The sequence below is a fragment of the Metopolophium dirhodum genome, chromosome 9 (genome assembly GCF_019925205.1).
Source record: "Metopolophium dirhodum isolate CAU chromosome 9, ASM1992520v1, whole genome shotgun sequence".
NCBI classification, from domain to species: domain Eukaryota; kingdom Metazoa; phylum Arthropoda; class Insecta; order Hemiptera; family Aphididae; genus Metopolophium; species Metopolophium dirhodum.
In genome coordinates, this window is record NC_083568.1 from 15,570,575 (window position 1) to 15,681,800 (window position 111,226).

Below are 111,226 nucleotides of genomic sequence, written 5' to 3' on the forward strand. Positions count from 1 at the left end.
TAAAAATTTAATTAGATTACATTTTTCCAAAGTGTTCCATACGGAAAATGTCTATGGACATTCATCTTCTGAAGTCAAATATTTTTCAGAGTTAAAATCGGACAACGTAAACTAACTTAGATTGTCATCAAAACTTTGGATCTTTTAAACTAAAATTAACGATAGTATTGTAGTAGTGGGGCCCCTAATAGTATAGGCGCAAATAAGAGGGCTTGGGGCTTACCCCTCTAGAATTTCTACAAGCCCCCCTAAACTAATGACTTGTACATGTTATGACGTAAAAGCATCATAAGGGTATTCAGTATAGACCTGAGCTTCAGCCCCCTCTCCCCAAATGACAAAAACTTTTTGCGGCTATGCATTATACATAGTTTAGTTTGAAAATGGAACATTGAATAAATTAATAGATATCATTTACATCTATACATAATTACCTCCATTTTTAATAATTTATTTATTGTTTAGTATTCTACTGAAAAAATGTCTAATGATTAATGAAGCAAAATATTTCGCTTAACCTTCATTTAAAATATTTGTTATTTCGATTTAACACATTTTATAAGTTCATGATAAGTGAAATTTATTGAACGATTTAAAATTTTTTTTTTTTTTAAGTGAAATAATTGTTTTCTTTTTAGTTATGTTTATATATACGTTTATTGGTTTTTTAAACAATTGACTATACCCCCTTTGAATGTATTCAAAACTGAAAAAATACAATACATTTAAATTATAAATAACATATATACTTATTTCAATTTTCAAGAGCCAGTCTTCTATCATTTTAAGTCATATACACGTTTTTACTTAACAATAATCTCTGGTCATTTTGATTAAATTGAAATTGTTTTTCACTTGTATATAATATTATATGCTAATATCAAAGTTAATATAGCCAATTATACTGAATTCCCTTAAATGTATTTACATTACAATTTACAACATAACTATTGTCCTTTTAAAAAGATTTTTTTTACTTTTGTAATAAATGTATGGTTACCTACCTATATAAATATTATCATTTACCTACATACATCACTATATATCAGAAGTCAGTACCGACAATTCAGTATTGATGTTTATATTTTAGGTTATTAAACATGGTTCAAAACGTCAAGATAGGTGGCTAGAATACAAGTGGTTAGGTATCTACATAATTAAACTGGAACTAATAACAATGATATTAGATTAATATTTAATTTAGGTATTATCAATTATCATTGACATTCATGAAGGTCAGTTATATGAACTAAGAGGAAATCGTCCATAATGTTGTTGATAAACAGCTAATTTGTAATTCAGTTTGAATACGAGTTAAAGAAAGGACACAACGGTTAAAAATTATACTACTACTGAATTTTATGTTTTGTTATTTGATATAGCTTATAAAAATGGTGATTGCAAAAAAATTTATTTTAGAAAAACCATTTAATGGTGCACCAACAGAAGACAATTTTAAATTAGTAGAAGAAGAGCTGGACGAATTAAACAAAGGAGGTACGTAATAATATTTATTTTTTAATTTATTACAAACCACAGTTGCATCTATTGTCTAATACGTTAACATTAAAAAAAAAAAAAAACAATCAATGACTTATTATTATTATTTTATTTTTTTAGAAATTTTAGTTGAAGCAATTTGGCTTAGTGTTGATCCATACATCAGGTACCAAAAATCCGAATATTATATACATATTATAGTATCTATTTTTATTCAATTAGGTAGACGATAATCTTTAATGTGTTTGTAGGCCTTATTCAAACCATGTATCTCCTGGAACAACTGTTATGGGTACTCAAATAGCCAAGTAAGTGTTAAAATGAAATTATATACGTGTACATCAAAATTATTACATTTTAAACCGTTTCTATGATGATTTAATATTTACACAATTATTTTATAAAATAATATATATATATTTAGTATACCTATATTGCGCACGTACTTACACTTTTGTTATGATAACAAAACACTTATATTTTTATTTTTTTCGAACTAACATTTATTTTCATATTAAATAATATTTAGGCATGAACGAGTGTAAGAAAATACAAACGTATCTATTTTATCATAAAACATTAAAGAACCATATTCCCATTATAATTCCATTATAGTACCTATTATAATATTATGAAAAATGTTGACTTTAAAAATTACGTTATGAACGTTAATTCTTCTATTAGATACTACCTACATTTTTATTGATAAGCGATAGCAGAACGTATAAACTGTAATTCATTGTTATAATATGACAAACGAGTAAAAGTAAATATGTACAATTATATTAATTTATGTCTACGTACTTATCTATTAGTTTTCGAAATGAAACTTCTCAGATTTCAGATTTTCAGATTATAAAATCATTAATTAAATGAAGCAACTAAATCATACTCACTAGTCACTTATTTATCAATATTTTTAAATACACGTATCTTTATTTTCTATTTTCAATAGTAGATTTATAATGTACCTATTAATGTACATCATTGTAATTTTCTAATATATTATTTTTGGAACAAGTAAAATTTAAAACCACAAATCACAATATATTATATTTTAAAAACATTATATATAATATATTAATATCATTATGGTCTAATTTAAATTTTAAATTGTGTGCGATATCTTATGATGTTGCGTCACACGACTAGTGGGTTTTTTTCCCCGTCTTATGACAATTTTTCTTGTAGAAAAAACTTTAAGAACTACGAGGAGGTTTCCGGTAACAAATTGGTTTTAGTTTGTATTTTGGTAGATCAAAAGTAGAAATTTCTCAGTATTTTTAAAAATAATTCCAAAATTAAGAAAAAGGTGGAATTTTCACGCGCAAACCCAGTTTTCGACAAAATCAATGTTTTTTTTGTGTAACTCAAAAACAATAATAGGTAACTGTAGATACTTGACATTTTCCCAATGTTTATATTAGAAATTTCTATACCTATATTAATAAAAAGTTTAAAATATTTTGAAATTTTCGTTTATTTTTAATCTTTTTCTTTGTGTGGATAAAAAATGTTTCACTCTGTCAATTTCCAAACTATTTAGTAGTTATAATATTTATAAATATTTTTTCAATGTTTAATTTTTATAACTAAGTCTTGAAAACTTAACTTTTTATACGGTATTTATTAGTTTATTCATAAATTACTTGGAATAAGTAATACTTAACTATATTAATAGTTAATACGCCTTTACCTATTCCCAAACGCTAGATAATAGACAATAGTTGTATTGTTTTAATACATTATAAAATCATTATGAAGGTACATAGTAATATATACTAATATAACATTTATTATTAATTGGTCTAATAATAAATTGTAAACAAATTATATATTTTTATTATTTTGTTCATTTTTACAAGTAAAATTAATGTAGAAATATAGAATAATATGATCAGTTATTGATTTAACCTAATGTTCTAACTTAATTATATAAGTAATAATAATATTATAATTTATCATTAATCATTACGTTAACATTTCTTGCGTCTGATAATTATAATTCTAAAAATTGACAATTTATTTTATCAACAATAAACTCGTTAAAACGCCTAGTGTGTAAGACACTTAGTTAAAATTAACCATCAAAATTGTATTATATAATGGTTATAACTAATGAGTTATAATTATTGTAATCGAACTTCGTGTATGATGTGAATGAGTTAATGAGATCTAAAAAATAAAACATAAGAATAATAATTACAAATGCATCAAGCTTGATTCAAGCTACATAAATAATTGATTTATTACAAAATAAATTTATTATAAAATGTAAGAAAAGTATCTACTACATTACTCTTCTATATAATGTACCTATGTAGGTATAAATGTAAAACAAACTTGTAGGTATACTAGTTTTATAACTAATATGTAAATGGATTTTTTTTAGAGCTCTAATTATATTATACATTATAATAGATTTATTAAAACATTGAGCTTTTTTGTTTCAGTGAAACTTGTGGATATTTTTATCATTGCTAAAATAATATAATATGACGTATGTCCCTATATGTGTATACGTATAGTACTATAGACTAGAGTGTATAAGTCTATTGTACTTTTCTACTATCGTCTATTATGTATTGCCAGTATTGGGTATTATAAATATTAAATTATAATATAATATATTTTAATATTTATATATTTGCTTACTCCATTTTAAATTAATTTCCCTTATAATATTATATAAATATTGACACTTCTTACATAGTATTAGTTACACAATACAAATATAGAATGTGCAATGTCCCTTTTGCAACAAAGGTAATAGATGCAATAATATGTTTTCTAAATTCTAATATAGTTCTTACGTAGTTATTTTCATAAACGCAAATAACCCAAATTTTTTGGGAGACTAAAAAAGTCCCTCTCCCATCCGTGATATTTTCTAAAAGTTAAATACGCTTAATAGTTAGTACGTACTATAATGACTCAATTTATTTTGAAAAAAATGGGAGGACTTGACTGACATTTGAGGGGTTTAAGTAAAAATAGTGAAAAGTGAATATATTTGCGCAAATGGTTATTTATAGCCAATATTAAAAATTATTTAATGGTTTTTTTTTATAGAATTATCAAATCAAATAATCAAGATTACAAAGTTGGCCAAATAGTATTCTGTTCTACTGGCTGGAGGACATTTAGTATCATTAATCCCACTACATTGGAGAAGGACGGTATGCCGACATTTTATGTACTCCCTGATTTTGGAAATTTATCTCCTTCACTTGGTCTTGGAGTACTTGGAATGCCAGGGTAATTATAATTTCTATTTTGTTTGAATATTACACCAATGCAATAGTTTTTTTTTTTTTTTTATTTAAATAAGGCTTCAACTCCTGAGGTTATTAGCCTGTGAAAATTACAAAAAAATATAAAGTGAATATTGGTCTTACAACTATGGGGAAACATTACGTTTAACAATATAGGGATTTTGTGGCATATATATACATTTAAACATTTAATTATTTAATTATTAGTAATTTTTCTAAATTAATTTTGCTAAGCCTATGTTTTTGAAAAAATCATATATGTTTTTAGTGTTCTCTTCGCCAAGTGCCTGTTGCATTGTTGATGGGTTTCCGAGAATTTGTCTAGAGTTGATGAACTTGGGGCATTCAAGTGTGACGTGTTTGATTGTCAGCGCTTTGTCACAGAGTTCGCAGGTCGGGCTGTCTTCTTTTGTTATGAGATGCAGGTGTGTTAGACGGGAGTGACCAATCCGAGTTCTTGTGGTGACTACTTCTTCGTGCCTGGATGAGGGTGGAGGAGTTTTCCATGGGTCGATTGATGTTTTAATTTCTTTTAATTTATTTATGTTTGAAGTCTTCTCCCACGAGTCTTGTCAAAGACTTTTAGTTAGTTTATTAATTTTTATGAGTGCGTCTTGGAATGTAATTTTGTTTATTAATACCGAGCTGGGTGATGATATTGCTTCGTTGGCTGCCTTGTCCGCTAGTTCGTTGCCATTTATGCCAGTGTGAGAGGGGACCCATAGAAATTCGATTTTTTTCCTCGAATTTGATAACTTTTCTTGGATGGATTGAATTATTTCATTTTTGGGGTAAGGGTTTTCAAGGGCTAGGAGAGCACTAAGGGAGTCACTGATTATGAGTATTTCTTCGGACACTAAGGTCATCGCGTGTGAGATTGCATTTTGGATGGCTTGACTTTCAGCAGAAAAAATGCTGGTTTCATGAGGAGGTTTGAACATTGAAGTTTTGTTATTTTCTATGAATGCGAATCCGGTTCCATTGGGGGATTTTGAGGCGTCCGTAAAGATTTTTGTGTGGTGAGAGTATTTTTCTTCAATTATTTCTGAAAAGTTATTTCTTATAGTTGAGGTTGAGGTGATTTTTTTGTTGAATTCGAGTAGTTGGGTATTGACCTTAATATTCCACATCCACGGAGGGGAAGACGGGAAGATAATTTTGTTAAACGTAATTGGTTTGAACTTCATTATATCTGCTATGATCATATACGTGTCGTCGATAGTGCGAGGTGTGTTTGGACTGTTACGTATGTTCAGAGGTCTTCTGATTGGAATTTGAGTTTTGTTGTTAGAGAATTTAGTTACAAACTTTAGTGTTTCTTTAATCCTTCTAAATTCAAGTGGTAGTTCTCCAGCGTTGCACATAATACTTTCTGTTGGGCTTGTGTGGAAGGCACCTGTGGCTAGTCTAATGCCTTGATTGTGTATAGGATTTAGTATATTAAGAATTTTGTTTTTGGCTGTATTATAGATGACTGCACCGTATTCCATTTTTGCTAGTATAATTGCTTTATATATAGTGATGAGGCTATTTTTATCAGAGCCCCAAGAGTGGTGAGATAAGGTTTTCATAATTTTCATGTTATTGTTTGCATTTATTTTGAGATTTTTTAGGTGAGGGATCCAATTTGATTTGTGGTCGAAAGTCATGCCTAGTATTTTTATTTTATCTGTATATGATAGAATGGTGTTATTAAGATTGATGTGGAATAGGTTTTCATTACGCTTTTTATGGAAGATGATGCTTTGGGTTTTGGATGGTGAGAAATTGAAACCAGTTGTGGTTGACCACTTGAGGAGTTCATCCAGGGCTTGCTGGATGAGTTCGACTAATGCAATAGTTATATTGTACTTGTATATGATTATATTATAAATTATAATTAATATTATTATACCTACCTATATTATAAACTAGAATATATAATGCGTATATGTATTAGCTAATTAATGTTTTTTAATGGGAAACTTAAAGGTTTTAGTATTGAGTTTGAGTCTGAAGTAGTATATTATTCTATACCTTTACTTATAAGTCTTAATGTATATAATTAAACACAATATAAAATGATCACCTGTTTCTGAATTCGTCATAATATATATAATATATATGTTATATTATTGAGTTAATTTACTGTGAAAAATAAACGGTCATCTGGCATATATTTTTTTTGGGAGGGGGTTGCCGGGTTGGCATTTACTAATTTTACTCAATCAAGTATTAATATTTAATTCTATAAGTAGGTACCTGCCTACTTAATTAGTACCAGGTAATATAATTGTCATAACAGTTGCCCCTCCCAAAAAAAATCCTGGCTGTGTTATAGTTACAGTATTGTACCTTCAAAATAGTGTAACTTAAAAATTCTGCGGACGCCCTATATATTGTTTAGCACTTATGTGGTTTATCTCACTTCAATGTATTTATGTTATATGATAAATCATAGTAATTCAAATAAAATCATGCTCTAAAAATGTTTGAAATTTTTATTTTAGCAATACAGCCTTATTTGGATTTTTAAATATTTGCGACCCAAAACCAGGGGAAACCGTTGTTATTAGTGCTGCAGCTGGAGCTGTGGGTATTCATGTGGGACAGATTGCAAGGAATCTAGGATGCTATGTAATTGGTTTTGCTGGCTCTGATCATAAGGTTAAATGGCTGAAGGAGGTTCTTAAATTTGATGCAGTGTTTAATTATAAAACGAAAGATGTCAATGCAGCACTTCTCGAGGCTGCTCCACATGGTGTAGACTGTTACTTCGATAACGTGAGTAAGCAAAATAACAAGGATATTTCGTTTTATATAACTAACTTTAGATATAGCATTTATCATAACTATCGATTAAAACTTTATTAAATATAATATAATACGTAAAATACGTTCCCTATATTAATTCTAATGTATAACTGTATAAGCCATAATTATCTAGGTATGTGTTATTATTTATTATAAATTATAATAATATATAGCTATGCAGTATATGCAGTCATCCTAATTATATTTTCATTGAATACTATAAATATATCTTATCTCTTGTACTTTCAATGTAGTTAGATCTTATCATTGCTATTTATAGTTATAGGTACTTATAGGTATAGCTTGTAGTCTTGTCTAAATAATTAATTCTGATACCTATAATACTGATACAGTGATTGAGTGATGCTTCTGTGTTCCAATCAAATTATTTATAAAACATTGTCAATTTCTTTGTCCCTCCGCGGAATAATCAAAATATCTTTCATTCCTAACGGCTTACTGGCTTACTGATTCCAATTTATCCTAATCTTTATTTAAAAAAAACATTTCAATGATTAAGTAGGCTCACCTATCATTCCTTGTCTGATTTATCTATTATACTTTATACTGTTTAGATGTTGCTGTATTGCCTGTATCTATAATTATTTGTACTATTATATATACTATAGGTAAATGAATTTTCCCCGTAGATAGTTGTATAATTTTTTTTTTTATTTAACTTCACTTCGTTGTGTACTATCAAAAGTTCCGGGAAAAATGGTTTGTATTCAAACATTAAACATGTTTAAACTTGTACTTATCAATTAATAATTAAATTATAGGTTGGAGGTGATTTCAGTAGTGCAGTTATCTATAGAATGAAAAATTTTGGACGTGTGTCGGTTTGTGGTTCAATTTCATCGTATAATACTAATCCAAAAAATTTACCAAAAGGTATATTACGTTTCAATTGATATTGTCTACAAACTTCAAAATAAAAATTATTTTTTTTAGTGTCAATGTTGCAGCCAGCCATAGTGTTTAAGCAACTAAAAATTGAAGGTTTTATTGTTAGTAGATGGGCAGATAAATGGCAAAGTGGTATTGAACGTAATTTAAATTTCATAAAAGAGGTAAGCTTTTCTTTAATTATTCTGAATATTATAACTACTACTGGTTTTTTTTTAAGGGCAAACTTATTTACCCAGAGTACATTGTTCAAGGTTTTGAAAGTTTACCACAAGCTTTTATTGGTATGCTGAATGGAGAAAACATAGGAAAAGCTTTGGTCAAAGTTTAAATTATAAAAATAATTAAAACTCAAAAATAATACAATTAACATTTTTTTAGACTATGTATACATATCTCATATTAAAAAAAAAACATAATCGATATTATACTGCAATATTGTTTACTTTACTTTAATAAGTATACGTTGTTTCCGCATACAAGATACGAGCTTATAGCTCAGTTGGTATACATACGTATCAACTGTTATTAATGTAATTGATATGGTTGAAATAAATAAATAGTTTATACAAACTCAATAAATAATAATCATCATTGACATACTTGTACAGATGACAGTACTCAGTATAGTACTGCAAAGTGAAAAGTGCAAATACTACAGGTATTTCGTATTTGTCATAAAGTTTAAATGCATATCTATTTAAAGAGAACGTGATGTTAAATTTTAAATATGATATTATCAGTTATCACAGTCGAAGCGATAACTTGTAAAAAAATTTGTTGGTTAATCACGGTATTTATACTTTTAAGAGAGTTATAAATATAGTACCATGCAAAACATGACAACTTAAATGTTCTCATTACTGGCATAAAAATTAAATCATCGTAAAATACTAACATACCCGTAAGTTAAATAAATTATCGAAAAATGCTCTAAAAAATTGTAAATGATGTATTTTAACCACAAAGATATCCTAGAAAATAACCAATAAATTTGTAAACAATTTTTCAGCAAACAAAAATATGAACTTGACGAAACACACATGATTACTAAATTACCAATTAGTCGTTACTGCAGGTATAATATACTGTAGATAAATAAAGACGTATCGAAATCATAAATAGTAGGTACGCTAAACAATTTAACTTTATGGATTATTTTTAAATCAACTGAGAGAAACTAAGTCATTTCAACTGTCGATTGAACCAGTTAAGTTCATATAAGTTTTTAGAAAATTTAACTAATTAGTTGAGTTAAAAAGTTTAAAAAAAAACCTTTTTTACTAGTTAATGTCCCCACCTTTGCAGCAGTATAATATACAAATCAAAATCTGAGTCCTCATTATATATTATGATTTATGATATTATATCAAACAGGAAGACCAGACAAATAAAATAACTTTTGTTCTAATCAATATATTTAAACTTTATTTTTATATAATTTACAGATGCTTGCATTACATATATAGTAGGTACAACATATTTTTATTTTATTTTTTTAATGAAATTTGATAATACATTTTTAATAAATATTCAAATTTCAAATTAAAAATATATAGATATAGGTAGGTAGCTAGGTAGGTATAGTTAATTTCTTGTTATTCAATAACATTATATTATATTAAACGTGGTATATAATAACTATTTACTAATAAGTAATAAGTAATACCTAGCTAACAAGTACGTAACATCAGTTCTAAACTGTAACAAAATAACAAATATTATAATAATGTATATTATACATTATGCATAGGACCACAGTCTTGTAAAGAATACTTTTAATTTGTATTCGGATTACATAAAAAAAGAACACATTTGAATACTCGAAAAAGTATTCGAATACCTACTATAAGAATATATTTTTTCTTCGCTAATATTTGTCAGTTTTAAAATGGTTGGAAATGAACGTGGTTAGGTATAATCATATATTTTCGTTTCAAAGAGAAAAACTATTGTTTATAACTTATATCATGTGCCCGATTTTTAATAGAAAAATGTGTTTTGTCACAAATATAAACTATTTATTGAGTTCAAAAAAGTGTTTTTTAATGAATAAAATATACAATAAAAATATTCAAAATACGTATTCGAATATTTTTTTACAAAAATATTTAAAATAGTATTAGAATAAAAAAAAGTATTTGAAATTTGAATACATATTATATTCGAATAATTTACAAGACTGTATGGCCTTATACAAAAAGAGCACCTACAATTTGTATAGCTATGTACAAATACAATATTTAAAAGTTTAATTTTGTATAAATAGACAAATTATAAGTTTTTACAGATAAAATCTAATTTTAAAATGTAGTACTTACTTAATGATACTTTTAGAAAAGAAAAAGTATACAAACCGTATAGAAAATTACGTACAATACGCATTATAGCTATCTAATGAAAAAAAAAGGTAATATATTGCCATATTGGTTATGATTCACGAGTTCATTGACGGAACCTTGGTGACTAGTTAAAGTTCTTACTTTTCATTTTTTCCGTTTCAGACAACGAAGTAGATACTTAGGGAAATTATTGAAAATCAGATTCGAATTCAGAGAATTAGGACGTTCATGGAAATGATTTCCAAATATTTTATAATATAGAGTTTGTGCAGCTTGGTTACTACGTTTGCGGTACAAAGGTTCGTGACTTCGTGTCTTTAATGATACATAATAATATATTATATGTATAGCTATGGGCAGAGATGATAGTACGAAGGGACAGTTAGGCTTAAATAACATTATGTAGGTACAGTGTAATTTTAGTATGTAGGTAATCATTTTTTAATTATTTATTCGTAATTGTTTAGGTTTTTTAGTTGTAAACTTATGATATTAAAATATTTATTTACTTGAAGTCTAAAAATCTTAGGCGTTGATTAAAATATTGTTTTTGCGTTTAATGAGATGCCCGTGTAGGTTAGGCTAGAATCTACTATTATCCAAGGTCTCATACTCTCATGGGTATTTTTGTGTTATTCATCACTTCGTTTTAACTAGAAATGATAAACGCGAACTATGAACATTATATACTTTTGATAATTATAATCTGCCATTTAGGTACCTACTTTTAAAATGAAATACAAAAGAACTAATAAACAAGTTACTATGAAGAAAATCAATTTATGACTTTTTAATCTTTAAAAACTAAATAAAATTATTACAATTTAATATTGATCTACCTATATATTACAAATTGAAAGTGATTTATTTAAGACAAAACACATATTATGTTGTTGCAACAACAATAAAAAATGTAATGTTTTAATTTTAAAGAAACTCATGTCAAACTTAATAATACAGAGTACAGACGCATACAGTTTATAGTCAGTATAGCGTTACAGCATGTTACATATAATATAATATTATATCGTCATTTTTTTTTTGATATACTTAAAGCTTTATTTGATACTAATTTTAAATGACATATATTGGCGTTTAAATGAAATACAAATCTAATAATAATGTTAAATGTAGTATAAAATTAAAAAAACAACTATATCCTGTAGGCTGTTGAGTGTAGGTACTATGTTCCTTTATCCTTTAAAAACCAACATTTGTTAACTATAAGTAAAATCACAATGGAATATGACTTTTAAATACATTTTAATATATTAATATTATACCTATTGGTATGATGAAAAAAATTTCTAACTAGTACTCCAAAAAATATTCTGTTTTGGAATAATTAATTAAAAATGCATATGATCATTAAAAGAGGTAAAAAGATTAAAACAAAATAACCATAAAAAGTAAAATATATCAATTTTGAGAACAACTTTGTTTTTAATGACTTAAAATTATGTAAAATAATTATTTTAAAATATGTTGATTTTTTTTGAAACAATGAATATATTATATAATGTATAAATGTGACATGTGTTCTTGCATAAATAATATTCTGAGCGTAGCGATGAATTTATTGATTTTACAATGGTGGGTATGTTTTTATTTATATTTTATTTTTGTCATCGTGTATCTCCATCATAAATATCAAAATCCTTGTTTGAGCACCTCCCCGGGGTTTGACCTACCGGATCCAATTGGGAATTTAAATCATCCCGGGAACCACTCAAACAAAAAACAAAAAATTTTAAAAAATCGGTCCAATTGTTTAGAAATGTATAAAGGGCATACTGACAAACATTAATTTATTATAGTTATTATTTTCGGCCACCAAATTAATTTTTCCAAGACAAATTTTACATTTAATCCTTCCCTGTGACTCAACCGATTTATTAGTGAAATACGTATGAAAATCCGTTGAATACTTTTTGAGATATGCGCGTAAATACAAATTAAGGTGCTATTCTATTTCCGATAAAAAAAAAACAACTTAAACATTTTCATCGATTATCTTGAATATATATACTGTTAAATATATAATAATATAAAATAATATAAATTTAATTAACGATTAATCAATGGCAACCAATAATTATTATTATAATAGTATCCATTTATAAACAAAAATGTCCATCATAAATCTCAAAATCCCTGGACTGTCCAGTCGTTCTTGAGTTATAAATGGTCTAATATTTGAACTCTCTTTTATGTATATAGATTACAAAATCAATGGCATAAATTATAAGATATAAGTGATACCATGACAAAATAAATGATTTATTTATTTTGTCATGAGTAATACAATATTATGCGAATGACGCGTTGTGTATTCAAAAGAAAAAATACCGCGAAAAACATTTACAACTTCTTTGACTGCCACAATTGTGTTACAACAAAACATCTGACTGATAAGAAATTCAATATTATTTTTTCTTATTCTTTCTTATCTATATTATTGATTACTATAACCATTTACTATTCAGCCTTTACAGTTTCCAAGAAATTGTATATTATCATAAATCATAATCCTTATTCTTTTTGGATAATTTGATTCTGATATGAGCCTCGATGGAGCGTGGTGGCCTTTTCAATAATTCTAGTTCTTAATTGTACATTTGTACATCAAATTATTTTGCCCGTCGCAAAAAATGTTTGGAAGGAGCCTGAAGACAACGAAGAGGCTGCTACATCACCCCACTTCACTGCGCACCGTAGAGTACCAAAGGTCGCTGAGGAAAAATTATGGTTAGTGTTAAATGTTTTGTTGTGTTTTGTGATATATTATTGAACACGCGTGCCTCGCGTGTTTAAATTAAATTAATTTGTGTTAGTTTGGCAATGACAAGTGACAATAAATTCTACTTCTCAATCTCATTCATTTAATACAAATATTTTACAATACTTCATGTAGTAGTCAAGGCATAGTCATTAGTAAGTGATAATAAGATCGAAAGAATTTTTTATTTATTTTTTATTGTACAATCTGTTCAAATAAATGTAGAACAATAAGTAAATGTGACATTTGGTGATAAAATAAATACATGATTCACAGTAACCTCTCCCACTAGAGGAACTTTGATGAAAACATTTAATGGATAATATTGTTCATCCTTTGATTGAGTTAAGTGAGTACAGTATTTTTCACATTCAAAAAAATTAGTTTAATACCTATTTATTATTGTCAGTTTGTTGAACTATTAATTTTGAATTTTAATATTCAATATATTTGTAGTTACCTACATTAGCAGTTTACATTGCTTTTTGCATAAGATCCTATTTTAGATTCTGAGATGAATGTATTAATATTACAATGATGTGTGTTATTGTTTTTCATTTTTGGGTCAAATGACACTTTTTCTAGTAGAAAAAATGCTCCGATCATCAACTTCGATGGAGGTTTCTAGTACCAAATTTGATTTAATTTGTTCTTAAGTAGTTAAAAAATTGGGAAATTTCTCAATATTTTCTATAATGATTTTGAAAAACAAAAATAGTGATATAAATTGTAATACCTATTATTAAATAATACCAAAAGTTAAACTGTCTCTGTTTTGGATCGGTTTTCTTTGTATAGAATGATTCATCATTGAATTCAGATTAACACATCTATCACAGTGATATACTCAATGACAGGGTACACTCTACACTGGCTACATTAACAGTTTTCTTTTTAATTTAACTATTTAATCAAATACTATAAGTACTAAGTACACATAAAATAATATTAATAATACAATAATACAATTTAAATTGTTATGTTGTCACTCATTGACATAAACATTAGTAGTGCCTACTTAATACAAGTCAGTATTTAATAGAGTAAGTTTTGTAAAAATATACATTTTTCATTTAAAGCTTTGGGTCGTCATATAATTTGTGATCTATTGGCAAAAAACAAATAAAAAGTTGTTTGACATCCCTTTCGTTTGCAACGTAAATCTCTCCTTTCTTTGCCCATTTCCTAACGTATGTACAAATTCATCTCACTTCCACACTTATTACATTGAGCATTTTCATTGTTTGTCAAAACATTTTTTATTAATAAAAAATTAATATTAATATAAATATAAAATTGGTGGTTGATTCATCACTACTTATGATTAAATAAATATATTTTTCCATATTGAATGTGTGACTGTGTGAGTTCCAAATTAATATGTACCTAGAATAAACTGTAGTGTCACACGATAGGTAGGTGACGTACTGAGCGTCTGAGTCCATACTTTTACAAATTGTCAAAGCATTGTTATCGAAAGTCATAAAGTATAAGGTCCTAAAGATAAAGTGTTAACTAAGAAAACGAGATTAGACTGTATCTATCAATGATCATAAGTCGGTAGATCGCATACTTTATGAAAATCAAGCTTAGATAAATAACTAAAAAGACACAATACATTTTTACAAATGTTTAAAGTAAAGCAAACATTAATACATTTACTAATTTAATATTTTTTCTTAATTAGTGAATAAATAAAAAATGATTGTATTATTGGAATATGCCATAAAGCATACAAATTAATAATTTAAAGGTAATTTCAAGTTCAACAAAGAAAGGTTGTGCTTAAGGGTGCATTATTTAAGTATTATCAACTTTTTTGTTTCGTTATTAAAATATTTATTAAATTGAACAATTTTCTCACCGAATTCTACTTCCACATTACCACCACACGTCACGATAAACCAATATAATTACCTAGTCCAGCGTTTCTTAAACTTTTTTATCCGTGGAACTCTTTTTGATGTCCACTTTTATCGTCATTACCCATACTTTGTTTCAATAGTTTTATTGTGGATGTAAGGATTATTTGCAATAAAAATTATAATAACTTCATTTAATAATAATGTGTACATACTATTCTGTATTTAATTCAAAAAATATTTTAAATAACAGACAATAACAGGACTTCTAAATTTTAATTTTTATGAGATGAATGAAATTACTTTTTACTATTACAAATAATCTTAATATTGGGCTCTATTGATGAAAGTTGTATTCTCATATTAGGTTTGACATCTAGTCTGTTGCTGTATTTTGTTTTTATTAGTAAATAAGAACCTCGTTTCATACATATGAGTGCGCACTATCCAACCATGGTTACAAACTTACAAATGGTAAATGTGCCAACACTGCCTTTTGTGACAATTGAGAAAATTCATCTTTTGAAATGCACCAACATTTAACACAGAGATCGATTTAAAATTTTGAAAAAAAGCACTTATTTTATGGTTTGTAGAACCCTGGGGTTCCGTGAAACACAGTTTAAGAAACGCTGACCTATTTTGTCAAACATTCTTAGATAAATGCCCAAAACATTATTAGTAGAATGACAAATTATTTTATTTTATTGGTAATATATTTTACATTTTGTTTAATATGTACTTTAATACCATTCCTATTTCCTTTCATTGGAATCAATAGATAAAAACTTTAAGAATGCAAAAAATCAACTTACAAATTACCAACTAAAAAATATAAATTTAAGTTTGGTGCCCTTAAAATGTTGGGGACTTCGGTGCCCTAGTTCTAGTGCAGTCCTAGTTTGACCCATCTTAGCCAGGCAGGTATAGTTTACCTAATATAAAATTATATAATATTTGAAATTGAGCAAAATCAAAATTACAACTAACATTATACCTTCAATAGCTATTATGAAATAATTTTTTTTTATACTGTATGTGTTTTAGGAATTAAATATCAGGATTACAATATGCAATATTATTTAAATATGTATTTAATTTCATTGATTATACCTACGTTATTTACAATTTAAAGAAGAGTGGCAAATAATATCTAAATTTATGAATCTAGTTCATAATATATTCTGTTTTATAGATTTAATATGTATATTACATTTTAATTAAAATAAAAGGTGATTAATAATTAGGCTTTTAGGTACCAAATTAGAAGAGATATTATGTAATACATTTATATTACCTACATGAGTTATTTAAAAACAGATAGCAACTAAATGCCAACTTCATTTCGACCAAAATCTGGGTTGCAGCTTTATATTACAAGTATTACACCATTACCTAATTAATTACATTTATTAAAAAATTAAATCAAAGTTATAATTTATATTATCTTAAATTAATTATTTTTCATCCAAGAATTATATATAAAAAATATAAATAATGAAGAACAAAATAATATACTTTGCCAATGAAATACGTCATAAAATAGAATGTAACTATCATTCATTCATATTATGCATAACAAGAAATTATCATAATATATTATACTGACATAAAGTATAATTTTTATATTTTATGAAGACATTAACAGGATAACAAAGTTAAATTGCAATTTACCAAACCGGTCAATTTTATCATAACAGTTACGATCTTATAATTATTTAAAAAAAAATAATGCGTTACATATTAATACGTAATAAGACGTAATGACCAATACAATACCAATGTAAAATCAATTAGTTGATCAAAATCTGTAAAAGATTAGCACACATAAAAATAGCGCAAAAACAATTTTTAAAATAGAGATGTTTTATTATTAGTGTTATTTGTATGCAAACTACAAACAAAAAAAAATTCATATTTTTCTTCTATTCATAATTGGAAAATGAAAGTCATAAATATTAATTATTTAATACCATATATGATGTGTGTATATTATATACCCACCATATTATGTGCATAATCCTTATCATATAGTTTATCTACCTATTTATTATTTAAGCAATTATTATAGTTCACATATTTTATTTTTTTTTAAACCAGACGTAGCAGCCTTGCAACAAATACGTGCCCAAACGATGCGGTATTTGTTTTTCGGATAATATAATGATTTTAAAAATGTATAAAAATAAGGGCTGATGCCGCGTGGCTTTGTCGAAATTACGTCCATGTAGACGTGGCCCAAGCTGCGTGGCTTTCCTTAATTTCATATAAGCTGAGAAGAGCCACAGAAAACGAATTTGTGACGTCACACTCATGTTGCATGGCAAAAGCTGCTCCATCTGGACGCGCCTTTAAATACAATTAAAAAATAAGAGGATTATAATATGCGCGTTTTTTCAATAATTTCTAAAAAAATTCCGGGATCTTTATATTATTTTGTTTAAAATATAAAGGTTATGAACAATTCTCTTAAAAATATATAAATTGATAAGTTTTTATAAGCTCATATTCTGAAAAAATAAGGAAGTTAATAAAATTTAAAAAGAGATTGATATCAAGGTATTGTACAGACTACGTTTTTTATATACAATGTATTTATTTGTATTGTTTACCTAATTATATGAATACATTTATAAAACGCTAAATATACCCACCTATCATAAAGTGTAATTAAATAATCTTGGTGGGACCATTTAATCTATTCTGTGGTGGGACCACGTATTCGTCGTTTCTAATTGGATATTGATTAATACTTAGAAGTCACATGTTTGATTATCTATATGCCATTGAAATATGTGGTTATGTAAAATGGTAATGGCCATTGTTATAATATGTGAATATCTATAAACATATTTCTTCCTATTAGTTCCATGTGTAATAAATAATGTTGTTCTTCAATAAAGTGAAATTTAAACACCTTACGTCATATTTTAAATCAAAGACAATTACAATTAAAAATTCGTTATTACTTATTGATATTTCATTTAGGTTCTATTTAGTATTTATGTTATTATTTATGTAACCCATATCCCATAGGTAATTTCGTTTACAATTTCTTAAATTTCACGTTGAGGGTGTTATTGTATTAAACAATTAAAAAAAAAAAAAATATTTGTCCATTCAAAATTTTCGATTTTAGCTATTCATTTAAAACCAAACACTAACTACAAGAACAATTTCTTAAAATTGTAATTACTAGTTAAATAATGTTTCCCCTTAAATAAACTAATCATAGTACTTTACTACTAAATACTACAGTAAATGTTAGTATTATCTATCCGCTTAAATACATCTTAAATCATTTTACAATTGATCCATTTTAAAAATTATTATCAAACTATAATTTATTTGTTATAGTTAGATTTTTATATATTTATATTTTAACGTCATTATTTTTATTACCTTTTACTTTATTATGTTATTTTGTCAATACCTAGTAATATTTCATTTTTATTTAAAAAATTTAACTTAATTAATATAATTTAACATGGTGTGTATGCTAAAAAGTAATTAAATAATAATAATTTATTACAATTTAAATTTTAAAAAACACTTATTATTTATAAATTAGTACTATTTAAGTACGACACAAAGATTTACTAATTTTAAGATTATGTATAGTCAAGTTTCCATTATTCGGATAGTCGGATATTTTAAATTAGTAAGTATTTTAGGAAAACGTGTTCTTCTAAAGGTACCCCTTCTATTTATAATGTACTTCGAGTCTCCGACCAAAAACAACTTTCGCATATTTCAGGAAGTCATCAATTCCGTCTTATACTCTTATCTAATACACATTTCATTATATCACTATAATCACTATAATATTGCATACTCTTTTACTGAATGTGATTTCAAGCAATTACTTATGTAATGTTCAACTAAAATTAGTTTGAACTTTTGTAACTTTAAAGGACGCTAAACGTTGTTAACATATTGTGCTATCTCACACGTTTTATACAAACTTACAACAAATAACTATGTTAAGTTATACATTTTAAAATTAAAATATCAATAAATTCCTATGAGGTTCCCTGGTTGATATTCTTACATTCAAGTTGGATAATAGGTCAATTCACTCTAATATTAAAACTAACCATTTAAAATTAGTTCTACTGAACGTACATTTTGGTATGTTGTACGCTTATACCTAGGCATAATCCTTTGTGAGGTGTCGATAGCCCCCGCCCTGTACGCTGATGTGATGATCTATATTTGTTTCATTTCAAGTAAAATTTGTATAATTGTATGCACTATGTCTTGTAATCAAATACAAGATTTTCATACCCCCACCCTCATTTAACCTGAAGACGCAGCTGTTTATACCACGGAGATAAACACGCATGAGGAATAGCATCCTCTTGTAATACATACAACAATATTAAATAGAGATGTTATGAAATCATAATGTAAATACCCAACCTAGACTGAAGCTGTTATCCAAGTGTATCCCAGGCTACGAAATATATAAATCATCTTTTATAGTGTACCTATATGTTAAGTTTATAAATAGTATTTTAGTAGTTAGATTTATATAAAGTAGTTAGTTTTTATTTATATAATATATATTAATATTATTATATCCCTGCCTATTATAGGGAATATATTTTTAGTAGTTATAGATACTTTAAAAAATTATATTAGTTATTCAAGGTTTGAATAATGTATTAATTTAGCTCTACATAATAGATAAAATAAATATATGTTACATAATTTTTAATTATTGTTTTTTAACTTGTTATTTTTCAACAAATTTGTATTGAGCCCAATACTGCATGTGCAAGGTAAAACTAGTAAATAAGTGTTAGTTTATTCTTAATTTATAATTTATAGCTTACTAACTATATATTCTGTTGGACGACTTTTAACGTTTTCAGGTTTATTTCACGCAAATAGTATTATAACTTTAGTCGTATCGATTTTTTATTGTGTTAAGTGTACCTACATCAAACGTTAATACTATATAATATTTGATGTTTAATCTCGAATTAACAAAATAGACATATTATTGTTAAAAACTTATAAATCCAATCAATAATCAAAAGTTAATCTGAAGCTCAAATATTTTAAATTATTAAGTTAAGGTATTACATACCTATTACCATCAATTATAACTTTTTTTTTTAAGTTCGCCAGCGGTATATATACTAATTAATAATTATTACTAGGTTAGGTACCAGTGTATCACTTATTTGATCCATTGATGGTTTGAAGTTTCTGAATATTAAAAAATAAAAACACATTCATTTTTAATTATTTTAATATAATTATATATATTATATATTTTAATATAAATATAATGTCGTGTACTGATAAATAAGATATGAATATATTAATTTATAATCAATTATGATTTGAGTTTCACACAGATCCATGTTAAAAATATAATTTTAAAAAATATCCTAAGAATAACGCATTTTTCAATTAATTTAGTAAAACCTCTATTCTTATTTCTTAATGTAATAAAACGATTTAATAAATATTTTTTGAGCATAAAGAGGTGAATATATTTAAATTTAAGCTGTTAACAATAATCTAAATCGTTAATATTAATTATTATTATATTACAACAGACATTACAGCGATAAATCGTAAGAAACCGTAGAAGTTGAAGTCAATTATATATAAAGCAATTTTAAAATGTAGTCAATCATTGTAATCGGGTAACAATAATTTTACCATGTGTATTATTATGTAGTATGTACAGTCAATAAACTATTTAAATAAAAGTGGTGTGACTAGCTTAAATTCATATTCTATTTTAAGTCTAAAGAAATCTAATAAGTACACATATTATATACAAATTAGATGCCATTCATCGACACATAATCTTTGCAAATATATAATATACATTCTATACGTATATATTATGTATACCTATACGTTCATATTTTTACCAAAGGTCAATTCAATTAAAACCAATTGAGCTTGTTACTAAATTTTCGAGGGAAAATGTTCTAAGGTATTAATAAAAATATTAACCGGCCGATGATATTTTTAAACCTTTTATATCAAGTTCAACATATCTAAGGTGTTTAAAATGTTGATGATATATTTTATTGTAACATTGACAGTTAGGAATCTATTAAAAATATAATAAGAAAAATGTGGATGAGAAAATTAAGAGTATATAGCCGGGTATTACGAGTATTAAGGTCATTATTACGCCGACTGATTTACTCCAAACCTCTTCCATCACGCCACCACACGCGCGCTCACACGCATCAATTTTATTCGTCTGATTATTTAAACATTTACACGCGGACACGCGTCATGGATGAACTATGGATACAATACTACTATGAATTAATTGACATGTGTACGCAATATTTGTGCGCCTGTGTGTAAATTCGCCTATTTTGTTTGTTTTTTTTTCCGTAATTGTTTTTATTTTCGTGTTCATTTTCATATTCAAATTATTAACAACCTATTTATCTAGGTACCGGAAATGATGCCGGTGTTCAAGAAGTAGTGGCAAAAAATTCACGATGGTGGAACTGGACAAACCTGATTTATCCCATCCCCACTGGTGTAGGGTTGACTTTACTAGCTGTACTTCAATGGCGTCGTTTAAACAAGCAACAGCCAGAAAACGAACAACAACCCATCTATACGCGGAATCTAAGGGTAAACAATTTCATCAAAATACTCTAAATAATGTTCAAACAAATTATAATTTTTATTAAATTCTTTTTTTTTTGTCACTAAAAATGTAATGACATACTATGGTATGTAAATTTTGCTCATTACTGATTAAACAATGCAAAACAACACTTGTTGGTAAATAACTGTTGCATACACAAAAACGTATTGAATTTGCGTCAGAAAAAAAAATCAGATGAACATGAATAATTTATAATAATATGAGCGTGCTATTTGAGTAAACTTGTGGTTAATATTATACTTATTCATATTACATGAATAAATTATAGTGTTAAGTTAATAAGTCTATTTATTTTAAAGTGCAATATGCTCGTTAAAATAATCAGTTTCTATATAAAATATGTCAGATAATAATGATATAATATTCCATGTTTATGTAATAGGATAATTATTAGTCTATTATCAAAGATAGAATAATGAAGGTGATTACATTAATCGCAATTTTTATACTACCTATATAATATAGTACTTAAAATTACTATGAGTAACTGATTAAAAAGGGACTGAAGCAAACATTTTAGCTTAAGAGGACTTCAGCGTACTATTTGTTTTTTCTCTCAAATTTTCGTTCAGCTGATTCAATTGAATGTTTTTATCTTTAATTTTAAAGTGAATTGACCTATTATCAAACTTTATGTTAAGAATATTATCTAGGACACCTTATTGGTTTGCATTGATATTTTAATCATGTTATGGTCATTATAATATAGTAATATTTAACAGTTATAACTCACTTTAAAATTAAAATATCAATAAAAGCGTAGAAGTGTTAAATATTCTTACCTTTATGTTAATAGCTTAATTCACAACATTAAACCTAATAACACAAATTAGAACGGCTGAATGCAAATTTGGTGCGAATGATCAGAATCTGAAACAGACAATAAATAATGCGCTGACATAATAGTGAGCTACACTAAAAATTAGAAATTGAAACGATTGCGTTTAGAATTTCCACGATGTATAATTTATAATGTATACAATTTTTTGGTTTAGATACGCCCATAGGTAAACAGCAAGCCTATTAGTTTATTGATATACGCCCTTGCCCCTTCTCCCCTTTCTTTTTACACAAATCAAAGTTGTGAATGCCACCCTTCTCTCATTTATTTATATATTGTATTGATTGTTGTATTATAGTTTATAGAATTATAGACCTACAATGCGTATTACATATAATTTTTTAACCCTAGTAACTGCATATTATATTCCGGTAATAGTGTTTAATTAAAAATATTACTAAGTCATTTGACGACAAACGATTTAAAATATCACATCTCGGTTATTCCAAAAATAATCGGGTCAAGTTATATTTAAATTTATAATATATTATACAATCTTTTGTTGGTTATTTTTAAGTATGAAGTAGTTATTTATAATCCAAGGAATACAAGGCGCATACAATAGCTTTAAATGGGAAGACATCAATTTCCTCGTCAATTTCAATCTAATTATTTTATTAATATAAATTATTAGATATTAATTATCTGTTTTATATAATATTTATATTATTAGGCATCCAATATAATAATATATTGTATGTCGTATGTGAAAGGATTTTTCATCTTGGATTTAGCAAGTTTATATTGTTTATTATTTTATTATATTGCTAGCTCTAATTTATTTATTATGAATATAGGTCCTCTCTAAAAAAAACCTTTAAAAATGTACTATTCTGTTAATTGTAAATGTACAGTGGTGTATACAGGACTTTTCATTTCGCGGGATATAATATATTATTCATTCATTTTAAAATAAATCGCAGGGTAATGCCCCCGCTTTAATATTATATAATATAAACAAAAATCGACGCATCCTAGTTGTGTCCCGAGCAGTAGTGGCTAATTGCAGGTACTACACTAGTTGGTCCCGGATATTTTTTGGTGAGTATTACACTAAACTAACATTTCCCTTCCCATTTTAAGTCAATTTAAACCAAAGGTGTAGTTAAAAATGTTTTTTTGCAGTTTCTTTGCTTAGTTTTTTTGCTGTTAAAAATATAAATTAATTGAATTGAATTTTGTAAATTATGATATAATTTAAATATAGTTGGGTACAATACCAAGAATTAATGTCGTATATATTTTTACCAATACAAAAGTAATTTTTTTAAACAAATTTTTATTTATATTATAATATAATACGTACCTATCTATATTTTTTTATGTATTTTGATTTTTTTGAGGGGGGGAGGGGTGGGATATTATACAAAAAAAACAATTTTTTTTTTGACAGTTGTAATAAATCTGTTATAATGTTAGTATAGTGTAATGCTCATCAGTCACCAATCAATATTAGGGACCTAACTAGTGTAATGCCTAAAAGAATTCGGGACCCAACAAGTAGATATAGTACATAAAATAATCCCGGTTCCAACTATAAGTAATTATAGCAGTTTTAAATTTAGGACCTAACTCTGATTTAAAAAAAAAAGGTCAAAAGAGGATATAATATTATGGTACTATTACAATTTCACTGTATTCCGTGTAATCCGGTGTGTTACCTGTTACCACAATATACCAAATATTTGAAAATATTCAACTACCTACTTCACCGTGGTTATCAATGACTATAGTGAAATCATTTTACCTGTACAAGTGTACAATATTATTTAAGTTGGTGAATAACAACGAGACAATCAATTCAGAACACGGACCACATGGTTACACGGAATACGGCGACAGTGTAATATCTATTATCTACAAGACGTAACCTAAGTGCAAGGACACAAAAAGCAACTCCTTGTTATTCGTATATACCTAAACGTAGTAAACCACTATACCTAAACGTAGTAAACCGTAGAAAAGATATGTTCTTCTTCTTAATAATAATTATAGTATAATATATTGATTGTTGACATCTGTCGTTGAATATAATAACAATAATTATAATTTGAAAATAATCAATTCGTGATTAATTTAGATTCTGACCGGACCGATGAATGTATTAATTTTACAATGCCGTGTTTTTTTCTCTGCTTCGATTTTCAACTTCAGTATCTGTTCTGGTGGGAAAGTGAATATAGTTGGTACTTTTGATAGGTCAATATTGAAAATTCCCAGTAGTTTTCAAAAGTGACGGGAAAACCAAAAAAAGCATTTAGAAAAAAACGGGAATTATTACAAAAATCCAGTTTTTGACAAAATCAATATAGTTTTTTTGATGTGATTAAAAAAAAAACATAGAATCTTTACTAAACCTTTCTGTGCTTTTCAAAGGCATAAAAAATGTTTGATTATTATTAGTTTATTTAAATTCTTGACAATAAAATATCTCTCTGTAAAAACTTTAAAATTTAACACAAGGTTCTTCATAAGTTGTTATCGGTGGAAATTAAAAAAAATTGAGGTTAACGGAAAGTTACATTAATTTTTTATGACCATTAATGTTGAAATTTTTATGACATTGTGCAATTCACCAGTATAATAACTTTTTCTGCGATTTTCTCCAAATGTTTATTTTATCAATTTCTACACATGATAACATTTTAAAAATATTTTGAGTTTTTTTGAAAAATTTTTCAAAGTCATGACAATTAGCAAATTCTTTTGAAGTTAAAAATATAAAAATTGTTCAATTTTTATAACTAACAATTAAAAATTTAAAACAAGATTTCTCATAAATAGTTCATACTGTAAACAAATAATCTAAAAAATATATAAACACTTAATGAAGAATGACGATCTTAGTTATTTGCGGGTACCTACTTGAAACTTTAGGAGTATATTATTATATTTAATACACACAGTGACATTTTGAAAATTCTATAAAAAATAATTCAATCTACTGTATTACTAATAGTAATAATTTCATAAAATATGCTTGTAGTAATAACGGCTGACGGAAGGTCTCTGCTCAGAATTGTTTTTTATAAACAATGATTTTATATCATTGAATTCAAATTTAACACATCCATTATAGTGACCCACACTACTTATAAATGTACAACAGAGCGCTATGCACTTGCCCACCTTTTTTTTTATCAAAAGCAAACACACTATAGGCCTCCACCCCTCCCCATTATATAATATTAATTTCTGGATGACAAGATCTGTAAAAGTCTGGAATTAAAAAAAAAACTAAAACATTTTAAATGGAATTTTTCATTGATTTTATTTCTAATAAATGATTTAATTTAATTTTGTTATTTTTTTTTCAGCTATCTTTTTACAAAGCAATACCATTAAGAGCAATGTCGCGTTTATGGGGATATATTTCAGGATGCTACATTCCACGGCAATTGAGATATTGGTTATATACGGCCTACTCAAAACTGTTTGGTGTTATTATAAATGAAATTGAATTACCCATGGAGTCTTATAAAAGTTTAGGAGAATTTTTTGCTAGACGTTTAAAAGATGGCGCTCGGCCAATAAGCTTTGCCAGTCCAATGGTAAGAGATTTCACATGTATCTTAAATATTTAATGATATTTGTGTTTTTTTTACAATTTTACGTGATAGTGGTTTATAATTTTATCTGTGTGATGTCCTTTTTTTATATATGTTATTTAAATCAATTGTAAATGCCAACAGGTGTCTCCAGCTGATGGCACCATAGTGAGTGTTGGACGTGTTACATCTTGTCAAGTCGAACAAGTTAAGGGTGTCACGTATACTATCAAGTCGTTTTTAGGTTCACCAACTTGGCAAGAAGATATAGCTACATCAAAATTAGAATCCTCACCAATGAATACTGCAACAAAAAGTGATATGATGAAGCAAGACTCCTCTACATCCAATTGTAGTGGTTGGTCCATTAATTCCACTTTCCTATTTTACCATTACGGCCTTCTCACTATGCACATGTACTGCATCAATTTCATATTCAACTTCCTCTCACAAGGTGTAAGCTTTTTCAGTCTATCATTTAAGAAACAAGATGTAGTATTGTCAGACGACACACAAGAAAAAACCATTTCTGTTGAACGACAAGATAAAAATGATGGCGAATGTCAGCCATTTGATCCTCATTGGAACGAATATAAATCAAAGTTGTTGCACAATCCAGACAATGAATTGTATCAACTGGTGATTTATTTGGCTCCAGGAGATTATCATAGATTTCACTCACCAGCTCAATGGACTGTTAAATTTCGAAGACATTTTCAAGGTACATATTATTAGATTGCAAACACTTTTAATTTGTGAAACCAATTTCAACTTAAATTATTTTTGTAGGTGAATTATTAAGTGTCAATCCAAAAATAGCCCGTTTACTACCAGATTTATTCGTGTTGAATGAGAGGGCTGTATATGTTGGGGAATGGGAACATGGGTTCTTCTCAATGACTGCTGTAGGCGCCACAAATGTTGGATCAATTAAAGTACACTCTGATAAGGTAAATTAAAAAAATTAAATCATACTTAGTGAATCCTATTATTTACATTATGTGTATGGCTTTTAAAGGGATTGGAAACCAATAAGCGATGCCGTCGAAAAGACTTTAATCAACACGATCGTCCATTCTCAACTCAGTGGTCAATAGGACAAGAAGTTGGAGAATTCAGAATGGGATCGACAGTAGTTTTATTATTTGAAGCACCCAAAGGGTTTGTTTTTGATGTGGATGCTGGACAAACCATACAAATGGGACAAGCTCTTGGTAGAATAGGTGTTTCCCAAGTTGATTATATTACTTCAAAATAAATTAAGTAATTAATAAAAATAAAAAAAATCCTCTTGTCTCATAAAAACTTCAGTACATCCTTCTTACAGACTACTTTAAGGCTGACTAAATTTTTAATTAATTTATATCCATACAATAATTATTAATTAATTATTTAGTTTTTATGTTTACGTGATAGAGAGTTGGAGCCCTGGTCTCTGTAGACCAGTATTATTATATTATATATAATAATTATTTCAATTTAAAAAAAGTATTTTAAAACAATAAAGACAATTTTTTTTAAATATACCCAGATCCAATTTTGAATTTAATTAGAAAATATATTATGTATAAATTATTTTAAAATCAAAAATGAGTGACCAAAACTTATACTTAAGTGTGCAACTATTTTTTTTCCACTTTAAAAATGTAATAATCGTTAAAAACCAACATGATATTCTGTGTTTGTGTGATATGTATAAAATATAAAATTAATTATGTTATCTAGTATTTTAAAAATGGTTAGTACAGAGTTTTTTTTTTAAACTAGATATGAAAATTTACATTTACCCTTATAACCTTCTTGGTTTAATTATAATAATTAATATAATAAATATAATAATTGACTTCATTACTAGTTATTGGATACTTTTTTTATATGAAAACATATTCAACACACCGTAGTAAATAGTTTATAGTTATACAATATTTTAAAATGTTTTGTGTCAATTACCATTAGTTTTAAAAATATTTATACTCAAAAAAATTAATAAAAATTTGCATATTGAATTGCATTAATTATTTATTAAAAATCTGTCAATACTTATAAAAATATATTATATATACTTATAACAATAATTTAACAATAATATAATAGTATAATTATTAAAAATAAAATAAATGTCTTAAAATATCACAATTATTGCATTTATTTTTTTTTTGTAACATATTTCATTATTACATATATAATTTATAGATCTAACATGAATCACTTGATTTAAAATGTTTAATACTTGAGATTAATACTCATTTTTGAAACAGTAGTCGAAGCATTTAAGTTGTAGCCGTGTAATAACATAATATTTATTGAGGATGGTTATTTTTCTTCCAAAACATTGTTTGTTTGGCAATATTCGATGATTGAAACATTTTAACCATTTTAGGTTTCAAATCTTGAGTTACACTGCTTGCACCACTATTATTCATTAAGTAAAATTTAATTGATGAATTATGTAAATATGAATAAGATAAATGAAAAATATAATTACGTTTCAGATTGTGATGGTGGTAACCTCGACTCGGCTTCTTTGATCAACATAGTTGACAATTCTTTTTGAGACAAATTATTTATGTTACAAAGTTCCTCTAAGCACCTACACAATTTTTTAATATAATTTAAAATAAATGAATTGTTATTACTAAATATTAACAAGACAGCATTAAAATTACCTTAAACTAGGCAAAAGAGATGATGTGATTGCACTTGGAGATAAAGTACATTCATAAAGAACTGTACTGAACGCATCTAACAATACACGAGTCAATTCTATTTTTTTTGTAATGTCAGACGTTCTCACAGCTACACCAGAGTACATATTTAACTGTACCATCATCACTAATAAATTAATTTAAATTAAATTTCATAGTAAACATAACATTTTATTGTCAATTACCATCTTCTCTGTAAGCTTGATCTGACTTGGGAGCCAGTTTTCCAAAAGCTGTTATGAGTTCAGACGCAAATACTATGCTATCACTTAACGTCCGATCATCCATTAGACTTTTCATCTGAAAACGACATTTTTCAATAGTATCCTTGTTATTAGTTGACATCATCAGTTGACCAAGAACTGGAACTAGGGCTATTTTCACATCGCTGAAATCATACATATACAATTGAAATTCCATTCATTTTTTGAATAATTATTAAGTTAATAACAAACCAATTAGAATCGTTTGAAAGTGTAATGAGAGCTGGCACAATTCTGTTGGTTATGTATATATCAGACAAGTATGGCATGATAGATGATAATAGTTCAGTCACAGCTAAACGAACGGCTTCTTTTTGACTAATTACACCTATGAAATCAGTAAATTAATATTACTTTTACAAAGTGATTTAGTCTTGTTACTATACCTTCCCAAAGAGATGATAATATTAATTCATGTAAACGTTGATGGTTAAGTGCTAGTTGACTGACAGTAAATTGCAATATATTGATGGGAACACCGCACAATGGTAACGTGCAAACATATTTTTTTAAAGTTGCTTCTAACTCTTGATCTTCACGCTAGAAAATGTAATATCAAAACATTATACAAGGTAAAAGCTTACAGTAATTTTTAACACTAACTCACCTCAATTGGAGCTAATACTGAACACATGTATGTACATAGAAGAGTCATTGATGGTAACACATTAGCAATTTTACCTAAAGATTTTTCAAGAGCTTGTATCTTTTTTACAAATAATGGTTTTACCTGTAAAAAAATTATTTATTATAGTTATTCAATGTTGTGTATTATGAAAAATAATTATAATAAGTCATACTTTATTTTGGGTGAACTTGGATCCAAATCCACAACAAAACGATTGGAATAATGCCATGAGTGACTGCAAAAGCTTTTGGTTTTCAATTGAAACCAAAGATGAAGATTCTATTAAGCTGGGCAACCTAAATATTAAACACAAATTAATAAAGTATTCATCATAAATAAATTTATTTTAAGCACAATAGGAAAAACAAATCGCACATGCATTCAAAAAGCCACTGTAGTCTAGGCCATGTTATTTTATTGTCCTCAACAACAGCATCAAATGTACACATCACAGTACCAATTGTATTATTTGGATCGCTATAGAATACTTGTGGGTTACTCAAACCAACACATATATCAGCAAAACCTGTCCCTGAAACATTAAAAAAAAAAGATAATAGTATCCAACAAATTATTAAATTTTTTATAGTTTCATGTTATTCTTAACCATTTGAGGAGTGAATTAAGATACACAGGCTACACTCATAGAGCCCACAAAGAATGAAAAATTTAAATGTCGGTACAATGACATATATTAACGTTTTATTTTTATCACCATATTTTTAGCAAAGATGCATAAATATGTCTTAAATAAGTGTATACAATAAATATTTAAAAAAATGGTTAATAAGATAAAACCATTTAAAATAAAGTAAAAACAATGGTGGTAAAAACATGTATGTTAAGTTATAAAATCAATGTCCCTCATGCCATATTTTAAAAAACGTATACAAACATTGCTCATCAAAAGGTTAATTAGAAACACATTTGTATTTTACTAACTCAGTTCTCCTCTTGGTGTGTCTTCATCTCGCAATGATATACATTCGGGGGCAGATGCTACATATAATACTAAGTATGGAAGTATGGAACGAATAGCGTTGACCATATAACAACAGTTAGATTCTAACTGGTCAGTTTTTTGTGATTTTTTTTGAGAATCAAGATTCTAAATAGAATAAGTAATTTAAATAATTAAAAAAAATGTAAACTTTATACAACCTGTATAAATAACCTTAATTTGAGTTGTCAAAGAGTTCATTAATCTCATGTAGCAGTTTGATTGTAAACGGCCTTTGTCAAATGCCCATTTTGCTAAGACTGGCAACAAGACTCCAATAGTAATTTCAACTATGTATTTTAAATTATCTTTCAGGCCAATAAAAAGTAGTTCTTCAATCTACCAAATTGTAAAAAGTTAAGTTATAATACATCAGTTAACTATATTGTATTCCAAATAAGTTTAGAAAAACTGCACAGCCTCGGAAAGGTAGGACCGCTGTGATTCACCAGCAGTCGGAAGCGCACCAATGACAGCCAAATAGACAACACATGAATGAAAGTGACACGTTTTCAATCGTAATTTTTTCCCAAACTTATTTGGAATGGAGTATAGTGCGGTTTTGCTTTATATAATTTTATTAATCAGAACACATTGAAATGGTACCACAATAATTAAACAATAATTACTTGAGCATATTTGTCAGAATCATAAATATTAACAGTATTGATTGCAATACTTTTAATAGTAGCTGCACGAACAGATTCATCAGTGTCTTCAATCAACATTTGTTGCAATACAGAGAGTAAGGATTGCCTAGACTCACACTAAACAATTATTTTTAATAAATAATAAATTTGCATAAAAATATTTATGATTATGTTATACATTCTTTACATACACTAATTAATGGGCTAAACCATGAACAAGCCTCTGCAACCAATAATCTTTTCTCAACATATTTATCTGTTAATAAATGCCATAATTGAGGCAACAATTCTCTTTCGAAAAATTCACTATTAGAGTGTTTTAGGAACCAAGATAAACCTAAATTAAAATAAGTAACAAATTAAAACTAGGTACAAATAGTTAATTAAAATTTAGTTTACACATACCACCTATAATTGAACTTCTTTCTTTTTTATTAGGTTTTTTTCTCATATTGAATAAAGAACATAAGATTTTTTCTCTTTCTAATATATCTGGATGAATGTGCATTAAGAGAACACTTAAAATAATAAAATCCTAATATTTAAAAAATAAACGGTTTTATTAAAAAAATTATTTTAAAAAATATATATATATTACTTCTTGTTTTTCAGATTCTAAAATATTTTGATCATTTTGATTTCGTAACCTTTGATTTTCAAGAATTCGTAGTATTGGATATAAATTCAATTCAACACCATCATCAGATAATATATCCAAATCAACATCCAAATACATTAATGGCAATTGTTGATCAGGCCAACATTTATTGATTAACATATCATGAAAAACTGATGATTCACAATTTCTTAAATCTTTTTGTTTATTACTTTTACCTGGCCGTAACCATTTTTCTTTACACAATTTAGGGGTTACATCAGATAATTCTTTAGTTGATTTGAGCCTGTTGAAATAAGAATAACTTATATTTTATTTAGCTACATAAAAATACAAAACAAAAATCAAACAATATTTACAATTGTAATTGAGAAAGAAGATTTTCATTATCATTTTCTAATTGAGAGATTATTTTTGTAAGGTCACTGTAGTCTCCGTCTATCTATAAAATATTATGTGTTAAGTAAATAATCCTATTCAAATGAATAGAAAAATACCTGGGTAGCAATATTTGCACAATCATGTATTTCACTCTGACAGGATACATCTGATTTCAAGTAACTTTTAGCTCGATCTCTATACAAGGATAATAGATGAGGTGGTCTTGAAATATTCAGACCAACATCATCCCAGATTTCAAAATCCTAAAAACAGAAAATAATTAAGCTGTATTTAATACATCAAGGTAAAATTAAAATAAATATTATATCTGATAAAATCAGATGAAAAAATATATACTCTATTTAGAATAAGAAAGGTACTGGCTCGGCAGACTTGTGCGCAGAGGTGTGGTTTCATTCCAAACTAGGTGGCCGACTTGGAGGGAGAAGCATCTGACCGCCGCCATGTACCTTTTTTTATTCTGAATAGAGTATATTATGTATACTGAATTGTATGTTTCATAATATGAGTAATGAGTAATTAATGATCATTCTATTAGGTATGTAAATGTAGACACAAATTATAACCTAACTATGTTACAAGAATTCCATTTTATTATCAATTTATTTATTTTGACAACGATTCATTGTATATTTTTTATTGATCAATAAAGTAGCATTACAAATATTAAAATATTAAAATAAAGTACAAACAAGTATAGTTATGAATATAAAAATAATTTACTTGATTTTCATTTTCATCTGCAAATGTTATTGATGTCAACTTATAATTATGTTGCATTAGATATTCATTTACTAAAAAATTGAGAACCCGCTGTTCATGTGGTTTGATTCTATCATCATATTGGGTAATTTTAGGATCTTCCCCAGCAAATTCTTCAGATTCTATAATAATTGTTTGAAGTGATTAATATCCAGGTATCATTATAAATATAATTGATTTAAATTTAACTAACTATTATTGTTAAACTATTCAGTACTAGATATAATAAAAGTACTGCCTATAAGATAACAATATGTTTGTTAATCTATGAATTATGAAGATAAAACCACAATGTTTGTTTCAAAGTATAAAACAATATTACCTACAGCTGCCACTGTCAAATTCGTTCTGAGGGCATTGATTGTGTCTTTGGCTTTGCGCAGTTCAAACTCAAGGATGGCTACTCGTTCATTGACCGTCTTATCGCCATCTTCAGAATACCTGGTCATCTCCAGTGAGTCCAAAGTCGCTTGACTTGACGACCGAGCTAAAAAAATATTTAAAAAAAACACCAATCAAAGCTGTATTTGACAAATAATATATTGTGAAAGATTAGATATACAGACAGTAGCAAGGTCTTGCCCTAGTCTAACGTACCCATACTCAGCGTTATACTGATGTTGTCATTTTGTGGAGACGAGTGTTCAAAATTACTGGGGTTGGAGAAGAACTCACGGAGTCCGGGTAGCTCCTTCCCAGCTTCGACGAGCTCGTAATGGAGTTCTAGGGCGGTGAGCAGCAGACGGTCGTCCAACAGTTTTTTGGCTATTTCGCCGTAGCTCGGGCCAGTCGGCCCGTCCTCGGCCATCGTTTCTGCGAGACGTCGTGCACGCACAGACGGACGGACGAACAGTGATGTCGGGAAACGCTGACTAGAGGACGGGCATAGTCTCGACGAAAATAGGTGGTAAATTCTTTTGAGATTGAGACCAACTACTGATTGTCCAATTTCAAAATAACTATAACATTAAACATAATAACGTTATCTAATCTATCTACGTGGTGTCGTGCAGCTCGTGGTTGATTTTGATAACGTCTATGGATAGTGGCAGGGGCCCGTTGCGTTGGTCAAACTGCGATGCTCCTGTCCGGCGGGTGTGGGGGGCGCGGTCATCGGGCGCGGCGCGCGCCTGGTGCCCTGATCATCCGCCGTTGCGCGCTGGCCTCACCATACGCCCCGTAAAATTCCCATTGTAGTAATATTAGTAATAATAATAATAATAGTAATAGTAATAATAATAATAATATATGACATTCGTGTACACGTTCCGGAATGTTGTGGAATGCGGATCGGGAGATTACGTCGTCGTCATCGACGGCACGCCAACCACAACGACCGATGATAGTGGTAGTGGTAGTGTCTATAGACAGCCGCGGTCGGTGGTGGTGGTAGAGCAGCAGCACTGAGCACGTCGCACACCGCACACGTCCTCAACGGGGCGGCTCAGTAGTGCACTAGTGCTGTACCGTTGGTCGTGCGTTCTCCCAGCGCTCTATCCTCATTCCTCCCGAACGGTGTGCGCTAACAACAATAATATCCAAGTCGCGATTGTTGTTGTACCGACTGCACGCGTGTCCGTCTCCCTCCCGCCATCGCAAGATTCCGTGAAGGCGTCGTCGCCCACGCAAACGGTTTTTATTCCAAAATCGCGTGTGTTTACACCACCGTTGTTATTAGTTATTACTGTTGTTCGTCTGACACTATGACGTTATAACAACGATCGTATTCTCGTATCAATACGTCCGAACTATATAGGTACGTTGTTATTGTTCGTCACGTTTCCGATGGATTCCTGCTGATCGTCCGTCAGCCGGCTACCGCCGACCGATTTCCGTCGATTACGGACCTAGCGACCCGGCGTGCCGTGTTAATCGTATCTTCGTAATCATGTCACCCGCAGACTGACCGGTGTCATGTTCCGTTGCATACCGATATTCAAGGGCTGCAACAGGCAGGTGGAGTGCGTGGATAAGCGCCACAGCTCGTTGAACTCGGTACCCGAAGAGATACTCAGGTATGCCAGGAGCCTGGAGGAGCTGCTGCTGGACGCCAACCACCTTCGCGAACTGCCAAAAGTAAGTTGAATAGGAACAGCCTGTACTATATAGAGCACCTGCAGTCATCCAAATTCAGTTGACTATCACAAGTTAGGAACCCATAGGTTCAAGACGAGAATAGTAAATAGATATACACCGGCAACCAATGTGTTTTCAATACTATGGTTTTGAAAGTAGAGTGCGATTAATAGTCGGTCAGCCAGCCAAAGTGTTTTTTTTTACTAATAGACAGACAGGTGTATTCTATCCTGCAGACATGTTCATTATCATGTCTGTTACTCTTGAAACCGATACCTGTTCCCCGGCTGTTGAATATTTGATAAATAGTTTCTGTATGACGTGTTCTATCATTTTGGTAGAAATTCCACAAAGATTGTTTTAAAAAAACAAACCATTAGGTACTTAACCTAGGTATCTATTATCTAATGTACCTAATTAATAAACATTTAGGTGTAACTTAACTACCTGTTTTAGTTGTCATTTACTTTCATCAAAAAGTATTTAACATTTTAAAATATGGTAGGCTTCAAATTATTTTCAATAGTATCTATACCTATTTGTAAAACCGTTTTCTAAAAAATAATTTTTATTGTTTTTTCAATGAAAATTAATAGATAGACCTACCTAGCAGTAACGATGACCAGATATCTTTACAATTTATGTAAATAGAAATTCCAACCTACCTTTTCATATTCATTTATAATACTAAAAAGTAAAAGTATTAGGCACAATATAATATTATTATATACAATTGAAACAACACATGGCTTCATAACTTTCATGCCTACATCATGGTATTATATTGTAAAATAAACAAATTGATGGATATATTTATTGGATTGTATATTGCTCCGTGTTTTACCGTGTATCTTTGTAAAATACATCTTTTTTTGTTTATAAGTACATATCCTATATTTTCTTACACTCTTGTTCAATATATTTTATTTCACTGAAATCTGCATTTACTTTTAAAATTTGAAAGAAATTCACTCCTATTTTAATTTTTCTTTAGTTGTAGATATTGTAAATAACATTAATATTCAACTAAGAGTTACTTATCTGGTTACCTATAAAAATGCATAGGTACCTACTTAATAATTTGATTAAATATTAGAAAATGGTCTAAGCACATACATTTCTGTTTGATTCATTGTTAAATGTAAATAAAATATTGTTATCGTTTCGTTGCACTTTTTGCACTCATGACCTTGATAATAAATATGTTTAATTTGGAACAAAATTACAAGGTGTTATTTATGTTTTATATTCAATTCATCATGCACACTCAGGAAAAAAAAAATTAAATACATGCCATTGACATTGACACAATTAATACTGCCAATCCTGGTAAGGTATCTTATGAATTATGATGATGAAGTCTTTTTCCCCGGTACTTTCCTACTGATACTTTAAATGCACTAACTACTAAAATGCATTAGTATTATTTTAATGCTAATACCTAATCCATCAGGAAGAAAATCAAAAATGCTTTAACTATAATTTTAGAACAGATTATATAATAAATTAACTGTGGTTTTAGTCAATTATAAAATCAACTGTTTAGTTTTAAAATTATGTGTACATTTATGTGGTTTTCTAGATTTATATTTTTTGGCACGTTCATAAAAAAGTCGGTACCTATATAAGATTATTGTTCGGTACCTCTAGGTTGTAGGTATACCTATATATTTGGATAGTATGTTCATTGTTTATATAAGCGTTTAAACCTTATCAACAGTGGAATTTAATAATTATACTATTATTTCTAAATTCTATGTGCACGGTGTGCTTACCTACCCAATTATGTGCATTTTCTCATATTCTAATATTGCCTACTCAATATGAAAGTACCTACTATATTATATTTGTATGTTTGAATTTCCATTTTATTAAAATCACTTGTGGAACATTTTTGAAAATAAAACCACATAAAATATTTTTTTAATTAAATTTAATATTTAGGTACCTATATAAGTAAAATTGCCTTAATTTACTTTCTTACCTATACAAAATTATCATGGGAATAGTTATCTACTCATAACAAGTTGTATTTAATTGTATTAAGTACCTAATGGCTAATACTAAGCACTTAGGTACCTATCATATTTCACAATAGGTACACAATAATAAATAATTTGTATAAAAAAATGTCTTTTATAGAATGCATAGTAACTGTCTATTATGACTTTTGATGTCACAGTCTTGGTCAGTTATAGGTACCTACTATTTTTAAATTGTTTAAACTGACAATTTCTTAGAACTATGAATTACTAGAAAATAGAATTTGTAACCATGAAATCCAATTAGAATCTTTGGGTACTGAAAAAACAACAATCTTTAATAAATGAGATGATAACCCGGGGCAAATTGATGATACAAACAACAATAAATACCATAGTTACAATGGTATTGGAAACCATGGCAACCGGTGGTGGACAAAACATTAGTCTCAACATTAGTATACCTATCTAATTTCCAAAACCTATATTGTTTTGGCCTAGACTTATACCCGGCAGTGATACCCACTAATCATTGTGTATAGGTACCACCATCGTATAGGTATTGTTTTGTTTGAATAAAATTAATTAAATATTTTTCTACTAATTTGTAGATCGTTGGCACCTATGTCAATTATGAAATGTTTTGTCGTTTGTTAGGATTTTGATATGTTTACCATTCTAGGAATGTAAATTTGAACACATTGAATTTTATTATTTTAAAATATTATCGGTTGAATTTCATTTTAAACTCATTAGTAGTATGCTTGATGCTTATTGCTTACAAACAAACAAAAACAATGAGAAAAATCAGAAACTAGCAAGTTTTTGTAAAAAGAATTTGTTAAGTTTGGATAAAAGTAAAATCTTGATTATATATAAACTTCACCTTCAAATATTTACTACCTAATAACTACCTATTGGTAAATAAAAAATGTTTATTATAAATTCAGATAATAACTTTATATAATTATATCTCATAGTAAAATCGGAATTAAAAAAAACATATCATTGTGTTTGTTCTTAGTCTTCTGTGATTTAATTAAATACAGTGCCTACCCTATGATTTATAGTGACAGCTCTAATCAAATATTTGTTTTATATCATAAGTAATTATTTACAAATGACTACATTTATACGGTTATTCTAAACTATATCACATAATAACAGGGTACTAGATTCAAATAAAAATGAAATTAATGGACTAGATATTATGACTTTTGCAATTTCCTCTCCCAATAAATACCTATTTTTGAAAAGAAATGTCACTACTGTAGTAATATGTAGGTACCCTAGTACCTATAGGTATGTTACTTAAAATGTTGTTTTAATTGTACTTAAAATAAAATAATTTCATTAGGTTATTGTAGGAAAATAATAAATACTCGAGTAAATACTTTATAGTTTATGCCTACATAATTATTATTCATAAGAACAATTTTAACCTTAATACTTAAATTAGGCAGTTTACCTATTTGTTTTAATTGTTAAATAATTACCTATTTAAAATCATTATAATTCTTATTATTAAACACTAAACAGATTCTTTGTTTGTCATATAGGTCAGCTATTTGATAATTTATATTTTAAAAATTGTATAGTATTTAAATATTTATTTATGAAAGTTTGGTTGTTCACGCGGTTTATATTGTATAATGTGCTGAACATTTATTATTCTAGCTTTTATTACAAACCCTTCAAAATAATATGTTGTATGTATTAAAGGTTTGCCATAAAATAGTAAGTTATGGTTGGTACTGAAAACTAAAAATAGCTAAAATAGAATTATAATAATAATAGCAGTAATAAAACAATTTAATAGGTTTCCTATATCCCAAACAATACTCCAATTTATTTTTAAATGATAAACTATGCAAAAATTAGTTCTTTTTTCTATGTGAGTAATAAGTAAAATAATAAGGTCTTTAAGTACAGTATCATGTGCGTTGATAACAATAAAGACTTAATATTAAAGATGTAGATATAATGTAACCTGTCCAGTATTAAGCCAAGGTCTTATACAAAATTACATCATTCTCCATAGATAACTTATGTGTCATTTAATGACCTTACTTTGACTAATATATTTTATTTTTACATAATTTTTGAATATGTATTAATAATTATATATTATCACTTGTGTAGGTAAATTATACACGAATCATTATTGACAGTTTAAAACCATAAAAAATCCACCTACCTATTATTTATTCACATACATATTTCTTATTTAAGTTCTGTAGTTATTTGTCAAAAAAAACAGTAAATAATTACTGTACAACTCGTTGAATAAATGCATGAATTTCAACTATGTAACTAAATTATGTTGGTTGATCAATTTATTGTTTGAACTTAGTTGGTGTTTAATACATCTTGTTTATCATCCAATAAATGCTTTTTTTAAACCTAGTTTCACCGTATTTTCTCATATCTAATAACAATTAATTATAATACCTACCTACCTATTATAAAATATATTTTATTATTATTTTTGTTTTACAGAACTTCTTCAGACTTCAAAGGTTACGGAAGCTTGGGTTAAGTGACAATGAAATACACCGTTTACCACCAGAAATACAATATTTTGAAAATTTGGTGGAATTAGATGTTTCAAGAAATGGTAATTATAGTATTTTATTTTATATAATTATATTAACTATGGTATTTAGAAACAATTAAAATGTGGTACCTATTTAAAATTTGTAACTAGGTATAACATACATTTTCAATTAATTTAAGCACAATTAAAATTGATTATATTTTTTACACATTAATAAAATAAAACATAAGTACATATATGTACTTATTAGTTATTACTTTACCATTACTATGGTACTTTGACTAACTATAAACTGAACTTAAATAAAAAACTTATTAAACTAATTTTCTTTTTAAAATTTTTAAATATTCATATTTGTTTGATTTTAACACTATTCAGTTCATAAGCAATTTTATTATTTTGTAATATTATTCATTTGTATATACTAATTAGTAATTAGTAATTACTATTGTTTTTCGTTAAATGGTACTTAATGATGATTATGGGTAATCATGTAATTATCATTTATCGTTTCTAAAGAAATTTAAGCTAAAATTATTCAAGCTAATTATATTCTCTTTTTGTAAGATACGCAGTGGCAAGCAATTCTTATTTATTTATGCACTGTTCTGATTTTATACATTTTAATGAAGTGTTAATACAAGCAATAATAGTAATTTAAATATATTTTACTGCCTAAAAAAGTGCACTAGAGAGTATACCAAGATGAGGAATAAAATATTTATATTTCTCTACTAGTTTTAATAACTTATAAGACTTCAAATTTATAAATATATATATTTCATGGTAAATAAAAGTTCAAAATTAATAGGTAGGTAGGTACTTACCTATACTTTTTAATATTCATGAAATTAACATAATACTGTCATTCATATACAATTAGAAGTAATTATTTTTTATACTTAAACATTAACAGTTTTGTTTATATTTTGAAACCCACAATTCCAAATGTTGATTATTTTTTGTATAAATTGAAACTATTATTATATTAAACTTAATTTTTATGATAATAGCAGGGCTTAAAATGGGAAAAAATTCCATGGGGCTACTGTCTCCATATAGTTTTAAGCATTCCATGTAAAATTGTATATGTAATGACGTATAAACAGTAATTGTGTAAACTACTCATCTTACTTTTAACCCTGAAAATCCTAATTTGTTAAAAGAGACACTTTTTAACCACTGTCAGTGGTGGGGGGGGGTCTGAGTCCCCCTGTGTCCTACCCCCACTTTAACCCCTGGATAGTAGTAATACCTGCCTATAGGGTAGGTTAGTCATTATATATTTTGTCTTTTGTGTCTCGCGTAACATTACCAGAATTGAGTTTGTACTTCTACAATGTTACTCATCAAGTTTCAAGTAAATGTGGACCAAAAAAGTTTGTGTTACTTTATTGAATATCTTAATTTTTTAAATATATAATACATCAGATAAAACATACGGCTTCTCACAATTCTGGAAGCGTAGACAAGATTAGTGTTCAGCAGAATAAATGTTTTGCCGCAGCAGCCCTAACATAACAACTAACTTATAACTTATTTTAGATTCTGAGCAAAGCGATGAATGTATTTATTTTACAATGATGTGTGTTTTTTTTTTTTTTGTATGTCTGTCATCACCTTTTAGGACAGTAAAAGTGCTTGGATTTTCTTCAACAGTAACTTTTCTGATAGGAAAGTGAATCTTGTTGGTACTTTGGGGGGTCAAAATTAAAAATTTCCCAGTAGTTTTCAAAAGCGACGTGAAAAACAAAAGAAAAACGTGAATTTTTACGCAAAATCTGTTTTCGAGAAAATCGATTTTGGGTTTTGGTGTAACTCTAAAACAAATAACCGTAGGGACATGACATTTTGACTGAATGTTTATAATTGTATTTCCTATACACCATAACATTTTCCAAATATTTTGAGCTGTTTACGAACATTGTCAATTTCCATTTTTTTTCAGTTTTTTTTTCTATAAATATCAGTAAAATTTTATCTGTTGAGTAAAAAAGCTTGAAAATGTAATAGAAGGCTCCTAGGTTATTGTTTCAAAGGCAGATGAAAAAAATTAAAAATCCTTAGTCACAGTCTTTATTTATAAGCATTTAAAGTTCAAATCTTGACAAAATACGGAAAAATCACGAAAATTAGCATATTATTTTGAGTTGAGAATTCATAAAAAATTTTCTTTTTAAATCTGAGATTAGAAAATGTAATACAAGATTATCCATAAGTTTATCTGCCTTTATCAACAAAAAAAAATGTCTACAAGAAAGTCAAATTAAATTTTTATGAGCGTTTGAAATTCATATTTTTACAACATTTGATATTCACTCGATTTCTCATATAACGATTTTCTTATTTTGTTGTAATTAAAAAACGTATAACTGTAGATACTTGAAAATTTCACTGAATGTTTATATTAGCATTTTCTATACACGATATAATTTTGAAAATAATTTGACAGTTTTTGAGCTGACATTGTCTATTTTCAATTTTTTTAGTTTTTTTTTTCTATAAATATCATTAAAATTTTATTTGTTGGGTAGAAAAGCGTGAAAATTTAAATCAAGGCTCCTGATATATTGTTACAATAGCAGTTGAAAATATTAAAAATATATAGGCACAATTTTTTTTTATAAGCATTTAAAGTTCAAATGTTGACAAAATTTATCAAATTTAAAATGTACTAATTATTTTGTAGTTAAAAATTTATAAAATTTTCAACTTTTATAGCTAAGGATTGAAAATTTAAAACAAGGCTCCACGTAAATAGGTTATATATAAATTACTTTATTCACAATAATATCATCAAATATACTTGGTAATATCATAGGGACATAGGCTGATTGACCGTTTTCGCTCAGAATCGTTTTTCTTATACAATGGTATTATATCATTGAATTCATATTTAACACCATCCATTACAGTGACCTACTGTACAGCAGAGCGACATCCACTTACCCACCTTTTTTTAATATTGTGTATTTTAAGGGTTATTCTGGGGCTATTCAGCCATTAATTGAATGGGGTCAAATTTTTTTCATTATGGTAAATGCAGTTATAATATAATATCAAAATGCAATGCAGAAATTTACATTGAATGTTTTTACTTCACTTCCTTCATGTGTGTGTGTAAACTATTAGAATGTTTCCTCCCACCGTTCTCATGTGAACCCATGCATACATCCTAGTCATGTCATCAAATAGTACGTATGGGTCCTGGTTAAAACATGTAGTGCTTCAGGTCATTTGCCCTTGTATATTTTGTAAGCTAAACTCAGTAAATTCAACTTAATTATATTTTTGCAACTATATAATATTGTGATATTAAATAAAAATAAATAATAATCAGTTGTTGAATTTTTTGTTTTTTAAACGTGTTCATTATAACAACATTTTGATATTGTCGACTGTGGACTGTTGTATAATAATTTGTTGTCACAAATAACTCGTAAAATTAAGTAAATATACCATAAACTCTTATACAATAATCAAAATATGTGTTAATTTGATACACTTATACGTAATACCTACGTGATAATATTAATGTTCCAATGGTTTTAGGCTCATGCTGGGATATGGGATAAAAAATATAATTACACAGTTTAAACTACACTGCTGTATAAATTGCGTTGTGTACACTTTGCAAAATGGCTGTTCAGAGAAAACATTTTTATTTTAATTACTACATAATATTATATATATATATTCAACACTTTTCCTGCGTGTTTAAAATAATACATTGTGACTACAGCAAGTTGAAATAAGACACAGGTCTATACTGTTAGTAGTAGTACCACTAGTATCTACATATTTTATAATAATAATAATGAGTATAAAAACAATAGAACGACAAATGTTTTCTTACATATCGAAATTGTGTCGACATTTTACATATACATGCCAATCTATACTATATTACCATAAAAAAAATTAAAAACTACGTAGGTACACACCCGCGATACTGGGCTATTCCCTAATGAATAGTGATATGATGATGTACCTACTACCTATACTAAAATAATATCATACATAAACGGTACCCTACGTTAAATGATTGGTACCACACCCTATTATTCAATTATTTTTTAATAGCTTGGAAACGTGTTTGAAAAAAACAGTTGTTGTAAAATACGTATGTATTAAATTTATACAACTTTATGAAATAGTTTTTTGTGTATCAAACATTTAATTTTCTATTAGTTACTAAATAGTAATAAATATTTTTAAGTATACAATTGGCAATTGCAGACTTTGAACCCCAAAATCCAGCCGAAAGTGTCTACTCCGCTAACAAGGTGGTTGCGACAGTGTTGTCAACGATACCGTACGATCGGCGCGATTGTCAAGCGATCATCGACCATCGTCTATTAATGTCTGATAGCTCATTGGATGTCCAGTAATTTATCTAGAAATTCGCATGACAATTGCCTCGTTCGGAAGGTCTTTCAAAAACTTCAATAAGCCTCATCAAAAACGCTATCAATTATATAGGAATTACGTTTTTAATTTTTTTTTATTAAAAAGTCCTAGCCACTAGCCTCCATAAACTAAGATTTTAGTTGCGTTTATTTTAACTTATTAGTTATTTTGTTCGTCCTATTTTATACACGACCCACTTAGATTTCACGGAACACCCAATCAATATTATCTTATTAACTTATATTCTAACTACAGAAGACATGTACTGAAATTTCTAGGTATATACAAGATTCACCGCAACGAATCTAACGCATACCACATAATATTATCAAGGACACTCGTTATAAAAACGTTGTTCATTATCGCTAACAAATTAATAATAAATATGTAAATTATCTTTTCCAGTTTCCTCCAGATTTAAGATTATTGTTTCTATCTCGACTGGTGACCACGATACTTTTATATGGGAAACTGAATCCTCAATCCCCCTCAAAATAAAAATGTACTTAGGACTTAGGGAATATACGGGAATATAATATGAAATCATCCATAATACTTTCGAGGAAATCTATAAAATAAAATTAAGGTTTCTAAGACATTCAAATTTAATACATACTATTATTAAATAATTAATTTAGTTAATACAATTTGCCTTCCACCAAACATTTGTTTAAATTTCTCTACTTTTATCGGTCTCTAAATCATGTTTTTCAGTCGTTAAAAATACCATTGACCATCTGCTTAAGAGGACGTCGTACACGTATGTGTTGTCCCCATCTTACAAGCAATAAACAACATCGTGACATACCAAATTTTTTGTTCACCAGATTCAATAGTGTGCTGTTAGTTTTGATATTAGAGTGGATTATTGACCTATTATCAAACCTATAGGTAAGAACATTATCTGTGTCCTCTACTTCTCTCGATTGGTTTTTTACAATATTTTAATTTTTAAATGAGATATGAGTATGTAAAGTATTAATATTTTAAAATGCTCATAACTCACTTAAAAATTAAATTATCGTAATAAAATCGATCGAGAGAACACAGATAATGTTGTTACCTAAAAGTTTGATTATAGGTCAATTCACTCCAATATCAAAACTAATAGCACACTATTGAAACTGATAAACAAAAATTTCCTATTTTGTGTGCGTGTATAAGTCGTAAGACGGGGTACGACATCCTCTTGAGTCAATTTTTTTAAATGATGAATAAACAATCAATTTTGCACAACTCCCTCCCGGCTCCCCCTACCAATATTCAATAGTGGTGTTTCTATCATCAGAAATATTATCTACTAGCTGATCCTGCACGGTGATTCCCGTAAATTTACCCCTTCAAACAAAAAATATTAAATTTTTGTGAGACATAAAATCCCTGTGTGAAGTTCTCTAAAATTAAAAATTGGCTTGGATATGCCCTTCCTCAAGTATAGAATTACCTAAAATTTCAAAACCATTAGTGCAATAAACTTGGCTAAGGATCGCTTAAACACACACACTGACATTGCTCTTTATTAAAATATAGATCGTATAATAAAGATAACAAATTGTTTGTTTGTTCGGGGTAATCTCTAAAACTACAAAACCTTAAAAAAAAATTTAAAAAAAAAAATTACCATCGGAAAGCTACACTATCCCAAGGATCTATAGGCTGTATTTTATCTCGATAAGGGGCCCTTATTTTTTTTATTGCAAATTTGAAAATTTTTTAGGAATAATAGAAATAATAACATATTTACTTATTATAGTGTTGCTATTTGTTACAAAAAATAAAATAGTAAAGTTACTATGATTACCTGTATTTTATATTTGGTTAAAACCATCAAAATGAGTGTGTGTGACTCCCAACCACCGTTATGATGTTAAAAATCCTTGATGGAGATTAAGATGAAGTAAATCCACGAGAAGTTTTGAACATCGCTACGCCGGGTATTAAATGATGAATTTAACAAAAATGTTGAATCATATTATTATATAGAGTTTGTATTTTTAACGGGCAACGAATTGCACGGGACCTGCAGCTAGTATAATTTATTAATTAATAAACAACAAATCATTTAATTTTCAAACATAATATTTGTATGTAACAGCAAAAACTCAACAACAAATGTAATATGTATATTAATTATAAATGTATTATTACAATACTTATATCACTATTATTATTATTATTATCGGAAATGCAAATGCGAGCTTTTAGTTAGGTTCAGATTGAAGGGATTGCGTTTCAACTTGCAACACTTGTTTCGCCGGTATGTCGTCACATTGCACAGCATTTCACGGCGACGTTGCGGGAAAAGTTTGATTGTGAAACCAACTGTTTTTTTCCTTTCCGACCAACCAACAGAGAATATCCCGATTACCCGCTCACGAGTAATGTGAATATTATGGACGGCGGTCCGTCAAAAATTCGTTGACCGCGGTCCACACTGGCGTACTCAGTAGATGGTAATCGCGATAGTTGATCGGTCCGAGGTAAACTCGGTTGTCGCCGGCCTTTTTCTCCGCGTCCACATCGTGTGCTGTTCGATTTTCGCATCGTCGTCCGTGAAATAATAAATACTAATAAAATGTAGTGGTGTGCAGTGCGGTGAAATCCCAGCGGAACAACTCGTACGTTTTATATTGGCGAGTGCCCGCCATTTCCGGTCCGGCAAAACGCGTTTCCCGAGGATTACAAAAACCCGAGGGCGGCGCCGTCAAGGTACGCCGCACATCGTGTTCCCCGTTTGCGTTTGGATAGACGGTTAGCGTCTACGACCGTTATAGGTGTTATTTATAGTGTATTTTATTCACATAGTATTAATATAATGTGCGTATCAAAAATATTTAAAAAAAAGTCAAAACCTTGGTATAATTATTTATTATACATAGTCGGTTAATATTGTATTGTGGATTATATATACATTCCGCGGCTTATTTTTCCAATGAACCGATCGAACTAAAATGATGCGAGATTCTGAGAACATATTGAAATTTGCAATAAAGTCTTCTTGAAATTGACTTTTTAACATTTTTTAAAATTATTTTGCCTTAAAAAGTTGTGCAACATTTTAGTTAGCAATGTTTAATTTATTTTGTTGGGACTCTTGTAGTCTTGGAATGGTTATGATTTATCATTGATTGAGGTCGGTTGTAAAATTCGTTTCCGTTATTCGATTTGTATTTTGATATTATTTATTATTTCTTAAAAACGTATAATATGACATCAATCTGCACTTGGATGAATCATCAATTTATCTATGTATCATATTCGATTGTTGAATAATATGTTATATTTACATTAATTTCATAATATAAAAATATGACACATTTTTAATCAATTTTGTTTTTAAGAAAATAAATAGATAATATCATTATTAAATAATACCTACTATTGTAATATTATATTTGTTACCAACCATTATTTCATCGGCTAGAAAATTAAATTAATGTGTAATATTAATAATAATTATGAATTAATAAATTTGGCCTACTTAGGTTCTATTTTTCACAAATAATTTGTACTTACCATTAAAAATATGTAATTAATAAACATTCCAGGCTTCAAAAAATATTTACACATTTTTTAAGCATGTAATTTATGCTCTGAATGCTATTATTATTATTACAGCACCAATAAAAACTATAATATTCATAAGTAATAATTTATAATATGTTAACGTCAAGTGCCTAAGTATAATTTATTGTTTTCTACTAAATAAATAAGTTTTTCGAAAGAATACATTTTTTTTTTAATGAGTACATGATATTATATCATCATTTATTTTTCGTCATCTCCGCTTGTAATATGATTCTATGAAATAATAATTATTGTTCTTTTTATTTTTAACGGTCTATTCAAAAACTGGATCGTAAGAATAATAACAATCGATTTATTCGATGTCTTCGGGCCCAGAATGTTATTCATTTGATTGGTAATTCAAGTAGACTGGCTGTATTTATCCAGCAGCATACTTCACTCATCCTTGTCAGTAACTGAAAACTGGTTTTAGTTATTATGTACTGTGCAGTAGGCTCCAGCTATAAGGGTCAATCACCTTGTTTTACCTGTATAATAATAAGGTTGTTGGCAAATAAAATCATATTATTGTTTGGCATTAGATGACATTTTTGTGCCATCGTGTTCGTCCATGTTTGAAATTGTATTATTTATTTATGTTGACTAGACTCTAGCTGTCTGGCATATGGTATTTAATCTATAAATATATTTATAGAACTATGATGTAAGAATAGCTTTGATTTATCATTTTACCATCAATTTGTTTTAAAAGTATAATCATAAAAAAATAGTATATTATTATGCGTGTTTGTTTTAAACCAACCTTGTGTTTACTAAAGGATCCAAAGAATTTAATTCCCTGAAAGAAAAAAAACATAAAAAAGTAAAAACCGTAGATGGTTATTTTCAAAAGAATTCTAAATTCTTAAATGTTCCATTCTAAATTGGTAGACATTTATTTATAACTACTTTTTTGTATAGGTATAATATTTATTATCATTATTACTAATAATGTATTTATTTCTGTGTCACCAAGTCCTATGTGAACAAACTTAAAACATCAACAAACACGTACTTAGTTAATAGAATAATAATAATTAAACCAGTTAAAAATTGCAATAGTACCTATATAACTGTTTTAAATATCTAATTTTAGTTTTTAAATACTTGGTGGGGCAGAGAAACGGTTAGTTAGTTAAAGCCTTAAAGGTTTTATTACCTATATACGCAATAGGTGACATTGTGATAACTAAGTGTATATGTAGTGTTGGTTTGTACGGTAGACTTCCAGAAAATTTGCGGAAAATAATTCCTAGGAAAAAAAGCAGTACTTAATTAAGTATAAGGAAAAATTTAACTGAAATTAATTTAATTTATGGAATAGGTATGTTGAACAATATTAACGTGCCAATTAGTATTTATGTACATTTAAATTAAATGATCTACCTAATGAAAAAAAACCAACAACAACTAATCTAACCTATAGATAGTAGGTACCAATGATATCGACGCATCCCAAACGGCTCCCGTCTATTGTTAGCTTATTCCCGAACGGCTACCACCTAAAAAGGTTTTATGAACAGGTAAATTCCCAAAAGGCTCCCATCAAAAAAGATATTATGAACACGTAAATTCCTAAACAGCTGATGGTAATACTGGTAAACCGATTTGGGTCGATATACCAATATACCGTTTACCGTTGTATCATTTAAATCGAAATAGAAAAATATATACATAAATTATAAATACACCTAAATCGAAAAAATAGGGGCTCATTGGAATCATCATTGACGAATTTTCATCAAATGAAACAACGTTTGGATTATACAAAAAAAATTGTGCCTTAAAAATTAACCCAATGTATGATTTGTTTATATTTTTAGTTTTTACATAATATTATACATACATTTTTTTACGATTTTTTCTATTTTTAAAATTGAATATTATTTTAATAACATTTAGTTCACAATATTAGAATTTTTTATATAATTTTTATAATTTACTTATAATATAGGAAACCTTAAAAAAAAACACCAATACATTTTTAAGCATATTTCTTTTGAGACAGTCCTAACTCCTAAGTCAGAAGTTACCTGTTTGTAAAACCTTTTTTGACCGGGGCCGTTTGGAACGGCGGTCGTCATAACCGCACACTTACCGTTCATAACCGCACATTTTACACCGTTCAATACCGCACACATTTATTCTATTGTTAAAAAGGAAAATTTGAAAGGTCGATAGTTCAAAACCGCACACATTTGATTGACAAGTAAAAATTAAACATATTTTATTGTTACTAAAAATAATTCAATATATAATTAAATTGAAATAAACTTACATCCTAATGTTTTTAAATAATCAATTAAACTAATTTCGTTGTTAACGAAATGATCATATCCTTTGAAAATCGATTTTTCTTTCTCCCTACATACTTTGCGTGTACGATTCACGTTGCCGTTTCGTAATGAGTAGAAATTTGGTTTCAGTAATTATCTGTTATTGTTTTAACATATCTATCTAAAAAAAATTAAAATAAACAAAAATAAATCAATGATAACTAGAAGTTTACCGAATGAAATATTGTAGGATGTGGAACATAAAATTCATGCCTAAGTTGACTATGGTAACTTTCTGTGCCGTTCGTCGTTCATTTATTGGGCTCTTCTGCCTACAATATTGGGGAAAAATGATTGGTCTCATTATAACTATCCAATATGTAATCAGCAAAATCATAAATGATAAATGTATACGTTATTGATATTTATCAATATGTGCGGTATTGAACTGTTTGATTTGGGGAAAATATGCGGGGTTAAGGTAGAAAAGTGTGCAGTTTTGAACGACGACCTTTTTTTGAAAATGTGTGGTTATGAATAACGCTTGTTTGGGAATTGACCTTTTTGCAAAACGGGAATGGGCTACGTCCAATGACATTACTATTATTACTTCCTACTTGTTGTGATATAGCTAACTATTATAACCACTTTATTCGAACTTTGAATGCTTCATTTTTGGAGTACCGGATCCCAGATTTTTTGTATTAAAATATGCATTTAAATACTTTTTTACAGTATTTAGAATACTAATATCCAAATTTTTACCGTGATTCATTTTGTGCTCAATATGCCATTTGGCATTTATTATTAAGTAATCATAGCATTTTTGTAATAGAGGTATTTAAAATGTAAATTATACGCCCATAAACTTATATTAAACTAGAATATTAAGAATATTATTTTTATTATACCCTTGGAAACTGTACACTGTATAAATGTAAATTTATTATTATTATGTTTATTAATTTGTTTCTGATGTATTTGAACCTTTAACTTTGAAAATTGGCTGTTTGATTACCCCACATTGAAACCAACTATATAAGTTGGTTAAATAAATAATATATTTGTATACATGCACAATAACAATACTTGTAGAGGGCATGGTCCTTTCCCAAACCAGTTTCCTGATTTATGCATAGGTAGCTTTTTCACCAACAATTTAAATTTATGTATTCTTTCCTACTCTTTTCTCAAATATGTATTTTTGTCAAATTATAATTAATACTGTACAAAATAGGTAATAATCACATGTGTGCATAAAAATAAAAATATTTTCTAATCATTGTAATATCATAAATCATAATTAACAAAAATGAATTTTATTAATATTATAACAATAATTTATTTTTTCTAAGAAACTTAACTTTTTGTAACAAAGGTGTACCTACTAATTTAATTTAACTAATACTTTTGAATTGCTGCACTAACACGTTATATAGTATTAATTGGCACATAGTACATTGCATAACTTTGTTTTTAAATTTAACTTAGAGATTAACTTAGAGCTTTCCTGAAATGTTTGGTGTAAATGGGTATCACTTTGTAGTATTTTAACTAACTATTATTAGTTAACATTTTCCTACCAATTTTGTTTACTTTATTAATAAAACAACTGAAACTTTCAATATTTATTTGACAAACACGTTCATTCTAAATTCTAAAATGGTTTTAAAGAATATTACTCCACCTTTTCGTTATTGAAAAAGTAAAATTAATTTTAAGGTTCAACTAATAACAATTAATAGTAAAACTAAAATATTAAAATATTATATTATCTTACAGAATAAGTATGTGTAGTATGAACAGCAACTTGGAACTTATTAGTTATTGATGTTCCAAAAATTTTTTTTTAGATATACCTGATATACCAGATGAAATTAGAAGTCTGAGATTACTGCAAGTTGCAGACTTCAGTAGTAACCCTATTCCTAAGTAAGTGTAATAAGTAATTTAGATAATATCCTTTTAATTTTATGTTATTGTTCTTATTTTTATTGTTTTAGATTACCATCTGGATTCTCACAACTACATAATCTCACTACATTAGGACTTAATGATATGTCATTAAGTAATCTACCTGCAGATTTTGGGCTGTAAGTTGATTGCATTTACGATACATTATATGCACAGTTATCATGATGGGATTAATTATTAGAACTTAACAAACCATTTTGTTATTAATATAATTAATATCATGCATTTTAGATTTATTTTATGTGTTCATTTTTAATTGCTGATTAAACCATTAATGCATTTTTAATAAAACATTTTAATCTATAGTCAATAACTAAATAACAAAACATGATATAAATTATATAAAAAATTCAAATTTTTCTAAGTATTTTTATTTTAATTATGAGTTAAAACTATATACCAGTAAAATATTAAATTAAGTTATACATTATTTTGTAAGTGTTATACATGTATGCTTCTATACTGCAATGCCTCCTAAATAATTATCTACACATACTTCTGACAAATTATTATTAATAGTCTTTTATTTTATTGTATTAATCAACTAATTATAAAATATAAATATAATGTATACCTAATTGTCATAACTGAAAGCTGATATTATAATGTTGTATACCATTTAATTTATTATTAATATTTTGACAACTCTTTTTTTATAAATCACAAGTACAATGTATATTTTGTTTATTTACTCAATTTAGTAAATTAATTTACTTTTCATATTTAAAAATTTCAAAACATTTTGTATACTTAAATACTTAAATAATTAAAATATTTGTTACTTTCTCAAATTCTCAAATAGAATAATAATTGAAAATAAATGTTCTTAATAAAATCTTTAAAAATCTAAATAAATTCTAGTTGTATAGTAATTAGCAGTTTAATGATATTATTAAATATAACTTCCAAGTTCAAAAGTACTAATTCCTTGTATTATTTTGCATATGTATGCACTCAAATTTATATTTTTGTTTAATATTTAAATATTGTTCACATTGTTAAATTTACACATTAATGTGATTTTTTTTTATTTTTAAAGGTTAACAAATTTAAAATCACTAGAGCTGCGAGAAAATCTTTTGACATCTTTACCATTATCACTATCACAATTAACACGTTTAGAACGATTAGATTTGGGGGATAATGAAATAGATCATCTGGTGAGTAAATCTATTAATTATTATATGATGATATAACAATATTGTTGACTTAAACCAATATTTTAAGTCTATGCTAATTTTGTAAATATTTTAGCCACATCACATTGGTAATCTTCCAGTTCTCCAAGAACTTTGGCTGGATCATAATCATTTACAGCATTTGCCTGCAGTAATTATAGTTTTTTATTATGTAGTTTATTATTACAAAATATTATTTTTAAATTTTAGTGTATAATATAATATTTACTGTCATTAAATAGGAAATAGGAAATCTTAAGCAATTAGCTTGTCTAGATGTTTCTGAAAATCGTTTAGAAGACATTCCAGAAGAAATTGGTGGTCTAGAAAACTTAACCGATCTGCATTTGTCTCAAAATGTAATAGAAACCCTTCCAAATGGTATTGGTGAACTCACTCGACTAATGATATTAAAAGTCGACCTAAATAGATTAACTATGTTAAATGATCGCATCGGATGGTAAGTAGCCTAATAAATACATTTTATTTAAAAAAATTTTATTTTATGTATCAGGTTGACACTAAATTATAAATAGACTGTTTTAAGATTATATTCTCAACTATTTGAAATAATATACTAATGTTGTGTATTAATTAATTTATGTGATTTTAAAAATCATAATATGACTGATTATTCAACTTGACTTAATATTATTGAGGGTTTTTACCAACATTCTTATTTATATTTAATTACAGTTGTGAAAATCTTCAAGAACTTATACTTACAGAAAACTTTCTGGTTGAGTTACCAACAACGATTGGGAGACTTGTAAACCTGACAAATCTTAATGTAGATCGAAATAGTCTGCATTGTCTACCAACTGATATTGGTAAATTAATTTATTATGTATTTTTTTATTTTAGTACACAATCATTTAAAACAGTAGTTACCTAAAATAGTATACTTAGAAATTATAATTAGATAAGACTATAATTTCCAGAAACTTTTAATTTGAGTATTTTGTGGTTTGTTTGTTTTAAAATAACCAATTTGTATTATACTAAATTTATTTTAATTGGTTCAAGCCTTCAAACACTCTAAATTTAATTATGTAGAGCAGATCAAACAATTTAATTAGTATTTTATAAGATGAATTATATTAAATTTGATGTTTCTAACAAAACGTATATTTTTAATATAAAAAAAAAAAAATTGTATTTCAATGTTTTATGTATAATAATATAAGTAAAATATAATTAATACAATTCAGTTTTTGTTATTATTACTATTTTAAAAGCACTGTCTTAAAAAAAAACACAAATGTTGTTAATATTGTTAACACTGTATACATTGTTTTAGGTAATTTATGTCAATTGGGTATTCTATCACTGAGGGATAATAAATTACAATATCTTCCAAATGAAGTTGGAAATTGTGTTGAATTGCATGTACTAGATGTTTCTGGAAACAAGTAATATAGAGAATAATATATTTTTAGTAAATATATTTACAGAAAATTATAACTGTTTTATTTTTAGTTTACAATATTTGCCATTTTCTTTGGCCAGCCTCAATTTAAAGGCAGTTTGGCTATCAAAAAACCAAGCTCAACCCATGCTCAATTTTCAAACAGATGAAGATGAAAAAACTGGCGAACAAGTACTTACTTGTTTTCTGTTGCCTCAGCTTGAAATTAGAGGAGAAGCAAATGGTATGGTTTTTTTAATTTGTATTTAAATACAATAAAAAGTAGCATGACATTTTGCACGTATTTTTAATTATATAAATATTATAAAATATTTCAAATCTGTTATTATTTTATCACCATAATATTTCTATTTTAATTTTGTAATAATGTATTAATGTAATAATGTACAAATCAGTAAAAAATTATAGCTATTAAAAGTCTTAAAATAGGTATAATATTTTCAATCAAAGCAATCATAGCAATTGTATTTACTTTTTTTTTATCTATTCCTCACGTAGCTCTATTTGTTGTATTCTCTTTAGCCACAAAATTCATCAAAAAGTGCAATTAGGATAATAATTTCATAATATCTACCTTATGCTACTATCTACACATACTTAAATCTATATTATAATCTAAGCACATTCTATGCTTACTATATCTGCGCGCATGGCATGCACATTCTTTGTAGGCTTGATCACTGGTGACTATGACCAAACATTGTGCTCGCCACCAGATGAAGAGCCGACCAGTGAAGCAGATGAAAACGAATGGGAAAACAAGGCAAATTCCAGGACAACATCCGTTCAGTTCACTGGTGACATCAAGACTGAACCCAATACAAATGTATGTTATTAATAGTTATTCGTGTAGTATAATAAACCAGATAAGAATATTTAACCTAACACATGAGTATAGTAAAAACCAATTAATAAATGTTGTTGATACCAGAATAATATTAAAGTATAGTAATTCTACCTTATGAGTACGTTATAGCTGACGTGTCATATCTGTCTTATAAACTCATAACATGGAAAATTATATACATTTTAAAATGCTTATAAGTTACTTCAAAATTTAAATATCAAAAAATATTATTTTCGAGGTGCACTAGAAAGTATTCTCACCTATAAATTTGAGCGTACCTATGTTAATATACTTTAACACTTTCAACGTCGCTGACGTTCATATACGCTATAATTAAATCAAATTTTTTTTAATAAACTTTGAAACTTAGATAGGCCATTGGCAATGAACTCTAAATTTAAAGGTATGGATGGTTTTAGTTTTAGTTTTTGTTTCTGAAATCACGGACGGCGTTGAACGTGTTAATATGAAACAAACTGAGATGAATAGATTCTTCATATCGTTAAATTTCTTTATGCGCATAGGTGTTTAGTGTGTGCCCAAGCAATGCCTTTCGATTTTTCATGGGCCAAAGCTAATTTTGGTATCAACTGACTGATACACATCCAACTAATTGGTTCTCATCCCATACTCCTTTTTTAGAAATATAAATAGGTATTTATTTTTAGGAAACACTTGATTAAAACTTTTTTTTTTAATTCCTAAGAATTAATCTTCAAATAATAAATTTAGTTTTATTAACACTCTAGAAGGGTAATTACAGCCAAATTAATTAAGTTAATTTTAAAATTTAAAAATATGTATATACACTTTTGTTATAATTACTTAATTTACTGTTGACTTAACAGCATAATATATTTTTTCATTGTCTTGATTTCAATAAAGTTTGAAAACAGACAACTGATCCCAAATTCCCACACATTATAACATAGATAATAAAGACTATCAAATATATAATGGTTATTGTGTAGTTATAAACATATTTGATTTTTAATATTCATAACAAATTAAATTAAAAAATTATACACTGCATATTTCATTCAAAAAATTTGTAATACATTTTAAAATTTTAATTGAAAATATAGGTCACTAAAATAATACATATTACTATTTTTGAATGCAAAAATGAGTTAATTTTATTGATCATCTAAACATTTATTGCATATGAAAGTTGTTAGCTTGCACTAAAATATATTTTTTTCTATTTACATACAAATCCAAGCACAAGTTATGACAATATATCTTTTCAATTTATTTAAATATAAATTACATTATATAATATATTTAAAGATGCATAGAAGCTAAATATTAAATAAGTTGCACATTGTATGGATTGGTCAATTAACTTCTATTCATTGATAGTTGACCTTGTCCTACTCTCACTAAAAACAAATATATATTCATCTCTAATAATTATATATCCTAAATATTTTATGTGGTTATTTTCAGACATCATTTGTGCGACACAACACTCCACATCCCAGAGAGCTGAAAGCTAAAGCAACAAAGCTGTTTGGTAAGACCAGAAGTAATGAAAGCAGTTTAACTGACAGTCAAAAAGGAGATGATTCTACTGTAAGAAAATATATTTTATATTTAAATTAAATATAATCATAATTTTTATTCATAGGAAAAAAGCAATGGAAATGATGTGATAAATGAAAAACATTCAGAAGAAGTAGAATCCATTGTAGAAACAAATAGTATTTTAGAAGAAGATACCAACTATGAGGTTTATTATTATTATTTATTTATTTACCTTATTTCTTCATAAATAACATTGTATTTATTTATTTTAAGTAAATTAAATAAACTGAATAGCGTCACTAATATGTTTGATCATTTTAAAGGAAAAGAGTGTAGTTTTCCACCCATCTTCAAACTTTGATGCTGATATTCAAAATAGGCCTATGAAATTACATCGAAGAGACACGCCTCATCATTTGAAAAATAAAAGAATTACTATAGATGCTAATTTAATTGAACAACAGGTATAATTTTTAAGTAAAACTAAAAATTAAAAGTAAACCTGATATTTAAACAATTATTTATCATTTCATACTGAACAAATTTAATTATTCTCAAGTGTATTTGTTTTATTCTTTTGTTTATTTTGTTAGGAGGCACAATTGGTTAGTCTTGAAAATGAAAACTCCTTATCTGAAGATAAAAGTTCGGTATTATTTCCCACTCCACCAGAGTCATTAGTAGATCAAACTGCTCTAGGTAAATATACATTTATTGTGTTTTTGTTCTTTAAAAAAGTACAAAATGAAATCAATTTTTATGTCAACTGTTAAACACATGCCAAATGGAAAAAAGAAAACTTATCCCAAACGTGTTAGAATATTAATTTACAAAAAATTTGGTCTGTTTTTATGATTCAATTTATATTACATATTATAGTCGTATAATATGTAATATAAACATTATTTTTATACTTGTTGCTGTAGATGGCGAAATGGTAGGAAAAGAAGAATTATTTGAAGTTAGAATTGAAAGAACATCTGCTGGTCTGGGATTATCAATTGCTGGTGGTAGAAATTCAACACCTTTCAAAGGAAATGATGAAGGCATTTTTGTGTCCAGACTTACGCCTGATGGACCTGCTGAATTAGCTGGGCTTAGAGTAAATTTTTATATTAATTTAAAATGTAGTCTTAAGATTTAATTATTTTTCTGTTTAGGTTGGAGACAAAGTTCTTACAGCCAATGGTCAGTCATTAGTTGATGTTGATCATTACACGTCTGTTGAAGTTTTACGCTCTTGTGGATCAGTTTTAGTACTTCAAGTGTTAAGAGAAACCAACCCCCAACCTAAAGATTGGGCTATACACATTCCAGGTGAATCGGCTTCATCCAGTTTGAGTAATAGTCGAGCACCTAGTGTTATCTCACATCAGAACAATTATGAACATACTAATGGCTATACTTTAGATAGGGTAATTTTCCATAATTTTATTACAATTTACATGCAAATTAGTCTTACATATATTTTATTATTTATGTAAAGAATCGAAAAACTCCAGATCCTTTGAAAGAATTAGATTCAACAAAAAAACAAATTGTGTATACGACTTTAATCAGAGACCAGAATGGTCTTGGATTTAGCATAGCTGGCGGAAAAGGTTCTAGTCATTGCAAAGAAAATAATGAAGTAATAATTATTATTAATTAATAATTTAAAAAAAATATAATTTATATATTGTATTCATTTTTAGCCAATTGTTATATCAAGAATTACAGAAGGTGGTGCTGCTGAAAAAGATGGAAAATTACAAGTTGGAGATCAAGTTATATCGGTATGTAAAAAAATTCTTTTGATATTACTTTTTAAAATAAATGTATTATATTTTATAATTATTATGATAAATAAAGATAAATGGTATTGATGTGGCTGGTGCCCGTCATGATCAAGCTGTATCAATGTTAACTGGATTGGAACGGTTTGTGCGTCTTGTTTGTGAGCGAATAGTTGATGCTCGATACTCAGATTCTGAATCTCATAATTCTATTTCTCCAAGTATTGCGTCCACTAAATCTCGTTCATACATGTCACCAAAGACTCCTCCTCCAGCACCACCACAAACTCCACCAAAACCTGCACCAAGGAAATTAGTTTCTCAGTCATCGTCTATCAGTTCCGATTCTGAAAGCGTACAAGTAAATTTTTATATTTATTATTTCGATCGGTATTAGCTTACTTTAAAATTGACACACAAACTTTGTTATGGTTTTATGCACATGTTCTTCATTTTTATTTATAACTATAAACTACTAATAAATCAATTTATTGGGATACCTTGTTTCGCTATATAATAGCCTAAGCCGTTGACCAACGAAGATTTTGAAGCTATGATTCCACAGCGTTTTCAAAAGAACAGTGGAAATCAAGTTGAGCAGCCAGTAGCTGTAGTTACTACACTAACTATCAAAAAGCCCAGCACTTTGAATGGGATAGAATTCAGGGAGAGCCCAACTACTTTAGGTCGTGTCACTGAAACTATAACCAAAAGTACATTTACTGAAACTGTGGTGACTAGGGTGACAGATAACGATTTAGCTAAATCTGTCATTATTGAGGTAAGTTAATCAATAACAAATTATTCACCATTATTAAATTCGGTGATGGTATATAATTTTCTTTTCATGACTGTATAGTTTATTAAGGCATGAAAAGTGACTGATATAATAAATGTGCATGAAAAGTGTGTGTGTGTGTGTGGTTTAAAGATAAATAATGTTTATAAATAAAACTATTTCATAAACAAAATCAAATTAATACTTTGCATGACTTGTTAAATTATATCTTGCTATATAACTGTATAATTTCAATATGTTTTTATATTTATATTTTTATTTTTTTGACACACAAACATGAGTTTATACAACTTTGTTTATAATTATATTACTAAAACTGCATGATCCCTTTGAAATTTATCTTTTAACAATACAACATAAACTTGCAGGTGTGTTGTCATAATAATTATTACTAATGCATTTTTAACATAATTGTCTACATATTTTTTTTATGCATATTACTAAATCCCAGTGTATAATTTTCAAATACAAATTTCTAAACAGTTTCCAAAGATGTTTAGATGTCACTGGATGTAACTCTGTTTATATTTACCTAGCCTGATGCTTCTTAATAAAATGTTGACTGTTGGTAGTAGTTTTTCTTCACGCATTCAGAAACTATCTAGAAAAGAGAAATCATATTTCTATTTCCTCAATTATCATACTTATGAACCACTTCAAAGTACTTTTCAGACTTTATTTAGAATCAATTTAGAATTTAGTGTTATAAGAAAAATATCATTGAAAACTAATACATTTCTCGATTCTCTTTTTAATAATGTTAGTTATCAACTCAATATATTGCCATTATTATTATTCATTATAATATTGTAATGTTCAAAATATGAAACTTACGTTTTGATAATTTATTAAATTGATATTATTTAGTTCTATTGAATCCTATTAAATGTATATAAAAACTTTTATTCAAAAAATATTGAAACATTTATTGTTGTTAATTAACTGTTGTTTTTTAAATCGACAGAAATTTTGAATATTTGTTAAATTATTTTATAATTAAACTTTTTAAAAATGTACATTAGTAGTGTTTTGGTGGTGCTTATAATTTGAACTTTTATATTGCATGTTTGTTTTATTAATACTGTCATTAAAATTTTGCTTAGCTATATACATTTATAAGACATAAATATTTACCATTAATTTTGATTTTAAACATGCAAGCACGGTGAAGGTTATAAGGAAGAACTCAGGTAGGTATATAAATTCACGTAGATTGCAAAATGATGTGTCACTAAATTTATATTATAAACAAATGTTTGTGTGTCAGTTATCAAAATTTTATAAATATTTATAATTTAAAAAAATATTAACTTATTGTAAATGATAAATTGCATAAATTATTTTTATTTATTTATTTATTTATTTATTAGAACGTCACTTTAGTAAAAGAAGGAGGTTCTTGGGGCTTCAGTATAATTGGAGGAACAGATCATCCGTGCATACCATTTGGATTACAAGAACATGGAATTTTTATTTCTCATGTAAATATATACTAGTAGTAAAATATTAATTAATATAAATGTAGTATAGTGTACTTTATTTTATTCATGTATATTAACAAAACTATTGTATTATTATTACTATTTTATGGTTATAGATTGTTCGTAGTGGCATAGCTGAAAGTTCAGGAAAGTTACGTATGGGTGACCGTTTATTAAAAGTAAATGAAGAGGATGTCACAAAAATGACACATCAAGACGCAGTACTAACTCTTTTAAAGCCAACTGAAGAAATTACTCTTACAGTACAACACGACCCTCTTCCAGACAACTTCCAAGTAATTAAAATTATTATTTTCCCTTGTATAATACTAATAGTATGACCAACTTAAATAACTAGATCTAAAACAACCAAAGAATATTGTTAATATGCCCTCTCATCTGTGAGTTGCCTAAAAAAAACATTAAATTCCATCCCAAGGTGTTGTCCCTACAAAGTTAATATTTCTAATAATACGTGATGTGGCTGTAACATAATCGCGTGTAAATCATAATTTTTTTAGCAAATTAATAAAATATTAAGTTTTAATCATAAAATCTATATCATTGCTATAAGCAAATATATTCATTTATAATAAATATTTTTATTGGTCATACTTGGAGTATTCATTTTTTTAAAGAGTTTCATTCCTAAAATTACAATTAAATAGTGTTTTGGATGTGTTACTAAAGGTGCTTTATTATTTATATAAATAAGTTGGTAATCCAAGCATACAATGCATTGGAATTTAAATGTATTGTGGACTGTGGTATATATTAAACATTATTCATAATAATATCCAATGTCATAAATATAATAGGAATTGACAATTGTCCGGGAAGCAAGTGAAAAACTTGGCATGCATATCAAGGGTGGTCTTCGAGGCCATCGAGGTAATCCACTTGATAAAACTGATGAAGGTGTTTTCATCTCAAAGATTAACTCTGGTGGTGCAGCTAAAAGAGATGGACGATTAAAAGTAAACTTAATTTAAATTATAAAGTGATATTTTATCAAGAACTACTCATTATTTCAAAAAGTATTGATATTTTTGAAAATATATTTATTACATGGTTTTTGAGAGAAAGCTGCACAGTCATTTGTTGTCTTTTTCTTAAAAGTGTGTAACATAACAAATTTACACCCAGGAGAACGCGTTTAGCTCTGTTAGTTTAAAAATTAGAGTGAATCGATATTATGAAACTTAATGGTAAGTACATTATCCGTGTTTGTATGTGAGTGTTTTTTACAATAATTCAATTTTTTAGTAAGTTATGCGTATATAATATAGCATAAATCAAAAATGCTCATAACTCACTTAAAAACTGAATTATCGTAAAAACACATACAAACACAGATAATGTTTTTACCATCAAGTTTCATCAAGTCGATTCACTCTAATTTTTAAACTGACTGAGTTAGACATGATCTGCTTGGCGTAAATTTGCTATGCTATGCACTTGTAAGACAGATACAACAAATATCTGTGTAGCGTCCTCTTAAGTTGTTTTAACCTCTTTAGTTATTTACTTGATTAAACGATAGCATACAGTTTTAATTTAATCTTCAATAACAGAATATTTTTCTGAGTATTTCAATACATAGAAATTAAATTAAGCACGAGTAGTTTATGAATTAAAACTTATTGTTTAGATGAACGCAGTGGAGTGATAGGCGGTTACCCTGTCAAATGTTGGTCACTACTCCTCCTATCTAAATTTTAAATACTTATAAATTATAACTCATAAACTCGTTGTAAATCCAATTTTTATGTATCAAAATACTTAGAATACTTTGGAATATGAAATTCAAACTGTATGTTGTCATTCAAAAAAGTAATAACTTAAAAAATATTTAAAAATACATAGTTTTGTAACAACTTGGAACCATGTAAAAATATTTTCAAAACGTTAATTCTTTTTGAAATAAAGAGTGGTCCATGAAAAAATATTCATCTTGTATACTATAAATATTATAAATTACTTAATCTTGCTGTTTTCTTATACTTGTATTTAAATATCTTAATTTCTGGTATGTAGTATATTATTTTTCTTTTCAGGTCGGTATGCGTCTCTTAGAAGTGAATGATGTATCCCTATTGGGTGTTACTCACCAAGAAGCTGTTAACTGTTTGCGGACTGCTGGTCAACAAATACAAATGATTGTATGTAAAGGTTACGATAAAGCAGAAGTCGAACGACTGGTCAATGAGGGCAAACTCAGGCGAGAGAGTAGATCGATTTCTCAGAGTGTCTCTAGTTTAGATAGAGATGATGATGATTCTGAAGTAATAAAACAAGAAATGGAAATTAAAAAAGAATTAGCTGAATGGGAAAACCAAGAAAAATTACTTAAGGAAGAGCTAGAAAATATGGAATTAGACGAGGTTAAAGAAAAGTCTACCCAAGAAAAAGTAATGATTAATAACTATAGTCTTTAGATTATTAATTTTTTTTATCAAATTGATTTTTAGGTTTTGGATGTAGTGCGAGCTGCTGAAATGTTGACGCTCAACTCAACTGATTCAAATTCTATAAAACCTAAATCTCCTGGTGGGCCAAAATCAGGTGATATTCAAAAAACTACAACTATAGTTATGAGTAAACATACCTTAGCCCCTCAAGCTGATCAAGTAAGTGTACAAATGCTCAAATATAAAAATTATATTTGATGCTCATGTGCTTTAGTAGATTTCCTTGATACTGTCTGTGGTGTGAAGATACCGCTTATACATTTTACTTAATTTTACTTGCGTAGCATGTGCTTATTTTGGCTGCTAAATATTTTTTAATTGATGTTTATGTTTGTATAAATATAAATTTATTTTTATTATAAAAATACATGAGATGAAAATTCATTAAAATATATTCTGATTTGCAAACAGCGTTAAAATAATATTGTTTATTATTACTCTATGAATATATTATATTAATTGTATTATTTTATTGTTTACTCTTAGAAGCACTGCTGCCGAAAAAATAATTTATAAGTGTTGTTTTGACCATTTTATTTATTTTTCTATTTAATGAAAATATTTTTGCTTTGATAATTTAATAAGTAAAAACTTCGAGTCGGGCTCAGCTGCCAAAGCTCAACTTAATAAAAAAAATATATATATATATGTATTTGTTATTTTGGTCTTTGGTTGTTGAACTTCAAAAGTAATATTCCTTTGGTTGTTATAATATTATTTAATATTTAAAATATAAATACTACTTAATAATTAAATTTAAATATTAAAATAAACATTAATTACATGTTTGATTCTATTCTTTATGGATTCATAAATTGTGATAATATTCATCAAATCTGTAAAATGTCGATTAAATTTAATTGCTAAACGTATGTAAAATATAATTTTTAAATAAACAAATTAAGTTACCTGATTACATTTTGCAATACAAATTCCACTCATAACAGTTCTAAATATATTTATGAATTCATTAAATAATTATTAAGCAAAACTGTAAGTAAGATGTTTAAGTAATATTTATATATAAAATAGATATGTATGTACATTCATTATTTATTTTAAAAAACTGAAATATATTATTACAATGAATGACATTTCATAAATTATGAAACAACGTATACTAAATTTTCGCTTCAGTTAAGGTATACAGTTAAATCCCAATAACTATAAATCTTATAATTTTATAATTTAAATTTACACTATAGAATATTTTTTTCTTGCCTCAAGTTATATTATTTTGTGATTTATAACTTAAAATACATTAATCAAATGTATTTTATGCTGCTTGAGATATGAATTATCCTGAACTCCACTGTAATTATAATGTACAAAAAAAATAATATTTATTTACAATTATAAACTAATCCAATCCATGACATATTTTATGTCTGTTAATATTTAATTATTATAGATCATTATTTAACGTTAAGTGTTTTATTAAGAGTACTAATTTAATTAGTTGTAGAATTTTAAATATTCCCTATATAGAGGTCCATGTATCCTGAGTAATAAAATACGTATGCTCTTATTTATTTATATGATTTTTCAAGATATTATGTTTTATACTAAAAAATATCATATATTTTCAAATAAATTTTGATTGTATTTCAGAGAATGCTTGTTTATTATCTGATTGATTTAAATTATTTTGCATGATTTTGCATATTATATATATTTTTTTATTAATTAATATTTTTCAAGTTTTGCTCAATCTTATGAAACAATTTAAGTTTCAGATAATTTTTTTAATTGAATTCTATTTAAGAAGAACATGCATTTATCCCAAATAATTATAAATGTATGTAAAAAAAAAAAATGTTATGAAGTACATTCAATGACAAAAGTATAATAGATCTCTTAGAGGACTTATAAGAATATATTATAATAAATCCTTTGATATTACAAATCTAAAATTCATAATAAGATGCTACTCATTAAACAAATATTAGGCATTGCTTTCATACACCCTGTTTATCACACTCTATGCAATTTAAAATTAATTAAATTATAAACTAAAATATTTAAAACAATTAATCTTATATACCTAACATTGATTAGGTATTTATCTTACATTTTATTAAATAAACATTGTAAAAATAGTTTTTTTAATAATCAACATTATTCGTACATGATTATGATTCACCTAAATTTCTTCAATTTTCCATAAAAATATTTAAGACTCAATTATTTTCATATTTCATACCTTATAATTATAACATCTGTCATTAGGTTAGGTTAGAAACTGATTAAATTAAAATGTTGATAAAAAAAAAACAGTTATGTACTCATGTTCAAATCAAATTATAATTTTTAACTATTTTGATTTTAATTTAATTGTTATATTTGTGTTGAAGTATGATTAATGTGCTAAAAATTGTTTTATTTGCTTTAAAAGAATGTAAATATTTAAAATTAAATCTTCTAATTAAAAATTTAGCATCTAGAATCTAGATTCTAGATTACCTATATAATTGTATGTATATATAAAATAGAAATTTTTCTTTTTTGTTAATATCAACGATTTATACAAATATTTTTCTTGTCATTTGTATATTGTATTTATATATTGCATAATATTTCAATAAACAATTTTATTCAATTTATAGAATTTTAGAATGAGATAACATTAAATTGCTTTGTTGGTACCTAAGGAATAATTTCTAAGGTTTCTAAATATTACTTTCAATTTGTTATTTTCAGTGTGTCATTAAATCTGTGACCGGGTTATAACATCTCAAACACAGTACAAGGGAATTTTTTTCTCAATTAATCTCATTATATTTCTAAGATAGTTTAAATTTGTACAAATTAAACTAATATTTACTCTGTAATTTTTTTCTCTTATTCTTAATTTTTAAGCATTTTGTGATCGCATTTCATCAAGTTTAACAACGTCAAGTTATTACTGATCTAAGAATTTTTCTCACCATATAAATAAGGTTAAAATATATTATAATAGTGTTTAAGTATAAATAGTATACTTAATGAACCAATACCGAGTGAGTAATTACATTCATATATTTATAATAATTAATTTTATGATATTGAGCGGACCATTAAATTTTAATTATAATTTAGTTCATATTAATTAATAATTTAATTATTTTCTTAACACATAGATTTACATAATATACTATAAATGTTATATCCTCTATTGTTTTTTTTATATATTTGTTATTATTGCTTAATGTTGTAAACTTCCCCCTACCCTAAAGTTAAATTTCTTTCACTGTCCATACTTATTTTAACATTGTATTTTAAATAAAATTAATTTCTTCTTGTTTAATTTTATGGTATATATTATATTTATTATAATATAGTTTTATACCAGCAATAAAATAAGCACATACTACTGGACCTATTTATATTAATAATTACTACTATGCATGTATGTAATTTGAGAATAAAAAGCCAAGTGGTATAAATAGGTGTTTAATTGTAAAACCAATGAACTATTTACACTACTGATTTAAAAAATAATGCAGCCAAAATACATTAACATTGCTATTATTTTTTGCATGAACATTAACAGGTAGTTCAGAAACGGCCTAACATATCCCCTTCAAAACCTTCTCTTCCCAAAAAACCCCCCCCCTCAAAATCCTCTTTCCGTCCACCAAAACATATACATTTCCAGGATGTTCCTTATGATAACCCTCATCCTCCTCTGCGAACAGTCGTTGTGGAACGACCAAAACCTATTCAAGTAGAAATGATGCCTTATGTTACCAAAGTGAATACGTTGCCAGCCGACCAGTTTTATGTTCCAGACTTCACAGATGTTGAAAGTAGCTCATCCTTGGACACTACACAGTCCCTAGAACCACCTCCCGTAAATTATTCCACACACCCGTCCACTCCTCACTGGTTGGAAATATATAATGATACCCCGTCACTTTTGACATATTACAATGCAGTTAATCCCTGTGAGGTACGATCTTCTTTATACTGTGTAGAAATTATTTATCTGTATCTTATACTTTTTAATAGTAACTATAGCTTTTAGAATTATTTTATGAAAGCTCTGTATTTTTATCATAGTTAAATATACATAAATAATAAATTTAGTTAGTATGAGACAAATTTATATTACAATATAATGTTTATAACATGTGATATTTTTAGCAAAATGCTGGTCTCAAAGCTTCAGTTAGTGATAAAAAAAAGTTTTTTGAAAAAGCTATGGAAGAACACCACAATCCTAGTCCAAAACCTGGTTAGTAGATTCAACTTTGAACACTTGAATAACTATGTAATTTGTGCCTTATTGCTTTATGATAATGTGTTATAGAAAGAGTATTTAGTTTCCTAAGCCAGGACGAAGTTGAAAAAATGAAACAAGAAGAAGGTATTTAATTACGTCTAGGAATACATTATTAATAGAGGTGGGTCGAAATAATTGATGTTAGAAAAATCAAACCTCACTGAACTCCAACAAAAAGTTTAAAACTTCAAAGAAATGTATAAACGCCAAAAAAAATTGGATCATTCATGATGCGCAAAAAGTGATTGTTCTTTTGAGAAGAGTAAAAAAAGTTTAATTCATAAGCTGTTTGAATTTAGTTCAGTATTAAAAAAAATGTTTGGTATGGGTTCGGTTTGATGTTGAACATATTTTTCGGTTTGAGTTCGGCCTACTTCTAATTATTAACATACCATTGTTTTTAATTAGTTGATTTAAACATTTTATAAACAATTTATAGAGCAAAAAATGGGTACATTAATGAAGCAAAGGTTAAATCAACATGAACAATTTATTGAAGAAGGTGATGATGACGATGATGAAGATGATAATGACGGTGGTGCTTTGATTTTTGAAAATACACAGTATGCTAATTAAATATTGTTTATTATTGAAGGAAATTGACTATGGTTTATATTTTAGAAGTATTGAGATGCCAAGAAATGTCAATACTAACAAGTGTGTACGAACAGCTAAAGCTGAGAAGCGTATGAAAGAAAGACTAAATCAAGAAGTACAGTTAAAAAAGTTTTTTTGTTAATGCATCTTATAGATTTAAATATAATTATAATATACCTATTTGTATTTTTAAAGGGGATTATATCCAATGAAAACAACAAAGAACTTTCTCCTTCTGAACAACGTTCACTTAATGCTGAAAAAAAAGCTGCATGGCGACAAGCCCGATTAAAGTCTTTGGAACAAGTAATATACTATATTATATGCTTAATTCACTAAATATTTACTATTTTTAAATATTATTTGCATTATATAAGGACGCTTTACAAGCACAAATAGTAATAAAAGAACTGAGCGAGATAAGCGAAAATAAATCAACTAATGGCGGTGATGCTGATAGTGACGAAATGCCAGACACTCAATCAAAAGAATGTATTGAAAACAAAGCACTGGAGGTAATTAAATTTAAAAAAAAATAGAACATAATATAATGATAAGACATTATAATTCATCTCATTGCTTTTTAATTTTGTCTAACATTGAGCTTCATGATACCCAATCAAAAGGAGATTCATAATGTTAATATTTTTAATTTATATTATAATATAATATAATGTCAACTTCATGCAAAAGTTATCAAGTAAAATTTTTTATGATTGGAAATTTGAAATTTATATATTTCACTTAGTCAATTTTTGCATGTATAAATCACAACATAATTGACAACGTGTAAAAAGTGACCAAGTGAATAAAAAACAAAATTAAGATGTTATATACAATTTAAATTAAAAATATATACATATATATTTATACTTGATCATTTTTTGCACAATGGTGATGATTTATAACCCATTTGTTTATGGCATTATTATTAACTGCTGTTTTATTATTTTTTAACTTAAAAAATTAAATGTCTTGTTATTTTTTTTTTTTTAATAATTTGTATTAATTAATAATGTTTTTTATTTATTTTTATTCAAATAAACAACTGTTACTATTTACTATTTAGCATGTATTTTAATATTTATACATAATAATAAACTACTAAACATACATAATATTAATGTCAAAACTAATTGGCCTTTGGTGGCGGCTATAATTAGTACTTGCGGCCGACCAGCGAGGACTTTCCTCGCCTGCGCCTGCGCGAGTCCCCTGTCCAGACCAAGGTGTCGGAACGTGAGACAGTCGTCGGCGAGAGTGTTTCTCTACGGACAGAGCAGTATGTTGACCACATTTCCGGTCAGCTGAAAGTCAGGACTGTCGAAATTATTGAAAAAGTCATTGAGAAAGAGGTACCTAAATACCGTACACAATCAAGTACCTTGTACCCACCTCGTTTCTGAATTTCGCACCAATTTTCTGTCTCTGTACCTACACAATTGAATTCTTATTTACTGTTTTATACATTCGTATATTACATAGAACATACCTTATATAGCATGCTGCATGGTTGACATTATAGACACGAGTCAAACAAGTCAAAATAATAACACGTCTTTTTATAAAGTCAATATTTTTTATTCCACACAGTATTTTTGCATGTAAGTAGTGTAGTCATCCAAAAAGAAAATCACGAATATTGATAGTATATTATGTAATAATATTATATAGTTAATTGTTGTTTCTTAGATTTAATAGTGGCAATAATAGTGGTTTGTTAATGTGTGTCAACTATTTTTGTATACGTTAAGGTGGAGACAACTAAAGAAAAAATTGTATCTCTCGAGTTGAGTACTCCTGAGTCTGAAGTACCAGAAACACCAATTGAAGAGGCTGCTGAAGAAGAAGATATATCATTAGAGAAGAAACAGTCCAATCCGTCAGGAAAGAAGAGACGCCGAAAGCGTACTAAGTCTACGGATAAACAAACGTCGTAGTAATAATCATAAAAAATAAATAAATAATAATAATTTAGCAGCTAATCTTTAATTATATATTTACTTATATATTGAATCATCATCCCTCATTCCTATTATATATTTTATAGTATTACTAGGCGTAACAAATTGTGATCACTATTAATTATTATTATTATATAAATATATATTTTTTTTTCCATTCTTATATTATATTCGAATAACAAAAAACCACCTACATTTCATTATGGACCAATTTTTTTACATTTACTATAATTTAAGCTGTTTAGTGATGAAAATTCCAGTTTGTTTTTAACTGTTGGCGCGCCTTGTTGTTGTCTAGTATAAACCAATTGTTTGTAATAAAACTTTTATTTTTTTATATTATAACATTTATGAACGAATAAATAAGACAGTATTTGTAACTTTTAAGGAAAAACTTATGATAAACTATTATTATTTATTATATTATATAACAGTATTTTTAATTGAAAGACCTAATAATTTTGTAATTATTATATAATATCTTTATAAAATAATATAATTTAACAATAATATAATATAATATACCGACCGTATTCGTTGTTACTCAATTTTCATGGGATTTATAGTATAATAATATATTCCTTATATACGTACTATGTACAACATATGCGGCTTTTCTCGGTTAGCACTAGTCATTGGCTAGGGTGCTGCTGCTGCTGCAATTGAAGTCTAGTCATACCTATCGGCCTATTCTACCATTATTTTTAAATTAATGAGATAACTTTGTTTTGAATTAAAAATATTTTAATGCAACAACCTATCTTTGTTTTTATAAGTTTACACTACATTGCAGCATTATATTATAATAATAATATATAATATATTAATTTAATCTGTAATTATATAACCAATGGCAACCATTTAAATAATCAAAAAAATAATCATTTTTTGTGAGCTGAAAAAAAAATAATAACTTTTTTTTAGTGATTGATTATTTCAGTTAGATCTATGTATCGGGTTTATTTTTATAAATTATGAATGTTTTATAGAATAGGTATGGTGGGGCTAGGGGGCTTAGCTAAACTAATGATTTCACTACTATAATTTAAAAGCATGAGTTGACAATCAAATCTTCATTGGATAAATAAGTACACTAAGAAAAACTAAGTACAAAAGAAATTTTTAATTTTATATTAAATTTTAAAACAGACAAAATTTACAAGAGAAACTTTTTAAAATATTAAGGAACATTTTTTTTAACAATATCACTTGTAAAGAATAAAATAAATTTAGAATTAAAATTTACATTAAATTACGATTATAACTTCCTCGTCTCCGTCTGGCCTAAAAAATAAAAATTAACAGTTTGTAAAATATTAATAGAATTTAAACATCAAATAAGTTGAACTGATTCGTCAAAACTTGCAATAATATTCAATGCTTGATGGCTTAATGACTTACAAACGGCAGAGTGTAAGAAATTGTCTTTATTTCCTTCAGTAACTTCGATCGGTAAATCCATATTAATGGTAATAAAACTAAGACCATTAGTACTATAACTAAAAAAAAAAAATGTTGGTTCATGTCATTATTGCTGATAAGTGATTATTATTTGCATAATTTGTGTTTTTAATAAATAATGAATATACGTTCAGTATTCAAATTCTAAAATAAATAATGATAGCAAGTTTGATTGAAGTAAACTCTATTTTTTAATATTCTTACACAGTTCATAAAATATAGAAATATTACATCCACAAAATATTGAATTTTAATACCCACCAATTAAGTCGGTACTAAGGACATTTGACATGTTTAAATTAATATGAAAAACGTCAGGTGGTTTATTTTAATAAGATTATATTTAACTAAAATATTCAGAGTTATCTTTAGGAAATTTATGTCCAAGAAAATTATGTTCTGGACCTAAGATAAGTATCCACATACCATAATTGTTTTGTTTTGTTTTTTTTTTAATTAGAATATAGATAACTTATTAGGTATTGAAAAATAATAATAATAATCTTTATCTAGCCACTAGGTATTACCTGTATAAAATGAAGTACCAGAAACTTCTTTTTTCTTAATTATTGATACATCAGTAAAATTATCAAAAATCACATCTTTACCTAAATAATTTATTTAACATTTATTTTTCATATAAAATGTATCAATGTTGATATTACCATAGAACTGTTGTAAAGTTGTATCATAGTTTTCAACAAGTGTCACAGATTCTTCAATTTGTTCTGTAACCGATAAGTACGTTCCTTCTATTTTAGTAAATTCTAAATTAATTTTTATATTAGTTTCAATTGATTTGTTATTCTCAGAACCCATGGATAGCTGATTTTCAACAGTTTTTGTAGTTGATATAGAAATTAATTGATATGTCTTACACATATCTTCATATGTGTAATCATCGAAATCCATACAACACACACCTTTAGAATATGTAGTGATTCTTACTCCATTCTAAAAAAAAAGGTCCACTTTTATTTTAATTTATTAGAAATAAATTAATCACCAATTAATCAATAAGTCCTAGAAATTCTAAGTATCCAAACTTAAATTTGAGGTATTTAAAATTCCTATATATATATTTTATTAATATTGGCATCTTTAAGAGAAAAAAAAACTATTCAAAGTGATATTAGGGGTATACTCTGCATACTCTTATGTGTATGCTTTTAGTAAGTTTATACAACCATCTGAGACAGTATTAGAAAATATGGATTCCTATGGTAAACTAACATTTGTTGAAATAACTTGAAATGTTGATAATTTTTCTGTTGATTTGGTGCATGCAACAATAATTTCTACATTTGTGAAATCTAAAACAAACATTTTTTAAATATATATTCCCATTTTCATTGAATAAGGTAGTTCTTAACATAATTTTATTTACATTTATCATTTGTATTTTGAAAATTAGCAATTAATTGTTTCTTAAATATATCATATTCAAGATTCATATTTCCAAAAAATGTCGATCCATTTAAACTGACAGATCCATTGCAGAAGTCTATTTGGTAATTTGTTTTTGTTGAATCATCAATTAACTAAAAATAAAACATTCATTCAATTAAACATAAACATTGCAGCACACTTTTTATTTTCTCTTTGTGGCCGACGAGCACCATAACAAATTTGCATTCAATAAAAGCAACTTTGTGTTCTAAGCTTTAGTATAAGAATGGTGAATTTATTGATCTATCATCAAACTTTAGAAGAACATTATCTGTGTCTGTACATTTATTTTTTTAAATTTCAATTTTTAAGCGTGATTGAGCATCTATAAAAATTTAAATATCGTTAAAAAATCCAACGTACATACAAAATAATTACCCACAGATTATGTTCTTAACGTGCAGTTTGATAATAGGTCAACACACTCTAATTCTTAAGCTAATGAAGGGATAGTTTGGTCAAACAAAAATTTGATTTGTCACATTTGGGTAAATGTAAGAGAGAAAACAAATGCGCCGCGGAAGCAATGCAAAAGCAGATCCCGCGGCGTCGTCGGTTAAAACAGGAAAAAAAAAAAAAAGAGAGATAACAAATAGTGCAATGACATTCTCCAAGTACATATATTCGCTTAAAATGATTGATTAGGTTCCTAACACCAGAGTACAGATTTGTATTTTTTTAATTTCTTTTGTTTCAGAGGATGTAATTAGATAGATTTTACCCCTAAATATCTTAGGGGTAAAAATTTAATATAAGTAATTTTTTTGAGATTTAAAGTTACAAACTAATTTTTTATCAGCATTTTTAAATTTTATTAGTTCATTAAAATCTGACCCCTTCTAATATAAAAGAGATTTAAACTTACATTATTAACACTCAAAATATTATTCAAATCGTTAGTTATATTGTTTATAACATTTTGACTAGATATTTTAACAGTTGCAACACACTTATCCCTATCAAATTCAACCAATTTTCTGCTGCATACAAGACTAGTTTTCCATTCAAAATGTAATGTGCAATTGCTTTTAGAGTCCTTAAATATTGGGTTTCCCTGAATAATTGCAAGGAAAAATGTTTGTATTAGTCAATGATAATGTTAAATATGTCACTAATGACAATGAGTTAGGTATAATGAATTTGTTTTTATACTTCATTTTCAGTAATATCACATATAAATTTCATTGTAGTAGAATACTTTGTGTTTGGAAATTTTAATCTTGATTCAAAACAACTATCTCCATATGTAAAAGACATTTCAACAGTTTCCACCTCATTTGTTTTAAATGGTGTTAATTGATAACCAATATTCTAAAAAATATAAACAATATACAAGTTAACGAAAGCAAATTATTTATTGAACAACTGTTGTTAGCTTTAATATTAGAAAGAATTGATCTATTTTAAAACTTAAATATAAGGTAAGGTAACCTGTGTATGTATATTGGTTTTTTACAATACCTATTTTATTTTTAACTATGTTATGAGTACTCTTAAATTGTAATATTTTACAGGTAATCATAATTAGCTTAAAAAATTTAAAAATCTTAAAAATCTAACATACACATATTTTTGTTCAACACTCAAATTTGGATAGAATAATTAATTTAACACCCATTTCAACTTTTGGCATTAACCTTATTTAATTATTCTTGTCTTGTTGTCTTGTCATGAGGATGATAAAAACAAGACTTGTCAAGACAGTTATACATCAGATTGTATAGATCCTAACCAGCGTCTAAGGTCTAACGTGGTAATTTGTCAGGCCCTCTAACATAACAATTAACAATTACAATTGAATCATAGTAATCATAATAACAATACAAAAATATTAGACTACCCTAAGTGTGATCACAGTGATCCTAAGTCAGGCTAAGTATCCCCACTTTAATTTATTATAAAGTTTATATTTAGTTTAAACAAATATATATGATAATAATATTAATAATAATAATGTTCCTTAAAGTTTGATAAAATATTAATTCATTCTAATAAGGCTAACAACATAAATTAGGTTAGGTATATAAATGCAAATGTGCAAGGTATGTTGCTAGGTTGTAAGATGGAGCACGGAGACAACACATCAAAATAAGACACTGAGACGTATTTACAAAATTGAAGCTTATTTATAGTTTAAAATTACGTAATATGTATTATATTATAATTCAATTTGCTATACTAAAAAGTAAAATATATAATATAAACTTATTTATATATAAATATAATATATTTTTTTCTTACTTACATAAGTTATATTATTGAGTTCCATTATTCCTCCAATACCTTCTGCTCCGGGTATACATATGTTAATATAATACTTTCTTTCATTAATATTAACTATATGAGTTCCTTTAATCGGTGTTAAATCATACAAACCCGCATTGCATTCCAACTATAATACATTAATAGAACATTTGTTAGTCCAATGTCTTACTTTATTTTGCATGATACAACTATCTTTCTAACAGAACTATAATTTATATATTTTTTATTATCTTGTAACTATGAATTAGATACTTATTAGTTTTTACTTTGAAATTATAGTAATATTGCAATTTATATATTTTTGAAATTAATTTTTGACTCATTATGAATAAATAAGAAATACAAACTTTGTCATCACATATCTCTGGATTGATACTGAGAACATTAGTTGTACAATTATTTTTTGCAACTTTAGGTATTTGTAACTTATACCCACAATAAAACATAAACCTTATTTGAACTGTTGTATTCCTATTTACATCACAAACTATATTAGTTTTATGATCAAAATACAATTTGTTTTGCAGAGTATATATTTTATTCTGTTTGTTAACAGACAAAATTATTGTTCGCCCATGTGAAGATTTATTATTTAAACAAATTTCTGTAAAATACAATCATAATTCATAATCATTCAAATATATGTTATAAATTGCTAATCATGTTCCATGATTTACCTGAATTAAAATTCACATAATCATTGTTTTTGGGACAAATATATATGGTATAGTTTAATCCATCAATTTGTATGTAAGTTGGCTTTAATGTACTATAATTGTTTATTATTTCTCTTTTTTTAATATGTTGATGATTAGGACACACCAATGGTGTGAACCATTGGAATATAAATTTATGATTTTCTTCTGCAGTTAATACTGGACCCTAGATAAAAAAATAATTGAAATTTATGTCAGAATAATGATTTATAAATAATCCCTAAATTAAACGAATAAGATATTTTCATTTTTTTAATATCATATAAATATAATACATGAGTGGATCATATTATATTTTGCTTAGAATATAAAAAACATTCATATTTATAATACTTACATTAATCTTATTTGAACATATAAATTCAATGACTGAAGAAACTTTGTGATTATTATAAAAACCATTCATCAATTCTAATATTATTTTATTTCCCTTTTTTTGAAGGCTTTCCTTTACATCCCCAAGATTTTTATATCTAAAATAGTATTTACAAAATATAATATTAATACATTTAAAGTAAATTAATTAATTTGAAAGTCAGTAGCTCTAATTCAAAATGGTAATTCAGATATCCATTGTAGTGCAGTTTTTTAATGTAATATTTGACTCATAGCCTAAAGGCTCTGTCAAACAGAATGCGTTAAAGCGGTAAATGGCTCGTCGGCATGGTGCTTTCAAGGGCGTGAATAATGTGACGTAACAAATTACAAAATCAAGCCATGCCGAAATAACACTTTCTATTTGACACAGAGCCTTTACTGTCTAAAAAAAATTTAAAAATCTCTAATTATTTTATTGATTTTTTAAAATTTTAAAATATCCATTTTGTAGTTATTTATTAATAATATAAAAAAAAAAACAAATTTTGAAATCTGTGGGATTTTGATTGAATGAATGCAATTATACTTTTAAAAATACAGTATGACATTATACAATTGTATGATTTCACACTGATAACTAATGATAATCCAATAAGTACCTAATAAAGAACACACTAATCTTTCAAATTGTATGTAATATTTCTTAATATGTTTTTTTTATATTGTTCAATATATCCACCATGAAGTGCTAAGCACAAGTGGGCTATAGGCCCAAGAGTTTGTAATGAAAAAAGCTAAAATTAAAAAATTAAAGATTTCACAAGCATTCATTCACAACTGAAATTCCCCTGATTTCAAAATTGTTTTTTCATCCATATCATAAATAAATAATTTTAAAAAAGGTTTTTTCAGAAAATCAAAATCAATATTTTAATGTTTTTTTTTATATAACCGTGGTAAATGGGAGGCTTTATTATTCATATTATATTACATTACATTAAAAAATCTGCACTACAATACCTGCATCGTATTTTGAATTAGAGCTACCAACTTTTCAATTAATTAACATACTGAATAATTCTATTAGTTTATTAAGTACATATACATAAATATTATAGTATTAAATCACTCTTACCTGTTAGAATATAATAAATTATTATGGTCGACTAAACAGACTCCACTATTGAATTGACAGTTTACACCATTAATATCATTATTAATAACAGAATGACAAACATTTAAAATAATTGTTTTCTTTTGGTTAGTGATTATTTCATAATTACTGTTAAATTTAGTTAGTTTACTTAGATCAAAAATATTTCCCAATTGATCATCAACAGTACAATTAATTTTTAAAGGCTGTGTACATGCATATTTTGTACTTATGGTGAATTGAAAAGTACATTCTTCAAAGTCCTAGTAAACAAAAAGTAAAGTATTATTTTAAAACAAAATACAATTACTATTTGGCTCAATTGAATACAATCAATATACTATATACCACTTTTATATAGTAAATATTAAAAACCCTTTCTGTAGGTATGTCACCTTTACTTCTTTTATATTTTCAGCTTGATTATAAAAGTAAAACTTTTATTTTCTGAAGACACTCCTTTTTAAATTTAAAGTTTTATTTCAATTAGTTTTACATACAGTCGAGTCTCTATAACTTGAATCTCAAGAGCAATACAAATAAAATTGACTTGTGTAAAATTATAGTTATAGACCTCAAAAACAATATAAAACACTTCTAGAGCCTCCGCTTAGAATCATTTTTCGTATACAATGATATGATATCATTGAATTCAAGTTTAATACAATCTATTATAAAGTGATCCACTTGTAACCTACTGTACAGTAGAGTGACATCCACTTACCGCTTTTTTTTTTTTTACTCTAAATTGTTTATGATATTTTACATAGGGATTATTCTATCTTTATTATTAACAATATAAAACAAAAACAAAAACAATTATAATAATAACATAAAAAAAAAGAAGTAAAACTCATAAAATAATTGTTTAGGTGTGTCTGAAGTGAAAAATTAAGGATGGATTTTATTAAGACATTATTGGAGAAAAAACATTAATATAGAAAAAGATGAAATCAAGAGAAGAAAAAAGTTAATTTAAATGTATTCTATAGTATGAGAGACAACGACAATTAATGAGCCGGTGTTGAAAGTCAAATGATGGCCCACTAGTTAGGTAGGGTACAGTATGGGCTGTTATTGAGCACCAATTTATAGAAGTAGAACGGTAGCAGGTTGTGGCCGGTGCCTAACCAGGAATATTTTACTATAACAGTGTGACTAATCTTTAGAGATTGAATCCACAGCTGTGGGAAGATGTTTAGGATATTGTTTTATATTCCGAGGTTTAGAATTCTGGAAGGATTACCCATCCACCATTTCTAAATTTAATCGTTTATCATTAAAAAAAATATGCCTACAGCATTAGACACTATTTAACATTTTTTTGATTTTTGAGTGTTTAGAATATTGTTATGGAAGAGATAACACCATAACAGAGTTTTACTGTATTTCCTATACTATTTGAAATGAAATGTACCTACTAACATCGTTAGACTTAGGGTATATTGACATTTTGTATACATAAATATATTCAATATTGTATTTATAGCAAATTAATGAATAAATTGCACATGTTTACATATAAATACATCTTAATTTGTGAGCAATACTAACCTTTTTGTATTCAATCCATTTTGAATCTAAGTAATCACACACAAATCGAATAATAGTGTGACTATTAGGTCCCTGTCCATTATTTACACATTTTTCTCCATGCATGGACATATAGATGGAACCATTATCAAATACTATCTGTTCAGTAAATAGCCCTATGTTCATTTCAGTTTCACCAGCTGACCAGCATGCTGCTGAATCTAAAATACCATTACATGGTTTTTGTAATGGACCACAAATACTAAACCGAAATGATGCATTATCTTCAATGTTCTTTTCAAACGTCTGATCTTTTAAATTGCTGATATTGTACACAGTTTGAGAATACCATGGGTGTGTAACCATACACTGATCTTTTCTCTCAAACTTTAAAATAAAATAATAAAATATTTAAATCATAGGTATACATTTTTTAAATGTATAATTATTAATTACCAATATTTCACATGCTTTAGGTGTTTTCCAATTAAATGCATGGGTACATAAAGTGAAATTTGTTGTTTCATGTATGAGTTTTGTCTCACTAGAACAAGTTAAATTAATAACCGTTGACCACTTCAAAGAATTGCTACAATTATCTCCATCTGTCAAAATTTTAAATATTATACATAATAACCACACTGTGTCAAATTTTGTGATTTTTAAAGTTTAAATTAACACCACTTTTTAGTTTATTTTTATTGTAATGATATTTTTAATAATCTATAATTTTAATTTCAATATTTCATAAGCTCATATTTTTATCAAGTAATTAACTATTTTACCTGTATAATTCAATATTATTGATTTTCCATCGTAGTAAGGACCTATTTGAGTTGACCCAATAGAAATTCCTTTACCTGAACCATCCACATAACAAGCTGAAGTTTTACCATCAACTAAACAATTTTTTTTATATTTTTAAATACATTTATTTCTTAAGAATATTTTAATACATCATAGATAGCTTGTATTCATTACACATTTAATAACCTGTACATGTAGTTGAAATTTGTCCATCATATTCGTTTAAATAACCACAAATATTTAAGTAAAAAATTCCACGATTGTTTTTATTAATAATTTTCCAATTGTCTACTCGCTTGTGTAAAGGTTTTAAATTGAAACGAGCTGTATATTTTGTAATTACCTATAAAAAGCATAGTAATAATGTAATAGTTTATACTTTTGAAAATACTGAGATAATATTTTCATTAATACCCAATACAATCAAATGAATATGCCAATATACAACCAACTTTGTGATTAATTAATTAGATTAGTGATTTGCTGTTTTTACAACACTCAACTTGTGTAAAACAGACGTATTAATTTTAACTAATTATATTATGTTTAACACTGTTTATAATTTTGAATTAAAATGTGCATGTAAATGTTGACTACATTTAAAATTGTATTCTACGTTATTAAAAATATATAATATATTATATAAAATTTCAAAAAAATATAAGGCAGGTAAAATCATGTTGGTACACGGTAAACAATAAAAGAACTCAGAAGAAATTAAAAATTAAAAATATGCTTACTTCGCATGATATAATTCTTGGTATACAAACAGCTGATGTAGCTACTTCAAAATATGCAATATTTGGGAAAATTGTTTTATCTTGGTAATTTTCTTCATTTAAAAATTTTGGTTTTGTTTTTTCAGGTGCTATATTTTCATCACACTTAAAAATGAATTCAATTCTCCTCCCTTCTATTATATCAAATTGTTTTAAATAAAAATATTAAATTTCATTACAGTTTATTTTGCTATACAAACTTTTTTTTTTAGTAGCTTTTTCGTGTTGGATCAATTTTAAGCTTTTACTATCTGTATCATACAGAAGTTGATCGTTTGCATATTTTCCAACGGCATACACTTTAGGATTTCTGATATCAGTTATATCACATATTGTTGTGATATTACCACCACATTTGTTGTTGTCGGTTAGACGGCCACAGATATTGAGCTCAAATTGACGATTTTGATTTTCAACCAAATAGTTAATGGTTAAACGTCGTAAAGGATTCAAATTAAATCTTGAAAAACAAATATTATATAAATATAATTTTATATAAAAACAATTTTTTTTTTGTATATAAATGGTGAAAAATTGTTTACAAAAAATGTCATACAATAGGAATCAACAATAGCAATACTAATGTCCAATTCTCTATGTTTTTATGTACCTATTACAAATATGGATTATAGTTGTTATTATAGTATATGTACATGAAATCAATGATTAAATATAGATTAACAATTTGTACATTTGTATATTCATTTTTAACTAGTTTTATTATCTGCACCAATAATTTCATCATTAAATTACCTATTGTCTCAACTGTCGTTAGTATGAAAACTAAAATTTGAATTTTAAATGTGAAATTTGAATCGTGAAAAAAATTTATTATTATAATTAGTAATTTTAATAAATCAAAATTCAATAAAAGCAAATAACTCTTTTTTACATAGGTATTACAAAAAAAATTATGAAATCAAGTGTAAGTTAATTAACCCTTTCAATACATACTATTACATTCCTATGCTATTATAATATTGTCATTTACCGGTAACCGTATAATTTTAGGAAACCTTGGCTCACATTATTTTAAACTTCAATAATTAGATCATATAAATCTCAAAATTTAAATTAAAAAAAATGTATGTAGCATATACAGGCTGCAGAGCATAAACAGTGTAGCTGTGAAAAGGTAAAATATTATGTAAATTATTATTTTTAATATAAATGTACATTAAAAAAATTAATATTTACCTACCTATTAAAAACAATGAAAAATATAATGTTTAATATCTATTTAATACTAGCTGATCCCGTGCACTTTGTTACCCGTTAAATTTAGGCTCAAACTTTGTTCAATGCCTTATTTAATATTTGGTGTATGAAGTTCTAGATTCATCTTAACTTTTCTGTTGCCCAGAATAAAAAAATCTTGTTGGCAGCAGTATATTATCAGGTAGGCAATCTACCTGCAGTAGATTGCGGACCCCGTGCTGTTTGTAAGTAAGTGTATGATTTAACTCTATAGTATCAAAGTTATACTAAGTTTGTCGTTTTTACTTAATTCCACCTACGGTGGATTAATCACCGATACATATAATATCAAAACACCAAAGCTGGGCAGTAACTAGTCAAAAAGTTAACAGTTAAGTTAATTGTTACTTTTTTTGATAACTTTTAACTTAACTAGTAAAAAAAACAAAATGTAGAAAATAACTTGGTTAGTAACTAAGTTATTTCTTTTCATAAATAATTGTAACCTAACTTAGTTATTTTGTTAAAATTAAAGTTATTTGTAAAAAGTTATTTACAAAAATTGTCTTATTATGATTTATGAACTGTATATTATTTGCATTAATATTTCTGAGAACCGCCAGGATTAATTAAGTAATTTTGTCATTTTGAACACTCTATTAGTTCTAATAGTTTGATTGCTACTTTTAATAAACTGTTGAGATTAGGACTTTAAAAATAATTTTGAAGTAACATTTTAATATTTTATATTTTAATGTGAACTGTAAATATTTTCTTTTTTATATTATTGTTTTAAACATTTTCCTTCAAATTCAAAAATGAAACATTTAGATTACACAACATTTAAAACTGAAAATAATTATTAATTTCACAAGTTTGCTTTATAGCAGAACTAGCAGCAGTAGATTAATTTATATTTTTTGAGTAGAAGATGATTAAATAGGTACTATATTATACTATATTCTATTCTATATTTCTATTGTATTTTAATGGAAACAAATAGAAAAAAATCATATTTCAAGATTCAACTGCTATTTAATTGTTTTTAATAAATAAATACTAATATTTAAATTATACTGCAAATATATAATTTTGATCTGTATGTAAGGTACAACTATAAAAATAATCTAAAACAGTTGTACAATTTATAAAATAATATAGTCTGTGCATTTGTTATTAATTTGTTTTACTTTATACCAAAACTAGTTACTTTCCTACGATGAGATAAAAAAAAACGTTTATGAGTAAGTTAAAGGTATTTTAAAAAAAAAAGTAACTTAACTTTTAACTTAACTTAGTTATTATTTTCATGAAAATTTGTAACTTAACTTAGTTACTCAAATTCAGTAACTTTTTAAAACTAACTTTAACTAGTTAAAAAATTGGTTTACTTGCCCAGCTTTGCAATACACAGTGTACAAAAAAATTAAATGCATTTAATGGACACACTGATTTCACGGCAACCAATAATAATTATTATAATAGCTTCAAAACCCATAGCAAACATTTATAAACAAAAATTTCCACCGTAAATCTCTAAATCATCAGAGGCATTACCCAAAAGCATACAAAAAAATTCATTCAAATCGGTCCAGCCGTTCTCGAGTTTTAGCGAGAAAGAGTTTTTGCTTAAACAGCAATTCATTTTTATTTTTTATATATTATATACATTAATTTATAGATTTTTTTATGAGATTTTAATAAACTCTTAATTTAATAATAATATTTTGATATGTAGAAATGTTTCACTAACAATTTTCACATTTGTTTTATATAACATTTAATAGATAACTTTAATATTTTAGTTCATGCAATATCTAGTAAAAATATTTTACTAGGTAGGTAGTCCTAGTAGGTACCCTTTTTGTTAGGTAGGTATATAGTATATTTTGTTATAATTCATAATATATATATATATTTTCATACATTTTTTTCATAATAATATTATTATATTACTTATTACAGTATAAACTGAACAGTCATACAAATATTTAAAAAAATATTATTAAATTATTTATTTGAAAGTTATAAATGGTTTCTTATGTTTTTAAATAAAATATTTACTTAAAATTGATGTGAGGTATTGTAACTTTACAAACATTTCTTATATCCAAATCATCTACTGGACAACCAAGTGCAGACGTCAATTCTATAACATACTTGCAATGATTTACATTTAGCTTAAAATCCATTTTATTTTCATTCATCTGAAATTAAATTTGAATATCAAATTTCATACATTTAATAAATACAATATAATATGCTTTATCGTGGCTTCAGCCGAATGGATAAATTAAGAGGACATCGCACCAGCATGTGTTGTCTCCGTCTTATACACGTACGACATACCAAATTTTTGTTCGCTAGTTTAAATAGGTTGCTGTCAGTTTTGATATTAAAGTGAATTGACCTTATCAAACTTTTAAGTAACAACATTATCTATGTTTTCTCGTTGATTTTTTACTATATTTTAATTTTAAGTGAGGTATGAGTATGTAAACATAAAATTCTCATAATTCACCAAGTTAACCTGGGATGGATTATGGAAACCGTTTTTAATGATTCAAGATTCAACTATATAATATGCTACGGTAAATACACAGTTATACAGTTATAATTGGACAGTTTTTAGTGGGGTAAATTAGTACTTAGTGGTTAGTGGTAGAGACTTAAGAGAGCTCCAGTCGGTTTTGTCAAAAGTCATAGATTTGACCAATCTAAACATAAATATTGTTTATTTTTAAATTTTTTAATATATTTAAATTCCGTATTATAAATTAAATATTAAGGGCGCTGCAGTCGATGAAAAAAAATTGGTTTTTAGACAAAACTAAAGGAATTTGGTTTGGCGGATTTGATTCAACTTTTAAAACTGATTTTCTCAATGATTACCGAGTATGGCTAGGATTCGATTGAGGCGATTTTGAATATCTATTTTTTTCAGCTGTGATATCTATGAATAAATATATGATATTTTTGTATTTATATTAACATATTAATACGTATTATGACAATAACAATATTATAATTGGGAAATTAAAAATTGCCTCAATAGAAATGTAGTAAACTTGTTGATCAATCATAATCCGTTTTCAAAATTAAAATTCGTCAAACTAAATTCCTCCAGTTTTGTCTGTCATTTTTTTATTTTATTTTTAGATAGTGGGACTTTTCCAAAGTCCTAAACTGGAAACCAGTATAGAAATCACATTATGAAATCCCAAACTTAGAAATGCTAAAAATAAAATGTTATTAACAAAAATATGTTTGTACACAATTATGTACACATATTTCGGAATTTATTTTTATTTTGAACAAAAAGTTGTGTAAATACTATATTTAAAGTTAAGGGTGATGTAAAATATTTTGATACCTAACTTAATGGTTTTTGTTGAACTTTTTAATTAGGTACTCAAAGTCAGATGTACGATATGTAACCCGGCGTATAAGTTAGATGGATAGGTAACCGGGACCCGAAACTGTATAAACTTAACTTACATCAGTTATCTGAGATTTAAATCTCAAGAATATAATAATATAAATATATAAAACCCAACATATTACACATTTTCATAGTACATGTATTAAGTAATATAACTTTAGGATATAGTAATATAATATAATATATTTATTTAAATCCTAAAGCTTACATGTTTATTGCAAGTAAACGTTAGATCTGTCGAGTATTTTTGATTTTTTTCACAAATAGTATTTCCTTCCAAAGACAAAACCAGTTGATCTTTAACATCTAATTTCACTTCTGAAAATAAAATTCACGCTTATAAACATATTCTGATACTCAGATTTTGATTATAATATGATAAATTATATTCCATCAACAGACAACCATTTCCTTCAATGACTGAAAACTTATTTAAATAGATACCTTTAATTTTGGATCCAATATCTGCTTTAGTGCTTTTGTATTTAACTAAGCATATTTTGGACTTAATTCCATCGCAAGTTGATATATGTTCATTACTTTTACATAACTTTATATTTAAGTAAATATCATTAGACTTGTTGAAATTCACTTTTTGAACTTCTTTGAAACTTAAAAAAAAAAATCAAATATTCAGATATCATTGAATGAAGTATCATAATACATAAAATATAAATACAGGCAACAGGGTAATATTCGTTTAACTACTGTTAACACTCTATATCTAAAAAAATTTTTTTTTAAATTTTTATCTACCTAGATTGAAGTTGTGACAAGACAACATAAAAATATATGAATCCCCTAACAAATAACACCAGGGCCCAGAAATATAGACCAGAAAAAAACACCTTGAAAAAATAACACTATAATAAAAATGATGTGTATCCAACACCATATCATATTCAAGAAATTTCAATACCAGTCTATATAAGCTTTGAAAACAAATAGGAAAGTAAAAATTAAAATTAAAACTTGAAATATAATGTTAATGTCAAATCAATTAAAAATAGCACCTCTATGACAATTTTTTAACAGTTTCCTACTGATTATTCATAAAAATAATGTCTTCAACACGTTCGGGTACAAAAAAATATTTGTACATGGGAATAGGGAGAACGATTGGGAACATAAGTTTGTGTAGACATTTGTTCAGACACCAAAAATGAATACAACGTTTGAGTACATCATATTTATACCACGTTTGTGTATCAATATTTTTAAGTACACATTTTTTTATATTTCACTTGTTAGAGTCCATTAGCATTATCCAGGAGACACCACAAGTAGGTTAACACTTAATTGTTTTCCAATTATTTTTTTTTGCAACTTATGAAAAAATATTTTAGATTCTGAGTGGAAAGATGAATGTATTGATTTTACAATGATGTTTTTAATTTTTTTTTTATTTTTGTGTCTGTCATCACGATTTGGGGTAGTAAAACTGCTTCGATTTTCTTCAACAGTATCTTGTTCGATGGGAAAGTGAATCTAGTTGGTGCATTCAGGAGGTCAAAATTTAAAATTCCCAAAAGTTTTCAAAAGCGCCGGGAAAAACAACATAAAAATTAAGGAGAAATGGGAATTTTTACGCAAAATCGGTTTTTCACAAAATCGATTTTGGTTTTTGGTGTAACTCCAAAACAAATGAACATATATACATGAAATTTTCACCGGTCGTTTATATTTGCATTTTCTATACACGATAAAATTTTCAAAATATTTTGATTTGTATTGAACTGTTTAGGAACATTTTCTGTTTCCAATTTTATTAGTCTTTTTTTCTATGAATATCAATAAAACTATATTTGTTGGGTAAAAAAGCTTGAAAATTTAATACAAAACTCCTACTATATTGTTACAATGACATTTGAAAAATATTAAAAATCCTTAGTCACAGTTCTTATTTATAAGCATTTAAAGTTCAAACCTTGATAAAATACGGAAAAATCGCGAAAATTAGCATATTATTTTGAATTGATTTTAAATCTAATATTTGAAAATTTAATACAAGATTCCTCATAAGTTTGTCTACCTTTATCAAAAAAAAATGTCTAGAAGCAAATCAAATTAAATTTTTATGAGCGTTTGAAATTCATATTTTTACAATATTGGATATTCACTCGATTTTTCATGTAGCGTTTTGTTATTTTATTATTATTCAAAAACAAATAACTGTAGAAATTATAAATATTACTATATATAATTATATTTATTTTATTTAGATACATGAAAATTGTACTGAATGTTTATATTTTCATTTTCTATACACCATAAAATTTTGAAAATATTTTGACCCTTTTTGGGCTGTTTACGGACATGTCAGTTTTCAATTTTTTCAGTTTTTTTTTTCTATAAATATCAATAAAATGTTATTTGTTGGATAAAAAAGCGTGAAAATTAAATGCAAGGCTTCTGATATATTGTTACAATAGCAGTTGAAAAATATTAAAAATACATAGGCACAATTTTTTTTATAAGCATCTAAAGTTCAAATTTCGACAACATTTATCAAATTTAAAATTTAATAATTATTTTTTAGCTAAAAATTTATAAAATGTTCTAATTTTATAGCTAAGGATTGAAATTTTAAAACAATGTTCCACGTATATAGGTAAATTACTTTATTCACAGTAATATCATCAATTAAATACTTAGTAATATCATAGGCTGACTGACCGTTTTCGCTCAGAATCGTTTTTCTTATACAATTATATTAAATCATTGAATTCAAATCTAACACCAACCATTACAGTGACCCACTTGTAACCTACTGTAAAGCAGAGCGACATTCACTTACCCACCTTTTTAATATTAGGTACATAATATTATATTAAATCATAACAAAAATACTAAAATCAAAAATCATAGCCAGTACCATATTTTTTATTTTATTAACTGCTATCTTATTTATCATTAAATAAAAATTTTTTTACTACAAAATGTGGACTAATATTGTATAAATATTTCCCAATATCATTATCAAGATTAAATTCCTCGTTAAATTTATTAAATTTCTATTAATTATATTCAACATTATGTTATCTTATGTAACATAACTGTATTATGTTACAGTTACGTTTAGTAGTTACGACAAAACATTCTGCCTTTGCCTTTATTTATTCTAAATTCACTAGATTTAAAATATTATCAATTATAATTTATAACGCATTTTTTACCACAACGGGTTACAAAAATTTTAGTAATATTCACATTTATGATTTGTACTGTTTAGTTAGGAAAAACTAATCAAACTGATATGGGTTGTGATTGAATGAATAATAAAACTGTTTACTTAGTCATATTTACTATATTGGTGTCGGTGAAAATAGTGTAATAAATAGTGTAATAAAGATTATAGTCTTATGAATATTATGTTTTCCTAAATGATTTACCCTAAACTAACTAAGCATATGGTGGGTCTATGATAGTGTAGAATTTTTTATGCTATCAAAATCGTTAAAATAATAAATACAAATATACAATGACATACCTACATTTAATTTGATTTAACATTAAACATTTATATCATAAAGTCGATAAAGTCTAAAGTGAGATGAACTTCTTTGATGTAATAATAATATTATATTATTATTAAGCAATCCCAATATTTAATTTAAAAAGAGGACGTGATACCCGCATGTGTTGTCTCTGTCTTACAAGTGCGTAATATAGCAAATTTTATGCTCAGCAGGTCACGTTTATCTCCGATTTCCAACTATAATCATTATAATAATATGTATTAAATCACTCAACGAAATTAGATATTGGGAGTATGACTCAAAAATTAATAACATTTGTCAATAAGTTAATCTATAGGTAATATAATAGAAATATACACTATTATGAATTAATTAATTAAAACATAACTCATCCATTACAGTGACCCATTAGCCCACCTTTTTTTTCTATACATTTTGCAAAATTTCGTATGGGTTTTTTTTTTCTAGAGTAATTTTTTTCGAGGTGCCAAAAAAATATATATTTTTTAACGTTATAATTATTTACTTATTTGAATGATGCAACGGTTCAACCCCCCGCCCCCCCCCATTAAAAAATCCCAATCGGTTAATATATAATAATAACAATCAGGAAAAAATTGCATGTATATACTACAAACAACAACAATTACTTTTAAGTTAAACATAAGAAAACAATTAATATATTGCTAAATTATAATCAAGAGCGAAGATCAAATTTTTGTAATACAGTTTTACAAGTACGCGTTTGTTACGAAAAATAATGATTATCTAAATAGAAATTTAATGTTATATTCAATATTGTAATAGCTATATATATATAAAATATTAACTACAAAATTGCGTACCCGACGCCCGTATCTTATTTTGACGTACGACGCATACGGCTATATTATAATTTATATTATATTAATACAATCAGAATTATTTCTTTAAAATTGTTTTTCGATTTGTCATTTATATTTAAAACGTCCACTGCCGACCGCCGATGACAACACATATAGATTGTTGGCGTTCGCGATCTTGCCACGGTGACCGACGTCAACACAGCACGTTTTTGACGCTATCCATTGTTTGATCTATCTATGTTTACGTATTCATTGTATTTTGGTTTTTTTGTATTTCTATGATATTGATATAAAATTATTCCTTATTATCTGTAGATTATAACGGTACATCGGGTTTATATTACATTTTTACGGCCGTCACTTCTACTTTTTTTGAGTTTACTCGCGAAACACGTATTTCATACGTATACCGTTTCAAATAAAAATGTAGTTTAAGTCGACCCCCCCACCCCATTAATAATCTAAACCTACACCCCTGTGACAGACACAAAAATTAAAAAAAAACACATCATTGTAAAATCAATACATTCATCGCTTCGCTCAGAATCCAAAATATAAGATATTATATATTGCTATATTGGTATCTAATTATAATTTAAGTCTTATGTCATAAACTTAGGTATAACATTCAAAAAAGTAAAACTAAAAAATTATTTCTATACCTATCAAAAAAATTTTTGCAAAGAAAATTTAAAATTCTGTAAAAAACTATTTTCAACATTCATTTTTTTAGGAATAAAAAGTGTAAACTAGGTAATGAAATAATCACCTTGTACATTATGTTAATAATAATATTATGTATTATGTTTACCGATTCAAATCAAACTGAATATCTTTTCCGTTGTGTTTCAGATTGAAAATACAATCTTCACAATGTATGACTGCAGCAAACGCCGCAATTATTAGGCACAAATTATATAACACCATACTACATAGAAAACAAATAAAAACAACCGATTGTTATTAATAATGATTAATGACATATTGCCCGATATTGGTCGTATATTATAATAATTAACAATATGTATATTATTATTTAAATGTGCAAGTTGGGAATAATTTTCGAATTTATCCAAATTTCCTTTTCTACAGCTGATGTTCGAACACAGACTCCTATACTTTTAATAAACTATTCAGTTGACCGCTCTTAAAAATATTATAATAGTCATCCACGCTCCTTTGCACAGCGGTCTTCAATACCGTTCCTCACGTGTTCAACCACATGGACAATAGTTTTTAAGAAACTGCTGTGATCAGTGGCGTAGCCAGGATTTCGAAATGGGGGGATAGTTCACCGTTTTCGTATATTAGCAATACATTTATTAGGGGAAAAAATATCAAAGGGGCGGGGGGGGGGGGGTTAAACGCCCAAAAGCCCCCTGGTTGCGCCACTGGCTGTGATCGATGTATTATATAAATATGTAATGGCAATATCTACCTTAGAAGAAGCGACAACACCAATAACAAACACGCATAACACAATTTGTAAAAATAAAATAACGACAAAAACACACTAGCGTTCTCCTTCTTTATAATGCGCACAACGGACGCGGTACTATGGAGTGCCACCACACTATAAATTATAATACTGCAGGGTTCCGAACTGTTGACAAATGACTATGTTCGTCGTTCGAACGTTGACTGTGGTCTGTGAATCGGGAGTATTCGTGAGACCGGCTGACTCGGCACTCTGCCGAGTACATCATCGACATACAGCTAAAAAACTGCACTGGCAACTAGCAATATTCTTCACGCCGCACGGTAGGTATAAACAACATGGTATGATCGTACAACTTTGACGGTCAGATACTCAGATCTTTCGTAGGCACGTAAATATTACGTATCTATGTTATATAATGAATTATTGATAATATGGGTAGGCGCGTGACGTATTGCGCGGACTCGAACCAAAACCGGTTACGATCATATTGTATTATTGTTTATAATAATATTACTATTAGGTATGTAGTTCAACAACACTGTAGTACACTATAGTAAGGGAATAGACTAGACCAAAATATGCTCGAAACATGCCTGCACCAAACATTTTACATTTTTACCAATCGGCGAACAGTGAAATATGAGCGTTTCGTTTTTACTTAATCCGTATGACATACTGTATTATTATTTATTCTGTGGTGTTTCCGTAACATATGTCTCTACATTGCTACCAATGGTACTGACTTGTGGAGGCGACGAGAAAACTATTAAACATGGTTGATTGTACAATATTTTAAAATTGGTATTATTAACTATTGTTCTGTGTTTATACTGCGCTCAGCATAAATGCACAATGCTAAATAATGCCATAATGTAGGATCTAGGAACGTGTCTGTACTCTGTCCACGGCTATAGATATTATCTGTTGCTATAATAATTGTCGTATGCTATTATAGCTATAATATTATGCTATAAATTATTATAGCCGTGGGTCGCCAGTGGCCGCCCTTCCCTTATCAGAGTCCGGTCATATTCTATATAAGACGTTATGAATAACTTTTGTCTTATGACAATAATACTTTCATTATAATATTCTAATTATCATTTTATTCTTTGATAAATGATAATATCAAGCAAAGTGGATAAATCCACCTTGATACCAAGTATACTATGGCTGTACCTATTTAATTACACAATCATATTATTAACATAGGTATTTTGTGTTTAATAATTTATAAATAAAGAGTTTTTATATTTTTCATAAATCCGTTACGGACTTATTTTTTTATTATACCTAACTATTCAACACAGAGAATAGTCACTCATCCAGCCCCCTTACTGTCCTCGCGCACTCATACTTAAATACTTCATTAGTAAAAGAGCCTCAACCAACATCATGTGGCACTATCACAGAATAGATGAAATTTCATCTACTCTGTGGCACTATATAATTGTTATATGTACAATATTATATCTCAACATCAACACGCACAGACCTGCCACTCAAGTACCCAACATAGCAGAAACGCTTTATGAAGACGAAAATACGAAATTAATCGTATTTTTAAGTGTCACTAATATTATAAACAAATTGTAAGTTTAAAAATATCTAATTAAAATATAAAATATTGTAAATTTAATAATTTGTAGAACCTTTTACAATGCGTAATATCCAAGAAACACAATAATGTAAGCTCAATGCCAGGCTAATAACTAATCGGTAATTACTAACTAATAACTTAGGTATGCTGTTAAAGCCTTAATCTTTAAATAAAAAAAATAACAATAACAATTTATATTTATTGTGAGTGGTGACTGGTGAGTCTGGTTGCTTCAGCAAACAACATAATACGACGGCTGTAAATATGCTGGGGAAAAATTAAAAATACTCTTTATCTAAAAGCCAAAATTTAAAATTGTAAACTGCTGCTACAAAAAAAATTAACATTAATACATTATATTATAATAATCTGCGACAAAACCGATAAAATACAAAAATAATACATTATAGTATCATATCTTCAAGACTACAAACTGCGGCCAATATTATTTTATTTTATATATAGGTACTTATATATTATTATACTATAGTCATCAAATACCAATACAGATACGATGACATTGCATTATACAGAGTGTAACTGATAGAAGTGACTTTTGGAATAATTTTTGCTCTAATGAATATTTAAAAATTTTTTTTTTATATAATTTAATACTTTATAGCCACTTGCGTTACACGTGTAATACTGAAAATAAAAAATTTAAAATTTGATTTAAATTTTTATGAATAAATTCAAATTAGCCAATTTGTAAATCTGCTTGTAAGAACGATTTGGATGGTAAAAACATTTATCTAAGTTAAGTGGTTTATTTTTCAGAAATTTTAAAATATCAATATTTTTTTAATGAAATTAATTTGGTACGCAATAACTTTTTAAATATATTATTTTTGGAAATTTTCTAACATTGGTATATTTTTTAAACTATTAAAAACCATATAGTTTTAACAATTTTTGTCAACCTAACCTACCTACATTTTTTTTTTTGTCAGTTCTTTCTGTTACCCCCTGAATACGTATAACGTTTATCGTTTAATTAATTATGTTGTGTACACATTGCCACATTGGTAAGATAAATCTAAATGTAATTTTAACGCAACATACTAAATATCGGTTCGTTACTATTGTGATAATACACTTTGAATTTTGATAGTACCTACTCACCAAAAATGTTAGATATTATAGAATAAGTAGAATTTAACATGGAATTTACAACAATGTTTAGCCACATTGGTATAAGTATAAATAGTATAATAGTGTTTAACAAGTCTAAATTTAAATTTAAATTTACATTATATGAATAAAAAAAAAGTGGGAAAGTGGTTAATATTAAGATTTGGCCGTCTTAGAATATATTATATTTAATAATTTTGTTCTTAGTTATTCTTAACTTAGTGATATGGAATTAAAAGTCCCTCCTCATAATTCGATACCAAAAATAATAATTGAGTGTACAAAGGAGAGATCATTGGCTGAAATCGTAGGGGGAGGCTTAAGGGGGCTTAGCACCTCCCCCGTTCACATTGATGCTAATAATGTGTGTCCCCTGAAATTTTAACGAATTTCCGCCTATGGGAAAGATATATTACTCGTTGGTTTTCTATGTCAAATAAATCCCTAATATTTCTAATTTTCTAAGTATATACAAATATATTCTTGTTATTGATATTATATAGTCAATGTGTATTTTCCATTTTAATTGACTGTCCATGTTAAAATCTAAGTATTTTACATTATGAACTTTGCCTATCTTTACAAGAACAATTTATAAATGCTTTGGATAGACGTATCCCTGGATGGATGAATGATTAATTATTTTGTAATCGGTTTTAATGGTTTAATTTTGTATGCTGAAGCCTGAAAACAATGTGTTCAATTTTCTCAAAGTTTTCCTTCTAACCAATCCTTTATTTTATTTATGCAAACATTGCAAACCCATTTTGAATTTGTTATATAACTGAATTAACTTTTTATAAATGTATGTTTAGGTATATTATAGAAGGTATAGTTAATAAATACCTACCTATGTATTTAATTTCATTATTTATACATTATTTACAATTTCAAGAAGAGTGGAAAATAATACATACATTTACGAATTTAGTTGATTATATATTCAGTTTTAATAATTGGATATATTCGTAGCCGTAAATTCACAAATTCTCATACAACGATTTTCCTTTTTTGTTGTTGTTTAAAAACTATTAATTAAAAAAAATTAACCTCCCGTTCAGCCGTTCCTGCAGTCATAATCGCGATTTCAAAATAATAACGTGTTCACGAATCACGGATAATAATAGTCACATAATATTATTCAACAAGAGAAATCTAAAATAAATATAAACTTTTATAAAGTAATTTGAGGAAACAAATATTTTAATATTATAATAATATGTTAACAGTCTTGTTAAGAATACTTTTTAAATGTGGATTATTTGGAGGGGCAAAATGATACTTTTGCCTTCACAAACATTTCTAGAGGGGGGGGGGGGGGGGGCAAGTGCCCAAAATTTGCTATGTTACGCACTTGTAAGACGGAGAGAACACAGGTGGGTATCACGTTTTCTTAAAGCATAATACTTTGCAAGTTTTGCATAATATTTAACATAATGTTTTGGAAAGAAGATATTTTAGATTCTCAGAGGAGCGATGAATGTATTGATTTTACAATGATGTTTTTATTTTGTATTTTTTTTTTTTGTGTCTGTCATCACATTATAATATAAACCTTATACTGAGCATGTAATCATATTATGATCTTTTTATTGTACTGTGAACCTATTTTAAAAAAATATTTAAATCTGCAACATTTCGTCTATGTGTATATGAGTACGAATTCTATTATATTCAAATATATAATTGTAAAATATTTAATACTTATAAGTTATATTTAGGTTTTTGTATACTATGCTAAAAATCTTTGTTAAATATTAATGATTAAAGTGAGGTGTACCTATATAAAGTATAAACATAAATATTTAATAATATATTATATTATCCGATTATCCTTTTAAATAGGTAGTTACTTCACGGCTCACTCGAACATAAAGTGTTGCCCGGCGTATAGTATAGGCAATATAGGTACATTATGCAGTGTACATAATCGTCCATAATTATTATTTAAGTATGTACATTATTTTGTTGCTAAACGCAACACCGTTCGCCGAGATAATGTGATCAATCAAACCAAAACGTGTCGTACCAGCCTGTACTTGTACACCATTGCAAACACCTAAATACCCAATTTTCAGCACCAGTCAGATGCGCGAAATAAATGTACTAAATTTCTAGTAGATATATTTTATCATAATTTTATTAGAAAAATTATTGGTATTCATTTAGTATGTGACCTACCACAGACTGATAATTAATTTAAAAACAGTTAAATTAAAAATCATAGAATCATGTTGTTTTTATACTATTCATTAATTACTAATTAGCTATACAAATATAAAACAATACAGGGATTACATTCATTATTCAATAATATAAAAATCAGTCAAACAAAATATCAGTAGGAAAAAAATGTATAAATATTAAATACACACAGGGGCGGCATTTCAGTTTTAAAATAGCTAGGGCTGCCAAATATTTTACCAGGCCACAGTTATAACAATGAAAATTGAAATGTAGCCATGTTGGAGTTACTTCTAACCTTACTATATTAGGGATGAAAAATAATTAATATTTTAAGTGATAACACTGATAAAAGTTTATCATTATTCATTAATGTAAATTTTCTTTCTATATGTTTAATATCTAAGTATATCTATGTATATCCCTTTATTTATAAAACATTTTTATCTTATATTAATTATTTAAATTAATTCAATTTAACTGATACATCGGCGCCAGCATGAAATTAAGGCAGGCCAATATGATACGGCGAAAAATAGGGCCGCCAATGTATACCCTGCGATACCCCAAATGGCGCCCCTGAATACACATACTTATTACTGCAATATATCAAAATTAGCCAAAATATGTTATAAAATTATTTTATTATAAAAAAAATTTAATTTAATTTAAAAAAATGTTTAGCATTACACATTTTGTATATCACTTAAAAAATTTTAAAAATGTGACTCGCCTGATTGGTATCCGTACGTTGTCCGTATAATATAAAATATAGATAATCGTCTTGGTCGGTCACATACTAAACCCGGTAATACAGGTAGGTCACATACTAAACGAATATTAAATTTTTTATGCATGTGTAATAAAAATACAAATTTTAATTTTTGATACATTTTAATATATAATACTGTGCGGCTGTACACGTCTATTTTAAAAACCGTGTAAAATCATTAATATGGATGATTGTGTATAAACATAAATATAATGTGTACATTTAAATGTTGGGGAATGTTGTACACTTGTACACATACTAAATTCTAATAGGTAGACAAAATTAATAATACATCCACAACTACATTAGTAATTAAAATAATTAAATAGAATTCCCTACTCTCAACACAAGCTTTTGCTTATAGAGAGTAGGTATCAACTTATAATCCATGACATTTCTATTGTATATATAAATATAGTTGAATAAATAAATATATAAATTTCAAAAAACATTAGCTCTTCCTCAAATGATGATTGTTGGTAACACTTTAGAAGTTTTTATGCCATTGTTAGATGGGTTCTTATGTGATTCAGAAAAATCATCTCATGTTATCGATAAACTTATGGAACAAATTCCCACTTATTTCAATTAAACAAAGATTACAGAAACTGTTCTTTTTCTATACAATTTTGTAATTACTCAACACCTATAAATAAGTATGGTTTTATACATAAACTATATTATAATATGGTACCGATATGAGAAAAAATAAAAGTAGTCTCTTGTAAAAGTTACTAATATATGTTTATATCTAAAAATATTAAACGGATACATATTATTTTAATTGTTGGATTTTCATTTTTGTTGAATATAAATAAATTGCTTTGATACTAGGTTTATTTAAAGGTATAAACCTCTTAAAATAAAATGTACAGCGTACTTTCAAATTTTAATATCTATATATACGCGTTTTTTTTATAAATATTACTAATAACCAATAGGTATTTATAAAAAAAAACGTGCTTCTTCTTGCTGTATTGATATTGTTAAATATCTTTACTAACTACTGGATACTATTTTCAAATTTCCAATGCATATAATTATATAATATATACCTATACCACCATATCGGCTATCATGTATCATAATAATCATATGAAATGATTATAAAAATTACTGCAAAAGGCAAATATATTTAATTTACCTATGTATTATGTATTTGATGAACAAGCTTTGTATAGAAAATTAGAGTTTCGGAACAAACTCACTTAAGCTGCCCAACTTTTTTTTTTTTAACATACGTATTTCCACGAGTTAAGAACGATGGTGCAAAAACAAAATTTTGGAAGTTATATCCTTCTGAAGTTTGCAATTTTACGTTTATACGCGTATAACACTGAATTACCTATTTTACTTCCTCACGCAGAGCCTATAATTAATTTCGATTTTTTTTTCTTACGTATTTAACAAGTTACGAATAAATCACAATTTGCACTCTCTTATATCTACAACACATTAAATTAGGATATTAAGAAAAGGAATTTTCCTGAAAATATTATTTATTTACACATCGCAATCAGTAAGTACTATGCGATTATCTTGTTTTAACGTAGGTGTCTATGACCTATGTAGTTAAGCATGCGAAAACGATGGTGAAGTCAGACTTAGCTTTAAAGTTATAGCTAATTTAAATATACCTAATATAGTATTTTCATAATATACACCTTGCGTTACTCGCTGCACTCGCTCGGACAATTCAAATCGAAAACATTCCTCGACATGTTATGTAAAACCACCTTGGATCGGTCTCGTACTTCTTCAAATATCCAAAACTTCAAAACTAAGTTTGACCGCCAAATTCCGAATTCGTTTACACTGTAAACTTTACAGCATGCTTAAGTAGATACAGGTACGTTAAAACAAAGAAATTGAAAATAAAACTGTGTCTGGTAAAACAGAAATATACCACTGATTTTACCATCGTTGAAATACGTATGTTTAAAAAAAAATGCCAGTTCGCTAAAGTGAATTTATGCAAATATATTATAATTATATAGATACTAAACTCTGTAGAATTTTAATAATTTAATAATTTTGTATTTTTGTGTATAATTTACAAGTGTTAGGATTTTTGATAAAATAGTAGGTACCAATCAGTTACCACTGTATTTATTTTATTTATTTAGTAGGTATTTAGTATTTTTTTATTAAGACAAATTCCTAATTACGCCATTGGCCCATATTATAGTCTAAACCTTGTCTTATTCTGTGGTCTAAACTCTAAAGGGTGCTGGGTGTAGCATGTTTTAAGGAGTAATATTTAGGCAATTTATTTGACACGTACATTTGGGCCGTCTCAATGTGTGAGTAGTAAATTAACATACTGTGTGTAATTCATTATGGTTTATAAGTATCGCACGTGCATGCACATGTCAAATCGTCGCGGAAAATGAAATATATTTTTGTTTGCATGTGACTATAAAAATTACTAAAAACGGTAGTAAATTAAACATAGTTACCTACATACTTCTTGAAGTTCCATTTTAAATTGTTATTTCAAAAAAATGGTTTAATTCATACGTTTCTCAACTATAAGCTATTTAAAATCTGATGTTCTCAAAGTAAATACAAATTTTATGTTATCATTTCGTGGAATTTAAAAATAACATCTTAATTTAAATGTTCTTTAAAATTTAAAATCTTTTTTTTTTTATTGAACTTAAGCCCGGCGACTAAGGCCATTAGCTGTTGTAGGGGTTTCGAAATGTGGTAGGGACTAGGGGTAAGGTTGGTACGGTAGTTTGTTTTTACGATTGTTTTACGGTTGTTACGGTATGTAGCAAACACGTGTATGTGTGGCAAGATTTTTAACTATTATGTTCCCGGGTAGTCACCCATCCGGGAGCTAGTAGTTGTGCCAGTTGTGGCCGTTACTTACTCCCAGTCGCATTCCGCGACTGGTAGCAGCCAACCGGCCATGCCAAGCCACTTTAAAATCTTACTTTTTAAATATCTTAGATAGTTTGTTAAAGACATATTATATTGTTCATACAAATACATAAAAAAAAAAATTAAAATCGGAAATTATAAAGTATGTGTAATTTACTACCATTTATTGGACTAAAACGTATGAAAAATTTGTGGGCTATAACTCGCTGTCTATATACCTACTTGGCTACTTATATAGATTACTAGATTACAGTTATATTATAACGTCATACAATTTGACCATCCGACATTCCGACCAAAGACAGTAAGGCACGTGTAATACACTAGTACATATGTATTATTATTATTTTATTATGTACACTGTACCGTACAATTCTACAGTCGTCCGCTGCTATTATTTTATCATTAAGGGGATTCCACCTCTAGAAGAGAAGGTTATAACACTCCGCGAAAAAAGTCGCACAATTTTTTACGGCAAAAATTTAGTTAACATGAATACCGCTAGGCACCGCCACATTACTCGAAACTCGAAAGCCGGTAATTTTCAAGATACGGATACTCATCCTTTATATTTAAATATTATAATTTAATATGGTAATTATTAAGTAATAAACAATATTTTTATAACTTTTATCTTGATGTAAGATAAACTATTTACTATAGTTAATAAATAACTATTAGGTACATATTAAGTAAATCAAATTTTAACCTTTTGTAAAAATGTATTATATATTAATTTATCTTTATTACAATATTCCTATAGACTATAACAAATTTAATTTTAAGTTTTATGTTTTTATAATCTGATTGGGATGATATAATTATAATTTTAATTAAATAACACAATTTGTTTATTTTAGTAAATCTAGATTACTATTTATATTAACATAATTTGTAAAAAATACTACCCAAATCAGGATATTATTTATAAGTCACAACACAGAACACTCAGGGGTTAAAGTGGGGAGGGGGATACAGGAGGACTCAGTCAACCCTACCTCTGATGACGGTTAAAATGCGTCCCATTTAACAAATTAGGATTTTATACATTAGGCATTATACATAAAATTATACATGGAACGCTTAAAAGTTAAAACTATATGGAGACATTAGTCCCCTCTGGAATTTTTCCCACTTTAAACCCTGATAAAACAAAAAAATTTATCAAAACAGTCCAAGTTGTAAACTTGTAACTACTTCTTTAATATTATGTGATAACTACCTACTTATATGTATAGTATTTTATGTATTATACTTAAGCACATTACCTATTATTATTAATATAATGGTGTTTTAGATATATTTAAATATTTTTAAGAGAAGGTACCAAATACCAATATTAGGTAAATATTGAATCAAAAGTAAATATAAAGAAGTAAGTATATATAAATATATTTGAGTTACTTATAATATATAGAAATTATTACATTTTTAATAGTATGTATTCTGTTATCTGCAATTTTGCCATAATTTTCAATTGTCAACTTCTAGGCAGTTGAATAAAGCATATCATAAGGCAATAAATGATTTGCAATATGAATGCCATACGTTAAAATTATCTTATTGAAATACCAATAAATAAACGTAGGTACACACAGGTATTTTCCATCATAAATACAATATTTATAATATTTTTGATTCATTGCAATAAAACACAATACACATGTGTCTAAAATATTTAAATATATAGTGTCTAATGCAAATTATTCAAACACCCGGCCTCCGAAGCTTGTGGTGCTCACGGTGGATATTATTTAAACTACAAATTTGCCGTCGAAAACTAAGCCACTTTTTTTCTCCTGGCCAAGCCGAGTGTTATCACCTTAATCTCTTCTCTACATCGTGATCGTGCCTATACCATAATATTGTTCTATGGTATCATCAGGGACATCACAGAATATATGATCCCATGATCCTAACCACGGACTACTACACTGGACTGGAAACGTCAAGGGAGGCGGGTGACGGTGGCCGGGCCGCTTAGTGTCTGCGAGAGAGGTGTAGAAAGGGGAAATAGTACGCGAGCGTATTTAGCGCAGCCTGGCTTACCACAGGCATACTACCCATTCGGCATTCCGTCAAACGATATTATGTGGTTTTATTTGGCGAGAATAAATTTGGTAAATGGTTTATCATTAAAGTATAGATGGCGCCAGATTCACTCATGTACGATTTCCCCTCGTACACCTCTCTCGCGGACACTAAGCCGCGACTCGGCGGTAAACGTCTCGTTTCCAGTCCAGTGTTGTAGTAGTCCGTGATCCTAACCTACCCTTGATCCGAAGACGTCTGAACCACGGTTGTAGATATACCTTAAGCCGTGGTCTGAACCTATGGAAAACATGATAACGGTTCCACGCACCAACATGATGTTAGACCCATGGTTACCAATATTATGAAAACGGTTTCAAGACTAAGACTATAATTGTTCTATGCTATGGCGGGATACGTTACGCGGGGTCGGCTTGTTTACCATTACCTATTTCACGTATGCCACGCCCCCCTGGAAACCGTGTTCAATCGGCCGATTCCCGGAGTTTCATACCGCCTTAGATCATATAGAAGTATACCCCTGATCACGGCCTTAGAAGATCTTCTAAGGCCGTGCCCCTGATATTGTTCTATGTTTATCATGTATGGTATCATCGGCCTCTTTAGGACATATAGCGCTCCCGGTGGTTACGACTATTTGTAGTAAAATTTTCAATCCAGTTTTCAAACAAGTGACGACACCTTATCAATACATCTTGTTATCAACGTTCAAAGTTTCCGAAGTCTAATAAGTAATAGGTATTAATTAATAAGTAATAACTAAAAGTTAAAGATTCGTGAATCGACCTTACACGAGACGGACAATAGTGACTTGTGAACGCGCTTTTGTAGATATTCCAATATTTGGTCTGTTCCAGTCTTCGTGATTTTAATGCTCTATGTTTCTATTATGTTGTTACGACTTCAATATCATACGTAAAATAATAATAATAAATTATTCATTCGTGTTTTATTTAAATTAGTGGGTTACACCACAACAATATTAAAAATAAATAATAAACAAGTGTATAATAATTACAAACTGTTATTACTATTGTTGTTGTGTACATTGTTCAGTAATAATTCTTGAAAAAGGTGCGAGCGGTTTCATTTTAAATATTACAATTTGCTCTTAGGAGTATTTTAATTGTCCGTGGTGGCTATTTTAACCGGTAGTCAAGTACAGGTTAAGCTGTTGTTATACCTGTGGATTGTATTTTATTCTGCAATGGAACTATCCGCTATTATGAAGGATAAATTGAATGCTGGTGACAATGTTGTAGCGGTAATTAATAGTTACTTATTAAACTTATACATACATAACAAATGTCTCCATTACTTAGCTCCATGAAGGTGTACTGTTGCAAGGCTGGTCACCCAAGGCTCACCGATTATTAGCCTTGGTTGAACGTAATCTATCATTTGGTTTGTTTGTATTTACAACATCCAGAAATCCACCGCAAGCATTTACAGACCTCACAATCAACTTTGTTGTGCCCATTGACAGTGATTTCAAGTGTGATATAGGTAAACAATAAACATTATTCATTTCCTATCTGAGAGCACTTAAGTAATATTTAGGTAAAATCCATTTTGAATGTGATTATTAATAATAATTACCCAAATGCAAATTACTTCTAAAATAAATATTTATTTTAAAATATTAAAATTAGTATGTATAATTTATATGTTTAGATTCATTGTCAGCGGAATCTAATTCTGATATTTATATTAATTTATCAGCACGGAATTTTAAATTATTTATGGGAATGGATTCAGGTCATGAAACTAATCATTTTTTTAATGAATTATCTAGATCAATGGACCGTTAGTATTTAACTCCAAATAGTAATATTTCATAATTTATTAGTTATTATAAAATATTCTATTTTTTACAGTTTATTTAAAAAATCAACAGACACTGGATTTTCAATGGTTGAAAAAATATAATATAAATGATATTGACTTAGAATTAGGTTTGATGATGAATATCAATGGTGATAATACATCTAATAATATAATAACAGCTAATGTAATAATATTTTATATTTATTAAAAGTATTATTAGTAATTTAATTATGTATTAAACTTATAAGATGGCTGTGACTGAAAATGATATATCATTTCCAACTGGAACACAAACACTAAGTTCCCGAGAAAGTGTTATACAGCGACAAATGATTTTGAGCGAAGAACAATATACTAATGCACAAAATTTCCGGTAATTATTATTTACATATTATTTAACTTTATATTTATATTTATTCCTTTTTAGTATTTATATTGGCACTTGGAATGTCAATGGCCAACCAACTTTGTCTTCATTAAATGATTGGCTGACTTGTGACTCTGAACCGCCTGATATTTATGCCATTGGTTTTCAAGAACTTGACCTAAGTAAAGAAGCGTTTCTTTTTAATGATTCTCCACGAGAAGAAGAATGGTTGTAAGTAATTTATAATATTTATGATTAAACTCAGACTTAACTACTTGTACTTTTAACATATCAAAACTTCATATTATTGATTTATCAATCTTACTCAATCAAACACCTGAACATTTTTATTATATTTAATTAATTGAATAGTCAATTAGTCAATCTTTGCTATCATAGTATGTTAACATATCTGTATTTAAAGAAACTTATGTAAATAAAAATTAAGCATCAAATAAAAAATGAGTTATAGTTCAATTTAATAACAGTTTTTATTTTGCTCATTAGTAATTTCTTTGGTCATTAATTAATATCGTTTAAGAGACAATATAAGTTACTTTCATTTAAAAAAGGGTATATGTGTTACTAAATTTTACGAAAAATTATGCTAAAAGTATTGTTTATATTACTAATGACTATTAGGTTAACTTTATATAATAATTTATAACCTAACCTAACCTATAATAGTTACTACTAATTGTTTGATTAACTTTTTTTTAATTTTTAGGAGAAAATTATTTAATCATAGAACATTTTTAAGAATTTAATTTTAATATGTAAAAAATTAAGTTGATAATTGAACTAATTTTTATTATTAATTAGACAAGCTGTAACAAAAAGCCTTAATTCCAAGGGAAATTATAAAAAAGTATCATTAGTTCGATTGGTGGGAATGATGCTTATAGTGTTCGTTAAAAATAAACACATGGACCATGTTAAAAATGTTACTACTGATACTGTTGGTACCGGAATTATGGGCAAATTGGTAAATTGTTATTTAAATATTTTGAAACCGTCATAATTATTAAATTTCATTTTAGGGAAATAAAGGTGGAGTTGCCGTTCGCATGGATTTCCATAACACTTCTTTATGCTTTGTCAATACACATTTAGCAGCCCATGTTGAAGAATATGAAAGACGAAACCAAGATTATCAAAATATATGTTCAAGAATGGTATTTTCAAATTTCAGACCTCCAAAAACTGTTAAGGATCATAAGTGAGTATATATAAAAAAATTACAAACAGTTATTTTAAAAGTATAACAATCAGACCGAATGCATCAAAATATATTAAAATGTAATAACTTTATTAAATTATTATAATTGGTTTTATATGTTTTTATTTTAGTCAAGTATATTGGTTTGGTGACCTTAATTATAGGATAACCGAAATGGATGCAATATCCGTAAAAGATTTAGTACGCAAAAATAATTTTAAAAACGTATTAGAAGCAGATCAACTAAAGCAACAACATCGGGCTGGAAATGTCTTTAAAGGTTATAAGGAGGGTTCAATTAATTTCCTTCCTACCTATAAATATGATCCAGGTACCAATGACTGGGACAGCAGGTATGTTTTTATTTGTTGTGTGTAAAATGATAATTATAATATAATATATATTAATTTGTGTATATTTGATTAGTGAGAAGAACCGTGCCCCTGCATGGTGTGACCGAATATTGTGGCGAGGCAATTCAATTAAACAACTTGCTTACAGAAGTCATCCTAATTTGTTGATCAGTGATCACAAACCAGTCAGCGCATTATTTGATTCTGAAGTATGTATCTATTTAGTTTTTGTATTTTTAAAATTAAACTCGATTTAATTTTAATTTTTAACAGGTGAGAGTTGTTGATTTGACCAAGTACAGAAAAATTCATGAACATATAATGAAAAAATTAGACAAAGCAGAGAATGAATATTTACCTCAAGTTATGGTTGATAACACTGAAATAATTTTCCACAAGGTTAAGTTTATGGAACCTCAATTAAAAGAACTTACAGTTGCTAATACAGGTCAAGTTCCTGTACAGTTTGAATTTATTAAAAAATTAGATGATTCTACATACTGTAAAGAATGGTTGCGTATTGAGCCTTTTATGAGTTTTATTGATCCTGGTAAAAATATTAAATTACCTATTTAATAACAGATAACATATGAATATTATAATAATATTTTCTCAGGGGAAAAATGTGATATTACTTTAGAAGTTTTGATTGATAAAAAATCAGCATACAAAATGATTAGTGGCCAAGACAAGTTGTATGATATTTTAGTATTACATTTAGATGGTGGAAAAGATATCTTTATAACAGTTACAGGTATATAACTTAAATAACAATAATATTGTACTAAATAATTTGGACTGTATTTTTTAGGTAACTACGAGCGAAGTTGTTTTGGTTGTTCATTAGAAACACTTTGTTATTTGAAAGTTCCTATTAAAAATATACCATTTGGAAAACTTATGGAACTTGTAAGTAATTATTAATATTTTATATTTATCTATAATCAATCATCAATGTAATATTCTTTACTTAATATTTTTTTTCATGGTGATAATTGATAATGTATATTTTTAAGGAAAACAATAAAAGCAACATGACTTCAGATCCTTACCCAGTACCCAAAGAAGTATGGTACCTTGTGGATCATTTATACAGACATGGTCTTAAACAAGAACATTTATTTGAACATTCTGGTCTCAGATCTGAATTTGTCCAGATTCGAAATTGGTTGGATAATGGAACACCAGATGCTTTACGTGCGGTTTTATTTAATTACTTATGAAAAAAATTAATATTGCCTATTATTTTTAAATTATATTTCAGCTGGTAGTGTGCATTCTGTAGCTGAAGCTCTATTAATTCTATTAGACAGTACATCAGAACCCATAATACCATATAATTTGCATGCGACTTGTTTATCTGCAGTGTCTTATTACAATCAATGTAAACAAGTCAGTATTGTTTTATTATTGAATTATAATTTATTTTTATTTTTTTAAATTTATATTTTATTATTCAGATTATTTCTCAACTACCAGAGAGAAGTAAAAATGTATTTTTATACCTTTGTGCATTTCTTCAAGAATTATTGAATCATGTCAATGATAACAAATTAGATGTTAAAACTATCGGTTAGTTAGTTTTATACTATTTTTAAATTTAGTTTCATAGCTCTTTAAATCCCTACACCACTCTGCTGATCTATAGTACTGTCTATTATTTTCTTATTTTACTTGATTATTGTTTCCATTTTCCGCAAAGCATATCCAAACCAATTAATTGGATCCTGTTCTTTTACTTTACATAGATATGTTACCATTGGTAAATTACCAATACTATTAACTCATGAATTTTCAAATAATTAAACCTTAATCAATGTTATACTGATTCTAGCATCTGTTTTTGGTGAAATATTTATCCGAGATCCTCCCAGATCTCGTTCAGATAAATCTGGCCACACTAGAACTTCTATGTCAAGGAAGAAGACCAATTTTGTATACCATTTTCTAGTCAATGATCAAAGTGATTTAATAATCAATACATCCTTTTAGATGTTAAGTACTATGATCATGTCCTGTAGATATTAATGGAACATTTTAACTTACACATTTTAATTCATCACAAATTGCTTTTAATTTAAATGATTTTGTAATAAATTGAACTTTTTAAATTAAATAAAGCTTAAAATGAATACGATCTTAAAAACAAATGCTTGATATAAAAAAATATGTGTAGTATAAATTACTTACTAAACAAAGTAACTAATATTTTAAGACTTTTTAAAGGTTGAAATGTATTTTTATTATTTTCATTCATAAATTATGTATGCCAGTTTATTTATTTAGATAAAATCATATTCTTCAATATACTTAAACCTTATCACCATTATTAATTTTTTTAATCAATTAATATTTCCTAATGGTAAAAGTTATAAATTAATTTTAGTCACTAGATCTTTTGGTTTAAATAATATAACTTTAACAAAACCACATGTCTAACATTCAAGGCCGGCAAAAGTTATGGTGACCTGGGTTTCTCTCAGGGGGGGGAGGGGGTACCATTTAAACAATGATATTGATTTAATTTAGAATTTAATTTAGAAATTAAGCTATCATGTAGCGATATTGTCTATTAAAAATAATTTAGCCCACAAAATCTATTGTATTGGCCCCAAAAACATTCCCATTTTAGAATACTCTTATATGATCACTTTTATTATGTGCAATATTAAACGGGTTTATATTTACTATGTAATAAATATTAATAGATTATATTTAAATGTGTTCTCATTATAGATACTTATTTATTATATTTATAGGTATTGTTTAATATTATATGTGTGAAGTAGCAGGGTTACTCTACACATTTGTGGTACAAACTACTCCACTAATCTAAACTTTAAATGCTTGTAAATTAAAATTAAATGTTTGTTCACTATTACAAATCAACATATTTAAGAAAATTATAGTTTATTATTTAAAGAACAAGTAAAAGTTTTACATCTTAGTAAAACCCAGTAGAAAACTTACTAATATAATTAAATTCTTCAAATAATATAAAACCATTTTTTTTTAATCACAAAAAAATGACTGATAAAATTTATGTGGCCAGCTAAACAGACTTCTTTTGATATAATATTTTAATAATAAAAAAGACCATAAAACTTGTTTGACATTGCTTTTATATGTACCTTGTATACTAAATAACTAATCATGCTGTTTTTAATCATTTAAACTAGGGTTATTTTTATTTATTTTTTTTGCTTTTGCTATTTATGTACTTAATAAAACAATTTTTTTTTAGTTTTAGAGTTTTTTCTGTGATAAATAATAATTATATGATGTACCTATCTGTTTAATTTATAAATTATTTTAGATGATTTTTGTTTATAAATAAAAATATATATCTATTTATTTATCAAATATAATCATGTTTATTTCAATTTGTCAGTTAGTATTTTCCATTCCCTTTTTAACATTTTTGATGAAGACAAATACAATATTTTTTTCTACAAGTTATTTCTAATTCCAGAACCCTTCTTATGGACTAATATAGGTATAAGAATACAAAATTCATATTTTGTTTATAAAAATATAATTTAAATTTACTCACCAATAAGGTATTTGGAGTCCAATCTTGCTAATATTAAAATACTTTTTAATTTTCTTAATATTTTTATTAGTAAGGTACTAATGTTAAACTATGATAACTCTACAATTATGGTGTACAAAGTATATCATAACATGAAATATGACATACAGATAGTGCGCTATATCTGAATATAGCTACTTACGAAGGCCAATTAATAATGACTAAGGAGATTGTATAATATAAAGATAAGTGATCTCGGCATCTCGCGGTATTATAGACAGGTAATTAAAGTCAGAGATATACAAAATATACACTGGAATATTGATAAATTGCTTCTTTTTTTTAAATTCTTTACATTCTTTACAAGACCAGTGTCACTTCTAGGACGTCACCCCCCCCCACCACAAACGGGACAATTTCCCTCGACGGACAAAAAATTTAAAGATTAATTATTAAAATATTATTATTGTTTATTAATGGGGCTCCAGCGTATCATGTTTTAAGGAGTAATATTTAGGCAATTCACATGACATAAACATTTGGGCTATGTCTATGTGTGAGTAGTAAATTATCATTCGTGTGTGTTTCCGAGAATCGCTAAAGGCAACCGCCGCCGGATGTAACTCTCGCACACGCACAGATATGACATTGTCAATACTTCGCGAAAAATCAAATATATTCTTGTTTGCGTAAATCTAAAAGCGATAGTAAATTAAACATACTTCCTGAAGTTCGATTGTAATTTCGAAAAAAATGTTGAATTTATAAGCTTCTAGCTATGCTTTTTAGAAATCACTTTTTTGATTTAAAATCAGATGTGCCCAAAATAAATACAAATGTAAATTTTGTCAAAGAGTTCATGCATGTTTAAAAAATTGAAATCTGACATTCCGAAGTATGCGTAATTTACCAACGCTTATTGGTCTAAAACGTATGAAAAATACATGTGCTGTAATCAATAATATACAATGCAAATCAGTAAATGTACAGACTATTAAATTAATACCTACCCTCTAAATATAAATATAATTCAATAATACGTCATAATAACACTATTGCCAATACAAAATTCACTAATATAATAATGTTAAAAAAATATTAAACAATAATATACAAATTACAAATTCAAATAAACAAATGTACCTACCTATGTACTGTTTACGACATTTTTTATTAAATAATTGTTAAATTAACATATAGATATAATTCAATAATACTTTCACATACATTTGGTTTATCAATCATTACTCATTTAATAAAGTAATAACTAATAAATTCATAACGTGAAATATGATAGTCGATAGATGCCGATGATAGTATTTTTCAGGTAAAATAAAAGAACCAATTTTCCAATCTATATTATTACGTGGAAAAAAATATATTGATTCGGGGGGGGGGGGGGGGGGGAGGGGGGACGTCCAAATACGGGGATTTATCGATTGCGCCGGAAATTTGTTTATGTGGATTCCGCCAGATGTTTGTTTATGTTGATTCCGCCGACTGTTTATTATACAATTAACCGATCACCAATGTATCATATTGTACAGTGTTCCTTTTTTTAATTAACAGTAAAAACACGCACACATAGTTTGTTCAGATAATAAAATATACGATGTAAAACTATGAGTACCTATAATTATCTATTTGGTATTTAAATAATGATCATATAATTACAGTTGTAGACATATTATAGTGTGTATAC

General features: G+C 27.2%; 6 protein-coding genes across 16 annotated transcripts; 4 read left to right on the forward strand and 2 right to left on the reverse strand.

The window, feature by feature from the left end:
* The first annotated feature begins 1,234 nt into the window (after positions 1-1,234).
* On the forward strand, positions 1,235-8,905 carry LOC132952803 (prostaglandin reductase 1-like). Its single transcript, XM_061025239.1, has 8 exons — positions 1,235-1,497; positions 1,621-1,666; positions 1,752-1,808; positions 4,573-4,758; positions 7,265-7,538; positions 8,351-8,462; positions 8,523-8,641; positions 8,698-8,905. Exons 1-8 carry the CDS (start codon positions 1,392-1,394, stop codon positions 8,806-8,808), a joined length of 1,011 nt encoding a protein of 336 aa, XP_060881222.1. The 5' UTR covers positions 1,235-1,391; the 3' UTR covers positions 8,809-8,905.
* A 4,391-nt stretch (positions 8,906-13,296) lies between these two features.
* Positions 13,297-28,475, forward strand: LOC132951907 (phosphatidylserine decarboxylase proenzyme, mitochondrial). 4 transcript variants are annotated; one of them, XM_061023967.1, is made up of 7 exons: positions 13,591-13,753; positions 13,824-13,947; positions 21,900-22,087; positions 26,283-26,516; positions 26,658-27,234; positions 27,303-27,463; positions 27,532-28,475. In XM_061023967.1, exons 2-7 carry the CDS (start codon positions 13,914-13,916, stop codon positions 27,769-27,771), a joined length of 1,434 nt encoding a protein of 477 aa, XP_060879950.1. In that variant the 5' UTR covers positions 13,591-13,753; positions 13,824-13,913; the 3' UTR covers positions 27,772-28,475. The 4 variants fall into 4 exon arrangements, with proteins under 4 accessions (XP_060879948.1, XP_060879949.1, XP_060879950.1 ...); XM_061023965.1 differs by lacking the exons at positions 13,591-13,753; positions 13,824-13,947 and adding an exon at positions 13,297-13,567; XM_061023966.1 differs by having other exon boundaries at positions 13,589-13,947.
* A 39-nt stretch (positions 28,476-28,514) lies between these two features.
* LOC132951906 (RAB11-binding protein RELCH-like) lies at positions 28,515-34,667 on the reverse strand. 2 transcript variants are annotated; one of them, XM_061023962.1, is made up of 20 exons: positions 34,137-34,667; positions 33,862-34,026; positions 33,501-33,661; positions 32,873-33,019; positions 32,735-32,817; positions 32,358-32,661; positions 32,165-32,294; positions 31,951-32,096; positions 31,739-31,876; positions 31,284-31,448; positions 31,052-31,217; positions 30,485-30,641; positions 30,282-30,405; positions 30,089-30,211; positions 29,868-30,021; positions 29,674-29,809; positions 29,404-29,606; positions 29,180-29,345; positions 28,999-29,103; positions 28,515-28,925 (listed from the first exon to the last, which is right to left on the reverse strand). In XM_061023962.1, the coding sequence occupies exons 1-20, from the start codon at positions 34,345-34,347 to the stop codon at positions 28,814-28,816; spliced, it is 3,096 nt and encodes a 1,031-aa protein (XP_060879945.1). In that variant the 5' UTR covers positions 34,348-34,667; the 3' UTR covers positions 28,515-28,813. The 2 variants fall into 2 exon arrangements, with proteins under 2 accessions (XP_060879945.1, XP_060879946.1); XM_061023963.1 differs by lacking the exon at positions 34,137-34,667 and having other exon boundaries at positions 33,866-34,005.
* A 136-nt stretch (positions 34,668-34,803) lies between these two features.
* LOC132951904 (protein lap4-like) lies at positions 34,804-71,246 on the forward strand. Of its 6 annotated transcripts, none has more exons than XM_061023955.1 (35): positions 34,804-35,615; positions 40,097-40,214; positions 52,261-52,339; positions 52,411-52,500; positions 53,421-53,541; positions 53,636-53,710; positions 53,802-54,019; positions 54,256-54,389; positions 54,860-54,971; positions 55,039-55,211; positions 55,660-55,814; positions 57,285-57,410; positions 57,466-57,567; positions 57,686-57,826; positions 57,956-58,061; positions 58,289-58,464; positions 58,523-58,777; positions 58,849-58,992; positions 59,057-59,137; positions 59,214-59,498; positions 59,658-59,918; positions 61,307-61,417; positions 61,534-61,713; positions 62,236-62,394; positions 63,475-63,828; positions 63,889-64,047; positions 67,421-67,819; positions 68,014-68,104; positions 68,180-68,236; positions 68,592-68,715; positions 68,774-68,864; positions 68,945-69,055; positions 69,127-69,264; positions 69,913-70,104; positions 70,504-71,246. In XM_061023955.1, the coding sequence occupies exons 1-35, from the start codon at positions 35,454-35,456 to the stop codon at positions 70,687-70,689; spliced, it is 5,466 nt and encodes a 1,821-aa protein (XP_060879938.1). In that variant the 5' UTR covers positions 34,804-35,453; the 3' UTR covers positions 70,690-71,246. The 6 variants fall into 6 exon arrangements, with proteins under 6 accessions (XP_060879938.1, XP_060879939.1, XP_060879940.1 ...); XM_061023956.1 differs by having other exon boundaries at positions 68,777-68,864; XM_061023957.1 differs by having other exon boundaries at positions 55,705-55,814.
* Positions 71,247-71,778: 532 nt separating this feature from the next.
* LOC132952760 (cation-independent mannose-6-phosphate receptor) lies at positions 71,779-92,088 on the reverse strand. Of its 2 annotated transcripts, none has more exons than XM_061025177.1 (24): positions 91,596-92,088; positions 90,969-91,085; positions 86,278-86,444; positions 86,042-86,151; positions 84,456-84,598; positions 81,395-81,654; positions 81,156-81,328; positions 80,602-80,758; positions 80,394-80,507; positions 80,065-80,213; positions 79,630-79,995; positions 78,058-78,338; positions 76,942-77,077; positions 76,566-76,770; positions 76,236-76,492; positions 75,869-76,015; positions 74,776-74,934; positions 74,489-74,677; positions 73,562-73,715; positions 73,408-73,487; positions 72,840-73,128; positions 72,702-72,782; positions 72,080-72,212; positions 71,779-71,997 (listed from the first exon to the last, which is right to left on the reverse strand). In XM_061025177.1, the coding sequence occupies exons 2-23, from the start codon at positions 91,082-91,084 to the stop codon at positions 72,103-72,105; spliced, it is 3,843 nt and encodes a 1,280-aa protein (XP_060881160.1). In that variant the 5' UTR covers position 91,085; positions 91,596-92,088; the 3' UTR covers positions 71,779-71,997; positions 72,080-72,102. The 2 variants fall into 2 exon arrangements, with proteins under 2 accessions (XP_060881160.1, XP_060881159.1); XM_061025176.1 differs by having other exon boundaries at positions 71,780-71,997; positions 72,115-72,212.
* A 10,825-nt stretch (positions 92,089-102,913) lies between these two features.
* On the forward strand, positions 102,914-109,357 carry LOC132952553 (inositol polyphosphate 5-phosphatase OCRL). Its single transcript, XM_061024877.1, has 17 exons — positions 102,914-103,490; positions 103,549-103,732; positions 103,901-104,032; positions 104,104-104,237; positions 104,302-104,426; positions 104,481-104,651; positions 105,243-105,405; positions 105,461-105,639; positions 105,771-105,992; positions 106,066-106,201; positions 106,266-106,542; positions 106,609-106,746; positions 106,804-106,901; positions 107,009-107,189; positions 107,257-107,384; positions 107,453-107,564; positions 107,827-109,357. The coding sequence occupies exons 1-17, from the start codon at positions 103,434-103,436 to the stop codon at positions 107,982-107,984; spliced, it is 2,595 nt and encodes an 864-aa protein (XP_060880860.1). The 5' UTR covers positions 102,914-103,433; the 3' UTR covers positions 107,985-109,357.
* Positions 109,358-111,226: the final 1,869 nt, after the last annotated feature.

What these genes read in the sequence shown, in the direction of transcription:
- LOC132952553 (XM_061024877.1), top strand. Translation starts at nt 103,434, where the DNA reads ATGGAACTATCCGCTATTATGAAGGATAAATTGAATGCTGGTGACAAT. An exon ending in ACTAATGCACAAAATTTCCG is followed by an intron (nt 104,427 to 104,480) that starts GTAATTATTATT and finishes ATTCCTTTTTAG; the next exon opens with TATTTATATTGGCACTTGGA. An exon ending in GCGCATTATTTGATTCTGAA is followed by an intron (nt 106,202 to 106,265) that starts GTATGTATCTAT and finishes AATTTTTAACAG; the next exon opens with GTGAGAGTTGTTGATTTGAC.
- LOC132952760 (XM_061025176.1), bottom strand. Translation starts at nt 91,084, where the DNA reads ATGGTGTTATATAATTTGTGCCTAATAATTGCGGCGTTTGCTGCAGTC. An exon ending in CTAAAGCATGTGAAATATTG is followed by an intron (nt 79,996 to 80,064) that starts GTAATTAATAAT and finishes TTTATTTTAAAG; the next exon opens with TTTGAGAGAAAAGATCAGTG. An exon ending in AATGGATTGAATACAAAAAG is followed by an intron (nt 78,339 to 79,629) that starts GTTAGTATTGCT and finishes TTTGTTTACTAG; the next exon opens with GACTTTGAAGAATGTACTTT.
- LOC132952803 (XM_061025239.1), top strand. Translation starts at nt 1,392, where the DNA reads ATGGTGATTGCAAAAAAATTTATTTTAGAAAAACCATTTAATGGTGCA. An exon ending in TAGACTGTTACTTCGATAAC is followed by an intron (nt 7,539 to 8,350) that starts GTGAGTAAGCAA and finishes ATTAAATTATAG; the next exon opens with GTTGGAGGTGATTTCAGTAG. An exon ending in TCCAAAAAATTTACCAAAAG is followed by an intron (nt 8,463 to 8,522) that starts GTATATTACGTT and finishes TATTTTTTTTAG; the next exon opens with TGTCAATGTTGCAGCCAGCC.
- LOC132951907 (XM_061023965.1), top strand. Translation starts at nt 13,471, where the DNA reads ATGTTTGGAAGGAGCCTGAAGACAACGAAGAGGCTGCTACATCACCCC. An exon ending in TCTATACGCGGAATCTAAGG is followed by an intron (nt 22,088 to 26,282) that starts GTAAACAATTTC and finishes TTTTTTTTTCAG; the next exon opens with CTATCTTTTTACAAAGCAAT. An exon ending in TAAGCTTTGCCAGTCCAATG is followed by an intron (nt 26,517 to 26,657) that starts GTAAGAGATTTC and finishes AAATGCCAACAG; the next exon opens with GTGTCTCCAGCTGATGGCAC.
- LOC132951906 (XM_061023962.1), bottom strand. Translation starts at nt 34,347, where the DNA reads ATGGCCGAGGACGGGCCGACTGGCCCGAGCTACGGCGAAATAGCCAAA. An exon ending in TAGAATCTGAAAAACAAGAA is followed by an intron (nt 32,295 to 32,357) that starts GTAATATATATA and finishes TTTAAATATTAG; the next exon opens with GATTTTATTATTTTAAGTGT. An exon ending in CCAAGTTCACCCAAAATAAA is followed by an intron (nt 30,212 to 30,281) that starts GTATGACTTATT and finishes ATTTTTTTACAG; the next exon opens with GTAAAACCATTATTTGTAAA.
- LOC132951904 (XM_061023955.1), top strand. Translation starts at nt 35,454, where the DNA reads ATGTTCCGTTGCATACCGATATTCAAGGGCTGCAACAGGCAGGTGGAG. An exon ending in AGACTGAACCCAATACAAAT is followed by an intron (nt 55,815 to 57,284) that starts GTATGTTATTAA and finishes GGTTATTTTCAG; the next exon opens with ACATCATTTGTGCGACACAA. An exon ending in CTAATTTAATTGAACAACAG is followed by an intron (nt 57,827 to 57,955) that starts GTATAATTTTTA and finishes TTATTTTGTTAG; the next exon opens with GAGGCACAATTGGTTAGTCT.